Source organism: Vicia villosa, linkage group LG6 (genome assembly GCF_029867415.1).
Source record: "Vicia villosa cultivar HV-30 ecotype Madison, WI linkage group LG6, Vvil1.0, whole genome shotgun sequence".
Lineage (NCBI taxonomy): Eukaryota > Viridiplantae > Streptophyta > Magnoliopsida > Fabales > Fabaceae > Vicia > Vicia villosa.
In genome coordinates, this window is record NC_081185.1 from 33,781,645 (window position 1) to 33,925,823 (window position 144,179).

General features: G+C 35.1%; 6 protein-coding genes across 6 annotated transcripts; 3 read left to right on the top strand and 3 right to left on the bottom strand.

The window, feature by feature from the left end:
• The first annotated feature begins 26,163 nt into the window (after positions 1-26,163).
• LOC131609092 (uncharacterized membrane protein At3g27390-like) lies at positions 26,164-31,668 on the top strand. The gene is made up of 10 exons (XM_058880737.1): positions 26,164-26,662; positions 27,934-28,042; positions 28,136-28,331; positions 28,421-28,557; positions 28,820-29,108; positions 30,065-30,171; positions 30,256-30,394; positions 30,491-30,686; positions 30,814-31,054; positions 31,170-31,668. Exons 1-10 carry the CDS (start codon positions 26,569-26,571, stop codon positions 31,408-31,410), a joined length of 1,749 nt encoding a protein of 582 aa, XP_058736720.1. The 5' UTR covers positions 26,164-26,568; the 3' UTR covers positions 31,411-31,668.
• Positions 31,669-34,199: 2,531 nt separating this feature from the next.
• LOC131609093 (protein LOW PHOTOSYNTHETIC EFFICIENCY 1, chloroplastic-like) lies at positions 34,200-36,957 on the bottom strand. The gene has a single exon (XM_058880738.1). It carries the CDS (start codon positions 36,768-36,770, stop codon positions 34,722-34,724), a length of 2,049 nt encoding a protein of 682 aa, XP_058736721.1. The 5' UTR covers positions 36,771-36,957; the 3' UTR covers positions 34,200-34,721.
• A 9,114-nt stretch (positions 36,958-46,071) lies between these two features.
• On the bottom strand, positions 46,072-47,121 carry LOC131613503 (uncharacterized). Its single transcript, XM_058885167.1, has one exon. It carries the CDS (start codon positions 47,119-47,121, stop codon positions 46,072-46,074), a length of 1,050 nt encoding a protein of 349 aa, XP_058741150.1.
• Positions 47,122-53,760: 6,639 nt separating this feature from the next.
• Positions 53,761-61,735, top strand: LOC131609094 (succinate dehydrogenase [ubiquinone] iron-sulfur subunit 2, mitochondrial-like). Its single transcript, XM_058880739.1, has 2 exons — positions 53,761-54,736; positions 61,351-61,735. The coding sequence occupies exons 1-2, from the start codon at positions 54,069-54,071 to the stop codon at positions 61,520-61,522; spliced, it is 840 nt and encodes a 279-aa protein (XP_058736722.1). The 5' UTR covers positions 53,761-54,068; the 3' UTR covers positions 61,523-61,735.
• A 1,618-nt stretch (positions 61,736-63,353) lies between these two features.
• On the bottom strand, positions 63,354-66,228 carry LOC131611425 (uncharacterized). Its single transcript, XM_058883452.1, has 4 exons — positions 65,691-66,228; positions 65,172-65,346; positions 63,950-64,227; positions 63,354-63,743 (listed from the first exon to the last, which is right to left on the bottom strand). Exons 1-4 carry the CDS (start codon positions 66,090-66,092, stop codon positions 63,636-63,638), a joined length of 963 nt encoding a protein of 320 aa, XP_058739435.1. The 5' UTR covers positions 66,093-66,228; the 3' UTR covers positions 63,354-63,635.
• Positions 66,229-72,225: 5,997 nt separating this feature from the next.
• LOC131613504 (uncharacterized) lies at positions 72,226-73,308 on the top strand. The gene is made up of 2 exons (XM_058885168.1): positions 72,226-72,430; positions 72,890-73,308. Exons 1-2 carry the CDS (start codon positions 72,226-72,228, stop codon positions 73,306-73,308), a joined length of 624 nt encoding a protein of 207 aa, XP_058741151.1.
• Positions 73,309-144,179: the final 70,871 nt, after the last annotated feature.

Below are 144,179 nucleotides of genomic sequence, written 5' to 3' on the forward strand. Positions count from 1 at the left end.
TATGTTAAAGCATTCAAATTGTTACAATAGAGAAGAGTTAACTTGGAGCAACTTATGTGGAGATCTTTGAATAGATAAAAAAAAAAGTCATCAGTGCTCACAAGTGACATTTGCAAGAGATCTATATTCTACCTAATTTTTTTTTGAGATAGTTGAGTTGTTTCTTAATTCTCCAACATGAGGGATTTGCCAAGGAAGAAACATTGGTATGAAATGGATATGCATGTGTCTACGCAGCTAACCCTGTCAGCATCAGTGAAGCCATGAAGATGCAATGCATGATTGTTTGGATAGAAAATACATCATTCTAAGCTACGTTTAAGTCTTTGACCACCCTGACCGCAACTTGGTGATGAACAACAATAGGTTTATTGAGAAACAAGCTTTACTGCTGAGTAATGTAGGTAATATATCATGCCTCACTGTAATTTGGTAAATTAGTCTTCCAATAAGTTTCCTATATGCAAGAATGATTGCAAAAGGATACCATAATCCCATTGCAATATCAGCATATAATCAGAGAGAGTGCATACATGTTTGGAGCCTAAGAATACTGTGTCAAAAATGAGATCAAGACAATACTTTCTTTGACATGTGACAATGCTTTATTTAAAATGAGTCACTTCAATACTAAGAAAGTATTTAAGTTAGAACTAAATTCTTGATCATGAAGGAATTGTAGAGGATATGTTTAATATAGTCAAACTCTAATATGGAGATACCAACTAGTATCACATCTGCTTATTTAAGGTCATAGAAGGATTTAATAAGTTTGGACATTTAATTTGATTTAGAGGCAGTAATACCATATGGTATAGTCATATACACGCAGTCCAGGCCCGGCACAAGTGCGCAGGGTGCGCTACAGCATCGGCCCTCAATTTTTAAGGGGCCTAATTTTTTTTTTATAATTAGATAAAAATATTAAAAATATAAAATTTACAAAAAAAAAAATTATAATTTAAATAATATTTTAAATTTTTTTAGTATTTTGCTTAGTTAATATACAATTGTATTTTTTATGTGTTATTTTTAATTATTAAAATTAATTTTGTTTTTAAAAAAATTTTAGACCCATTTCTTAAATTAAAACAGACCCCTGAATTAATTGGTCTCTTCTAAAGGTCTCCTTATAAGAAGACATTGTTTGCGTCAAGTTGATGTATGTGGCAATTTTGTATAGAGCTGAGTGCAATAACTAATCTTACCGTGGTCATTTTCTCTACAGATGTATGTATCAAAGTAGTTAAGCCCCTTAATTGAATTGTTCCTTTTGCCACCAATCTAGAATTGAATCTTTCAATGCTTCCATCAACATGGTGTTTGATTTTGTATACTTGCCTGCAACCTATGAGTTTAACCTAAAGAGGTAGATAAACTAGTTTCCATGTACCAGTCCTGTCAAGGACATCAAATTCAACTTTCATGGCTTGGTTACAACAATCAAACTTTACTAGCCTCAACACAAGTCTTAGATTCAATTGGTGCAGTATTAGATAAAGCAAAACAACATTGAGATGATGACATATTAGAATAAGAAAAGTATTTAGATATGGAATAGGGAGCACCTGAAGATGAATGGTTTGGTGAATCATGACTGCAAATGTAATCTTTAAGATATTTGTGTAGATAATGTTCTATGTGGTTTAATGGATGACTAAAAAATTAAAGGAATTGGATGTGGTAGAAGATCACTAAGCATTCATCTAGTTCGATTTAGTGGCTGAAATATTTTTGTTAAATGCATGGATGAGGTTAGAATTCTGAGCTGAAATGTTGTTGGCAAGTACATGGATAATGTCAGAATTGTGTTTTGAAATATTGTTGTCAAGTATAGAGATAAGATTAGAATTGGGAGCAAGGTGTAAAGGTTTTAGACATGTTGACTAGCTTAGTGTGGGATAAATATCCGTTTTTTCTTTACCCACCTCCCTATGGGGATCACCCCAACAAAAATCTCATTTTACCCCTGTTTCGGAAATGCATTTTCGAAATATTTTTTTTCTAAATTTTTTTAGACTTCGGAAGTGCATTTCCGAAAAAATCTCAAAAATTGAGATTTTGATTAATTCGGAGATGCATCTTCGAAAAAACAAAAAAAATTTAAAAATTCTAAAAATTAATTTTAGGATATGAATTAATTTATATATTATAAATTTGATATAATTTATGAGTAATAAATAATAATAATTATATATTTTGATATAATTTATTAGTTATGAATAATAATTATTATATATTTCTATTCTGATTCATATTTTAAAATTTAAAATAATTTTAATTAAAAAAATTAAAATAATTTCACTTACAAAATGAGTTATAATTTTTTATTTATATATTTATATATTTATAATAATCATTATGTATTTACAAAAAAATTAAAAAAATGAGTGTTTTAATTTATATATTTATATAATAATTATAATAATTATTATATATTTATAAAAATTATTATATATTTATATATTTATATAATAATTATTATATATTAATTATAAATATATTTATATATTTATATAATAATTATAAAAATTAAAAAAATGAGTGTTTTAATTTATAATAATTATTATATATTTATATATTTATATATTAATTATTATATATTTATATATTATATATTTATATATTTCACTTACAAAATTAATAATTATTATATATTTATATATTTATATTCTGATTCATAATTAAAAATGAGATAATTTTTTATTTAGTTTAAAAAAATTAAAAAAAGATTTTGCCTTAATTTTATTTAATGAATAAATTTTATATTTAATTCTATATAATTCAAAATTTACTTACGGAATTAAAATGTTTTTGATTTATATAAGTTAGTAAAATAATTTTTAACTTTCAAATAGTTTAGGATGTTTTGATTCACCTTGATTTTATTGATTCACCTTGATTTTATACCTATTAATTGTATTGATTCACCTGATTTTAAATTTTTTAATAATTATTAATTATTTCGGAAGTGTATATCCGAAACATTCCAAAACACCACATTTTCTGAAAAGTAACTTTATTTCAGAGATGCATCACCGAAATCAATATTTTATATTAAAAAAAACACGTTTTCGGAGATACATTTCCGAAAACACCTTTTTTAACAAAAAAAGTACCTTTTCGGAAATGAACTTCTGAAACAAGGGGTAGTGTGGTAAATTCACTAGGGGTGGGCAAGAAGGTTAGGAGGTGGGTGAAGAAATTTTCTAAATATCTTATTGAGAAGGTAAAATAGAAAGACTTACTGGTTTTGAAATGTTATTAGCATAAATAATAAGTTTTTTTTATAGTATTGTAGTTGTACTTGTGGTGAGTATAATAGTGTGAACCCTACTCCCGTTTTGGAGTGAAAAAGTGCCTTTTGGATTATGAATATGTAAAAAGTGATAGATCTCTTAAACTGTGTTGTCACTTTATTTATAGACTTGATCCCTTGAGCCAGGTAGTTGTTAATGAATTGGTTCTAACGGCTATGAATTCTACTAGTTATACACTCTAGAAGACTCTCATGGAAGATATGTTATACAATAAGGGGGGAAAAAGGTAAACCAAGTGATAAGTCTGATGTCAAATAGAAGAAGGTGAATCGAAAGACAATTACTATAATCAGACAATGGTTGGACTTGAGTGTATATCCACATGTTGAAGTTGAAACTGGTGCGTAGAAAATGTGGAATAAATTAAAAGAGTTGTATGAGTGCAAGAATGTGCAAAATAAAGCATGTTTGATCTGGAAGCTGATTAATATGAAATACAAGGATAGTGACTAAATGGTAGAGCATATGAGTGTATTTTAGAATACTGTGAATCCGTTGGCAGATACTGATATTAAGTTGGATGATAAGTTGCAAGACTTCTTAGTGCTTAGTTCCTTGTCCGATAACTGAGAAGTTCTTGTTATGACACTTACTAATTAAGCTCCGAATGCTAGACGTGATTTCTTCTCATCTTATACTATTGGTGGTTTTGGAACGGTAAAAATGAGAAATGAAGCAGTTTGTGAAATTGTTGGTATGTCAGATGTTTGGCTTGAAACTGATGTTGGGTGCAAGCTTAAATTGAAGAAAGTGAGACATGTTCCTGATATTCGTCTAAACTTGATTTTGGTTAAATCCTTAGATATTGAAGGTTATCACATTTACTTTAGTAGTTGTAGGATATGTAAGATCACCAAAGGGTCACTAGTGGTAGCAAAGGAGCAAAGTCCCACAACTCTTTACAAGGTGCCTGTAAATCTATGCAAAGAGGAAGTGAATGAAGTTGAAGAAGCATCTAGGGATTTATGGCATACATGCCTTGGTCATTTGAGGGAGAAAAGTCTCAACATTCTTGCAAAGAAAATTTTTCCTTAGATGAAAGGTACTTCTCTAAAAACATGCAGTCATTATTTTTCTGGTCAGCAACATAGAGTTTACTTTAATAGTAAGGGTCCTCATTAGAGGCTAAATATTCTAGATTTAGTTCACACTGATGTTTGCATGATGGATGATAAATCTTTAGGTGGTGCATCATATTTTGTTACTTTTATTGACGACCATTCTAGAAAAGTGTGGGCTTTTATGTTGAAATCTAAAGACCAGGTACTTAGTGTTTTTAAGCACTTTCATGCAAGTGTTAAAAGAAAAAAAAGGAAGCTAAAAAATGTACTAGAGCTTATAATGACGACGAATATAGAGGTCCATTTAAAGAGTAGTGTAAATAGCATGAAATCAATATTGAGAAGACTATTCCAAAAAGCACCTCAACATAATAGAGTTGCAGAGAGAATGAAATCAATAGTGATGTTCCAAATAGAGTATGGACAGGGAAAGATGCCTATTATGGTTACTTGAGAGTGTTTGGTTGTATGGCTTTTGTTCACATTCCAAGAGATGAGAGATCCAAGCTTGATAAAAGATCTAAACAATGTGTGTTTGTAGGTTATGGTCATGAAGAGTTTGGTTATAGATTTTGGGATCAAGTTTACAAGAAAATTATCAAAAGTGCTTATGTGATATTTCTTGAAGACCAAATTATTAAATATTTTTTGATAAAACAGAGAAGCCAAAATCTGATGGTAGAAGTTACACTGATGTTGTGCCTAAATCACATAGTGGAAATTTTGCTGATGGAGGAGATATACATGTAGTTGGTGACAATTTAACTAATGACTAAGAACCTTTTCATGATGAGCAAGTTGAAGAGGTTCCACCTGAGCCCCCGTTTGAACCTGAGTTGAGAAGATCTACTAGAGAGCGTCAAGTTTCTCAAAGATATCCTCCACATGAGTATGTGATGATTACTAATAATGGAGAGCAAAAATACTACCAAGAGGCCATTTCAAATGTTGATAAAGAAAAGTGGTTGAAGGCCATGCAAGAGTTGATGAATTCCTTGCATGAGAATAACACATTTGAGTTGGTAAAATTTTCTAAGGGTAAAAGAGCACTCAGGAATAAATGGGTATACAAGATAAAGTCTGAAAAGAATAAATCTCTAACAACATACAAAGAAAGATTGGATGTGAAAGGTTTTAATCAGAGAAAAGACATTGACTTTGAAGAAATTTTCGTACCTGTTGTCGCACGCTCGCGAAATGTGAACAACAGAGTCGCCACCAATATATTTATCCCAAAGAGGGAAAGGAATATCAGGAAACCTAAGATGAATAATAACGAGGTCTTTCGACCAGAGAACAGGGTACGGGAGTCAGTTACGCAAGGGGAAGGTGCTAGCACCCCTCACGCCCATCGTACTCGATGGTATCCACCTATGTTTGTTGCTATCTAAAGGGTGTGTAAATCTATAGCTTAATCACTAAGGGAATGCATGCAAATGAAAGAAAAGAAACACGGGGAAAAATAAGGGTTTTAAATAGTTGTGCTCGCTTAGGCCCCGCGACCCAATGCCTACGTATCCTTTTCAGGAATCAGAGCGCCGTAGTTCGGCTCAATAGTTTTTGTTTGTTTTTGTGTTTTTTAGTGGACGAAGTTACATTCGCACTCCGTTGCTCGACCTCTGGAGTCTTAAGCTGGGAATGGAGCGGAAATAACGTGTCCGATTAAAGAAGGCCTCGGAGGCGAGATGAAGGAGAGATTTTGAGCGTTTCAAGTGACACCCTTAAGCAAGGGAGACTCAAGTTGCTCTATGGTTTGTGTCTTTTAGAAATTGGGAACTTACGCCTGAATGGGACCCTTAAGCAAGGGAGATCCAAGCACTCGAACATTCCCTTAAGCAAGGGAGGTTCAAGCTTCCATTCCCTTTTTAAGAATTTTCACTTTGATTATTAGTGTTTTAAGTATTTTCTTAGTATTTTTTAAAGGGATTTTATTTGGATAATTGTTAGATGCTTTAAAGTTGAAAAGGAAAAGAAACTAGCCTAAGCATGAAGGGAATTTCTACCTAATGTTATCATGGTTTCTACCTAAGGTTAAGATTAAAAGAAACATGAAAATAAAGATCACAATTAGAAGTCAACTAGTAGGATACATGAAAATAGTACAAGAGCATGAAATAGAACAAGTCAAAATATAGCACAAAAGTGAAATAAAAGTACTATTATTTTTATGTTGATTTTTATGAGAGAAGTTGAATTACAAGTCAAGCAAAAGACTAAAAAACAAATAGCCTAAAAACTAACGCTTTTTATGATTATTTTTATATGCAAAAAAAAATTGGATTAAAGTCTAAAACAATAGTAGAAAAATCACCATTTTTATTACTAAAAGAAATAACAAAAAAATAATTAAGATCTAAATTGTTAATGGAAACAGGGGGGTGCAATCCTGAATTGCAGGGTGTGAAAAGCAGTTAGGGCGCAGGCCTAGCCCAAGGGCGTTTTTGTATGCAAAGAAAAAGGGGAGTACACGGGCTCAATGGGAGGTTTTGTAGCAATCAGGCCCAGGGAGAATTGTTTAGTTTGCCAACGCGTTACAATGGGCCGCTTGGGGGTGTATTCAGCATTTGGCCCAAGCTTTATGTTTTTTGTTCAGATTCTAGAAATTGTTTGCCAAAAGAAATATGGGCTCAGGGGGTGATGAGTAGTAGATTCGCGGCCCAACGTGTTATTTTGTTTACAGATTTTATTCAATTTTGGTAATCAAAATAAGAATTTAAAGGAAACAAATAATAAAATAAAATAAAAAAAAAGAATAATTGAAAGAGGAAATTTAGGGTTTCGTTACTTGTGGCTATTGAGCTTCCCTTTCAGACCTTCTCTCCTCGTTCACGAGCGGCGGCTATCTCTTCTTCTTCTCCGATGGATATCCAAGCAAAGCTTCTAAGTACTGCCGCTAATCTTCTCCAATGAGAACAACGTCTCTACCTCGGCCTCTCTTCTCTCTCGGTTCGCTCCGATTACTTTTCTCCGATCTCGTCCCGTCTCTCCGCTCTGTTGAACTCGAGTTAAAGAATGTTGCCTTCTTTTTGTTTCTGAAATCATAAATTCTTAACGGAGATCAATTTGTTGTCGCTGTGATGATGATGATGAAGAACGTTGGATGCAGATAATTCTTGAAGAAGATTGGATGATGAACGTGATGGTGATCGAAGATTGGAGATGCGTTGAAGAAGATCGATTCTGTGAAGATTGTAGATGTTCGAATTCCGATTGTGATTGATGAAGAATTGAGATGGAAATTTTGATGCCTTGAAGTCTTGGAGATTGAATCAATGATGAAAAGGGTTGAGGATTGGAGATCGAAGGTGGTTCTTGAAGGCGTTTGAAGATTGATGAAAGCTTGATGAAGATTGAAGAGAGGAATCGAAGTGGAGAATGATGAGTGAAGAGCTTTGAAGCAGAGTGTGAAGTGATGAAGATGATGGAGAAAGGTTGAAGAACGTGAAGAAGGTGGTCCAGAGAGAGTGATGAAGGAGCAGAATGATGGAGAGTGGGAGATTGAAGAGTGATGAAGAATGATTATGGAGGAGAGTGAAGGTGAAGTGAATGATGAAGAGGAGAGAGTGGGAAGTGAAGTGAAGAATGGTGGTTCAGGAAGAGCAGAAAAAATGGTTGAAGAAACTCAGAAGAATGAAGAAGGTTCTGTTATATAGAGGTTGGCTGGGGGAAGAGAATCAGTTAGGGCAGAAGGATTTTGAGCCCTTAGATTGAAGAATCTGTTATGGAACTGAAGGTGGAGATTGAATCTGAAGAGGTTAGTTATTCTTCTGATTTTCCTTCTGTTATTTTCTGATTTTTATTAGGAAGTTATCTGGATTCTCTTCTTCTGTTGTAACTGTTAGGATAGGTTAATAACTAATTCTGTTATAGGTTAGTGTAACTGATTCTGTTGGAGGTTGACAGTTAGTTATGAATTGGTTATAGTCTGTTACAAAAGTGGTTATAGGTTCTGAAGGTTAGTTTGAAAGTTATTTACAAATGGTTTTGACAGTTATGATAGGTAATTAGAAACTGTTAGGGAATTAGTGAACTGTTGGTTAAATGGGTTCAGTCCTCATGCTTGAATTGAATAGGATGATGATAAATATAAATGCAAAACTGTGTGTGTATTTGTATTGATATAGAGTGGCATGAATGTGGTGTATAATATGGAAATGGACATAGATTTGGCTGACTGTTTGAAATATTATTGGATGAATGCTCCTGTTGATTGATGGATTGTAAATTGCTGCAGGTCTGAACCCCTTTTCTGAGCTCAATGTCTCACAATACATAAGAATTTTGGCGTGATAATGACTCGTGTCGACCCGCATTCCTTTTGATTTTGGATGGCACTGCAGGTATTGTTTTGAACTAATTTCAGAACTGTTTTGAAGATGGCATGAGATGGGAATGGTTATACATGTGACTGAAGTATGCTGAATACGTTTTTGCGTGTGTTGCAGGGCCAGTTATATGGTAATGGAAGCATGGGATCTCAAATCGACAAGGGGCAGCAGAGAAAACCTTGGACAGTTTCTTTTAATGGGAGTTTGGGACTACGTAGTAATTGTGAAGAATGATGATTTTCTCTTTCGAGTGCAGGTTGGCAACTCTGTGAAGCAGCTTAAGGCACTGTTTTTATTTCCTTTTTTTTGAATGTCTGCAGAATTATGGTGAAACAGAATGGACTTTTGGCTTGGAGGCTTGAAGAAATGAAGAGAAATAGGTTTAGAATAGGAATATTGACTTGTGAAAGAATGGTGATGTAACATAATTGTAATGGTTCTTTTCCTTTGTATTTATCTGATGGAATGTAATGATGTAATAACTTAGACTTGGTTTTTATGCTGATTTTTCCAAAGTAACGTGTACTTTTAAGAAATGAATTTTGCATTTTCCTCTTCTTTATATATTCTTCAAAGGCTTTAGCTCAATCTCTAAGAATCACAAAATATCTAGGGAAATAAACCCGAGTGTTTGAAAATCATCTGATCAAGTGATCTTTAATTGAACAAATGCCAAACATCCTTTTATTCTTGATATGATAATAGATAAGTCTCTGCCAAGATCCTTTGATTATGAATGCACATGATGCAAATGTATGATTTTCTGGATGGTTTGAGTAATAGATATGCAAATGGTATTTTAAATCAAAAGCCAGATAGAAAAAAATATAGGGCAAATTTTGGGGTGCAACACCTGTGGTGAAGAGGACATCCATTCTGGTTGTGCTAGGATTAACAGCTAGCTTGAATCTATAGGTTGAGCAACTTGATGTGAAGACTGCTTTTCTTCATGGTGATTTGGAGGAAGAGATCTCCATGGAGAAACTTGAAGCTTCAAAGTCAAAGGTAAAAAATAGCTTGTTTGTAGATTGGAGAAAAGTTTATATGGTCTCACGCAAACTCCGCGACAATGGTACAAAAATTTAATTCGTAAAACTACTGCTGATCATTGTGTGTTTGTGAAAAAATTATATAATTGTGATTTTATTATTCTATTATTATATGTTGATGACATGTTGATTGTTGGTCATGACACTAAGAAAATTCAAAGCTTGAAGGAAGAGTTAAGCAAGTACTTTGCAATGAAGGACTTGGATCTTGCACAACAAATCTTTAGCATGAGAATTTCTCGTGAAAGGAAGAAAGGTAACTTATGATTTTATCAACACAATTACATTGAAAAGGTGTTAGAGAGGTTTAACATGAGAAATTCAAAACGCGTGAGTACTCCACTTGCTAGTCATTTCAAATTGAATTTTGAACAATGTCTTACAAGTACGGGTGGGAATAGGCCAGACCGACTAACAGGGGTCTATGGTCTAGGCTACATAGGCGCAGGCATGGCCAGACTTTTTTTAAGTAGAAAAAGGCCTAGGCATTTTTATAAGCCTATTTAGTTAAAAAGACTAGACCACAAGCTATAAAAAAACCTTTTAAGCCTATTAGACTGACCTATTTAAATTAATAAAATAAATTTATTATTATTATTATTATTATTATTATCATTATCATTATTATTATATTTGACTTGTACTTTGAATTAAAATATCAAACTAAAGCTTACTTATCTTTAAAAACTTATGAAAATATACTAAAAAAAAGCTTATGAACAATGTTATAAGTTACTTTCATTAGTTCTCTTTAACAAATAGTATCGCAAAATTTATGTTAATAGATAAACTTAAATAAGTAAACGCAATTAACCGTTTAGTCTTATTAATATTTTAATTTGTTAGTCTTTTTAAACATTAGTTTGTTTTCTTATTTATAAATGTTCAAATTAAATAGGCTTTTATGCAGGCTAATAGGCCAACAAGCCTTAAAAAAGGCAAGACTCATGTCTAAAAAAAGTCTATGATAGACCACAGGCCAGGCTTAGGCTTTGAAATTTTTAGCAGGCCATTCTCAGGCTTAGCAAAGTCTAACTTGGCCCAGTCTATTCTCACCCCTACTTACAAGTGTAGAAGACAAAGAAGATGTGAAGAATATTCTTTATGCATCTGCAGTTGGTAGTTTGATGTATGGTATGGTATGCATAAGATTGGATATATATATATATATATATATATATATATATATATATATATATATATATATATATATATATATATAGGGAACATATCAAGTGAGAGCATTTTTAAATGAGAGATGAGAGGAAGAAATATCAACCATTGGATTCATTAAGAGAGAGAAATTAATAGCCTAATTAACGTATTAACATTCTCTCTCTTGATGAATCCAATGGTTGATATTTCTTTCTCTCATCTCTCATTTAAAAATGCTCTCACTTGATATGCTCCCATATATATATATATATATATATATATATATATATATATATATATATATATATATATATATATATATATATATATATATATATATATATATATATATATATATATATATATATATATATATATATATATATATATATATATATATATATATATATATATATATATTCATTCTTGCGAATGACTAATTCAAGAGGACCAATTTCACCGTCCGTCCACTAGCGCGAGTCTCATTTAAAATTAGACAAAATTTTGTATAGACGGACTCAACACAAAAAATCGTTTGCACTCAGCTAGATTCGTTTACAAAAATATTATTTAATATTCATGCCCTCAAAAACCCGAAAAAAAAAAGGATTGAAATAAAACAGACACATTAGAAAATAAAAGTCTAAAATCATAGTCTACCTTGCACAAAGTACAAGTAAAACATGCCTATGTCAAACGGACTGCACTTGTTTTGCCACCTTACCTACAAATTACATGCACCATTATACCAGTCATTTGTACGACTAAAAATACAAGTAAGTAATAGCAACTTAATAACCTTCTTAATAACAATAACCTTATTTACTCCTCTTACATTTTCTACATTCAACAAGCACATTCTATTAGCCATTGTTTTTTATCCAAATTAATTTTCACCAAATATACTTCCACATTTATGCTAAGCTAGTAGTAATCTTGAAGGTTCCACTTTTACACATGATTAATTACGTTTAACACCTAAAAATACAATTTTTTTTCTATAAATTTATATTTCTTCCTTTCCGTGTTTTCTCAAAGTTATTTCTCTATTAAGATGATTGTATATCTCTTACAAATACAACTTAGCTTCCTTTAGAAAGCCCTCCAATCATCCAATAAAATTGATTAATTGAATCAATCCGTTACTTCTTCCTTTAAACATTTTTCAACATAATCTGCTTCCACTCTGCCATTACAAACTTGTCACATGGTTTCATATGATCAAACATAAGATACTTGTGCATGAAATTTAATAATAAAATACAACTTAACAAATAATACTTATGTATAATTGTGCAATTCGCAAATCTCAGCTTTGTTTGAAAGAGTAAGTATGCAAGATAGAAAAGTGCAAGTGCGACAGAGCACAAGAACAAGCGGGCAAGGCATGTTCCAGAATGACAACCTGTCGGGGTTGTAAGGTAATAAGTCAAGAAATATAGGTCGTGAAATAGGGAAATGGGTTTATGTATGTTTTAACCACATTACTCGTCATTATGGAGAATATGAATTTTTATTATTATATTGTCCAACGGCTTACAAAAATTATCAATTTATTTTTTATTTTTAGGTGATTATTTTCTAATTTAAGTTGCAACTAGGTTCAGATTTTTTTTAGTTCTAAGCAAACATGTGTTTGTTTGGTTGGGAAAAGCTTCCATGCTTTAATATTATTTTTTTGTTGTTTGTTTAGATTTTTAAATTTAGTTTGTTGTTTTTTCTAGAGAATTTCTTCACCCACCTCCCAACCTTTTTGGCCACCTCCGGTGAATTTACCACAATACCCCTTGTTTCGGAAGTTCATTTCCGAAACTGTACTTTTTTTCTTGAAAAAGGTGTTTTCGGAAATGAATTTCCGAAAACGTGTTTTTTTTAATATAAAATATTGATTTCGGAGATTCATCTCCGAAATAAAGTGACTTTTTCAGAAAATGTGGTGTTTCGGAAGTTCATCTCCGAACGCACCCCCCTGGGGAATTCGGAAATGAACTTCCGAAAATATGTCTGGACAGAATAAAATGAAAAACAACAACAATTCGCTTTATTTAATCGGGTGAAGATTACAACGATAATATTACATAAAATTTAAGTTACATATTGTTGAACACGGGTAGGTGGGGATGAGAGAGTGGTGGGGAGAAAAAAAGACTTCCAACGAAAATTAAAGTTTCAATTCGCTTTATTTAATCGGGTGAAGATTACAACGATAATATTATCATCTTAGTTTTTGGAAGTGGTAACCGGGGCTGGAACATATGACGGAGGAGGTGGATGTCAGGAGGAAGAAGAACTGGAGGTACGTCCACCGCGACACAAAGGAGCCAATCAATGTAAGCTATAGTTTATCATTATCATCAGGGGACGTCATTACAAAAAATTGGGAAAAAAATCTTATTATTTTTAATCTTGATTTTTTAGAAATGACGTCCCCAGATGATAATGATAAACTATAGCTTACATTGATTGGCTCATTTGTCTCGCGGTGGACGTACCTCCGGTTCTTCTTCCTCCTGACATCCACCTCCTCCGTCATATGTTCCAGCCCCGGTTACCACTTCCAAAAACTAAGATGATAAATCCAATACAAAAACATTATTCGATACAATCCGAAATCAGAACAAAACAAGACACGTCAAACAAAACAAAAACATGTTATTCTGCCCGACGAGCGTTACAAAATACACATCAAACAAAAAAAAACACGTTATTCTTCCCGACGAGCGAACTCCTCCGAATGAAGATAATTATACCAATCCTCATCCCACTCAGTCTCAGAACCATCAGCGTTGATCACGACTCTCACGCCTGAAGACTGAGCTTGAGCATCCGGGCCCCGGGCCCCCTGGGAACGAGAAGTAGAGCCGGTCGAAACCTTCTTCTTCTCCTTCACCTCCTTCACCTCCTTCACCTCTTTCACCTCTTTCTTTGAAGAATCCTTTCTTCCCTTAGCGCCCTCTCTAGAAGACATGTTCCTGTAAACAATTGAAATCGATTAATATGCGCAAAATAAAAAACAAAAAAATTTGAACTTCTGATACATTTCGGAAGTTCATTTCCGAAAACTAGGATGGAGGTGTTTTCGGAAATGAACTTCCGAAACACCCCTGCGATGGAGTTTTCTGCAACTTCCATGACAGACCCCTAAACCAAACTTCAAACCAAATCAAAATGCTTCTAAACAACCTAAATACTACTAACAACCTAGCCATATATCATTTATGCAATTAAAACCCTAAATAACATGCATTTGAATAATAGATCTAAAAATTTCAAAACTTACAAAGTGTTAGGATTGAGGGCTTTTGAATGTTGTTTAGCAGTGTGATTGGAGCCTTGATGCAGCTTTGGAATTCTGTTTGCACAAATTTTCGCCTCTGCCACTTTTTGTTTTGATTTAGGGTAAATGATTGGGGGAGGGGGAGTGTTTTGATAAATCTGCAAAAATCGCAGTATTTCGGAAGTTCACTTCCGAAATAATTGTTTCGGAAATGAACTTCCGAAGTAAGTCAATTTTTTTAAAAAAACACGCTTTCGGAAATGAACTTCCGAAGCAGGGGTAGTTTTGGTTTTTCGCAGGAGGTGACCACCCATAGGGAGGTGGGTAAAGAAATTTTCTTTTTCTAGAGCAATTTTCTTATTATTTTTTGTTATAAAATAATTTTTCTACTAGTTATTGTTTTATTAATACAAATATGAGTGTAAAATCATAAAAAAATATTGCAGTCCTTAACAAGTATTACATAAATATAATTTATTTTCATAAACTCGTTTCATTAAAAATAATGATATTTTTCGATATTTATACTCGTTTCATTAAAAATAATGATACTTTTCGATGTATGTGTGTGTGTGTTTAGTTTGAATCGATTTTGAGGTCCGAGTTTATCCGATTTAAAGATAAATTTATTTGTAGTTCAGTTTCATTTTAAATGATTGATTTAAAAATTTTAATTCGATTGAATGTTATGCAGTTTAATTTGGCTCGATTTTTAGATATTCAATTTTCAAATTATATTTTTATTAATATTATAAAAATATAAATAAATAATATATTTGATATAATTTATACCATATAATATAAAGATAATATTATAAAATGAGAAAGATTGATTATGATTGAAAAAAATAATATAATAAAAATAAATAGATTAAATCAAACTAATAAATAGTATTAAAATAATAAATATTATCAAATAGTAAATTAACGCAACATATGATTGTAATAAAAAATAAATAACTTTAAAAATGTATAAATACGGTTCGGTTTGGTTTTGATCGATTTTGAAAATTTAATATGAAATTTGATATGGACCATGCGATTTTTACAAAATGAAATTCAAGCACATATAATAATATTTAGTTTTTTTTTACAATTTTCAATTTTTTAAATTGATTTATAGTCTTTATTTGGATCGTTTTGAATTTGAACACCCCTAACCCTGACTTTGGCTTGGTGGGCGAGTTCTGCACCGCTATGGTCTAGTAGATATATTTTTGGGTTGATACTCATTCTCCCCCACCCCTTCCATATAGGCACATTTTAAAAAAAACCTCGTAAAAAAAACTTGCATGGATTCCCCTAACATTTGTAAAATATTGTTCTTTAACCCTTTGTCACGCCAAGGTATAAAATATGTTGATGTGGCAGTGTCTTTTTTATTATTTTTCATTTAATTTAAAATCCACACATGTTAATGATTTGTGGGAGGACGATTGTTCCCTTTGGTGAAAAACAAAAACTTCAGCCATACTTGACCAAATTCTTCGTGTTCATTTCAAATCCTAACTTCTTAGTCTTCTTTTTTTAGTTTGAAAAACGTAATCGTTAGGGTTCTTCACTTTAGTTCCGTCTTGAAGTGCTACCAGGAAAAGCTTTGGGCTCAAAAAGGTACATTTTTTATGCTCAATTACAAATTTTATGTGGTCCCAATGCACACTTTCTGTAACTCTTATAAGGCCCCACATGTACCTTTTTCTTTATGGATTTTAATTTCTGGGTATCTGTGTTTTTGCAGAAATTGGGTTTTTTTGTGTCATATTTCACCATGGGGGAAACTTTGTGCAAGACAAGCACATGTTTTGTAGGGGAGGGAGTGAAACTATTGTACAAGGTCAAGACTCTGATAAGTGGAGTTTTTTAAGCTGTTAGCTTGGTTAACGAATGGGGTTATCAAGGCTTTAGGCTTTGGAGAAAGATTCCAGGACTGGATGAAGGGTTTACCCATTTCGTTGATGATGTACAAGCAGGAGAAATTGCTAATCACGACATGTCTTATAATGTTGATGGGCATATCTGGGTAGAACATGGTGTTCAAGACGTGATGAGCAAGGTGTTGAACCATGGTGTTGATAAGTTTAGTGACTGCAATGAAGATGATAGAACTGGTGATGATGATGGAGGCATAAGGTTCAATGATAGTTAAGAAGAAAGAGCATGTAAAGTAGAAGATGAACAATTTGAGGTAGTGCAAGTAGAAATACTAGTTAACTAAAATATGGTTGAGGTAAATGGGAAGTCTATGAAATTCAAGGTTATGGCATCCAAAGATCCCAAAAAGATGAAACCCCTTGGAAAGGGATCCAAAGTGAATGTTTTGGTTCCTAAAAGTGTGTTGGGATCTAGTTCATAGAGGAATACAAATAATTTTGGAAGTAGAGAGGTGAACTATGATAGTGAGGAATTGAATAGCTCAGACCCTGATGAAAGTGACAAGGATGAAAAATAGCCCAAGCCTAAGTATGAGAAGTTCATATGTGAGCTTCTAAACAAGGACTTTAAATTCAAACTAGGTATGTAATTCAATTCTCTATCTGGATTTAAAGATGCAATTAGGGAATGGTCAGTTTTAAATGTAAGAAAGATAACATTTGTTAAGAATGAGAATTGTAGGATTAGGGTAGAGTGCATGGGTAAATATGATTTTTTAGCTTTGTGAAGCAAAGTGGGTAACAGACATGCCTACCAATTAAAGACAAGGGTGGGGACACACACATCTGAAAGGGTATTAAATAATAAATTTTCCAATGCCAAGTGGGTATCTAAGCTAGTTGTTGAAAAAAGGAAGTCACAGGGTAAAGTTAAAGTTTCTGAGATAATGTGTGAACTAAGGAAAAAATACTCAATTGGCATAACCAAAGGGAAGGCTTGGAGAGCTAGATACATGGTAGAGGGAATTATTGAAGGAGATGCAAAGGAACAATATAATATGCTTTGCAGTTATACAACTGAGTTGAAGAAGCACTGTGTTGGGAAAACAGTGAAGATTAACATTGGGAGGCCATTGCCAATCCTACCACCAAGGTTTGGGAGATTCTATTTTTTGCTTTGATGGTTGTAAGAAAGGGTTTACTAAGGAATGTAGACCCTTTATTAGAGTAAAATTTTACAAGCTAGGGATAAACCAATCCTCACAATAGTAGAGTGGATTATGAACTATTTAATGAATAGGGTTGCGCTTGAATATGAAAATCTTATTATTATGTGGAGAGAATACACATGTATGTATATATAGATCTAAGCCTCCTAATCAATAAACTAAATCAGGAAAGATTTGATATAATGATATCCTAATTGATACTACTAATATTATAATAAAATAATATTTCAACACTCCCCTTCAAGGTGGCGCATATAAATCACATGCATCCATATTGTCACATATGTAAGTAATCCGAGGTTTCCGAAGAGATTTTATAAAGAGGTCAACAAGTTGATCCCTGGAATTGACAAATGAGGTTTTGATGATCCCGGTGGTAATCTTCTCTCTAAGAAAGTGACAAACAACTTCTATATGTTTTGTCCTCTCATGAAAAATTGGATTGAAGGAGAGGTGCAAAACTGACTGGTTATCACATACAAGTTCCATAGGAGCGACTTCACAAAAATGAAGTTCCTCTAGTAAATTATTTAACCACAAGAGCTCACATGTGGCATGAGCCATGGCTCGATACTCAACTTCTGTACTTGATCGAGCAACAACATTTTTCTTTTTGCTCTTCCATGAGATCATATTTCCACCAATAAAAATAAAATAACCTAATGTAGAGCGTCTAACACTTGCATCTCCTGCCCAGTCAATATTTGAATATCCAATGATATATGTGTTTCCTCTACCAAAGAAAATAAGGCCTTTTCCAGGTGATCCTTTGATATACTTGAGTATTTGAATAACCTCATCCCAATTGTTGCCGCAAGGAGAGTTTAGGAATTGACTTACTACACTGACGGGAAAAGATATATCAGGTCTAGTCAAGGTAAGATAATTCAACTTTCCTACAAGTCTTTGATATCTAGCTGGATCAGTATATGGCTCCCCCTGATTAGGAAGAAGCTTTACATTAGGATCCATAGGAGTATCATCTGGTTTACAATCTGTAAGACTTGTTTCTTCTAAAATATCAAGGGCATACTTCCTTTGGGGGATAAAAATACCTGTTTTTGACTGAGCTACCTCAATCCCCAGAAAGTAACGAAGAGGACCCAAGCCCTTAGTCTGAAAATTTTGAAATAAGTGTTGTTTTAAATCCTTGATACCCTCAGTGTCATCACCAGTAATGACAATGTCATAAACATAAACCACTAAATAAATATATCTATTTGAAGAGGAGAATTTGGTGAAAACAGAGTGATCTGATTCACAACAGGTCATCCTAAATTGTTGCAGCATTTTATTGAATCTTCCAAACCATGCCCGAGGTGATTGTTTCAAGCTATACAGAGACTTGTGTAATTTACATACCCGATTACACTCCCCCTGAGCAACAAACCCGGGCAGTTGCTTCATGTAAATCTCATCTTCCAAGCCACCATGCAAGAATGCATTCTTGATATCAATTGAAATAAAGACTATTGTTTCATGGCCGCCATGGCTAGAAAGAGACGAACATATGCCATCTTCACAACCGGAGAAAATGTATCACTATAATCTTGACTAGGTACTTGAGTATATCCCTTTGCCACTAGGAGAGCTTTCAATCGGTCTACCTATCCATCAGGACCCACCTTAACATTGAATATCCACCTACAACCAACAACGGATTTCCTAGGAGGGAGAGTAAAAAGCTCCCAAGTATGATTAGATTCAAAAGCTGGCATTTCATCAAGTATTGCCTGTCTCCACCCTGAATGGGATAGTGCATCCTGGATAGTTTAGGAATAGAAACATATGCAAGTGCAGTAACAAAAGTACAATAGGCAGGAGATAACCTATAGGAAGCCACACAATTATAAATTGGATAAGGGTTACAGGTTGAACGATTACCTTTACATATGGAAATGGAAAATCAGGAGATGGAGCCGAAGCAAGGGTGGAGGTGCTTGGAATAGGAGCTGAATCACATGGTCCAAATATTCTCTTATAAATAATGCCATACCGATTTAACGGTGGTGGAGACTCATCTATTACAACAGGTGGACTATACGATAAATGAGTGGATTCAACTGACTCAAATTACGGAATAGGTAATACATTATCTAAATCATTGTCAGAACCATATGAGTTATGAAAGTATGGGATATCATCAAAGAATGTAACATCTGCAGACATGTAGGAGCGGTGTGTAGAAGGAGAGTAACACCGATATCCCTTTTAGACGCGAGAGTAGCCTAGGAAAACATTTTTGATAGCACAAACAGACATCTTATCACGACCTGGGGAAAAATCATGAACAAAACAAACACAACCAAAGACCTGAGGGGAAACACCATATAAGGAATTTGTAGGGAGCACCAAGGAATGAGGAACCTGATCATTAAACACAGAGGATGACATCCGGTTAATTAAATACCTTACAGTCAGAACAACATCAGCCCAAAACTTCAGAGGTAAATTGGCATTTAGCAAAAGGGTACGAGCAGTGCCAACAATATGTCTATATTTTCTTTCAGCAACACCATTTTGTTGAGGTGTATGGGGACATCTGGTTTGATGTACGATGCCTTTGGACTATATGAAAGAGTTGAACTGATTAGAGAAATATTCTTTTACATTGTCACTGCGTAAAATGTGAATAGTTTTGCCAAATTTTGTCATGATTTCAGAACAAAAGGGTGGCCAATAAAGAAAGTATCTGAAATAAATAGATTTACATGCAAATCTAAAAGGGTGGCCAATAAAGAAAGTATTTGCAAAGTCAGTTAAAGGGTCATACTTAGAAGCAGAATAAATGTCTCTACATTTTACAAATTATAGAAAGATCACAGAATGACAGCAAAACAATATTAAAATTATTCAATTTAGTAAAAGTAAGTTCAATACTAACCAGGAACTGCATCAGGTTTTGTCTTCAGTGAATTATTGTTCTTGTCTTGTACTTTAACTTCAGTTGAATCATATTTCCTGCAGATCAGAATTGCATGCTTCCTAATCTTCTACTTCATCTGACCATGTTTCCTGCATCAGAAAAATTTTAAGTAAAAAACTTGTGCAAGATTGTAAAGATGTAGAGAAAATTATAGTGGATTTGAATGGAATACCGAGATATTTGTTTGAATGTCTCTGAAGTAATCATCTATGTTATTGTCATAGAATCTTTCTTGTGTTGTTTCAATAATGTTAGCATCCCAAACCTAAATGGTACAACGTTAGTCAGTAAAGTAGACAGAGAAATTGATTAAGTTGTAGAAGCAACAGAAACAATATAGTAGACAGTGAAATTGAATAATGTTCACCACCAAATAAATTTCCATCCAGAATTACCAAAAGAAAATAATAACATTCAATCAACCAAGATTAATTGATTATATCCTCCATAACCAAACACAACCTGCAGATCAAACAAAATTCTCATAAACAAGGCATTTCAAATTTAACAATAAAAACACAAATTCAAATTCACTAGACAATGCATTTCAATTTCAAACACAAACACAACAACTTCACATTTCATTCCAAGTTGCATATATCGACATCACCTCGACTCATCAATTCCACATCACCAACCATTGAAGCTTCAATTCCGCACCTGTAGCTTCACATACGATGCAACAGTAGCACACACTATTGACAGTACAAAAAGTGGTTAGAAGCAGTATCATATAACAAAAGGAGTAGTCTAGTGGTTTGGGTAGGTACACCGAAATCTAGAGTTCAGTCCCAACTGCTAACATCTCTTCTTAACAAATCTCAAATCTGAAACTCAGACCAATAACAAAAACTGAATCAAAATCAAAATCTCAAAATTGAATCAAAGTGATATTTACTTAGTTTGCATGATATAAAGTGATACCTTTTGTGTTTCATAACTTTAGATGATGCTCTACGCAAAACCAGTATAAACCTGCCAATCCAATATACCTTTCTTGCTGCCCATTTCGATTGTACCTCACTCTTAGCTCCAGTACAAACCTAACCATGGCAATTGAATGGTGAAAACAGATCAAAAATTGTTTCAAAACAACTGAGAAAGCTCAAGTTTGCACATTTACTCACCACATTAAGCACAACACGTGAAAATGATTAATAGTCACAGAAAGCACACCAGAAAATAGATTTTACCTGTTAGAATACACATGTTTTGCACAGATTTTACCTGCAGTTATGAAAATTTCAACGACTTGGGTTATAACTTTGTATCTTTTCTTTTTCAACATGAACACTCAAACTCTTCAATTTTGGAATCTTTTTTCTTCATCATCATCAATACACAGTCAAACTTCCATTTCTCAAAATCATCCTTCATCATGATCAAATCATAACTCAATTGTGACGATAAAACAATGAAAAATAATAATATTGTAAAAAAAATACGAATTGGAGAATTAGGGTTTTGGCCTACCTTTTTCGTGCAATTCGTGCTCTTTTCTGAAAATCGAAGATGATGAAGAAGAAAAATTCTGAAAATGTTTTTGTTGTCGTCTTCTGCAACTTAGGAGAGAAGGAAGATGATAGGATGATAATCTTTTCCTGTATTCTAAAAATTTTGTGGATCCTCGTGAATGCAATTTTTTTGTGCTCAATCGTCGCATATTAATGGGATGTTGAGAAGGAAGATGAATCATTCATAAATTTGGATAAACAACCATAAATTGGGGGCTGCTATTGTGCGGCGGCGTGGAAAAATGAAAATTTGGAAAAGGGGAATGAATATCAATAGACAATATAGGAAGGGGTTGGGTGTATTTCACGTGGAATTAATTAAATTAAATTAAAGAAATATAAGAATTCAATAATACTATTAAAAGCAGAAATAGAAATATTATTTGAAATGGAAAGTCTAAAAATAGCATGACACCTAGAATGATGACACTTGGCGGACTTGCCAAAGTTCTCATCTAGCTTTTTTTATTATGAATGATCTTTATCTTCTAATAATATGTTTTTCACTACCAATATTGTTGTCAATTTGACCATCATTTATCATATATAAATAATATTTTATATGTATATATAATCATATAAATATAAATATAGTAAATATTATGCAAATATATAATATATCATTCTATATATTGCATTTTTTTTTGTTATATCAAAATAATTTGGTGATAGTTTAAATTAGAAATAAATAAGAAATTAAAATAAGTAGAGAATTGATTCTGTTTATAAAAAAGAAATAAGTTTTTATAATGTATAATAAATAAATCACCTAATGATTAATAGTATATAATAAAATCATCAATTGATTAAAATATAATAGATCATATATAGAATATTATTTAACTAAAGACACAATCAAATTGACCTCTTATTTATTTTGTTTACTCATAATTAAATATTATTAAAATATTCACCATCAAATATCATATCTAGAGAATAATAATTAAAAATAAATTAACAAATATATGTAGGAAATTAATAATTTAATTATATATTGAATCATTATAATAGTATGAGTGCCAAATAAAAAACATTAACTTTTGCTTTAAAAAATTAATGCTTTTATTTTCACCACAAAAAATCATAATTATTTTATTGAGTTCTAACATAAAAATTGATAATAGAAAAACTTAAAATCATTTAAAATTAAATCAATCAACTTCTGTAATAGATAATAACCTCAACTAATCTAGGATTTAAATTTTTTTTTTTAAATAATTATTATTTTGACAAACTAATTTTAAATTACTTAAAACGTTTTTATTTGATATTTTAAATCTTAAAAATTATTCCAAACATGAAATAATAAAACTAAATTGTTTTACAAAAACTAAATCTATTTAAATCATAACATACTATAAATATTTAAACTTTTAATTTCTATAATTTTCTTGATTGGATTCTAATCTTTATTATTTTATTCACAAAAATCTATAAATATATAAGTTTTCTAAATTAAAATTAATTTTATATAGAATGTTTCTCACAAATGAAGGTCATATTTAAAATGAGATCTTATTTATTTATTTCATATCGAGAAATTTAAAAAAAAATCGTTTTAATTTCTTAATTGTTATATATTTAAAGACTAAATGTTTTTTTTTTGGTAACTTAAAAAAAATTTAACAAATTCTGTTCTTTTTAAATTAGCATCATAATTTAAAAATTAAAAAGAAATTATAGTTGAATAAATTAAATTTTTAAGTAATAAAAATATTTTTATAAACAAAATATAGTTTATTATTAATAAAAACAATTGTGTGCAACTAATAGAAAAATAGACTATAATGTTAATATAACTTTATTTTAAATTATAAATAATTATAAATTTTTTTTTTTTAAGAAATTTTAGGCACGGGTAACACTAGTAAATATTATAAACTCAAATATAAATGTTGATAGCCACAACAATACTTATCAAACCAATCTATAATATAAGAAAATTAGTGGTTATGGTTTTTACAAAATTACTCATCCTTACTTTTTTTACACCAATTAAAATTATTGGCTTTTTTGTCTATTTACACAATTGTACATTATAATCTTAATATTTTATTCAACTATATTATAACTTACTTTAATCATTCTTTCTCTCTCTTCACCTTTTTAGTTTTCTACCCTAATCTCTCTATACTCCATTTACTTTTTAGAAGAAAAATGGTAATTATGATTCAAAAATTTAAATAATCTATTATTTATCTAAATATTTTTATATACAAAAATTTACTATTGATCTAAATATTTTTGTAAACGTTACCTAAACATAAATAATAATTGTATACGGGAAAAAAATCTATAATTGATATAAATATTTTTCTATATGAAAAATGGTATTTATGATCCAAAAAATTTTAATTCAAAAATGGTATACGGGATAAAAATATATTATATATCTAAATATTTTTATATACGAAAATTTACTATTGATCCAAATATTTTTCTAAATGATACATAAACATAAATAATATTTATATACGGGAAAAAACCTTTTATTGATCTACATATTTTTCTATAAGAAAAATGGTATTTATGATCCAAAATATTTAATTCAAAAATGGTATACGAAAAAAATATATTATTGATTTAAATATTTTTATATACGAAAATTTACTATTGATCCAGATATTTTTATAAATGATACCTAAACATAAATAATATTTAAAGACGGGAAAAATCTATTATTGATCTAAATATTTTTATATACGAAAAATGGTATTTATGATCCTAAATTTTGTTATTCGAAAATGGTTTACGAAAAAAAATCTATTATTGATCTAAATATTTTTATATACGAAAATTTACTATTGATCTAGATATTTTTGTAAACGTTACCTAAACATAAATAATATATGTATATGGGAAAAAATCTATAATTGATCTAAATATTTTTCTATATGAAAAAATGGAATTTATGATCAAAAAAAATTTAATTAAAAAATGCTATATGGGAAAAATTTATTATTGATCTAAATATTTTTATATACGAAAATTTATTATTAATCCAAATATTTTTGTAAACAATACCTAAACATAAATAATATTTGTATATGGGAAAAAAATATTGATCTAAATATTTTTATATATGAAAAATGGTATTTATGATCCAAAAATTTTAATTAAAAAATGGTATACGAAAAAAAAATTATTGATTTAAATATTTTTATATACGAAAATTTATTATTGATCTAGATATTTTTGTAAATGATACATAAATATAAATAATATTTAAATACGGGAAAAATCTATTGTTGATCTAAGTATTTTTATATATGAAGATGGTATTTGTGATCCAAAAATTTTTGATTAAAAAATTGTATACGTAGAAAAATCTGTTATTGATCTAAATATTTTTTTATACGAAAATTTACTATTCATTCAGATATTTTTATAAATGATACCTAAACAAAAATAATATTAATCTAAATAACTTTATATACGAAAAATTTATTATTGATCTAAATATTTTTTCTTTTTAAATGTTCTTTTTAAAATAAATGTATTATGTAAACAAATGCGCGTATCAGAGCAGAACCCGTGCGTATGCACGGGTTTGTTACTCGTATCCTTTCAAAGGTAGAAGTGGGGAGTTATAAAAAGCATTATAAAATATGTGTCCAATTAAATTTGTTTAAATTATTTTATGTAATTAATTAGAGAGGTGAGGTAATACCATTTAACTTTTCATTTAATTTTTTTATTCAATTTAATAATTGGAAACGTGGGAAAAGGGCTAAATTGAAGAGATGTAAATGTAACCACACTACCAATGTGGGAACCAATTTCAATGTATTTTTTAATTATTTAATTAATTTTTATTTTTATTTTTATTTAATCTAATAAATGGAAACGTGGGAAATGGGCTAAATCATTTCTAACTAGTGAAAATTATGGAAGCTATGATTAATAATAAAAATAAATTAATTAATTAACAAATATTAAGAAATAAATTAACAAATAATTTTATTTTTAACGCCACATTTTGCTTCATTCACTTAAAACTTTTATATATAAGATATATAATTTATTTATTTTTCTTATAATATCAAACAATTAAAAAATTATTTTACTTTCCTTTTACTTTTATCTTTTTAATTATTATTTTTTACTTTCTTTCCTCCTACATTCTTCTATATCCAAACATAGCAGAAAATTATCATAAATTATATCTCTAAATATCATTTTTCCAAAAAATATTAGAAATCATAGTATCGCACTAGGACCAATTCACAAGTCACCTGTCACATGAAGAACCCTTATACTCTTCAACTTGCTTTAGTTTTCAGTATAAGCATAAAAGAATAGTATTTTATTTATTTTTAAATAAATAAACAAAAGAAATATGAATTCGAATTACGAGGCTTTGGCAATGAATTATTTTGATTCTTTTTCTGTGATATAGAGGAGTAAATCAAAATAAACCGCTCATTCTTCTTTTTTTTTTTCAGCCCCAATAATTGTTTCTACAGTTCCAGAAAAATACAACACAACCCCTTTATGCCATTTTCATAAAAATTCAATTTTTAATACTATTAAGTTGCTGAAACAAAAAAAAGTTAACATTTTTGGTGACCCATTTATTGTTTTTTTATGTTGTTGGCCATTAGGAACAGATTGAATTTCACTGAAGAGAAAGTTTGATTTTTTTTTGTTTAATGTAATTTAATCTTAAAGTGGTTGGAAGACACTGTTTTTCAGTTTCTCGGTATTTGGTTTCCAATGTTTTTGTTGAATGATAAAGCGGTTGAAGTTTGGTTCTTGTGAAGTTTAGGGTAGTGATTTTGAGGAGTGAGAGCGTGGTGGTGAATTTGTAGTTTTTTATTTTGCATAGATCTGAGTGAATGGAACCCCCTTCTGGATTTTATGCTTCATTGTGGAGTTTCATCCGCTTTCTTCCTTTCTTCATTGGTCTTCTGGTTCTGGGAAGCATCAAAGGTTAGTGATAATTGATTTGTTGTGTATGTTCATTTGGATTTTCTTTGTATGGTTTACATTGGAACATACACGTTTAACTTTTTGCAATACTAATGGATGTTCTTGGCAATTTGTTTTTAATAAATAAATTATCGGTTTGAAAACACTACTGGTTTTGCTTTGAATTTTGTTTGACTTGCTTGCATGTGTTTCTTTTTTACAGATTTTTCTTAAGAATTATTCATTTTTTCCCACATTATAGTATTTTCAATCGATATTGATTCTCATGTTCTGCTTCTCATTAGTCTTAGAGATTTGTTGTTGATGCAATATTATATAGACAGGATTTTGAAACTGCTAAGAAATTGGAATCTATTTGAATTTAATACAGTTTGTATGCTTGTTTCATTTTCCACTTCAGAATATGTAATATATATAACTTCTCATTTGTTATGCTTACAATACCTGAAGATTATTAAGTGTTGGGTTAAGTGGTGGCAAGATGGATCGGGTCTGCCCGATTAACCCATCATTTTTAGCGGGCCAAACCAAGGTTTTCTGCCTGACCCTCTATTTTGCCCACCCCACCCCAATTTGGCAGGTGGTCCTAAACTGGGGGCAGCATGGCTTATTGCCATTTTTAGGCTTTAGGAGTGACAGGGCCCGCTCCACCTGCCCCATTTTTTGGCAGGCCAAGCCAAGGTTTTCGGCTCGACTATCTACTTTGTCCACCCTGCCCCAATTTGGCGGGCGGACCTAAACGGGGGAGAGTGACAGGGCCCGTGCCGCCCGCCCCATTTTTGGCAGGCTGAGTCAAGGTTTTTGGCCCGCCCCCTCTACTTTGCCTGCCCCTCCCCGTTTTTTGCTTTCTTTGGAGTGGTGGGCCTAAACGGGACTGACATGCCCGTTTTCCACCCCTATGAGATAGTGATATACCGACACAGAAAGATTTGAGATAATGAATTGAATGTAATCACATGAGTTGAGTATTAGACACTAGACATGCGTGTTTAATCTGAAGTCTCAGCAGTGTTATCAAATTGCAGTGCCATGGCCGCTATGGCGGATTTACTTTGCGTTTTTTGGGTTCACCGCAATGGTAAATATCGGCCGCTATTGCGGGTTTTTCCGCCATAATCCGCAATAACGGCGCCGCAAAGTGGCCAGTATGGCGGGATTTTGGCTCTCCACCATGGACCGCCATCTGCCATCAACAACCCTGAGTCTCAGTGCTACATATATTATGTTCCTTTCTTAGTACTTACTATTGTTCAAACTGCAAATCACTTCAGGTGTCATTCTCTTCCCATTGACATGCATAATAATGACAATTGGGAACTCTGCTATCATACTTGGACTTTGGCCAGCACATGTCATTTGGAGTTATTACTGTGTTCTGAGGTGCTTTTCTTGACTAAAATCTTTCAAACTATTTTGTTGATCTATACGTTTATCAAACTTGTAATTACTTATAGTGATTCCCCTAACTCACAGAGCTAGACAATTAGGACCTCTTCTGAAGCTTGTTATCTGCATATGTGTACTACCAGTGCTGTTGATTTCATGGCCAGTGCTTGGTATTATTGGAAGTATTATAGGTGGAGCAGCCTATGGATTTCTTCAACCAATATTTGCTACTATTCAAGCTGTCGAGGAGGGAAAAGATGACAAACTTCTACACTGTTTTATTGTATGTTTTTGTTTCTATGTTGTTTAAATGCTCGTTATTTCTGTTTATCTTGTCTGTATTTGTTACAGAAATTTCCTACTACTTCCCAGGATGGTACTTTGAGTACTATAGAAAGGAGCTGCATGGTTGTTCGGGACTTAAGAGATGTTTGCTTCCTTTCTTACTTCTCGGTTATGGATGACCTGCGACAAAACGGACCTCCTAATAGTAAATATTATGAAATCAGGTGCTGTCATAGGAAGCCTCTCTGTTTATGTTACCATGTTTCTAAAACATTCCTTGTTATTTCTTATATTTGTGCTTTTCCAAAATATTATTCTACATAATCAATTTGCTAGTAGTATTTTGCTAATGCTTTGGCCCGTGTGATGAATATGGACGCTTAACCTAAGTGTGTCTCATACTACACTAAATATGATGTTGTCTAAGCTTAGATGATTTATACTGCATGATCTATTTTGTAAGTTTAATGATTTTTCGTTATGCAGGCTGCTGTATCTTCCTGGTGCTTTTCTAGCTGCGGTTATTGGATTATTAATTGATGTGCCAGTTATATCATTTGTTGCCATATGCAAAGGCCCGTACATGCTTTTCAAAGGGTGGCACCGATTGTTTCATGACCTTATTGGGCGTGAAGGTCCTTTCTTGGAGACAATATGTGTTCCTTTTGCAGGTCTTGCTATCCTTCTGTGGCCATTGGCTGTTGCTGGGGCAGTTTTGGCATCAATTTTAGCAAGTTATTTTCTTGGTGCGTATGCCGGGGTTGTTACTTATCAGGTAAATTCTCACACCTTTCCACCTCTACTTGTATTATTATATCCAGTTATGATACACTCATAGATTGATTCAGAGTATAGGACGAACAAAAGAGAAAAAATTATAGACGATAATAGCGGTCGTAGAGGCCCCCCTAGGGGACATGCAAAACCTTATTGGATTGCAGTTTTGTGCAGTAGTTATAACTTATAACGTCGTCAATAGTGGCCAAATAGCAGCTATAGCGGCCGCTACAGTCTTGGTTGTCATTATCAATTGTTCAAAAGATTATGGTGCGTTCTTAGAGGAGGGCTGCGGAGCGGCAACCGGTTGCCGCTGCAGCGGTCACCGATGTGTCGCTTATCAAAGGTGCGGTCGAAATATAGGGGTCATGGCTCAATTTCAAGGCACGGTTTGCATATGGAACAATGCACCATACTGCTGTCAAATATCGGCCAAAATGATGCCATGGAGGATTGTGGTGGCAGATTTTTTGACAACCGCCGTGGCAATTTTGTGAATACGCAGTGCCATGTTGTTTTACGGTGGATAGGGCCGCTTAAAATGGTGGATTTTTGGCTTTCTGCCATCTGCTGTCAACAACACTGGTGCACCATGACGATGTGGGCTCAGTAGTGAGTGTTACAACAATGAGCTAATGTTGTGCAATATGAAGCCATTGAACCTGGAACTGATCAAGTGGGCTATTATCATTTAGTGGATCAACTGTGATGTTAATGTTTTATTCCTAGAATTTTGTGATATTAAATTTAGTTATTGAATTTTGGGTTTGGGTTTCTTAAAGAGCACGGCACCATTTTCATTTTAGGCATGTATGGTGGAAATAACTGATGTTGTAAACTTCTTCAATTATTGTCTCAGACATTTAGTGTACTAGTATATTGATAGCACTGTCATATCTGCTTTGTAAGATTGAGTTCTCTACGACATTCTGTGTTTATTTCTTTGAAATGCAGGAATCTTCTTTCAGGTTTGGCCTTCGGTATGTTATTGCAGCTTTGTCCCTTTATGATGAATACAGCAATGATATTCTTGACATGCCAGAAAGAACCTGGTTCCCTAGGTTTGATTCAGCTTCCCTGTATTTATCACTAAGACTTGCAGTGATGCTTTTGTTTAATTGTTTTACGCATTTGGCATTTGATAGACCTCAGTACCGGAAAAATGATGATTCGTCTCTAAGAACTAACGGCTCAGTTTCCGTTTCAAGACCTAACTCCTTTAAAAAGGCTCCCTCTCGCTCATCTTCAATAAAAAATAATATTGCCGAGTTGAAATCACTTGAGGTATTCGCGCAGGACTCAGCTACCACCTCTGTTGGAAATTTATTTTTTGCGGACTGAGGATCTGTACTAATCGAATATTGTCCATGATATGTGTAGTTGTTGGATGGATTATTCAAGGAATGTTGCATTGTAGGAGAAAAACTGATTTCTGAAGGTCTAATTACAAGAAAAGACATAGAAGAAGCAAAATCTGGTAAAGGGAGTAATGTTATTACAATTGGGTTGCCTGCATATTGTTTACTCCAGGGGCTTTTACGCTCCGCAAAAGTCAATTCCATGGGTATATTGATTAGTAAGTCGAACCATTTTTCTCATTTTCCGATTATTTTCTTTTAACCAGTTTGAACCATTTTTCTTCACTTTTTCCGATTATTTTATTTTAACCTCCTTGAACCATTTTTGTTACTTGCTCAATGTAGATGATGATACTGAACTAACTCTGACAAACAGACCAAGGGAGAAGTTTTTTGAATGGTTCCTCAATCCCCTTTTGATCATTAAAGAACAAATTAAAGCTGACAATTTATCTGTCTCTGAAGAGGACTACCTCTGCAAATTAGTTCTCTTGAATGATGATGCGGAGAGATTAAAAAATTCAGGTATTGGCCCAGCTCCAGAATCAGAGGTCAAGCGCGCTGAACTTCATGCTTTTGCCAGAAGGTACTTTTAAACCAAATGCTAGTTAATTATTTTTAAAGGTTCTTTTGTAAGTTTTTGTACTGGTAACTCATTTGAAGGTTTTCTGTCCAATTTGGATTTCATTTCTATTATGTAGGCTGCAAGGAATCACCAAATCCATGTCACGGTTCCCAACCTTCAAGCGTCGTTTTGATGATCTTGTAAAGACATTATCGGATGATCATGCTCAGAAGCACGGACCTCCATCAACACCAACAATGAATAGATCAAAGAGCGCCTTTGGCCGGTTGATTAGTTTCAAATCCGTCAGGGGGGCAAGAACTTATGGATCTGGTCAAGGGTCAGAACATATTGTACGTGACGAAGAAAATTCTTGATATGAATGAATTCCTTGTATATTTTTAACCCAGAGATACATAATTTCTCAAAACATCATTGCCAGTTTTCTCGGCCCAACAACCAAAATCGGAACTTTGTCTTCCTACCTAATGGAATAAGACTTGAGACTTGATTACTGTTTGCTGTATATTTTGCTGTATAGTACAAAATATCATGTCATAGGTGATTTGTTCATCCTCTTTTGATCAGTGTAATTGATGATAACTCTAATATATGACCATGTTTTTTTCTTTCTACTTGTATATTTATTAATGAATGATACTGAAAAATGAAGTGAGATGTATAAACATTTGAGCAAAATGCAGTGTAACATTCTCATCATGTTTAGGTCTTCCTATTCGATTTTGCACCCTAAACTTCATTCTCAATCAACTGTGGCATCAGAGAACACATGCATCCAATTGTTATTAGGGGTGGAAATAGGTTAGGTTAGGCTTTAGAAGGTCTGAGTCTGACCTACGATAAACTTAAAAGGCTTAAGTCGGACCTATGGTCTATCATAGGCTTAGTTTTTGGGTCTGGCCTGACCTTTTTAAAAGTTTGACCTAACCTAAAATTTATTTAAAAGTATGTATCGCATTAAAGTTTTTAATTAATTCATATTACTTAAGAAGCCTTATAGGTTGACTTTTATATATATATGGAGCATATCCGGTGAGAACTAATATCTTTTATGAGAAACGAGAACTATAAATAATAATCGTTAGATTTAACTAACGATCCAGATTTTAAAATTTTAATTAAAGAGCACGTTAACATTTGCCTACCGGAACATTTTTTTATTTGCTATATACAAATTGATTACACCTACCTCTACTTGTCATCCATCGTCTTCAAAACACGTTAAGCCATCAATTATAAGCAACTGTTTGTTCTTCATATCTTCAATTACATCATGATAGCTATACGGCAAATAAAATCTACTACTATCGAAATCCCTATTCTCCATTAATTCAACTCTGATTTTCAATGGTTCATCGATTTTTGATGGTAACTTCTAGAAGAAATCACAATATATGGATAAATTCATTGCAAAAGTTGATTATTCACTCCAAGTGTTTGATCAAATGTCTAAGTGTTTGGTTCGTCGAAGTCGACATCACTATGGGGTGCAAGAGGTCTGAAAGGTGTTTCTTACTTTCTTATAACTTTTGAATTCCTAATGCTAACGTTTTGAATTACTGATTTATAGTCATTTACCTTTCAAAGTTCTGTTCATAGTGGTATTCAACGGTGATGCAAAAAACTGCAGAAAACAAGCTGAATGAGTTAAACAAGCTCCTTGACAAGTTAATTTTTTTCTATTGTTTACAGTTAATTTTGTAGCTCCTTGACACGTTAAACAAGCTGCAAAAAATGGATTTTGTGACAATACTTTGGAGCCTATGAAATAGAAGGAATGAAAGGGTATGTGAAAGTTCAACGTCGATGCATCGGTGTTTGAAGAACACGGTTTTGGAGCAAGTATGCGGTATTTATTAAAGAAATATGCCTTCTACTTGCCATTCTAGACAACTCAAATTACCACAAGCATTGAAATTCTATACTAATCACTAAGCTATTGATTCCATTGTCTTGTATTGAAACCATTGTTTTTAACGAAATGACTAATTCTGTTTTAGGGACTAGTTCAAATATTCTTTGCTGCAACATAAAACTATATGCTATGATTGCTTTTTGACTAGTCTAAATTTTCTTAACTACAACATGAAACCCATATGGTATGATTGCTTTAGGAACTTGTTCAATTTTTTTTACTGCAACATAAAGCAAATAAAGAAAAATTTCTAAACAAATCAAACAAAATATTCAAATTGTCTTTACTGCAACATTGAACAAATATTTCCAAACTAGAATTCAAACAAAACAACAAATTTAAACTTAAATAAAACTAATATATGTTCTAAATTGGACAATCTATCAAACAAACTAAAATAAACACTTATAAATAAATATTTCTTGTGGATAGCAACAAAACAAAACAAAACAATCCTTCCAAACCCAAAAACAGATTTGCAATCTCAGCTTTTCATTAACCAAGTTTATCTTTGAATCCCGGCTTCATAGGTTTTTATATATATATAAGCCGCAATCCCTACAAGGCTTCATAGGGTTTTATATATATATATATATATATATATATATATATATATATATATATATATATATATATAAGCCGCAATCCCTACAAGGCTTCATAGGATTTTATATATATATATATATATATATAAGCCGCAATCCCTACAAGGCTTCATAGGTTTATATATATATATATATATATATATATATATATATATATATATATATATATATATATATATATATATATATATATATATATATAAAATAAGCCGGTCTATTTAGACTTTGTTCTAATATATATGCATACATATGTTAGTCTATTTAGCTTTTTTTTTAATATATATGCATAGATGGGTCAACTTATTTAACATATCTCTAATATATATGAAAATATAGGTCGGCCTATAAGGCTTCATAGGTTTTTTTAATAGCTTAAATCTGGCCTATTTAATAAAATAGACTTTTAAAAAAGCCTAAGCATGACCTCTTTATTAAATAAGTTTGGTCTGACCTGGTCTTAAGTAGGCTAGACTACAGGTCCATGTAGGCCGGTCTGGTGTATTCCCACCCTTAACTTCTATAAATTCGGCTATGGATACGTGCTTTTTATTCAGAGAATCCTTCACACACTAGTATTTGTCCACTAATTGTGTTTTGATTAAGAGAATCAAAAACAAAACAAAAAAATCTTAAAAGGAACAGCTTTGACATTTTTCAAGCATGTGAGTCAAAATTTCAATAATAACTTCACAACAAGGGTTACATCTCTATTTTTCATATGAAAATGTAAGTAAACATGAGTGTGATTCTTTTACCTTCTTAGCTAATGATACAGAAAAAAAAAGCTCAAGCCGCAACAGATAAGAATGTACAAAGGTTACAAAAGATTTGACTATGCTAATTTCCATGTACTAAAGAACTTCTGAACATTTTCATGTCGGTGCGATAAAGTTTGGATCCAGATTCCCTGTTGTAAAGGAAGCAGACGTGTTTACACACAAAACCAATCTCGCCGATAAGTTGGAACCGGACGGTCCAGATTACACAATAAAATCAGTTTTGAACATTCTCTGCCATCGACTAAAATCAGACAGTCGAGATTACAATCTGTACGACGTAGTAACTGCAGCAAATCCATTTCAGATAAAATCCTCTTCTGTCAAATGGTTTATTTCTCATGGGAACATGAGACAGACTGTATGTTTTTTCAAACTTTCACTCTATTCTTTTTATCTGCAGGTCGAGGTCCTAAAAAACCTACATCAATGGTGGCACCATGAGCTTTAGCGGATTGCAACACAGCATCATAAGCTTTTAAAGATAGACCGAGACCTTCATTCTGAGCTCTCAAATATAACTCATATGCAAGCCTTGGCTTTCCATCGTTTGCAAGGGCTTCAATCAGCATTTCATAAGTTACCTCATCGGGAGTGATATTCTGAACTTTCATTCGATGAAACCATTCATAAGCTGCACTACTCATACCATTCCGCGCAGAACTGCTGATTATAGCATTGTATGTCACTACCGTTACTTCGATTCCTAACGTTGCCATCTCCTGAATTATGGCGTCAACTCTACTAAAATTTCCTTGTGCGGTGTAAATTGAAGCCATGATTGTGTAGACATACACATTTGGTTCGATACCAACCTTGAGCATATGGTCCCACACGCGGAAGGCTTCGTCGTATAGTTTTCCCTTTTCAAGTGCACTCAATAAAGCCCCGTATGAAATTTTAGTTGGTTTTTGGCCATTTTCCACCATTCTTTTAAATATTTGCACAGCTGCTGACGTTTCTGAAGCCTTCGAACAGGCGATAAGAACTGCATTCCATTCATTACTTCCAGGTTTTAAGCCTTTTTCTTCCATCTTGTTTAACAACTTGACACCCCATTTCCAAAAACCCCTTCTCCGGGCTGCACTAAGAAGAACTCTGAAATGAGACATTATGAGTTCATATGACAAGTTATTCGGCTTTGGCCCTTTGTCCAATAAATCTTCATAAACCTCCAAAGCCGCCCACCATTTCTTGGTTTTCCCCATCAACCAAATTGTATGGTTGCAGACCGACAAACTGATCTTATCATACCGTTCTCTTATCCGAATGTACAGCTCTTTCACAACAATACAGTGATCTTCGCGCGTACAAGCCCACACGAGTCGCTCAAGTTCCGCACGCGTCAGTGAAATCCCAGCATTATCCATACTAACAAGAAACCTTAACACACAACTGCTCTTATTCTCAGAACTAACAAGCCAACATCGCATTATCTGATAGCAAGCGCGTACCGTAAACCTCTCAAGCTTTTTGAATTCTTTCTCCCAATCTTCGCCATCGCCGTCTCTTCCTATTTCACCTAGTCGATATTTTTCTCTAAACTCAACAAAGAAACTCAGAGCTCCATTACCATCTTCCATTTTCCGATACGCCTGCACAGCCTGAGAATACGACGCCGGAGACGGGGTAAGCCCATTTCTTCGAATTTCCTCAAGCATATCAAGAGCTTTTTCACCTTCTCCTTTCTCAATATAAATTGCCATCAAAACATTATATGTCACAACATCATATCCAACACCATCTCGAGCCATTTCATTCAAGATACCTTCCGTTTCTGCGAATTTCTCACACTGCTTAACTACACCTAATAGAGAATTATAAATAAAAAGGTTAGGGGAAAAAGAGCCATTAGTCTCTATCTTCCTTTTCTTCATCCAATCGAAAAGAACCATCGCGGATTTCGCTCTCTTTTCTTTACCAAACCATCGAATCACTGTCGAATACACCTGAAGAGGCAAATCACCCTTGTCCTTAAGAACCTCCTCAACATCCTCCACAGTCTTAGCACTCTGCAAACTAATAGTAAGTTCTCTAACATCAATCTTACCATCATACTCTTCTTTTTCACCTTCCTCAACATCATCATCACCATTCGATTTTAGCTCATCATAACTCTCCGAATTCGAAGAATTCTTCGAATTCTCCGAATTCAAAGTGTTTATGCCATCAATAGAATCATTCTTCTCCTCATCCAGTTCAGTTTCAATATTCACTTCATTCATTCTCCATCCTAAAAGTGGAGCCAAATCTCTAATATGACTCTTGTGAGGTTTAAAAAATGCATCATATTTAAAATCAGGAAAACCTAATTGAAAAAGAAAACCTAGATTCAGTTTCCTTCTCCTATTGAAATTGAAGTCAGGGACAGTAGAAGAAGTCAAAGGAAGAGAAGATTTAAGGGATAAGGTGTGAATCATTATGAGAAATTCAGAAGCAAAGAGGTGAAGTCATTGAGGAAGTAGCATAAATGGGTTTACCTTTCTATAACTGAGGCTCGTCAAAATCAATGGAAGAATGGGGAGTAGCAGGGAAAGTGTTTCTTCACAGCCATTCGTTTCAAGTTAACTAAAAGGATAAATCAAACTGTACGCATAACACTCGCCTTTCACATGTTTTTTTTTTTATAATTATTTTTAGAGCGAAAACAGTCTCTCATAAATATTACACTCATAAATATTACACAATTCAATTTCTATAGTTAATAAAGTGATTATCATTTACAACAAGACAAATTAATTTTTATTGTTTGTAAAATGACTATCTTTTACGACTATACAATTTAATTTTTATTGTTAGTAAAGTTACTATCATTTATAATTAGACAAATTTATTTCTATTGTTAATAAAGTTATTATCATTTACAACTAGACAAATCAATTTCTACGGTAAAGTGACTATCAATAACAACTAGGCAAATCAATTTCGATTGTTAGTAAAGTGACTATCATTTGCAAATAGACAAATCAATTTCTATTGTAGTAAATTGAATGTCATTTAATCTGAAGGGATTTGGGTTTAAGACCTTATTGATACAAGTTTTGTATTATTTTGTTTTAAATTCAGAATTGTATAAAATTACTAAAAATCATGGGAATTACTTATCATGAATGTACATTAGTCTAGTGGTAAAGACGTAAGATGTTGTAGTATTAAAAAGTTGACCATCAATTATCAATTCATTATAATTAGATTGATGCACTCTCTCGAGTTTCAATAATGTCCTTTGTGTTTCAGAAATCATCAATTATCAACTATTTACAATTAGATTGATGCATTCTTCCAATAATGCCCTTTGTGTTTCAATAATTTAAACTATTAAAAGGACACTAAAGTAATTCATAATGATAATTTTTAATCAACCCCACACATAACTTGTGACTGCCACGTAGCAAACTTTTGAATTTCAAACTCCATCGTATTGACTCATGTCAATTTAAATTTCAAATTCAAGTCAATCCCCCTATTTACCGACTCACTTTTGCATTACAGGTTTCCACACTTCTCTCGTCTCTCTCTTTTTCTGTTGACAACAACCTTTCTCTTCTCTTTCTCTTCCATCTTCTCTCTTTTTCTCTCTCTTTGGTCTTCAAAGCCTAGCGGGACCGAAACTCATCGTGAAATGAAAGACGAAGCGAAAATCCTTCTCATCTTTCATATAAAGTCATCTTTCCTTTCAATCTATCTTTCACTCCCTCTCATTTTATTCATAGTTGGTTAAATCTTCATAAAACCCTTCTTCTCCCGCTCATCCTCTTAGTCTCCCATTAACAGAGGGTTCAATATTCCTCATTCTAAAAACACATGAAAAAAGATGAAGAGGGTTTTAGAAACCCCTCTCTTTCTCCATTAACATGAAATCAGATTATGTTTTTCTTTTTATTTATGATTTAAGGGTTTATTTTTTTGCTTATTCTAATTTTGGGAAGCAAGAAGTAGAACAATTGTTGGAATATAGAGAAAAGTTCTTACAAAAATTAGATCTAAAAATTTCTCGGTCTTCCTTACAGTGTTAAAAAAAGATGACAACTTCAATCTCATAGATTTGAAACGTCTTCAAATGTTTATGGGAGAGAAGTTAAGGTAATATTTCTCTTGTTAGATCTTATGCTTTGTTTTTTTTTTGTGTTATTTTTGTTAGTTAAAGATTCTATTCAATATTTTTTTCCCTTTTCACTTTAATGTGTTATTTTTCATTATGATTAGGTTATTTTCTATGGTTTGTGAGTCTTATTTGACTAGATTTATTAAAGAAGTAGAATACCAAATGTTTATTGTAGAATGGTTTTGTCAATGTGTTAACAATTGAGAATTGTATGAAAGATCTAAGTAGTCAAGTGCACTTTGTGCAGGAAAACTGGATAGTTGAGTACACTAGACTAAAGGCAATGATTGATCTTCTGCAAAGAAACCACATGTATATGCTTTATAATGACTCTCATCGCTAGATATTTCAGAAAAATCTTATTTCTTAGTAGTGTAACTTAGCATGTATATTGATTTGAAAATAATATTATTTGTTGTTCAGATATTTCATGGGATAAGATTTAGCTATAATGATTCTGAAATAGCTTCAATGTGTGAATATCAGTTACATATTGGTCTCAAGAACATTTGTACCCGCATAGTGCATATATATACTTACATTCCTTTCAATTTTATGTGTTTGTTTATAAAGCATCTTTGTTATGATGCTTTTTTATGATGTCAATGATTTTTAAAATAGTTGTCGTAGGATTTCTACATTTATCCCATTTCCTTTGGTTACATGTGCCAGGGGGTTGAAATGAATTTTTTTCACTTTTTCTTAGTTGAAACTAATGAGTTTAAGAAGATATTTTTTAAAATCCCTTTAATTTAAACAATATAAGTGATATAAAGAATCTGCTTACATGTATACTTTGTTAACTAATGCATCCAAATGCATTAATACTATTCTTATAAGTCACATGTATGTACGAAATACTATAACAAGATCCAACAATATTGAAATTCATCACATGGCTTTAACTACTTTGTTGACATGATTGGTGGTTCTGGTTTGGACTTGAGGAGCAAAGCAAGGGTAATTTAATTCTACCACAACTAATTGGCTTTCCTTAGTGTTTTCTTAGTGTTTAGACTTATGAGAAATATGATAAGGTATTCTTTGATACTCATATGTTTACTCGAGTTATAATGATACTGTTTTCTAACACCTAAAGAGTCGACAACTAAACTCAAACACATCAAATGGGTAACTAAAACGAGTAACATGTGATCCTGAAAGTCATACGTTACTTGTGTTTGCACTATGCATTTAACATGCACATTATAGGATTATGTTCCACGTATGCGGTTTTAAAATAGGTGGCTAGATCCAAAGTGTGAATGTGGTTCTCAGGTTTATTTTTTAGAATCACAAACTTTTTTATTTTAATTTTTAATTCTTCTGTTGAGAGGACTAATATGGTACCAATCGAAATAAGCCAACGATGAACACAACTATTTACTCTATAGAGTTGTGAATAAGCCTAAATGGTTGAACACGTTCATATATATTTTATCAACTCATTTGAAAATCTTTTATGCCGATTATTTTATATGTCTAACAATTGTACTAGATGGAAGTGAATTTAAATTGGAAGGAAAATGTAAAAAAGATAAACAAATGAAATTTGAATGGATCATCCTATGGAGGTGCAATTAAAGTATTTGACTGCCCCCAAATTTATGGACCAAACATGTCAATGTATATCTAATGTAATTTATGAGAATGTTTTTGTTGGAGTGACATGGTTTTTATCTACATACTTTGGTAATGTATGCCCTAACATTTAAGGCATCATGTACAAGTAAGTTGTGACCGCTAGCATGTCAATGGAGCAGCTTGAATGAGGTTGCTTCGATTCTATTTTCTGTCGAACTCAACAACTATGCATTTAGCATGAATATCTAGTTAACTAACATGCTGCTAGAAAACAATTGTGTTTTTATAATGTAGAGAACTATATAAATTGTAGTTGCTACTTAAAATCAAATGTGGTAGCAAGATGGAAAAACTACAAAGTTGATGGAAAACAACCTATGCATAATTAGTACATAATTTACATAGAACTATATTTGACACAATATCTAACAAAGCAACTTCTAAATCAATACAGGCATAGCTGCAATAATTCAATCACTTATGTTTGTGTCTTCAATCAAGTAAATATCATCAGCAACTTGGATTATCATCTTCTTTGCAGAGGTAAGTTGATCATGCTTACTATATTTGGCATGGTTATTTTTTGGTCATGATATTTGCATACTATTTTTTATGTAAACAGAAAGTTTGTTGATAAGAGGTGCGAAGATCATTTGTTGAAGATTATACTCTTTATTTTACATCTCTATTCCAGTGTTGCTGGAAGTTAATTAACACTGATAATGTGAGACATTTTGCAATTATATTTTTACTTTGGTCACAAAGTATTCTCATTATTTGATTCAACTGCCCTCTTACTTAATATAAGTATTACTTTATAGAACCAATTGTTTTCACACTTTTTGTCTCTAGGGTTTGCATGAGTTTTTCCATCGCTAGATTTTACTGTTGCAAACCTTGAAACACAAGCTTAAGAAGAGGACTTGAGAGTCCGAAGCACCAAGAAAGTCAAAGACAAAGGAGTGGAGAAGTCAATTGGAGACAAGAATAGTACAAAAGTGGTGGTTCTTAACACCATAGCTTTTGTTTCTTACAAGAATAAGGTGATGTGAGAATCATCTGACACGATGAATAACAAACACCATAGCTATTGTTGTTCCATTTGTTTTATGTGTTTTTAGTCTTATTTTTTCTCATCTTTTTTCTTTCAAAAGAGGATAAATTTATGAGACATCTTAAAGTTTTACATGCATTAATTGTTGGATGTATAGGGAGCTTAAGTCCTTTTGTGTGTTTCTCAATGAAGAATAAAAATATCCAAAAATCTCAAATTTGTCAAACATAAAAAAGGGGAGTATGAAATTGCTCTCTCGGTAACAATGTAATTTCATCTGTATTTTGATGCTATGTCGTATTTTAGATATTTTCAATTTATAATTTTATAATAATTTTGATTTTATCATTTTATCTTAATTTCATATTACTGTTTATCGAAGTTGATGTACCTCATTGTTATCCTTAGCTCTCACTTAGATTAAAATCATTCAATGTTTCTTTTAAATTGAGCAAAATGATAAAAAGTTAACAATGTATGACTTGAATCACAAGTTAGAATACTTAAAATAAGATGTTTTCTAAACTTGATTAGAATCACAGATTTGTCTGATTCAAATCAAGAGTAAAAATGAAATTTGGCATTGGAGACTTGTTTCGAATCAAAGTTGTTTCCTTAATCGAATCAAAGACACCTTGACTTGAATTATATTTATGGTTGATTTGAATCATGTTTGGACAAAAAATTATAAATTATTTATGGCTGTATGACTGGAATCATGTGTTTTCTTGATTCATATCTCATGATTCAAATCATGACCCGAATCAAACATGTCAAATTCATATTTTATCCTCTTGATTCAAGTCACTCTTTTATTTGATTCAAATCATAATTTTAGGATTTGACTCGAATCGAATTGCTAATTTTCAACTATTTTGTGCCTTTTTTTCTAGCACATATACAAATCATTTTCTTTCCCTCTCTCTAAAAAAATCAATTCATATTTTTCATAATCCTTAAAAAGCAAGAATTATTATAAAACCAACTAAAACTATATAGGGATCAAAAGATAGGAAGAGAAGAGAACAAGCAATATTGTATTGTATTCTTTTCAAGGGTGAACTTTACATTGTAACATGAGTCTTATTTATAGGACCCAAGGGATGTAGAAAATTAAGTACATTAAAGTGGAATAGGAAGATGAAGAATAAGAAGAGGGATGGACATCCACTAGTATAAATGTTTATAACACTGCCCCTTGGATGTCCATTGAGGATATGCCTCGTTAAAACCTTACTAGAAAAAACCCAGTGGGAAAAAAATCTAGTGAAGGAAAAAGAGTACAATATCCTTTCATTTCTCCCCCTCAGTTGAACAGTCATTTCTTCGATGAAGACCAATCTTGTGTACTAGTTGATTAAAAATTCTGCCAGGGAGTGACTTTGTGAAAAGGTCTGCAAGGTTATCACATGAACAAATTTGTTGGATGCTTATATCACCATTCTTTTGGAGATCATGAGTAAAGAAGAACTTTGGGGAAATGTGTTTTGTCCGGTCTCCTTTAATGTAACCATCCTTCAATTGAGCGATGCATGCGGTATTATCTTCATATATGATCGTTGTATTTAATTTTTCAAAAGATAAACCACAAGTATTCTGGACGTGCTGAACTAAGGATCTCAACCAAACACATTCTCGACTTGCCTCATGTAATGCTAAAAGTTCTGCATGATTAGATGATGTTGCTGCTATGGTTTGTTTCACCGATCTCCATGAAATAGCTGTACCTCCACATGTAAACAAATAACCAGTTTGTGATCTACCATTATGAGGATCTGACAAGTAACTTGCATCTGCATAACCTGTTAATTCGAATTGGGATACTTTTTTTATAAAACAAACCCATGTCTATTGTACCTCTAAGGTAACGAAGTATATGTTTGACTCTGTTCCAATGTCTTCGTGTAGGTGAAGAACTGTATCTTGCTAATAGATTTACAGCAAATGATATATCAGGACGTGTATAATTAGCAAGGTACATTAGTGCTCCAATTGCACTGAGATATGGTACTTCAGGACCAAGCAATTCTTCATCCTTTTCTCGAGGTCTGAAAGGATCTTTCTCCACATCTAATGATCTAACAACCATTGGAGTAGACAACGAATGACTTTTGTCCATATAGAAGCGTTTTAACACTTTTTCTATATAGCCTTCTTGATGTACAAATATTCCTTTGTCCAAATGTTCAATTTGCAAACCTAGACATAATTTTGTCTTTCCTAGGTCCTTCATCTCAAACTCTTTCTTTAAACAACTCATAGCTTTTGGGAGCTCTTCAGGAGTTCCAATAATATTTATGTCATCCACATAGACAGCTATTATTGCGAATTCCTTTCCTGATCTTTTTATAAAAATACAAGGACAAATGGAGTTATTTGTATATCCTTCTCTAAGCAAATATTCACTGAGGCGATTATACCACATTCGTCCAGACTGTTTCAGCCCATAAAGAGACTTTTTCAATCTTATGGAGTAGCGTTCTCGAGATTCGGAGTTGTGTGCATCTGGTACATTGAACCCTTCAGGGAGTTTCATGTAAATTTCACTATCAAGTGAACCATACAGATAAGCTGTTACAACATCCATCATGTGCAAATTAAGCCCTTCATGTGCTACTAGGCTTATTAGATATCGAAAAGTGCTTGCATCCATTACAGGTGAATATGTTTCATCAAAATCAATTCCAGGTCTTTGGGAAAATCCTTGAGCGACAAGTCGAGCTTTGTATCTCACAATTTCACCTTTTTCATTTCGTTTTCGTACGAAAACCCATCTGTATCCAACTGGCTTCACACCTTCAGGTGTTCGGACTACAGGTCCAAAAACTTGTCTTTTGTAGAGTGAGTTTAATTCTGCTTCAATTGCATCCTTCCATTTTGGCCAGTCCTCACTTTGTCTACAAATTTTGATAGACGTTGGTTCCTCATCCTCATTGCCATTTATCTCATTCAGCGCTATATTGTATGCAAAAACATCATCAATGTCGACTTCGTTTCGGTTCCATTGTATTCCATTTTGGACATAATTTATCGAGATCTCTTTATTTTCATGAGTTTCAGGTACCTGATCAATCTCTTCTAGAGATGAAATGTCTATTATGTCTGACGATTCTTTTAGATTTCCTATATCCTCACTTGGGCCATCTTTATTCTTAGCTCCCTTTCTTGTTCGAGGATTTTTATCTTTGGAACCGATTGGTCTACCACGCTTCAGGCGTGGTTGAGACTCATTAGATTGTCCAACAGGGATATCAATTTTTATTGGAGCATTTGCAGATGGTATATATGATTTAGTCACACCTTTTGGATCAGTGAACGCATTTGGCAATTGATTTGCAAAGTTTTGCAGGTGAAATATCTTTTGAACTTCTAGTTCACATTGTTTTGTTCGAGAATCAAGATGAGATAATGATAATTCATTCCAACTGATATCTTTTTCCAGCTTCTTATTATCTCCCCCTAATGCTGGAAAATTTGATTCATCAAAATGACAATCAGCAAAACGAGCAGTGAATAAATCTCCTGTTGTTGGTTCAAGGTACTTTATAATAGACGGAGATTCATATCCAACATATATTCCCATCCTCCTTTGAGGACCCATCTTATTGCGATGTGGTAGAGAAATTGGAACATACACTGCACATCCAAAAATTCTTAGATGGGAAATATTAGGTTCTTTACCAAGAACTAATTGTAAAGGGGAAGAGGTGTGGTAACTCGTTGGCCTGATGCGAATTAATGTTGCAGCATGCAAAATTGCATGTCCCCAAGCAGAAACTGGGAGCTTGCATCTCATAATCAGTGGTCTTGCAATTAATTTTATTCGTTTAATAAATGATTCTGCAAGTCCATTTTGTGTATGAACATGTGCTACTGGATGTTCAATGTCAATCCCAATAGACATACAATACTCATTAAATGCTTGAGATGAAAATTCTGCAGCATTATCAAGACGAATTTTCTTGACAGGATAATCGGGGAAATGAGCTCTTATTCGAATCAGTTGAGCTAGCAATCTCGCAAACGCCTGGTTACGAGTTGACAACAAACAAACATGTGACCATCTAGTTGATGCATCAATTAAAACCATAAAATATCTAAATGGTCCACATGATGGGTGTATTGGCCCACAAATATCACCATGTATACGCTCTAAAAAACTAATAGATTCATTTCCAATTTTTGTTGGTGATGGCCGAATTATCAACTTCCCCTGTGAGCAAGAGCTGCATGAGAACTTATTTGATTGAATAATTTCCATACTCATTAATTGATGACCGCATGAATTTTCAATTATTTTTCGCATCATTATATAACCGGGATGGCCCAACCGGCCATGCCAAATTAGAAATTTATCATTATTTATAAACTTCTGGTTTACAGTTGCATGTGCTTCAGTTGTACTAATATAAGTGTAGTACAGGCCAGAGGATAAAGCCGATAGCTTTTCCATTACACATTTTGTGTCTGAATTGTGTTTTGTAATACACAAATGTTCAATCCCTCCATCATCTCCTGTTTCAATATGGTATCCATTTAGGCGGATATCTTTGAAACTTAATAAATTTCTATGGGACTTGGGGGAATATAATGCATTATCAATGTGCAATATTGTTCCACCACGTAACAACATATGGGCTCTTCCAGAGCCTTCAATTATTTTTGAGGTGCCAGAAATAGTACTAACATCAGTTTTTCGATTCACTAAATTAGAGAAATATCTTTTATGCTTGAGAATTGTGTGGGTTGTTGCACTGTCAGCAAGGCACATATCTTCATTACTGGAGCTAGCGTCCATATTCATTCTAAGAACAATAATAATTTTTTTTTAACAATAAGTTATAAGCGCACATTAAAAACACAAATTATTATTAAATAGTAAATTATGTAAACAAACAAGTAGAAAACACACTTTATTATTATTAGAAAATAAAATTCAAAACATCCATAAAACATAAAAAGAAAATTTCCACAAATTTTATTTCTTGACGCTTCCATCTCCAATAAGGTGATCAATTTTTCCATCTGGATCAGCAAAGAAGTCACCAATACCTAAATGGGTAACATCCATATTACCATAATCTGGATCATCATCTTCATTAGCAAAGTGAGTCTCGATCTTTTCCTTTTTATTTTTCAGTGATTTTTGATAAAGATCAACAAGGTGTTTTGGAGTACGACAAGTGCGACTCCAATGACCTTTTCCTCCACAACGATAGCAAATATTTTCATTTGTTTTGCTACTCTGACCCTCTTTTTCATTCTTTTCAACATTTTTCCACTTCGGGTGGAAATATGTGTTTTTATGATTCCCATTGCGACCACGATCAAAACCAAGACCATGAGCATAATTACGACCACGACCACGTCCACGTGCGTATGCACGACCGCGACCACGATTTTTCCTATAGTGGTCGTGCCTTGCCACATTCACTTCTGGGAATGGAGTTGTACCAGTGGGACGGGCCTCGTGATTTTTCATCAATAGTTCATTATTTTGCTCAGCCACAAGAAGACAAGATATTAGGTCAGAATATTTAATAAACCCCTTTTCTCGATACTGCTGCTGCAGGAGCACATTGGATGCATGAAAAGTGGAAAATGTTTTTTCTAGCATATCTTCATCAGTTACTTTTTCTCCACATAATAATAACTTAGAAGTTATTCTAAACATTGCAGAATTATAATCACTTACACTTTTAAAATCCTGCAAACGTAAATGCATCCATTCATATCGAGCTTTTGGTAGGATAACCGTTTTTTGATGATCATATCTATCTTTCAAATTTTTCCACAAGACATGTGGGTCAGTTACGGTAAGATACCCATTTTTAAGATCCTCATGAAGGTGACGACGAAGGAATATCATGGCTTTTGCCTTTTGTTGATCAGATGATTTATTTCCTTCTCTAATAGTGTCACCGTGACCTTCTGCGCTTAAATGAATTTGGGCGTCTAGGGCCCATGTCAAATAGTTCTTTCCCGAAATATCAAGAGCCCCAAAATCCAATTTTGTAAGATTTGACATACTTAGTAGTTCTATCATAAAAAATAAAAGAAATAAAATATTATAATGAGATAATTATCATAAAGGAAATATTAAATATTAATATTTAAAATAATACTTTTGTAAATTTTAATATTTAGAAATAACACAATAGTAAACTAGATTGTCACATTAGTCTTAAAATTATCTGTTTTTTTTATAAAAAAAATCAATTTAGTGACAAAATACATCTTACATATACAATAAAATAAAATAAAATAAATAAAGCATTATGAGTTCTTCATGAACTATACAGTGTTATTTCGCTATCCTTCAGGGATGCCTTGCTTTTGTTACAAACAATGATCTAAAAATTATAACCATCCTTCTGGGATGCGTTAAAATTAAAACCATCCTTCTGGGATGCAAAAAGTTATTTCTTCTTTCTCTAATTCAATTCCACCGAATAAACAAAAATAATTCTTTCATGCTTTAAGCCAAATCCACCTTTTAATCCTTTGACACAATTAAATTTATTTGTGCACTATCCATCAAATTTGGGATCATTGTAAAGCCACATGTATTATCCACAACCTCAACAACATCAACCCATCTTACTTAAAGTTGAGTTGCTACCTGAGATTTTTTTTATTTTTTATATAATATTCTTAAACATACATCAATTCTATGACGAATAAAATTACAATAAAATTACATAATCTTAACCATAAAATTACAATAAAATCATTGAACAATAAAATTACAAAATTTTAAATGTCCTAATATGATTATATTTACTGAATATCATAAATAAATAAAAACAATGATCTCCTCCAAATCATACCTGAGAGCGTCGTGCTGATAACGTATTATAAAACCAACTAAAACTATATAGGGATCAAAAGATAGGAAGAGAAGAGAACAAGCAATATTGTATTGTATTCTTTTCAAGGGTGAACTTTACATTGTAACATGAGTCTTATTTATAGGACCCAAGGGATGTAGAAAATTAAGTACATTAAAGTGGAATAGGAAGATGAAGAATAAGAAGAGGGATGGACATCCACTAGTATAAATGTTTATAACAAGAATGTTATTTCATTAAAAAACACTTTGTCTCTCAGTTCAAACTTAAAGAATTTTTTTTAAGTGTTGATTTTGTGTTTTCTGATTAAGTGTTGTATGCGACTCATTTGAATATCTTTCACTTTCAACCTTTAGCCAAATTACTCAAGTCAAATATTGAGTGTGAGTAGTAGTTGTAAGGTACATTAGGGATTCTAATGTTTTATGAAGTCTCACTAATACAAAAAACACATTTAACCTCAGACACAAAATGAATTTAATCTCGGCTACATAAATAAGGTAACAAAGAGCTCATGAAAAGATATCACTTTATCCTTCGATTATTAAAAAACAGAGGGGTAAAGTTATGTGCACATGGGTTTGATCCCCATCATCTACATTTTTATTATTTTTAGAACTAGATGGTGGACCTAATACTAACTCTCAATGTTTTATAAAACCAAGGTAATAGCTCAATGTTTTAACCTCAATTTTAATTAAAAACAAAGGGGATACGATTTTTTTAGTACTGCCGTATGCACCTGTGTATTACAGAACCATATTATAAAATATAGAACCATATTTTGTAGAATCCTAAAACAAAAGCATTGTACATTTTTCCAAGTTCTCAAACAGAAGTATTGTGCCAAAATGCAAACCCAAAATGACACACGCTTTATAATTTTGCAACAAAACTAAAACAAATGATTAACCAACAAAAGCAATAACCAAAAATGGAATCTTTTGTAGGTTGTCCTACAGGATTGGTCACTTGTTGTTAAGCACCTATAATTTGAACAATATTTGAAACCAAATAGGATAATCAAAAACAACTTTAAATCTTTAGTACAAGGAATAAAAAAGAATAATTATAAATTACTAAGTGATATAAAACATTTAGTTACTAGTTTTCCCATATCCCCTCTTTATGATCACGATGGATGACATGCACATCATCTGAATCATTTTCTTCAGATGAATGACATACATGTGTTGTAAAACAAGGGGCCTCATATCTAAAATCTTGATTTTCATAAATACTATCAAAAAGATATTTTCCTTGAAGAACAATTGATCATCTAGTATTAGAAGGATCATTGATATAAAAAAAATTGTTTTTCTTGGGATGCCATGATGAATGGTTCGTTCATATAAGTTACCTTTCAAAGATTAACCCGTGTGAATCCTAATTCATCGGTTTCTACACCATTGTTATTATCTATCTACTTGCACTTAAATCAAGGCACTTTAAAAGCAACATAGTCAATCTCCAAAATTTCCTCAATGCCCCCAAAGTACGCTCAAGATGCTAGTACAAGATTCTTATATTTGGAACTAGAAAAGTACATGGATTCATCTTCAACAATAACCCCTATTTTGTATGGTGCTATGATCATCCTTTGATTTTGTATATAATAAAAATTTAGTAATATCTTATACACTCCAAGTAATTACATTACACTTTAGACATTCATGACAATCATTTAATTGTATCTAATGCGCTACTCTCTTTAAAAACATTTTTTCAAGCAATTCAGTGAAACTTCTACCCGTCCACCCACCACTTGCCTTAAGATTAAATAGTCTTAACAACAATCTTGTAAAACGTTTACATCCCAGATACAACGAATCTTCCATGTCTTTTGCAAAGTATCTACCACATTAGCTTTCTTAAAAGCATCTACTCCAATATCACAAATCATGTCTTCTAGAGTATCATTCATAAAGTCACCATCTTCAACTGTATGTGATATATGTCTCTTTTTTGTCACTTCACCATGCTATACCCATTTCGTGTAATTTTGAATAGTTCCATTACAACCTAAAAGATTGAATATATCTTTCTTTGGATGTTTTTTTTTCGTATTTCGGTAATTTTTACAAGGACACCATAAAATCCCCTTATTGTTAAAAAGGTTTTTTTGTCCTGTGAAATCAAGAAACTGTATCACTCAATTCTCATACTCTTTACTTAATCTATTGACTTTCATCAAACTACGATCTATAATCACATAAAGCTTCTGAAAATAAAATAAAAATAGTACACAACCAACAAAAATAAAGCTTCATAATAAACAACAATAGAGTAAACCCTATATGTATTAAAATAACAACAACAACAACAGTAATGGAGAACTTGTACATACTGAAAATGTGATGGAGACTAAAAGAAAAGTGTTGGTTCTTTCGTTCTTCCTTCCTTCTTGGAGAAGAATGACGTTCTTTCGTTGGATGGAAAATAATGGAATTTTTTTGTTCGCTGGGGCTTAAAAAGTGAATGAGCTAGAGTTAACATTAACTCTAAAGGAGTTAAAAATTTAGAGAGTTTTAATCTCAATTTTTTTAAAAATCGAGGGAACATATCTGACGTAAAATCTATAAAAAATAAAGGCGCATTTTGGTTCTAAAATAAATAAAAAATTTAGAGAGTTTTTATCTCAGTTTTATTAAAAACTGAGGGATTATATCCGGCTTAAAATCTGTAAAAAAAATAAAGGCGCATTTTTAGTTTTAAATAAAACATAAAATTGCAGGAGCTATGAGTCGAAGTTCCCTGGGCAGCTTTTTATGTCAGTTTTGGTGATAACCGATGGAACAAACTATTTTTTTAAAAATAATAACAGATGGCCCGTTTTATGTCATTTGACATCGTTTTTTCAATATCTGAGATGAAAGCTTTGCCATAAAAATATTATTTATAATAGTGTCTGTTGTGTATTCTTAGATTGAAGATTTAGATTTTGTAATCATGAATTTTGAAGACTGACTTCTAGCGAAGAAGAAAGAGCAATTTATTCTCCAAGAGAATCTCGGTAGGATCGAGTGAATATAGATGAGGATGAAATCTTGGAGTTTCTAACTCTTTCAACATTTCAAGTGAAGATCATTGTAGACGCAATCTTGGAGTGCTTTGGTTCTAGAAAAATTATTGACTCAAGATCAAGTGAAGATCTTGAAGATTTTACAACTTTGTGGGTTCTGGAAATGTGATTGGCTCAAGATCAAATGAAGATCTCGAAGATTTTCACCACCGAAAGCCAAATTCTAACCGAAAATTCATGAATTGTTTCTTTATTACTTTAGTTATGATTCGTATTAGTGCGAATATCTAAGTTTTATTCATTAAGGTTTAGGAGATGATCTATTTTGTTTTGTTGAGACATATGACTTATTTTGTATCATTCGCATAAATTGATATTGCAGTTTTTATTCAGTCACCCTTTTGTGTAATGTATTTTGTGTGTTTATGAAATCATGAATTGAACTTACCTTTGTAATGATTATTGACTCTAACTCTATAAACCTAAACTAGAGTAATTGTTCAACCATATAATTAATTTATGGATAAATGATTAGTTGCATAAAATGGTTATTAGTTATGGCTAAAGAATTATCAAACATAATTTTCATGACTTTACTACCCAGCTAGCCTAAGAGATTAGGGAGTTGTAGTTTAAATTAATGAGTTATACACCAAATAATTGGGTATATACGTGTTAAGGCAGTTTAATTAGTAGTTATACATGTGCATTAGATAAGATGTAGGAGCATGAGTTTGAATCTGCAACATTTCACTTATTTATCTTTAAAGAGTGAATTTCAACTAGACTATTTGACAAAAAAAATTCATAATCAATACTATTATACATTAAAAATTCTTATTCTAAATTTAAAATGTGTTAGAACTGATATCATATCGCAATAAGGAATTTTTAGCACAATAAAATACGAAAAGTTAATCACAAAACTTATCTTATTCAGTCTTTGTAGTTTCAATTTTTATTCTAAATTTTTGTTGAGTTAGTAATCAAAATAAAAAATAAACTAGTTATTTATATATAAAATAAACTAAATTTTAAAATAAAAAATTAATATGATATATAAATAAAAAAATTAAATATAATGTAATATTAAACTAATGAAAATAATTTGTCCAAAAAACAATGTTAAAAAAGAGTTTATTAAAATTAAATTTTAGAAAATTAAAATTATTATTAAAAAATTTAAAAATATGAATGAATATTACCTTCACTTTTTATATCAAAAACAATTTTATTTTCATTATCTTTTTGTTTGTTTACATATAATATGTGTTATATATTTATTTAAATTATCTAATGTATAAAATAAAATTACTTGTTTACTCATAATTTTTGTATAAAAAACTAAAATTAATTGTTTAATAGTATCAGTCAGTTGTCTTTAGGGGTGATCGTATCCGAACCAATCCAAAAGCAAAACCGCAAATCGAACCAATCCAAACCGAAACCGCAAAAAACCGCATTTGGTTTGGATGATTTTGGATGATTTTTGGACTAAACCGCACAGTTCGGTTTGGTTTGCGGTTTTTATTTCACAAAACCGAACCAAACCGAACTAAACCGCATATTTAACTTAAGTTTTGAATTTTAATAATTAATTTATTATCTTTCCAAATCCAATTGCACACAACCACACCTCACGTTTTGAATTTTAATAATTAATTTATTAACTTAAGTTTTGGCATAATCCACTTAGTTTTTGTATTTTATTGAGCTACATATTTATGTAATTCTCTACTATCTAATATATATATTTCATTTATAATGTATTTTTAGTTCTCTACTGTTCTTGTAATATAATTGTTCTTGTAATATAATTTCTTTTGTATGGTATAACATCATATATTATATTGACATTGAATTACTTTCTTTTTTCCTTTTATTTTAGTACATTTTTATTTTATAGTGTAAACCGCGGTCCACCGAACCGATCTAACCGCATTAGTTTGATTTGGTTTGGTTTGGATGACTTTTTAAAAATCAACCGAACCAAACCGAACCGCATGTATTTTTATCTCGCGGTTAGGATGACTTTTATGCTCAAAACCGAACCAAACCGCACCGCGAACACCCCTAGTTGTCTTAAAGTTATTTATATTTATGCAAGTATTTTTAAAGATTTAGCAATTTTTATATATGTATTAAATTGAAAACTATTTAAATTGATTGTAAAAAGAAAAAAACTAAATTTTACTAAACACGTCAAACCTAAAAAGAAGAAGATACAATTAATTTATTTTGTAAATATATAACATTTTAAGCCTTTTACAACTAGAAATTTTTTTCCACACATATTAAAAAAGTAATTAATAAATTTAATATGTTTATTGTGTACTTAATTTTTAAAAAATAATATTTATAATTTAGTATGTATAATTTAAATTTTTATATTTTAAAATAAACTAATAATCTTTTATTAAATCAACTCAGTTGATAATTGTGCATGAACAACGAATACAGATTCAATTCTACGACATTTTATTTAATTATCATTAAAAGGTAAAATTCTAACTACTAAATTATTTGATAAAAATTTAATTTTAATAAAAAATACTTATAATCCTTAGAATATTTTTTGACAATTTTTTCCCTTATTAAAGAATATTTTAAAAAAATCATTTAATAAACTGTTTGACAATTTTTTCCCTTATTAAAGAATATTTTTATAAAAAATCATTTAATAAATTGTATTTAAAATATTTAAAGAAAAATTATTTTTTGAGCTTATCACTTGTGCGGCAAATTGAAGATACCAATAACCATTTGATTTACGCAAGGCGCATTGCGACCACGAGCCTCATATACATCCAGCGAACTTCACCAAATTTTATACTACACCTTAAAACTCACCACGTCGTTCCATCTCCCAACGCTCCCAATTCCGCCGCATCATCACAACTAATTCCGACACGAAAACAAAAAATAAGCCACGAAAACAAACTTCCCAATTCCCAAATTACCCTCCCAACTTCTCCAAATTCACATCACAACCACCCTTTATTAACCATTTTTCGTGTTCTCCCCACGCATCGCACTCATAAAACCATCTCAATTCTCAACCCATTTCCACCACCGCCACGTCATCACCTTTCTCTCTCAACAATGGCTTCGACGATGCTCAAGAGAGCCATCAACAAACTCTCATCCTCCTCCCCGGCTTCTCGGCTAACCCTACTCCGAGCCCACGCCTCCGAAGCCGAAGCCCAGCAGGTCCAGCCTAAAGCCCGCGACACCACCGCTCTAAAGAAATTCCAAATCTACCGCTGGAATCCCGACTCTCCGTCAAAGCCCGAGCTCAAGGAATACGAAATCAACCTCAAGGAGTGCGGGCCTATGGTTCTCGACGCTCTTATTAAGATCAAGAACGAAATCGATCCGAGCCTCACTTTCCGTCGATCGTGCCGCGAAGGGATCTGTGGCTCGTGCGCGATGAACATCGACGGTTGTAATGGACTTGCGTGCTTGACGAAGATTCCGTCGGAGGGTGCGGATACGACGATTACGCCGCTGCCTCATATGTTTGTGGTGAAGGATCTTGTGGTTGATATGACCAATTTTTATAATCAGTATAAGAGTATTGAGCCGTGGTTGAAGAGGAAGAATCCGCCGTCCGAGCCGGGGAAGGAGATTCTTCAGAGTAAGAAGGATAGGGCTAAGCTGGATGGGATGTATGAGTGTATTTTGTGTGCATGCTGTAGCACATCGTGCCCTAGTTATTGGTGGAACCCTGAGTCTTATCTTGGACCCGCTGCTTTGCTCCATGCTAATAGGTAACGCATTGAATTTTTAGCTTTTAAGATTTGTGTGCTAGTAATTTAAAATTATAGAAGTGATTGAATGTAGCTAGCTGTTAGTGTCTTGAGGTTGGAAGGTAACTCTAATATAGGTAAGCTATGAAGCACTATTGTAAAAACGGGTAATTAACCTAACATCGATAGAACCATTTAAAAAAATAGGAGTGGTTGAATGTAAACCATCGGTCTCGTGTGGGCAGCACGAGTCTGGTCATATCTTTAATCTGAATCTGAACGGCTAATCTTAGATGGTGTGTAACAGTGTAAGACACTCAATACCGCATCAATTTGAAAAGTTGGTGCTGCATTAGTGGAACTACATTGTCTGTTGCTATATTTTCCATTTGTTTGTTTGTTTTGTCTCTGTGGCTTGTCTGTTATATATGTTAAATTGCATTGGAATTCCGAAGTTCATTTTGTGCTGGTATTGTTTTTTGGGCATGGTCTGATTGTGCATGATAGAATGAAAGAGATAGCTTTTTCCACCTCTATTTTAGTTTGGTTGTGATAATCAAGGGTTACGATGAAAATTTGAATCCTTGTATATATTTTGTTTTGGAAGTTTTGTGTGTGGATTGGAAGTTTTGTGTGTGGACGTTTCTTTAAATTTTGGTGGCTAGCTATGGAAACTCTTCGAAGATACTAGGTGATGTAGGAGGATTGTGCGTATCAAAGAAGAAATCGAACGTCGGAAAGCATTTTAATATTTAAGCAATTTCTATTTTATTTGTTTTATTTAATTTTGTTTTGGATTAAAAGCCCATAAGGCCCAATAGGGTTTATTTGTTTTATGTATTTAAAGACCTTTGGCATAGCCATAAGGATTATATCTTTCATTATATAGAATTCAAAGTTTTCTTTATTCCTGGTGGACTCCAGAGCTTATCTATAGGTTTGCGCTTGCAACCCTGTTTTCATTCAAGGTTTAGCGCTTGCTATTCCTTTAGGGCTTCCGACTGCGTCAGTTGGCATCAGAGCAGGTTTTCTCCTGTTCTTTTCGTAGCTTGACAACTATGGCGGATCAACCGGTGACCAAAGCAGATCTTGAGGGAATTACCACGGCTTTTACCGCGGCTCTAACTGCTTTGACTGAACAGATGGCGAATTTAGCAAATCAGGCGAACAACGCCAACAATAATAGGAATCGGCGAAGAGACAGGAGAGAGGAACCAATTAGGGTTCTACGGGGTGGAAACTGTGTCGATGATTCGAGTTCTGATGAAGAAGAACCTTACGATGAAGAGGATAATCGGGGGAATCTACAGAACAATCATGACTATCGAGTGAAGGCTGATATTCCATTGTTCTAGGGAACGATGGGAGTGGAGGAGTTTCTTGATTGGCAGATCGACGTCGACAGGTTCTTCGACGTTATGGGTGTCCCTGAGAACAAGCAAGTCAAGATGGTTGCGATCAGGCTTAAAAGTACTGCAGCTGTCTGGTGGGATAAACTTGTTGTTCAAAGGCAGAGACAAAGAAAGGGGCCAGTCAGAACTTGGCGAAGAATGAAACAATTGATGCTGGAGCGGTTTTTACCGGAAGATTATGAACAAATTCTTTATAAGATGTACATTGAGTGTGTTCAGGGCAAGAGAACCGTGACTGAATACACAGCTGAGTTCCTGCGGTTTTCGGAGCGCAATGAATTGGGAGAATCAGAAAGCCAGAAAGTGGCTCGATACATCAGTGGCCTAAAGGGATCCTTGCAGGAGAAGATGGGTTTACAGACTGTATGGACCGTAGCTGAAGCATCTAGTTTGGCTTTGAAGGCAGAATTGATGGAGAAATCCCCTCGAAATTTCTCGTCTATTGAAAGGTACTCACCCCAAAGTAACTGTGAATCAGCAGGTGACAAGGAAAAGAATGCAACACTTCGGGATTCCAATCTTGAGAATAAGGTGGCTAGCAGCTCTAGCAGTGTGCAGCATGGTAAAGCACCAATTCAGAGGCCAAATAATCCATATGCTAGACCCGCTATAGACACATGTTATCGTTGTAACGGAAGAGGCCACAAATCAAATGTTTGTCCAACAAGAAGAGTCGCTGCTGTTGTGGAAGAAAGGGAGGAAGATGAGGAAAGAGAAGATTCTACAGTTAAGAACGATGAGTATGCCGATGTTGAGTTTGCGGTGGAAGAATCTGATGAGAGGGTAAATTTTGTGTTGCAGCGAATGTTACTAGCATCCAAAGACGAAGGGCAGCGCAAGAATTTGTTCAAGACACATTGTTCTATCAAGAACAAAGTGTGTAATCTAATTGTGGATAGTGGCAGCATGGAGAATCTGGTGTCAAAAAAATTGGTAGATTATTTGAAGTTGTCCACAAAACCACATGAGAAGCCGTACAACCTCGGTTGGGTAAGTAAGGGCTCCCAAGTTCGAGTAACACTAACCTGCAGAGTTCCTATCTCCATTGGAAAACATTATAGAGAAGAGGTACTTTGTGATGTTCTTGATATGGATGTTTGTCATATTTTACTTGGTAGGCCTTGGCAGTTTGATAATGATATCACTTATCGAGGACGGGATAACGTGATGATGTTTACATGGGGCGCACATAAAATTATTATGGCTCCTGTTTTACACTTTGATAAGAATCCAGAAGGAAAGAAGTCTAGATTCTTGATGATGATGCAGAGTGAAAAGGAGCTTGATGAGGCTGTAAAAGAAACTGAATGTTTCTGTCCAGTGATGATCAAAGGGTTGATGAATGTTGCAAAGGAGGAAACAACAATTCCAGAAGAACTGCTAGGGATCCTAAAGGATTTCACGGAGTTGACCGCAGATGACCCGACAAACGATTTGCCTCCTAGGCGAGATAAACACATGGAAATCAAAGTTTTCAATGTGGGAGAAGATGTGATGGCGTTTCGGCGTAAGGAGAGGTTTTCAGTTGGTACTTACAATTATAGCAAGCTGCCAGATGAAGTTCTTTATCAAGAAGAGAACTCGGGGTCGAGTTCTTCAGAAGTGAAGGAGACTGATGTAGGAGGATTGTGCGTATCAAAGAAGAAATCGAACGTCGGAAAGCATTTTAATATTTAAGCAATTTCTATTTTATTTGTTTTATTTAATTTTGTTTTGGATTAAAAGCCCATAAGGCCCAATAGGGTTTATTTGTTTTATGTATTTAAAGACCTTTGGCATAGCCATAAGGATTATATCTTTCATTATATAGAATTCAAAGTTTTCTTTATTCCTGGTGGACTCCAGAGCTTATCTATAGGTTTGCGCTTGCAACCCTGTTTTCATTCAAGGTTTAGCGCTTGCTATTCCTTTAGGGCTTCCGACTGCGTCACTAGGGTTGATCTTAGAGGCACAAAACCAAATAGGTTAATTTACAGCTTACTTTGTAAAAACATTTTCTAAAAATATGTGTTTGTTTTAACTTGCTATTAAGAAGACTTAAAGCTCTTAATGTGAACCATTGCTAGCTCATTTATTTTTTGTTTTTAATGAAAAGTGTAAATTAATTTTTGGTATTTTCGTTGTTTCTGAAGTACACATACAAGTGTTCACTTTAAGGGTCTATTATTTCTCCATTAGTTTTCTCTTGTAATTTCAATAAAAGGGCTCACTAATGTATCCCCCGTGATTAGCCCAACGTTGAATTGAATGTCATCTCCTTTCCTAAAATAGGGAGCAAATTGCTTGTCCTCTAGTTCCCTGGCCTCAATATTAGATAAACTAAGTAAACAACTATTTGATTTATCTTTTTTTCCCAACTACTTTCATACTTCAATAGTTGTATTATTTGTTCCAACCTTTTTTTTATGTGGTTCATTCTTTCTAATGAATAATTTATCACAAGTTCTGTAGTTCTATGATAGAATGTGTTATTTGGTCCTCTCAAGTGGTTAAGATATTTGACTCCATTGAAGTTTGCATGTTTTTCACAAAATAACTTGTGAAAATAACCTTGCATTGTTCTATGATATATTATTCTGGGACCAATACGTTTACTCTCTTCATCTTGATCATTTCACTTGTTCTAAGTTTCTTGCATTCTGGTTATCACCTTCAGCAAGCCAATAAACATGTCATTCCCAGTGTTTGGTGTCTAATGACTAGTATAAAACTTCAAAAAAAAATTTATCTTGCCTCATTCAATTCGTTATCCACCTTATATATTTCTATTTTCTCATACATTTTATGAAGTGTCAAGTTTTATCATACTCCTTTTTTTTTTCCTTCTTTCTAATCTTTGCTTGTACGCTTGTATCTCCCTACAAAGAAACTTGTATTATCCATGCTGCCAACCCAACCATAACGCAATATTGATTGTTTTTTATTTTTCTTATTATAATTTTAAGGTTATTGGATCTGGACTGTTTTATAATGGAATTGAGTGGTACTTTTATGATTTCTGCCATAATGTGATTGATTGATTTTCTTAGGTGGAAATGAAAGGATGGGTTTAATTGATGGACTTAGCTTCAATTTTATTTGTACTATTGTTGTTGGCTTATTGCAAAAGTAAAGTGTGAGACTGTGCTGGGTTTCAATCTACAGAATTTGCTTGTACAGAAACCATTTGAGATTTAAGTTACTAAATAGTTTGGGAGATACAAGCCTAGGATGAAATAGTATTTTCAGTGCCTTTTCTTTTAATAAGAGTAGGATGTTCAATGTCGGGCTTTACCTTTGGGTTTGTTCTTTGTTCTGATGAATTATCCGCCCGTGTTCCCTGACATAGTTTTAGTTTTAAATTCTCTGTCTACTCAAGAGCTATGGGTACTCCTTTTCCTTCTAACTTTTCACAAAAATATAGAACATGGTAATGGTGCCTATTCTGTTCTTGAGCCTGTAATACCATGCCATTCTTAATGTTAAGTGTTCCCATAATGGCCATGTGTGTGATCAAAATATTCCTTGGGAAGACTTGTATAACCTTGAGATCCTTCTATTAATTAGGGGCTGAGCTAGGCCGGCTTTGGCTAATATGCATAAGGATTTTCCTTATGCACCGTGCATAAGCCTACATAAGTCATTGGATCATGTTTTTAATCCAGTATTGAGTATTGAGTATTGAGTGGTGAGTATTGATTATTGAGTAATAACAATTGATGTTTAGAATTTGATCCAATAATCCAAGGGTCCATAATAATCTATGCACGGTGCATAGATTTTTATCTATGCACGGTAACTGCACCCAGCTAGGCCCACTTTGTTCTACAATTTTAGTATGATCTCTGAGCCTATTGTGTTTGTTCATGTTAGGCTTGCATTCCAAATATCTAGTCCTATGCAGGAAGGGTTGAGTTTATGTTAAGTCCTGCCTAAAATATTCCTTACAAAAACTTGGCTAATTATCCTTCCTTAAGCATGCTTTTAGGATTTTGACCTAGTTCATTCTCAAATCTAATACTTAGCAAGTGGCAAGTTCTAATGTGCACGAGTCACTCAAGTGGTGCTGGATGCAAGACTAGGTTTACCATTAGATCATAAAGTACAACTCAATGTGTGCACTCTACTAAATTCCTCTTCTCCTCTTCCCCATAATCTTTATCAAAGAACAACAACACAACTAAACTTGGACCTTCATTACTCTCTCTCCCCTTCAAGAATGCTCTACAGCCTCTTCACAACCTCCATAATCAATTAACTTTGACTTGTTCCCTTCAAATTCAATCATATTTACATACTTACTTTTATAGTCTCCAACTGACATAACTTGGGATTCAAAGCTTGACTTAAATCCCAAATTTTTGTCCATTGAAATTAAAAATTTCTACAAAGTTCATCTATATTCCAGGAATTTGTATTGGTCATCTTCCTCAACATCGACTAGCATTCCAAAAACATTAATTCCAAATCCTTTCCCCAAATCAACGAACCCCTGATTCCCAGCATCAAAACATCATCAACAACTTGGTTAATTTCGCACAGTTCAGATTTGACTTTGCTAGGTAGTGTCTGTCGCTGGTTGCCGGAAGACTGAAACGGCAACTCCTCAGGGAGCGTGTGGAGATTTCTTGGGTATACGGCTAAGGGAGAGTGATGACAAAAACCGATAACTCGTTATAAAGGAGATGTCTTGTCTGTGAATTGGGGGCTTATTGTGCTGTTGTTCTTTGGACAAAGAGGGCAGTGAGAGCATGATGGGAAGGAAATGAGAGAAATTTTGTGTGGAGTGTATACCATTACATTTGGTTGAACTTTATTATAATTTAATGGTAATAATTAGTCTTGCACCATGCACCACTTGAGTGACTCGTGCACATTAGAAGCTACTCTTAGCAAATTAGCATAGATCTTAAACCATCTAAGCACATTTATGTAACATATAATTGTTTCTTTTCAGATCTCTTCATATTTATATTCACTTGTTTTTTCAGCACAATTCTCTGGTATAATTTGTTTTTCACACATGTCTGCATTTTCCAGTATTATTCCAAGTTTTCCATGTATTATAGATATTTGTTTAAAACATTTATGGAGTTAAGGTATACTAAATTATTCATCCTAGTTTTGAACATATGTTTTTTGTCCAATAGTAACTGTTTTAGATGTGAGAAGTATTGGCGGTTGTTTTTTTTTTTGTTGTGTTTTGTTTCCCGCTGATATATTTGTCTTTGATGGAATTTGCAGGTGGATAAGTGACAGCCGTGACGAGTACACTACGGAGAGATTGGAATCCATTAATGATGAATTCAAGCTCTATCGCTGCCACACCATATTGAACTGTGCTCGTGCCTGTCCAAAGGGTTTGAACCCTGGAAAGCAAATTGCACATATCAAGTCGCTTCAGCCAAAAGCTTGAAATCCAATTCTTAGAAGCGTGATTGTGTTTGCATTGCAAAAGTTTACCAACAAATTTTATATTGTCTTTTAGTTTTTGAAATAAATGTTAAATAGCCAATAGAGAACCCATCTCCTAAATTGGTTGAGAGCCATTTTGCATAAACAAGCTCCCTTTGAATGACAGTCTAAAAGATTGCGCAATCAGTATATTAAAGCTTAAATTTTCTCATCATTTGCTACCTTGTGGCCATGTTTGTTTAAAGATATGTGCTTTATGATTTCAAATCAGAACAGGCTATCTGTCTTCTATATTTAATCTTATTCCTGTTAGGAGTATGGTAGTTGAGTGTATTTATTTTACCATTGATGCTCTATTGTAACAAATAAAGTCTTGATCAGAATAATATTGAATATGAAGTGCTTGCTCATAGAGTTGATATGAGTGACCAGAGTTTAAATTGCACAATAAAATAACACAACTTTAGAATGACCCTCATACCTAATCATAGCACACATAAAATTGTGTGGACATGTGAAAGGAATTTAATGATTAACATGGCAAAAATTCAACTGTCATATGCGTAGGACTTGTGATCCTTATATAACACGATACACGAGTAAACTTCACATACCATAGATATCACCATAACAGGCCATGAAGTTGTTAGCAGTAGCTTGGCTTATAATTTTCACGATTTCTTTTCAACATGGGATTAATGTCCATGGTAGCACCCGTCTTTCAATGCTTAGGATTTCTCAGCACATCCAATCATCTCAATATGTTACTATAACAGGTAAAGTGTCTCGTGATGGATCAACACAATAGTGACGATTATATGGATCAAACAATGCATAATGTTCTAACAATGCATAATGTTCTATGATATAGCATTATGGTGTTGTATGAATACTTAAACATAATTTATGGTAGATAAACATGAGACTCTTCTCCACTCTAGCAATTGTTTCTCATCCATATTCTTTTTCCATTCTAGGAATTGTTTTTCATCCATATTCTTTTTAATACATAGACTGACACTGTTGACATGTATATCCAAGAGCATATTTCTATTCTAAGTACTAACAAGATAGAATAATGATGTTTTTACAGGATGCAACAATGATTGTGACACCGCATGCTGCAACTGTGATATAAAAAAACATCCACCACTCTGTGTTCTATGTTGTCAAGAAGATCCTTGAGAAGCACATGAATAACCACCATGTTGTACATTATTGTATTTCTTTTTTTGGTTTCAACTTTATCAGCAAATGCAAATTCCATTCATTTTAACTTGTATATTGAAGTAATCAAAAGAAAATGCTTCTCCATGTTATGAATTTGATGTCTTTTTCTTTAGCCATATTTCTCTATGGACACTTTATTTATTTCAAGAAAGTAAATAAAGTGTTGACACAAAATATTTTAATTTTTAACCAACCACTAGTTTAAAAAAATGAAGTAATTTGCTAGATGCGTTCCAGAGTCTTGTTAACAAAAAAAACTATGCTGAGTCCACTGCCTAAATTGTCAAAATTGTAGTTGCAATAATAATAAGGTAGGCTTTTAATCATTCCTCTTATATATTTAAATATGTCAAAAGACTCTTTAATTTTAGGAGGATTGAATAAAAGACCGACTAATAATAAAAATTATGTTGAGATAAAAATCATAAGTGATTATAATAGAAATCGATGCATAATCAGTATACATGTCTCTTTAGTTGTCTGAAAACGTTTTAAGCTAAACTATTTTAAAAATAGAAAGTACTTATAATTTTAATGAACACTTTACTTAATTGTTGTTGAAAGTGTGCTGGTAGAAAAGTTCAAAAAATAAGTAAAACAATTACAAAATAAAATTTTGTATTATTCAAAATGTCCAACACAAATTTTGTGTTAAACACACCCTGAGATACAATATCTCTACAACTTGAAGTGTCTATGCTTCCTCGAATTAGGCTACAATAAAGCCTTTGTTTGTTTATACATTTTGTTATAACTTAGAACTCATCCACAAAACAGTAACAATAACAAAACCTACAAAACAAGGAAGTTATGGATAGGACATGGACCATATCATGCTGCTAAAAATAACTTGGGATGATTAACAACAAAACAAAAGGTTAAAACTATAAATTTCTTGACAAACCAAGAAATACAACCGGCGATGAAATCTGTACCCTAAGATCAGCTACGTCGATATCATGACCACCTTCAACAAGGCCCCACTTGTCCACCTGAAAAAGAGAATGAAGACATTTTCATCTCAGATCATGTTTACTGATAGGAACCCAAATAAATAGACAATAGAAAACAGTATTTTTGATTCAACGAGGAATTTTTTCAGAAGAATTCCCTGATCCCAAAGCTAATACTCCTCAGAGAAGAGATAACAATGAAAAGAGTATGGATTTTAGAACACATCCATGTGCCATGCAAGTACCTGTAAATCTTCTTCAAGTCTAATAAGTTCGATTGCTTCCTCAATTTGCAATTTCCCTTGAACCACTGCAATGGCAATAGTTAATGAGTGTGCTGATGCTGCAATAGCATCAATTGCAGCCAATTCACAATCATCTGTTTTCTTTAGAAGGTTCTCTACAGCAGCCGCAAGACCATCATCCTGCTTTCCGCCATAAAAGCTGGAGTATACAACAGGCTTAACGCCAAATTCTGACTCCAACCAGCCTAGCAGAGGATCAATTTTCTCAACTTGGCGATCTGCATGAACATAACTTCACATTTAATTATTTCCACACATCAGTCTCAAGATCATTAAAATGTCTCTTATCCTAAAAATATTTTGTCAACAACAGCATTGTAGTAAAAGTAATTTTATCACCCGAAGAAGGTACAACAACAACAACTAAGCCTTATCCCACTAGGTGGAGTCGGCTACATGGATCAACTTTCACAATAATGTGCTATCAAGGACCATGCTTCTATCCAAATCATTAATCTCGAGATCTTTCTAAATAACTTCTCTTATAGTCTTTCTATGTCTTTCTCTTGTTTGCTTTCTCTCCATCTGGCCTACTCTCCTCACTACAAAATCTACCAAGTCTCCTCTATACATGTCCAAACCACCTAAATCTATTTTCCACCATCTTCTCTATTATAGGCACTACCCCGACACTCTCTAATATTTTCACTCCAAGAAGGTAAAACAAAAATATTGTCTTAATAACATCTTCTGCAGATGAGGCAAACATGAAAACTGGTTGCGAATAATATAATCACAACATCAGTCTTCATGGTAAATCCTTTTCATAGGAATAGGTATAAACTATAAAAACTCAATACCTGCAATATAACACATAATTCACATGATTTATAAGTTCATGACACTATTACTTATAGAGAGGTGATTGTTATTTATCTTTCTTATATAGCAACAACTGCACCGTGACTAGAGCCATAGAATATAAATAGTTGCCACTACCACAGTCAAGTCTATGTTTCCAAAACCATCAACATCCCTTTCTCAATACATTCATAAAAAATGTCAAATCAGTTAGCCATCCTAACATTCATCAGTTAGACCATAAAAAGAGCACTAAAAATATGCTTTTTATAATAAATTTTTAAGTATGACTCCAACATTACAACGCTATTAACTGATATCAGACATCTATAAGGAAATATCACGGCAACTAACAGCATACCATGGACTCCGCTTGTGAGATCATTGTCATCAGGAGCACGGCAAAACACTAAATCTTGATTAAATTTCTTCATCAATTGCTCAATAATTTTGGGCCTTGTCACAGGAACTCTTTCCAAGGCAGTGCAAGCAAGTCTCATAAGCGGCATTGTGAAGGGTCTTATTCCATCTATTTGCTACATAGTAAATCAAATTCATTACACATTTAACTCTAAATGATCCTCCTAAGCTTCAACAATTAAACATGATTCAAAATATCCAAACTTCATTGACACACAACTCTAAGTCAAAATCAGTTTTTTTAAATCAACATGATTCAAAATAAAGAAAAACATGATTCAAAATAAAGAAATAACTATAACTATATACTAGTATATATGTAGCACCGACACCTCTGAAAAAAGGTGTGTACACAGAGACACTGGTAATTACGTGTCACTGTCAATGTCGTTTTCTGTGAACGTGCTTCATAGCTAGCTATAGATTACAATAAAACGCACAAAGAAAACCAAAATCATACTTGATATTCCCATTCAGCAGCAATGGCCTTAGCAAGAGCAAGAGTGGGAAGCTTAAGAGGCCTCTTAGCAGGTGTCTTGAGAGTTCTATAATCAAGCATCACTGTCCAGCCATTTCCATCATCCGCTTCTCTCGTTTTCACTTCCTTGTAGAATCGTTTCCCGACTATAGATCCCGTCATGAACGACATCGGCATCGTTACCGATGAAGACTGTTTCCTCCTAGCCGCCGGTGCTCTCAAATGAACGCTATCTGCCTCCGATGAGAACGTGAAGGAAGAAGATTGCTCCTCGTCGGCGGCGGCCACGGAGCCGAAACGGCGGATGATCCGGGGAACTGATAGCGTGGACAGTAATTTAGGGTTTATAGATTTAATGGAGTTTCTTATTAACGAGTGAGCCATTTTTTTCTTGTTTGAGAGAGAAAAACACAGTGCTACTTCTTCTTCAGAAGGGTTTTTGTTTATGAGAATCAGAAGAAAGGAAAGAAGGAAGATGACGATAATTGAAGAGAAAAGAAGGAAACAAGAAGTATGATGGTTGGGCCTTATGAACTTCCTATCATTATACTCTTTTTCTAATGATACACCTCCTTTCAAATTTTCTAATTACACTATTAAAAAGGCTTATTAGTAAACCCTTATCACAAAAATTGCATTTTGGCCATACTTTCATTGAAATACATTGGTAAATCACATGTTATTGTATTGTAGGTTGTATCTACTTTTGGACAATACAAATGCTTTGTGAGGTCAGATGGGTTGATAGATTGTCCAAAGCTTTGTTTCTCGATGATCATAGTAAAAAGTTATGGACGTGTCTAATCAAGAAAAAGGATAGGATATTCCAAGTGTTTAAGAAGTTCAAATCCATGGTTGAAAGGTAAAGCAGTCACAAACTCAAAATTATCAAAACGGATGGTGGAGGCGAATATGTATTAAATGACTTTGGGAGATTTTGTGATCAAGAGAGAATATTACATTAGGTAGTACCACCCTATATACCATAGCAAAAAAATGTTGTCGAAAGGAAGAATTAATCGATTTTGATCGCGGTGAGAAGTAAGTTGAAAGGGGGGAACTTGCCGAAAGAATTATGGAGAGAAGCGGTGTCTAGCGTTGTATATTTGTTGAATAAATGTTCAACAAATAAGCTTAAGAAGATAGCACCGAGGGAATCTTGGTTTAGATTTAAACCAAATCTGCATCATTTGAGAATTTTTCGGTTTGGTAGCATATCAACATGTGCCGGGAAAACTTAGAAAGAAGCTGGATGATAAAGGAGAATCGATGATACTTGTAGGGTATCACTCTACCAGTGGCTACAAGTTATATGATGGAGCAAATAAGAACCGTGATCATGCAAGACGTCATTTTTGACAAAATCAAGTAGCTGCAGCAGCCTGTAACCGATTACCAGAAAGTTGTAACCGGTTACATCAATGAGAAAATAGTTCCTACAGTGCTTGATAATTCAGAAGAAGCCCTCGATGAAGTTCGAATTGAAGAGAATGTGAGAATATCAACATGGCAACGAGGTTTGCCTCCACTACTCCAAGATTGTGACAGATTCCATGATAACAAGATCAATAATGATGGTGATTTCGTCCAATTTGCACTTGTGGCTGAATTTGAACCCGCTAAAATAGAGGAGGCCTTGATTGGTCCAAAGTGGATTTGTGCTATGAAGGAGGAGATGTAATCGATTGAGAATAATAAGACTTAAGAGTTAGTTTACCTACCGGAAGGAAACAAGTCAATTGGTGTAGAATGGATGGACAAACTGAAGGCAAATCCTAAGGGTAAAATAATCAAGCATAAGGCTCAATTAGTTGCAAAGAGATTTTTTCAAAGATAAGACTTATACTTTGAATATGTATTTGCACCAGTGGCTAGAGTTGAAACCATTAGACTAGTTGTTAGTATTGCAAAAAACAATAATTGGTCCATCTACCAAATGGATGTCAAATCTACATTTATGAACGAACTGCTTGAAGACGAGGTATATGTAGAACAACCCCTAGGTTTTGTTGTGAAAAAGAGTTAATGTTCTACAAATTAAAGAAAATGTCGTACAATTTAAAACAAGCTCCAATAGCGTGGTATAGTTTCGCTGAGGTTGGCATGCATGGATTTGTGCTATGAAGGAGGAGATGTAATCAATTAAGAATAATAAGACTTAAGAGTTAGTTTATCTATCGGAAGGAAACAAGTCAATTGGTGTAGAATGGATGGACAAACTGAAGGCAAATCCTAAGGGTAAAATAATCAAGCATAAGGCTCAATTAGTTGCAAAGAGATTTTTTAAAAGATAAGACTTATATTTTGAATAGGTATTTGCACCAGTGACTAGAATTAAAACCATTAGACTAGTTGTTAGTATTGCAAATAACAGTAATTGGTCCATCTACCCAATGGATGTCAAATCTACATTTATGAACGAACTGCTTGAAGACGAGGTATATGTAGAACAACCCTTAGGTTTTGTTGTGAAAAAAGAGTTAATGTTCTACAAATTAAAGAAAATGTTCTACAGTTTAAAACAATCTCCAATAACTTGGTGTAGTTTCTCTGAGGTTGGCATGCATTTTGGTAAAACATACTGAGGAAGATAATGTTGAAAGAAATGCAATATGAACTAGCGTTCAGACTTCAACATGTCAAACAAGATGTCACAACATGTCTGATATGACATCCTGACTGTAGAAGCTGACCTGTCAAGTGAATCAGGCGTTTTTATTGCTATAGGAATCTCGTGTTTCAGCTACAGAATATTCGGGAATAATCAATTAGCTGATGTGTTATCCAAGATTGATTCAATCAAGAAATTGCCACACCTTCTATTATTGGAGACAATATAGGAAAGTTTGGATTGAAGACCTATTTTCTTGGAGAACAAGAAGCTGATTTTTGGCAGCCTCTTTGCTGTATTTTAAAGCCCAGTCCAATCGATGTTAAACTTATAAATAGAAGGGCTGTAACCTAGTTTTAGGTGGAACAAGTATTTATGCTTTAGGGTTATAGGAATCCTTATTTTTGCTGTAAGTTCCATATGTGTGCATTCACAAACCTGTAGATGTTGAATGCTGTGTGATCTCCGAAGCTGTTAAGCAAGGAGAATATTTCGTCCTCATAAGCTTTTAAGCATTGAGGATTGTGTGTCTTTGAAGAGTGTCTTCTATGTTTATTGTTTATTTTATTTTTTCACAGGGTGTTGTGATTGAAGGGATTTGAGGAGGGCCTCATACCTTTGGTGAGTCTTAGGTAGAAGTCATAGGAAGGGTAGTGATTAAGTGAGGAGTTTTAAACAAGAGAGTTTAACTCTGAATTGATACTATCGGAGATGGTTTCATCCCTGGCTTAGTAGCCCCTAAAGTAGGAAGGTTGTTCCGAACTGGGTTAACATATCGCTGTCTTCATTACTCTCAACACTATTATTGTCGCTATTATCAACTTGTTCATAACTGCTTAGTGCTCAGATATTGTATCGTGACAGCTCATTCGACATCACAAATTTGATACCAGAATTTCAATTGGTATCAGAGAAGGCATCCTGCTCTGAATCTGGGTGAGATCTAAGGAGGTTACTTACTGGTACGATGAACAAGGAAGTAAGATTTTTGAACAGACCACCTGTTCTGGATGGAAGCAACTACGACTACTGGTAACCTCGTATGGTGGCTTTCTTGAAATCCATAGATAACCAGACTTGGAAGGCAGTCTTGAAAGGATGGAAGCATCCGGTTGTTATAGGAACAGACAAACAACCCACGACTATGCTAAAGCCTGAGGAAGACTGGGACAAAGAAGATGATGAACTTACTCTTGGAAATTCTAAAGCCCTGAATTCCATCTTTAATTCAACTGTCAAGAACATCTTCAGATTGGTAAACACGTGTGAATTAGCCAAGGATGTATGAGAAATTCTCAAAACTGCTCATGAAGGCACATCCAAAGTGAAGATGTCCAGACTTCAGCTGCTAACCACTCAATTCGAGAATCTAAGGATGAAATATGATGAAAGTATTCATGACTTTCTGTTATAATCCAATTTGTACCTATTTTGTGGTATTTTTCAACTCTTTTCCCAAGTTTTGATTCATTAAGGCATGATACTTTGGTAAATAAATAAGATTTTGTTTTGATTTTAAATAGTAAGATTTATGACTTTTCTTTACTTTTTATAGGTATTTAATCTTTTGGCAAGAGTAGTACGGAAAGTCTGGAAGGAATGGTCTTAAAAGGAGGCTTGGCAGCAAAAGGAAGAAGTTGTATATCAGCCAGCTCGCTAAGCGGCCCTCCACTGCGCTTAATGAAGATTTCATTCATAAAGCCAACTTCAAGCGTGCTTTGTACAACACAAAACAGAAGCAAACCACATTTTTGTGTCTGCTCAGCGGACCAATCTCGCTAAGCGGACTCCGTTTACTTTTCAAATATTTTGTCTAATCCGCTTAGCGGAGCTACTTTTTGACCACTTGTCATTTTAGGCACTTTGGTAGATATTTTGGGGGATCTTATCTACTTTTTCATCATACTTTTGAACAACAACCTAGGGCAAGAGAGAAGAGGAGAGAAATACAAAGAAAAGGAGAAAACTTCAAGATTTCCAAGCATCCATCTTCATCTTCTTTGAGTTTGATGCTAGCAAATCTTATCATGTTCCTTGTGGTTGAAGCTTCCATGACTATGGAGAGCTAAACATCTTTTTGTGTCAAGATTAGAGGTAGTTAGTTTGTAAATATGTATTTCTTTTAATCTTTTGTGTATGAACTTGGTTGATGATTAATATATGATAAATATCTTGTTATTCATGTTCTATTTGTTGTTTTGAATCACTATTGAGAGATATGTTTCAAACCTTGACCTAAAAGATATTCATCTATCAATAAAAAAACTCTAGAGATAGATTTGTGAGTTGATAATCACTTGTACCAAGGTTTTAAGATTATCATGTTGATTGTTGGCATGCGAGATCATCTAATGGTTAATATGATAATATTCACGATATTGCTTTAGAGATAAACGGTATCGAGAGGATACGTGATTGTATTAATCATTAATAAGCTCATATGCATGGTTAATCGAGTATATATAAAGCAAGCTAACAAAAACTAATCTTGGCACATTTTTCTCAAATCATTTTTAAACCCTAGTTTGCTATCTTTGTTTACTTTTTATGCAATCCATATTTCATGTTACCGAACTCTTACAAAACCTTAGCTCAAAACACATTTAACTGTAGAACGGCGGTAGTATCGCACTAATCCCTGTGGAAACTATAAAGGAAATACTTACCCTTTTAACAAAATGGCGCCGTTATCGGGGATTGGCGTTTAGATATTACAAGCATTGCAATAGTTTTTTGTGTTTTGAGTAGTACTTATATTACTAAAATTAAAAATTATTTCCTAGTCTTGGCTCACTTGTTTGGTTAGTGTTTCAGCTTTTGTTTATGCAAGGAAGTATACCTGCAGACCAACTCCTCTTTAATCCCGAGATTGAAAGGACTGCACGTAGACTAAATACCAAAACAAGAAGAAGGAGGAAACTAGCCAAAGAAAGGAGGTTAAGATCAGAAGCTACTACTTCTTTAACTTCTCAAGCTATTGAAGAAGAGATGGAGGGAGAAGGCAATCCACCACCACCAAACCCAAGACCACCATGTGCAAATAGTCCGAGGAGAGAGGCTCAATTTGCAAGAAATGATAATAATGCGAGAAACTCAGAGATGAAGACTGACATTCTTCTGCTGTTATATGCTAGTCCCTTTTCAGGGCTTGATCATGAAGATCCATACACTCACTTGACAAAGTTCTATGAGATTGTTGGTGCGGTTAGAGCTCCCGAACGGGAGGAAGAACAGGTTTTCAAGAGGTTGTTCCCTCATTCTTTGATTGGAAAATCTAAGGATTGGTATCTTGACCAACCCATCCAAATTATGACAAACTAGAATGAGTTGGAAGAGAAGTTTCTTGACAAATTTTTCCCTCAATCAAGGTTATTGGAAGCTAAAACAACTATCTCAGTGTTCTCTCAAGGTGTTAATGAATCTCTCAATGAAGCATGTGAAAGGTATAAGTCAATGTTGAGGAAATGTCCTAGTCATGGTTTTGATGAACTTACTCAGATTCATATTTTTCGTAAAGGCCTACAACCATAACCCAAGTTTTTGTTAGATGTGACTGCTGGAGTTTCTTTGATGGTGAAGACAGTAGAGGAAGCAATTGAAAAAATTGAAAAAATGGCCAGAAATGATCATCAAGTTCAACACAACCGGGGGACTCCACAAAGGAAGCCCGGTATTATTGAGCTTGGTATCAACGATGCGATTCTTTCTCAAAATAAGCTACTCTCTCAACAAGTGGAGGAGCTTACCAAGCAAATGGAAAGGCTTCCCCCAACAACTTAAAGAGTTACAAGAACTCCCCAGCAAGAACAAACAAGTTGCTCTATGTGAACTTTGTAGTGGAGAACACCCTACTGGATAGTGTCCACCAATTAATGCAAAGGCGGATTACATGGGAAATCAGAACCAATGAGGCTACCCACAACGGCAAGCTCCTTATCAAAACCAAGGGGGTATCAACAGAGGCAAAATGCACAACCATATGTCCAAGGGTGGAGACCGGAGAATTTCAACAGACAAAATTCTTATCAACAACCACCTCCTCAAGAGAAGCCTTCAAAGTTAGAAGAAACATTGAATCAATTTATGCAAGCTTCAATGGCAAACCAAAAGAGTGATTAAGCGGCAATCAAGAATCTTGAGACTCAAGTGGGACAATTAGCCAAGCAATTGGCTGAAACGCAAACTGGACCGTCATTTCCAGCTAACACTCAACCGAATCCAAAGGAGCATTGCAAAGAAATTGTGACAAGGAGTGGGAGAGTAGTTGAGAATGGAGTTTAAAAGGAGGTTGAAAATGAGGAGGATAGGATAGAAAAAGAGAATGAAGTAGAAAAAAAGAAAAATGAGGAAGTTTTAGTTGAAAAGGAGAAAGTTGAAAAAGAAGAGCTAGAGAAAGAAAAAAATGGGTAGAAGAAGAAAAAAATTCAAGAAGGGAAGAAGAAAGGAGTAAGCCCACTGGTTCGTAACTTACCATATCCTCATGCTCCTACGAGGAAGGACAATGAAAGACTCTATGCTCGATTCATGGACATATTTTGACAATTGCAAATTAACATTCCTTTTTCTGAAGCTTTGGAGCAAATTCCGAAGTACGCAAAGTTCATGAAAGATATTCTCACAAAGAAGAAAAGGTACACCGAGCCTGAAACTGTAATTCTTGATGCGAAGTGTAGTGCAATCATTCAATGTATCTTACCGAGAAAAGAGAGCGATCCAAGAGGAGTCACTTTGCCGGCTACCATTGGTGATATTCATGTTGGAAAAGGTTTAGTTGATTTGGGGTCTAGTATCAAATATATTACGTTCTCCATAGTGAAGAGGTTAAGCATTTTTGACTTAAAAGCAACGAGAATGACATTACAACTTGCCGATAAGTCCACAACTCGCCCTTATGGAGTTGCAGAAGATTTACTTGTGAAAGTTGATAAGTTCTTGTTTCCCGTTGATTTTGTTGTGATCGACAGGAAGGAAGATATTGAGACACCTTGATTCTTGGAAGGCCTTTCATGAAACGACAAGGATGATGATCAATATTGATGATGGCTTAATGAAGTTGAGATTCCAAGATGAAGAAGTTTGTTTTGATCTCTTTGAAGCTATGAAACATCCAAGTGATAAAGGCGATTATTTTAGAATTGATGCTACAGAGGAAGCTATAATGAAGGTTGAAAGTCAAGTTCATTTGTTTGCCCCTCTCGAGAAAACATTAACTAAAGCTCTTGAAGTTCTTAATGAAGACGAGGAAAATGAGATTGAAGAATGTTTGCAAGATCTTGATGTAGCCAAAGAGATAAATCCTTTTGAGGAAAAGATTGAAGAGTTGAAGGATGAGACAAATATTGATAATGCAAAGTTAGAATTGAATATGTTACCATCCCACTTGAAATATGTTTTTCTTGAAGAAGGTGAGAAGAAACCGATGATCATTAGTGGTTCATTGTCAAGCAAGGAGGAGAAGAAGTTAATTCATGTGTTGAAAGCTAACATGGAAGCAATAGGTTGGGTTCTTTCTAATCTAAAAGGGATTAGTCCAGCTTTTTATATGCATAAAATCATGATGGAGGAGGATTTCAAGTCGGTTTCTCAACCTCAACGCCGCTTGAATCCTACTATGAAAGAGGTTGTCAGAAAGGAAGTGGTGAAACTATTAGAGGCCGGAATGATTTATCCTATCTCTGATAGTACATGGGTGAGTCCAGTTCAAGTGGTACCAAAGAAGGGTGGAATGACCGTGATCACAAATGAGAAGAATGAGTTGATTCCGACAAGAACGGTGATGGGGTGGAGGATGTGCATTGATTACCGAAAGCTTAATCAAGCGACAAGGAAAGATCACTTCCCTTTACCTTTCATGGATCAAATGTTAGAGAGATTGTCGGGTCAAGAGTTTTATTTTTTCTTAGATGGCTATTACGGGTACAACCAAATTTCGGAAGATCAAGAGAAAACGACTTTCACTTGTCCATTCGGAGTTGTTTCTTATAGACGAATGCCATTTGGGTTGTGTAATGCACCAACCACTTTCCAAAGATGTATGCAAGCTATCTTCTCGGACCTCATTGAAAAGACAATGGAAGTTTTCATGGACGACTTCTCCGTTTTTGGAGTATCATTTGATCTTTGTTTGAATAATTTGGATATTGTGTTGAAAAGATGTGTTGAAACCAGCTTGGTGCTTAATTGGGAAAAGTGTAATTTCATGGTTACCGAGGGCATTGTCCTTGGTCACAAAGTCTCTTCCAAAGGCATTGAAGGTAATCGAGCAAAAGTATAAGTCATTGAAAAGCTACCATTACCGTTGAATGTCAAAGGAATTCGAAGTTTCTTGGGTCATATGGGATTGATTCTATAGGAGGTTTATCAAGGACTTCTCAAAGATTGCAAAGCCATTAAGCAACTAGCTAAATAAAGATAAGCCTTTTATTTTTGATGATGCATGTTTATTAGCTTTCAATGAATTGAAACACAAATTGACCACTGCACCCATAATCATAGCGCCCGATTGGAAACTTGATTTTGAACTAATGTGTGACGCTAGCGATTATGCGGTTGGTACGGTGTTGGGTCAAATAAAAGGAAATTTTTTTCATGCCATACATTATGCTATTAAGGTTATTAATGAAGCACAAATCAATTATGCAACCACTGAAAAATAACTACTAGCTATTGTGTATGCATTAGAAAAATTTAGGTCCTATTTAATTGGGTTGAAAGTTGTTGTGTACACTGACCATCCAACTATAAAGTATTGGCTCACCAAGCCGGATTCAAAGCAAAGGCTCATTAGGTTGATCTTGTTGTTGCAAGAGTTCGACTTAGAGATTCGAGATAAAAAGGGAGCAGAAAACTTGGTGGCGGACCATTTATCAAGGTTGGTGAATGAAGAAGTGACAAACCAAGAAGAAGAAGTTTTGGAGTCCTTCTCGGATGAGAATTTGTTTATGGTGCAAGAAAGACCGTGGTTTGCGAACATGGCGAATCATAAGGTTACGAGATGGATACCGAAAGATTTGAGTAAGAATGCAAGAAAGAAGTTTCTTCATGATGCAAAGTTCTGTGGGATGATCCTTACTTGTTCAAAATTGGTATTGATAATGTGTTAAGGAGGTGTGTGACGAAGGAAGAAACTAAGCGTATTTTGTGGCATTGTTATAAATCACCTTATGGTGGACATTATAGTGGACAATGGACGGCGACAAAAATTCTTCAATCGAGATTCTTTTGGCCTACCTTGTTCAAAGATGCCTACTTACATGCTCAAAGTTCTGGCAATTGTCAAAGAAGTGTTGGAGTGAGCAAGAGAAATGAGATGTCGTTGCATAACATGTTGGAAGTGGAGGTTTTTGATTGTTGGGGTATAGACTTTGTTGGCCCATTTCCACCATCGTTTGCTTGTGAATACATTTTGGTGGCGGTTGATTATGTTTCCAAATGGGTAGAAGCAACTGCGTGTGCTAAGGCAGAAGGCAAAACCGTGATCAAATTCTTGAAGAAAAACATCTTTATGCGGTTTGGTACACCGAGAGTCCTAATTAGTGATGGAGGTCCACATTTTTGTAACACTTCACTTGAAAAAGTCTTGGAGCATTATGGTGTGAAACACAAGGTTACAATGCCCTACCATCCATAAGCCAATGGACAAGCGGAGGTATCCAATCGTGAGATAAAGAGGATTTTGGAAAAAACAGTTTCATCTTCAAGAAAGGATTGGGCGCAAAGGTTAGACGAGGCTTTATGGGCCTATCAGACCGCTTAGAAGGCACCGATTGGTCTCACTCTGTTTCAAATGGTATATGGGAAGAGTTGTCATTTACCCGTGGAGTTGGAACATAAGGCGTATTGGGCTTTGAAGTTGCTAAATTTTGATCCTAAGTTGTGTGGTGACAAGAGAAAGTTACAATTGCATGAAATGGAAGAATTGAGACTTCAAGCCTATGAATCCAACAAAATCTACAAGGAGAAAGTGAAAGGATACCATGACAAGAAGATAGTGGAGAAGGATTTCAAGGAAGGACAATTGGTGTTGTTATACAATTCAAGATTGAAGTTGTTTCCTGAAAAGTTAAAAGTCTAAATGGTCGGGGCCGTTCCGAATCAAAGAAGTGAAAAATTATGGAGCGGCTGTTCTTGAAAATCCGGCAACAAATGAAAGTTGGACAGTCAATGGTCAAAGGCTCAAAGTGTATCTTGGTGGTGAAGTCGACCAAAGTGCAGAAGCCGTTCCGTTCTTTGATCCGTGAAGCCTCCATGGACCATCGAGCTGACCGACGTTAAAAAAAGCGCTAGTTGGGAGGCAACCCAACATTGTAAGTATTTAATGTTTTTAAGTGTTTTGGATGTTAGGGAGTCGGTGGAGAAAAGTCGGGCAAGGCAGGTCTGATGCAGCACGTGAAAAACCAGGTTTTGCTATCATCGCTTAGCGGAGCTCAGTCCGCTAAGCAGACCTGCGTAAAACCAAAAAAAAATTAGAAGGGCCCAATGGACCAAACCCGGTCCAAAGGCCCAAAAACATTTTGTTTGAGTGGCTGAGCAAGTTTGAACCCTAGTTCACCACTTTTCAAAACTTTTCAAAAGATTTCTCCCTTCCTTCTTCTCCCACAACCAAGCATCCATTGTTATCATGTGTGAAGTTTTCATTTTTCTGTAAAAATTCAATGTTCTTGTTCACTTTTCTGCTACCTTTGAGGTTTGTGTTCTTTTTTATCAATTATTTTCAGTTTTAATTGTTAGACATTAGGTTTATCTAGAAGGAGGTTTGTGTTCTTTTTTATCAATTATTTTCAGTTTTAATTGTTAGACATTAGGTTTATGTAGAAGGACGTTCATAGTGTGATTAATATGTGAATTAGGATTAGGTTTTGTTCATGACTGTTATCTTAGGAAGAAAACGTTTGTAAATTTTTAGATGAGGTTTAGGTTGTGTTAGGGTTTATCAATTTTGTGTTAGGGTTCAGTTCATAATCATCTTCATTCTGCTATTGCTATTAATTTTGTGTGTTGGTGAGGGCTTTGAAGCCCTAAAACTGAATCTGGGAAGACCTGTGTTCTGCAGCATTTTTGTGAAAAATCGCAGGTCCGCTAAGGGGAACCTACTGTATGTAGATTTTTTTCTGTTATGATGTTGCATTGTGGCTCGTAGCTTGGTCTCAGCATGCTATAAAAGACTCTTAGGGATTAAATGGTTGTGATTTTGATGCTGTTTGGTGCATTTTTTGTTTTGATTTTGCAGATGTCATCAAGATCCGAGAGAGGAAAAAGAGCTCGTCAGCTCCTAGGTTCCAGTTTCGGGACAACTCCAGTGCCTCCCCCAAACCCTTCTGACACACATAGATTCATGGGGCCTTTTCAACAAGAGAGGTTTGAGAAGCTCTGTGATAGGAAAATGTGGAGTGAAAAGATTTTCAACCTACCTCCTACCGGTTTGTATTGAGACTTTGTAGAGAATATGGAAACCCGTGGATGGGGTAAAGTACTCTCACCTTTGACCCAGATTAATTATGACAGTGTGCGTGAATTCTACGCCAATGCCATACTGGTGGAGGGTGTAAGGTATTCTTTCAAGTCGTATGTGAGAGGGAGGGTTGTATCTTTTACAATGGATGCAATAAGAAGTTACATTGGTGATCCCTTGCAGTTTCCACCAAATGGGAAGTGTGCATATGCTCGGAAGGTGGCGGCGAGAGATTGGAATTTAGAAGAGAGTTTACCCTTAATCCTGCTGGCTTACCTACTAGAATGGATAGGGGTAATATGAACCGTAAGGCCCAACTTTACCTGATCCTCTTGCTACACAGCATTAAGCCAAGGAGTCATAACTCAGACCTCACCATAGATATGTCTTGCCTTCTCTATTGGATAATGAGTGGTGAGGAAGTGGATGTTGCTCAGATTATCTCTCAGGAGACACAAGAGGTCGCCTCTAGTGATCACAAGTTAGGAACCAAACCGGCAGCTCAGCTTACCTTTCCTGGTCTCATTATGGGACTTTGCCGCCGTGCAAAACATGAGCAACCTGTGTGAAAACATGAGCAACCTCATTAGCTTGTCTCCTAGCGAACTTAACATGATAAATCTTAATAAAAGTGTGAGCTTACAATCACGTGTAACAACACCAAAATCTTAGTCGTTTGATTTTGGAGTGTTCATTTTGTATACAATGCTTTTAGCATCCAATTCGAAATCCAAATTGTCATATTCGAGCTCATGCATCCATTTAATGGATGCCATAAGACTTAGAGCTTCATCAATATCAACATTTGTACTAGGAGAAAACCATTTTGTTCGAACTACAACAACATGACCATCTTCATCTCTAAGATAAGCACCTATGCATACGTTATTATTAGAGAGGGATGCATCATTGTTGCACTTAAAGCGACCAACCGAAGATTTATTCCACTTAGTGTCACTTGTCAATTGAATCGGTGGTGCATCGCTAGCACGAAGCCATTGGGCCCTCTCTCCATCTTGACAAAAGCTGCACTCGATTACAAATAGTGTCTTAAAGACCTCCAAGTTAGAGAATTGAAATTAAATAGTATAAATTAATAACAATATGGATTTAGAAATAATAACAATTAAATAATTAGAATTATATAGTATGAATTTAAATTTTATTAAAAATAACATATTGGTTTAAAATAATAACAATTAATCAATAGAAATTATTTAGTGGAAAATTTGTTGACGCGTAGTCAGAATTAAAAAAAAAAGTAATGAAGGATTTATAAGATTTTTTTTCATTTTTTATTTTGATTTCAATCCAAACACTTTTTATTTATAATTTTATACTACATACTCTTTTAGTTTTTTAATTTCACATCTTAATAAATATTTTTAACACGACTCTTAATATTTTTTAATTATTAATTTTTTTATCTAATTATTTAATGATCAAGACATTCTATTAAAAAAATGAATGTTGCAAATTCAAATCGATACTCCCCAACCAAATATTTTTACATAATAATCAATTAAGCTGAATTAATGATATTTTTAATCTATTAATTATAATATATATGATAAATAACTATATTAAATTAATGTACTTATGTTAAAACTTTTTTCTATAATGATTAAAATAGTAGTCGAAGATGGGTGATTATGATCATATTAACAACATATAATGCTCGGAGTTGCGATTACCAGTATTCGACAATGGTCAAATTAGTGATCATATGATAACGGAGTGGGGATCAATAAGCACAAGTAGTCAATGGTGGTCAGTGATCTCGTCTTAACTTAAAAATGAAAATAAAATCTAAAAAGTAGTTTTTTGATTGAGTTTTAGTAGAAAATTATTTTGAAATTAAGTAAAAATTAACTCCTTCTCATTTTAGCCAAACAAATTTTGTTTTGAATAGTATTAACATATTTTACAATTATTTTTAAATAATTATTTGAGAATTTTTGGTGTGTTTTATGATTATGTGTTTATTTAATTTATTTATTTTTTGTGATGGAATAATTAATCGAGAATAATGAGTGTTTTAATTTAATTAGAATATTAAAAACTTAAGAGTTAACCATATTATTATATTTTTTTATTAATTAGTGAATAATAGAAATATTAAAATAGTATTAATTTATTAAAAATAATTCAAAATTAGAAAATAGAGAATAATGGAAAAAATAGGGTCTGGTGACTAAAAAGAGGTGTAGGGAGGAGACTTGAATATAAAATATTTATTTCTTATAAAATAAATATTCATAAAAAATATATTTAAAATTAAACAATTTGTTAGCAAATTAAAGTGGGATTTAATATATCTTTAAAGGGTTAAATATATTTTTCGTGGCGACAAATAATTCCATATTCAATTTTAATCTCTAAGAATTTTTTCTTTAAAAAATGGTCCTTATAAAATTTTCCTTCCACATTTTTGTTCTCTAGTGTCTATTTCCTCTAACGGAAGTTGGCGTGGCACACCACATTACATGCCACCTCATTTAAAGTTTTGACTAAAAAATGCTTTATATTAATAGGATTTCAAACCTCGCTAACTCTAAAACGCTTAGATTTATTTAACTATTCTTCTTCTCTTTTTACCATGCCGCTCAAACACATGTTCCTTCGTCTTCTTCAAGCTCTTAATGTTTTTTCAGACAACATTAAATTTGCACTTGCATTGTCATTAAACTTTCTTTTCCAACTCCTAATGCTTTCTTCCCTGGTATAGAATTTATATAAGTACTAAAACTAAAGGAATTTAAAATCCTTCTAGTAACTTCTTAAAATATAACCTGTTTCAAATCACTAGTGGATTTAAAAAAATCGCCATCATATAGTTATTAAACATGTGTAGTTATTAAATGTATGAAAAATATAAGTATATTTCAAATATAATAATCTATTTTTAATATAAATTGTTTTATTTGTTTTGCACTAACTTAAACAATAAAATAAATACATGATATACATATATAGTTATATGTAGTTGCTTAAAGTTTTGTAATAATTAAGAGAAAATTGCTCATACATTTACGAATTGTGCTCCATTACTTATTTGTTATTATTTGATTTTAGTTTCTTTTTTTTTCTTTGAAGAATTTTTTTTGAGGGACTTAAATTAAAATGGGCAATATTTGGGAGGATTAAAAACTTACTTAACCCAATTCTAAATCGTGAGCAAATTAAAGTGGTCATATTAATAGTCGGTGGTGGCAATCACTGACATTCAAAATGGTGGTTTACGATGGTTAGAGTTTATGATTAGATTAATGTTCGACAATGATCACAATGGTGGTTGATAGTGATTAAAATGGTAATTTTAGGTTGTTAGAATGGTGTGCAAAAAGTGATCATCGGAGTTGGATAAAGTGATGATAAATGGTGGGTATAATGGTAATTAGTGGTGGTCAGATGGGAGATTATATGATAGTGATCATATGTAGGGGTGGCAAACGGGCATGCCCGTCTCGCAAAAGCCCACTAGAAAACAGGGCGGGACGGTGTAGGCTTTGTTGAAGGCGTTGTCCTAAAACTTTGTCTCTCCTCGGAAATCAAATGAGTGTAGGGCGGGTTGGGCATTGCACATTTTAAGCCTAAAAATTGCAAATTTTTATGTTAATGTTCGCGCCCGCAAAAGTCTAAAAAAAAACGGGACGGCCTATTAGAGGGTACAGGTCTAAAATCTGGTCCGTCATGCAAAAAAGTGATGGCATATACGGTAGGCATGACCCATTTTGTCACCCCAATCACAAGCAGTCATAATGGTGTTCAATAATAATTGGTCGTAGTCAGGTTACAATATTAGTTATAATAGTCTTATAGTCTATACACTATCGGTAATAAAAAACAATAAAATTGCAAAACTTTTTTTTTTTTTAATTTTGAATTTTAGAAGAAAAAAAATTAGTCTCTAATTAAATAAAAAAATAACTCAACCATATATTTTAGCCCAACACACAACCACTCCAAAAGAATTTTAAAAAACACAAGATGACGTGTGTTTTACGGCAAAAATAATATCACCATTTTTTCTTCTTAAATTGTAAAAACCGTAAATCATGATCTTCAAATTAGTAAAAGAGAAAAGTGATTATTTTCAGGAATGTATCATAACTGTTGTCATTATAATCTCTAAATATATTAAATATGTAAACAATTCTATAAATACTTTTTTTAAATTATAAAAATTGAATTGACTAATGAAAAAAAATTTAAAAATTAAAATGATTTACAAAATACACATTTTAAAATTAATAGGACTAGCTAAAATGATACTTAAAAATCTCAAATGACTAACAAAACACAAATTCACAAATACATATCAATTTCATTAAATTCAAGATTATTATAATGACAACACCTCACATATTCAAAAATTCAAAAATTAAAATAATTTTTAAATATCTTTTTTTATAGGAATCGAATCATTTAATAAATTGCTCTTGAGTTGAATTCAAACAATATATATTTTAAATACAGCTGTGTTTCTTTCTTCAATAAAATTTAAGAATAGAGAAAGGAGTGAATTGAAAAACAAAGACAGTGATGACTGTCCTATTTCTTATAGCTCAAAAAGTTACAAAAGGTCTCAAATAGATTTGCAGAACCATATACAAACAAAAGTATTGTTGTTGCCATCTACTGCATAAACTTCAGCAATAAAAATAGAATAACTTGATCATCCATATTGCCATTTTGTCAAAAAATAGCTATAAATTAAATATATAATCTTGTGAAATTCACAATTTATGAAGAAAATCCCAATATTTGTTCAGCATATGATCATTTGGCATAACTTCATCCCACTTTCCAGTCCAAAACATAGCATAAACATCCGCCACATACCTGATCAAAACACCGCATTCAACATGTTATTCAAACCTCAAGTGTAACGATAAAAGCGACACATGATAAAAGAAAACATACTTGCCGACACTATGGAGTTCAGTTACATGGGTCTAAAGCTGGTTGGCCATGTTACATTGGATCAAAAACATTTTTACAAAAATATAGCCATTTCAATTGTATTTTGGTACAAACTAGATTCAGATTGCCGTGTTTGATGATCAAAACACATTACCTCCATCATTGTGTGTGTTTTCAAAAGTACCCCAAAACCCGTGTTTATATATAAAGCAACAGTATCATTATCTCTAATCAGTTGAGTCCCGATCACGATGTAAAAAAAAGCAGTAGTTAGCCTTCTTCCCCAGCGGCACCCACAACACTTGAATTTGAATCCAAATCATCCGAAACAATACTTGTGATAGTGTCATCTAAAAATAAAACATTTATTGAAACCATATGTCAAAATATGAATCCTCAAAATGACAAAACACTAATACATAAACAATAATTTTGATGATTATAAGGAAACAATGACATAGGATGATAAACAGTGGAGAGATATAATTGTAACTTATTATTTTACTGCTACTTCTAGTATTAGTGTTCAGTGCAACATACCCTTGAAATGGTGCCGAGTATCAAAGCTTGGAGCCTCTAGACAAATCCCACATATATACCACACCATCACTTGTGCTCATGATTCTATAACCACCACAGACACCAACACCAGTTGTCCTGCATACAATTTTGATACGTGAAAACGGTCAAGTTTTTATTTGTAAATGAGATATTACTATAACTGAACTTCCATATTTCTTATTTTTAAGAACTGTTGAGCTAGGTTAGAAGTTTTTTTGAATAAGAAATTTGAAGAGATTTTGAAATGAGGGAATGAAAATGTGGCATTAAAGCCAGCAATGTCATGTTCTGAAACAGATAAAGATCTCAATCTGTTCAAGATATACAGAAGGAAAGGGCAAACATGTTCTTCATATTCCGAGTCAATTAATACAAAAAAATATGTTGACTATGGTAGCCGGTTCCCTGCCAATCTAGTAAATTATGTTGACTATGGACAGAACATTAGTTCTTGCTTTGTAATAATGTAAAATCCTCAGAACGTTCCTAAACCAATTGTGGCAAATTAAATGTATAATAGGATATCCTTTCAAGGTAAATATAGACAACATACCATAAACTAAATTTCCCATAAATGTTTCCACCTACAACCAAATGAGCACACTTGGGGACCCTCTTCAACTCCACAATGCCAGGGGACGTCGAACCAGCAGACAGAATGATGAAGTGCTCTATCTTTTCAATGCAAAATTGTTAATAAGGGGTGAAGAAGTTATGTGTAACAATAAAACTCACTACAAGTAAAAACTTTTAAGAGATATGATTTTGAAAAGAACATTGTTGTCGTCATAAAAGGGAAAGAAAAATCAAAGAGAATGCATTAAAATCACCTCCATGTTGAATTCATGACCCACACTTGTATGTTCCAACTTCCTCTAACAGAAACAAGTCGGTTAGGTCCACAAACTGAAATACAATGCAAGTCTTCAACAGCTTCCAATGTTGCCACAACTAATGCATAACCACTTTCTACATGAACAATCTTCAAACCATTTTTCTTCGAGCAAATTGAAGTGCATGTTGAGAAACAACAATCAATTATACTTTCCCTAGGATTAAATAATATATTTAATTACTCTATTTATATTATTCCAATATATATCAATTCTAACATGTAGAAACAGTTAACCTGCAATTTGGGGTTCTTATGCTGCCTATTAAGACAATAAACTGTCCATCAGGAGTCAACTCCATCCCTGTCCTTTCCACCATAGTCTAGAAAAAAATGTGATATACTTTGAAAGTAAGCATTTATGTAGCCAAAGGTTTGGGTAAAATGTAAATAAGGAAAAAATAAGTAACTTACTTATGTCATGAAGTTATATTTTGGATCTGGCAACATTATCGGGGTGTGAGCCATGGCAGAGGGGCAACCGAAATTCGATTTCTTGATAGCTACCTTGTATGTAAACAGAGTTTTGTTTTAATCTGTCAGAAGGCCACATAAAACACAAATGTGGATTTCATCTCCAACTGTTTTTAAAAGTAATGATGAAACACACATTGGGTGCATGTAGAGCCCCACAAACTTTACATTGTCTTTCAGATTATCCTTAAGTTCCTGATTTCTTTGAACCATTGGTTCTGAAATAAATTGAGCTTCCTTGCCTCCAGAGCATTTATTTTCACAGGAAAGTGAGTTTGGACTTTGAGATGAAAGGTTTAGTTCTGTTAGGTTGTTTATTAGATCTGGAACATCACTATGAACTTCAGGTTTCTCTAATATTAAACCTGCAGAATCATCTAGTTTGCATAGTTTATCATTTTTTGCTTGAATGGTTTTTGATTGAGGGATACTGTTGCGGGAAGTACGTGTTCATGGAGAAACAAAATTTTGCCTCTTTCTTCTAGTGTTTATGAAATTTGGTGACTGAGAGGAAGATATCGCCAATGTTTTAGCATTGCCTTTTACCAACGACTTCATCTTGCGTCTTTTCAGCATTAGTTTCCATGCTTTTTAAATGATAAATCTTTGATTTAAAAAGTGAGAATGCATTACTAATATCTCATTTGTTTTTAAAAATTGTAAGTAATGATGATGTTTAGATCAAACACAACATATGTTTATAGTTTGCAACAATAGTTAAGTTGGATTGGCATGCAAATAGGTTGATACAGATTTAACAAGCATCTCAATTCAAAACAGGCAGAAGAATTATACTATGATACACACTTCAAACCTTACGATCATGATTATCTAAATTTAAGAACTTTTATTTTGATGCCAAGTATAACCAACACATTACCTCCAGTAAAATCCTGAGCAATTGGAAGGTCATTTTGCACTGACTTGAAACTATCATGTGCTTGAGACTCGTCCAGAATGGAATCAGGAACACATACATTAGGAGGAGAAATGTCATCTAGATCAGAATCAAGAATACATACATCAGGAGGAGACATTTTTAAATTATAAAAATTGAATTGACTATTAAAAAATAAATTTAAAAATTAAAATGATTTACAAAATACACATTTTAAAATTAATATGACTAGCTAAAATGATACTTAAAAATCTCAAATGACTAACAAAACACAAATTCACAAATACATATCAATTTCATTAAATTCAAGATTATTATAATGACAACACCTCACATATTCAAAAATTCAAAAATTAAAATAATTTTTAAATATATTTTTTTATAGGAATCGAATCATTTAATAAATTGCTCTTGAGTTGAATTCAAACAATATATATTTTAAATGAAGCTGTGTTTCTTTCGTCAATAAAATTTAAGAATAGAGAAATGAGTGAATTGAAAAACAAAGACAATGATGGCTGTCCTATTTCTTATAGCTCAAAAAGTTACAAAAGGTCTCAAATAGATTTGCAGAACCATATACAAACAAAAGTATTGTTGTTGCCATCTACTGCATAAACTTCAACAATACAAATAGAATAACTTGATCATCCATATTGCCATTTTGTCCAAAAAATAGCTATAAATGAAATATATAATTTTGTGAAATTCGCAATTTACAAAGAAAATCCCAATTTTTTTCCAGCATATGATCATTTGGCACAACTCCATCCCACTTTCCAGTACAAAATATAACATAAACATCCGCCGCATACCTGATCAAAACACCTCATTCAACATGTTATTCAAACCTCAAGTGTAACGATAAAAGCGACACATGATAAAAGAAAACATACTTGCCGACACTATGGAGTTCAGCTACATGGGTCCAAAGCTGGTTGGCCATGTTACATTGGATCAAAAACATTTTTACAAAAATATAGCCATTTCAATTATATTTTGGTACAAACTAGATTCAGATTGATGTGTTTGATGATCAAAACACATTACCTCCATCATTGTGTGTGTTTTCAAAAGTACCCCAAAACCCGTGTTTATATATAAAGCAACAATATCATTGTCTCTAGTCAGTTGAGTCCCGATCACGATGTAAATAAAGCAGCAGTTGGCCTTCTTCCCCGGCGACATCCGCAACACTTGAATTTGAATCCAAATCATCCAAAACAATACTTGTGATAGTGTCATCTAAAAATCAAACATTTATTGAAACCATATGTCAAAATATGAATCCTCAAAATGACACAACATTAATACATAAACAATAATTTTGATGATTATAAGGAAACAATGACATAGGATGATAAGTAGTGGAGAGATATAATTGTAACTTATTATTTTACTGCTACTTCTAGTATTAGTGTTCAGTGCAACATACCCTTGAAATGGTGCAGAGTATCAAGCTTGGAGCCTCTAGACAAATCCCACATATATACCACACCATCACTTGTGCTCATGATTCTGTAACCACCACAGACACCAACACCAGTTGTCATGCATACAGTTTTTATACGTGAAAACGGTCAAGTTTTTATATGTAAATGAGATATTACTATAACTGAACTTCCATATTTCTTATTTTTAACAACTGTTGAGCTAGGTTAGAGGTTTTTTTGAATAAGAAATTTGAAGAGAAGTTGAAATGAGGGAATGAAAATGTGGCATTAAAGCCAGCAGTGACATGTTCTGAAACAGATATAGATCTCAATCTGTTCAAGATATACAGAAGGAAAGGGCAAACGTGTTCTTCATATTCCGAGTCAATTAATACAAAAAATATGTTGACTATGGTAGAGGGTTCCCTGACAATCTAGTAAATTATGTTGACTATGGACAGAACATTAGTTTTTGCTTTGTAATAATGTAAAATCCTCAGAATGTTCCTAAACGAATTGTAGCAAATTAAATGTATAATAGGATATCCTTTCAAGGTAAATATAGACAACATACCACAAACTAAATTTCCCATAAATGTTTCCACCTACAACCAAATGAGCACACTTGGGGACCCTCTTCAACTCCACAATGCCAGGAGACGTCGAACCAGCAGACGGAATGATGAAGTGCTCTATCTTTTCAATCCAAAATTTTTAATAAGGGGTGAAGAAGTTACGTGTAACAATAAAATTCACTACAAGTAAAATCTTTTAAGAGATATGATTTTGAAAAGAACATTGTTGTCGTCATAAAAGGGAAAGAAAAATCAAAGAGAATGCATTAAAATCACCTCCATGTTGAATTCATGACCCACACTTGTATGTTCCAACTTCCTTTAACAGAAAACAAGTCGGTTAGGTCCACAAACTGAAAGACAATGCAAGTCTTCAACAGCTTCCAATGTTGCCACAACTGATGCATAACCACTTTCTACATGAACAATCTTCAAACCATTTTTCTTCGAGCAAATTGAAGTGCATGTTGAGAAACAACAATCAATTTTACTTTCCCTAGGATTAAATAATATATTTAATTACTCTATTTATATTATTCCAATATATGTCAATTCTAACATGTAGAAACAGTTAACCTGCAATTTGGGGTTCTTATGCTGCCTATTATGACAATAAACTGTCCATCAGGAGTCAACTCCATCCCTGTCCTTTCCAACATAGTCTAGCAAAAACTGTGATATATTTTGAAAGTAAGCATTTATGTAGCCAAAGGTTTGGGTAAAATGTAAATAAGGAAAAAATAAGTAACTTACTTCTGTCATGAAGTTATTTTTTGGATCTGGCAACATTATCGGGGTGTGAGCCATGGCAGAGGGGCAACCGAAATTCGGTTCCTTGATAGCTACCTTGTATGTAAACAAAGTTTTGTTCTAATCTGTCAGAAGGCCACATAAAACACAAATGTGGATTTCATCTCCAATTGTTTTTAAAAGTAATGATGAAACATGCATTGGGTGCATGTAGAGCCCCACAAACTTTACATTGTCTTTCGGATTATCCTTGAGTTCCTGATTTCTTTGAACCACTGGTTCTGAAATAAATTGAGCTTCCTTGCCACTAGAGCATTTATTTTCACAAGAAAGTGGGTTTGGATTTTGAGATGAAAGGTTTAGTTCTGTTAGGTTGTTTTGTAGATCAGGAACATCACTATGAACTTCAGGTTTCTCTAATATTAAACCTGCAGAATCATCTGGTTTGCATAGTTTATCATTTTTTGCTTGAATGGTTTTTGATTGAGGGATACTATTACGGGAAGTACGCGTTCAAGGAGAAACAAAATTTTGACTCTTTCTTCTAGTGTTCACGAAATTTGGTGACTGAGAAGAAGATATCGTCAATGTTTTAGCATTGCCTTTTACCAACGGCTTCATCTTGCGTCTTTTCAGCAATAGCTTCCATGCTTTTTAAATGACAAATATTTGATTTAACAAGTGAGAATGCATTACTAATATCTCCTTTGTTTTTAAAAATTGTAAGTAATGATGATGTTTAGATCAAACACAACATATGTTAATAGTTTGCAACAATAGTTAAATTGGATTGGCATGCAAATAGGTTCACACGGACTCAACAAGCATCTCAATTCAAAACAGGCATGAGAATTATACTATGATACACACTTCAAACCTTACGATCATGATTATCTGAATTTAAGAAATTTTATTTTGATGCCAAGTATAACAAACACAATACCTCCAGTAAAATCCTGAGCAATTGGAAGGTCTGAAGGATAGAAAAACACTTAGAAAGGGGGGGGGGGTTTGAATAAGTGTAGTCTAAAAACTTGAACGATAAAAACAATATGCACAGTTATTTTATCCTGGTTCGTTGTTAACTAAACTACTCCAGTCCACCCCCACGGAGTGATTTACCTCACCTGAGGATTTAATCCACTAATCGCAACAGATTACAATGGTTTTCCACTTAGTCCGCGACTGTGTCTTCTAGAGTATCCTGATCACAACCTGATCACTCCAGGAACAAATGCTTAGACACAAGCTAAGACTTTCTTAGAGTGACCACCACGTGATCACTCTAATTACAACTGCTTAGACACAAGCTAAGACTTCCTAGAGTATCCTGATCAACACTTGATCACTCTAGTTACTTACAAATTAATGTAATCAATTCTAAGAGTATTACAATGCTTCTTAAAAGCTATAATCATAACAGTGATATTTATCTTAACGTTTAAGCTTAATCTCACTAATATATTACAGCAGCAATGTAGTGAGCTTTGATGAAGATGAAGTTTCTGAGCTTTGAATTGAACAGCGTTTCAGCAAGTTAATATTCACAGAATTTGGTTCAGAGTTGTTTCGTTCAGAATTTGTTCTTTCAAAATCGTCAACCTTGCTTCTCATCGGAACTTCATATTTATAGGCGTTTGAGAAGATGACCGTTGGGCGCATTTAATGCTTTGCGTGTTCCGTACAGCTTTGCATTTAATGTTTCACGCTTTTGTCAACTACCTCGAGCCTTGTTCACGCTGTGTCTACTGACGTTGCCTTTAATAGCTTCCAACGTTCCTTTTGTCAGTCAGCGTAGCCTGCCACCTGTACTTTCTTCTGATCTGATGTTTGTGAATATAATATTTGAATATCATCAGAGTCAAACAGCTTGGTGCATAGCATCTTCTTGTCTTCTGACCTTGAAGTGCTTCTGAGCGTGATACCATGAGAACTTCAATGCTTCTGCTTCTGATCTCAAGTTCTTCTGATGCTTTCATAGACCCATGTTCTGATTCTGCCTTGACCATCTTCTGATGTCTTGCCAGACTATGTTCTGATGTTGCATGCTGAACCTTCTGAGACAAAGCTTCTGAGCGCTGATTTGTGCATACTCTTTATATATTTCCTGAAAGGGAAATTGCAGTGTATTAGAGTACCACATTATCTCACACAAAATTCATATCCTTGTTATCATCAAAACTAAGAATATTGATCAGAACAAATCTTGTTCTAACAATCTCCCCCTTTTTGATGATGACAAAAACATATATAAATGATATGAATTTGCGATCAGAAAGAGCAGACGGCTAAAGACAAATTACACAGCTATAGCATAAGCATGTGAATATGTCTCCCCTTGAGATTAACAATCTCCCCCTGAGATGAATAATCTCCCCCTGAAATAAATACTCGAAGAACTTTAATAATAAAAGACTTCCCTGATTATTTCGGTAGAGACGATCACATAAACTTCTTGCTCCTGATAATTTATAGCTTCTGACTTCTGCTTCCGTTGGACAGCTTCAGAACTTGAATTTCTTTAGATCCCTAGAACACTCACAGCTTCTGATTCCTGCTTCCATTTAGGACAGCTTCAGAACTTGAATTTCTTTGATCTTCAGAACATTCACAGCTTCTGATTCATGCTTCCATTTAGGACAGCATCAGAACTTGAATTTCTTTGATCTTCAGAACATTCACAGCTTCTGATTCATGCTTCCATTTAGGACAGCTTCAGAACTTGAGTTTTCTGGATCTTTAGAACATTCACAGCTTCTGATTTCTGCTTCCCTCGGATAGCTTCAGAGCTTTGAATTTCTTCTTACATCACTTCATGCTAGATTGTATCAGAACATTGTTGAATGTACCAGAGCATCATCAGAGCATCTCTACATCCTGAAATGTTACAGAACAAAACTAAACGACAAAAGTCAGCATGAATGAGTTAGAACATAAAATGTGTATCAGAACACAAAATATGTATCAGAGCCGTATAAGCCACATAGAATATATCAGATCCAATAGACAATGTATCAGAGCAAATAGACAATGATTTGGATCATATTCTATTATCAGAATTTCTGATCATTCTTCCTTCTTGCTTCTGATTCTGAAGCTTCCTAGCACCCAGCTTGCTTCAAGAATCCAAGAGCTTGATTCATCTTGTTGCTCCTCATGTTGATCTTGAATCTTTGATTCCTGCAACAACACAACTTAGAAACATATGAAGCTTGCAGCTTCTGTTAGTAAATGTGGAGCCTTTTTACTCGGTAACTGATAATATTAATCAAATCATTTATCATATATTTTCTCCCCCTTTTTGTCATAACATCAAAAAGCATAAAAGATTCAGATGTAAAGCAAGAGACAAAAGGAAAGAAACATAAATAACTTTTCATTGATTTCAACAAGAAGGATTACAAAAGAGGAATGCAGGAAAACAGATGCAACAAGGAAAGAAAACTACAAAGACCAAAGGACTAAGACCCTAGTCTACACAAAATCCGCGCCAGAACATCATGAATCCCGTCAGTGCTTGTAGCTTGCCTTGCCATGAAAGAGCGAAACTCAGCATTGGCTGCTTCTTGCGCGTCCAAACGAGAAGCCAGCATAGCTTGATTTTGATGAAGAGCTTCCAAGGTCTCCATCAGAGCTGAGGTTTCACCAGAAGAAGAGACACCAGAATTTCTGCCAAAAGGGACAGCAATCTCAGCAGGGCGATCTTCTGGAAGGTCTTCAGCTTGTGCATCTTCCATCTCCACATCTGAGTCTGACTCAGAAGTAGCCTTAGCATATTCTGGTTCAGGCAGCTCAGAAGTTCCAACTTCCAACGCTTGAAGAATAGCTGCTAGGTTTGTTGGAGGAGTAGGACCAGCAACTTCAGCAGGATAAACCACTACTGGAAAGACCATGTGAGGTGCTTTTTCAGAAGGGTTCATTCTGAACCAGTTAAACAGCCACTGAAAATCTCCAGTCAGCACAGGATACCATGGTCTCCACACCACGATGTCTCTGCAGGGATTTTCTTCTTCCAACTCATCTGCAGGTATCCTCTCTTCAAGAACTCTTATGTTCCTGATGAGATGGTGATAGCTGCTTTCACCAACTTCCAACCGAAGACCACGAACACCAGGTGCTTCAGACATGATCCTTCTCTGAATGTCTGTAGCCCTAACCAGAAAATCCTGACGAAAGGTATCCCAAAGGTTGCATGTAACATACTCATCCAGATGGTTAAGGTGAGCAGCACCCAGAATCTCCAACCAGCCATTTACATCAGAATGTAAAAGCTCCAGAAATGATTGAGTGGTAGGGGTTGGAGGGTTGACAGTGAACCTGGAGTCGGGAAAAACAACACTGTAGGGGTTAGGTGTTCTGGTGGGAAAAGGGTGTGAGAGAGATGAAGAAATATCTGAGGGATGGGTTGAAGGAGAGGAGATATCAGATGGTGAAGAAGGTGGTTCCGAAAGGATGAATGAGGAGGAAGAAGTGGTGGAGGTCTGTGAAGAGGGAGGTGATTGAGGGGTACCGTCGAGGGGTTGATACACACGTCTAGAGTAGTTTCCAGACATCATAGCTTCAAACGGGTTCACTTTGAGAGGGTCATAGGTGATCCTTACTCTTTTTGGTTTGGTTTCTTGTTCATCAGTTGCCTTTCTCTTTTGTTTTCGATCATTTTCTTGATTTCCAGAGCTTGACGATGGATTCATGATGAAGTTGCAGATATTTGAAAACTGCTAGGGTTCGTGATATGAATGCAAAGAGAAGGAACGAAAAAGAAACTGAATGCAAAGTGAGAGAATTATAAGAGGGAAAAGAAACGTTTGAAGAGTATAAAAAGAAAACTGAAAAAGAGTAAATGATGGATAGCATTTAATGTTACATGACGTGAGGAGAGATAATAATGACAAAAGACGAGATTTGCACAGTTACCTAAGTAGACGTCCCCTCAACTGCATGCACGCTTGTCCAGAGATAGTGAACACGTGTTTACCATCTGGATAGCCAGTTACAGCTGTTTTGCTTTTAAAGAGATTCTGAATCAACTTAGACAATGAAACGTTAGTAATAACTGAATCACAATTTCTAATTGATTTCAATCAGAACTTCTTATAAAAAAAATATCCAATTTTATTTCAGAAGATACTCATACATAAGATCTTCTCATCTTCTCATTCTGGGCATAAATCCATACTGATATTCTTCAGAATGAACTTAAACCTATCTTCAGCAAGGGGTTTTGTAAAGATATCAGCCCATTGATGGTCTGTATCCACAAAGTTTAAAGATATAACACCCTTCTGAACATAGTCCCTTATGAAATGATGTTTAATCTCAATATGTTTAGCTTTTGAATGTAAAATAGGATTCTTAGATAAACATATAGCAGAAGTATTATCACAGAAAATAGGAATGTTACTCTCATATATCTGATAATCTTCCAGCTGACTTCTCATCCAGAGCATTTGTGTGCTACAACCAGCAGCAGCAACATATTCTGCTTCTGTTGTTGAGAGGGCAATAGTAGCTTGCTTCTTGTTGTACCATGAGATTAGATGACTTCCAAGAAATTGACAACTTCCAGAAGTGCTCTTTCTTTCTATTCTATCTCCAACATAGTCAGCATCACAGAATCCTACTAAGTTGTAATCTTTAGATTTTCTGTAAACTAAACCAACATTAGTAGTACCTTTCAGATACCTTAGAATTCTCTTAACCGCAGTTAAATGAGATTCTCTTGGATCTGATTGGAATCGAGCACACAAACAAACACTAAAGAGAATGTCAGGTCTAGAAGCAGTTAGATATAGAAGAGATCCAATCATACCTCTGTACAACTTCTGATCTACCTTCTTACTTACCTCATCCTTACCCAGTACACATGTTGGATGCATAAGAGTTTTGGCTTCTTTGCTTTCAGAAAGATTAAACTTCTTCAGAAGTTCTTTCACATACTTCGTTTGATGAACATAGGTTCCATCGGAAGTTTGGTTGATTTGAATCCCAAGGAAATACTTGAGTTCTCCCATCATGCTCATTTCAAATTCAGCCTGCATAGACTCAGCAAACTCCTTTCCAAGTGTAGCATTAGATGTTCCAAAGATAATATCATCAACATATATTTGACAAATTAAAATATCCTTTTTAAATGTTTTACAAAAGAGAGTAGTGTCCACTTTTCCTCTAGTGAAATCATTTTCCAGAAGGAAAGAACTCAAACGTTCATACCAAGCTCTGGGAGCTTGTTTCAATCCGTATAATGATTTCTTTAATTTGAAAACATGATTTAGAGACATGGAGTCTTCAAAACCAGGAGGTTGATGGACATAAACTTCTTCATCTATGTAACCATTTAAGAAGGCACTCTTAACATCCATCTGATAAAGAGTGATGTTGTGTTGAGTGGCAAAAGAAATTAATAGACGAATAGATTCTAACCTGGCCACTGGTGCAAAGGTTTCTGTATAATCAATCCCTTCTTGCTGACTATAACCCTGAGCAACTAGTCTGGCTTTGTTTCTTACCACTTCACCTTTCTCACTTAGCTTGTTTCTGAAAACCCACTTAGTACCGATGATGTTAAATCCTTTTGGTCTAGGAACCAAGTCCCATACATCATTCCTTGTAAACTGATTTAGTTCTTCTTGCATGGCAATTATCCAGTCTGGATCTTCTAGAGCTTGATCAACAGAAGTTGGCTCGATCAAAGAAACAAGACCTAATTGACATTCTGCATTGTTCTTAAGGAATGCCCTTGTTATGATGGGATCATCTTTCTTTCCAAGGATCACATCTTCTGAATGAGCTGATGCAAGTCTAGGTGATCTTCTGACAGTTGGTTCTTCAGAAATCCTAAGATTCTCTAAAGATGCAGCAACTTGATCTTCTGATTCATTGCTTCTGAGACTGCCAGCTTCTGCAGCTTTGCTTCTTGGTTCTACTGCTTCTGATATATCAATATCAAAATCTGCAAAATTCTCAAACTGCTTTGGTTTTTCAAGACCAAGCTTATCATCAAACCTGATATTGATTGATTCTTCTACAATCAATGTTTCAGTATTGTATACTCTGTAGCCTTTAGAGCGTTCATAATATCCAAGAAGGAAACACTTTTGTGCTTTAGAATCAAACTTACCAAGATGATCTTTAGAATTCAGAATAAAACATACACATCCAAAAGGATGGAAATATGAAATGTTGGGCTTTCTGTTCTTCCACAATTCATAAGGAGTCTTATTTAGAATAGGTCTGATAGAGATTCTATTCTGAATATAGCATGCAGTGTTTATTGCTTCTTCCCAGAAATGCTTAACCATATTGGTTTCATTGATCATGGTTCTGGCCATTTCTTGTAGAGTCCTATTCTTTCGCTCTACAACTCCATTTTGCTGTGGAGTTCTAGGACAAGAGAAATCATGGGCAATACCATTTTCTTTGAAGAACTCCTCAAAGAATCTGTTCTCAAATTCGCCACCATGATCACTTCTGACCTTTATGATTTTACACTCTTTCTCAGATTGAATCTGAGTGCAGAATTCAAAGAACACTGAATGAGACTCATCCTTGTGTTTCAAGAACTTTACCCATGTCCAGCGGCTATAATCATCAACGATGACTAATCCATATTTCTTCCCTCTGACAGATGCTGTTTTGACTGGGCCAAACAGATCAATGTGCAAGAGTTCTAACGGCCTTGAGGTAGAAACAACATTCTTAGACTTGAATGCAGGTCTGGAGAACTTGCCCTTCTGACATGCTTCACAAAGAGCATCTGATTTGTATTTCAGATTTGGGAGTCCTCTGACTAGATTTAGTTTGTTAATATGAGAAATCTTTCTCAAACTAGCATGTCCTAATCTTCTGTGCCAGACCCATTGCTCTTCAGAAACAGACATAAGACAAGTCACCTTCTGCTTCTCAAGATCAGAAAGATCAATCTTATAAATGTTGTTCTTCCTCTTGCCTGTAAATAGGATTGAGCCATCCTTCTGACTTACAGCCTTGCAAGACTTTTGATTGAAGATTATATCATAACCATTGTCACTTAATTGACTTATGGACAATAAGTTATGCGTTAATCCTTCTACAAGAAGTACATTAGTTATGGAAGGAGAGTTACCAAGACTTATGGTTCCAGAGCCAATGATTTTTCCCTTCTGATCTCCTCCAAACTTGACTTCTCCACCTGGTTTAAGCACCAGGTCTTGGAATGTAGACCTTCTTCCCGTCATGTGTCGCGAGCACCCAGAGTCCAGGTACCATGACATTTTGCTTTCTGTCCTCTTTGCCGCCAAGGATATCTGCAACAGAAATTATCTTCTCCTTAGGTACCCACAGTTTCTTGGGTCCTTTCTTGTTAGTTCTCCTTAAGTTCTGATTGAACTTGGGTTTAGCAAAATATTTAGCAGGAGGAACAGTATGATATTTCTTATTCTGAGTTCCATGATATTTCTTAGGTTGTGTCACATGCTTCTTGGTGTGTGTTATGTGAAAACTTTGTGCATGTGATGTGTGTTTAATATCATGGGAGTGGCTAAATTTAAATTGGTTATACAGAGGCTTGTATGATATTTTCATATCATCCACAGATTCAAGCTTGTATGGGATTTCACCCTCATAACCAATGCCAACTCTCTTGTTCCCAGACACAACATATATCATAGAAGCTAGCTGACTTCTGCCAATACTTCTAGATAAGAACTTCCTGAAACTTAAATCATATTCTTTCAGAATATGATTCAGACTGGGAGTGGATTTTTCTGAGTCAGAAGGAGATCCAACATTATTGGATAATTTTAAAACTTTTTCTTTTAATTCAGAATTTTCCAACTCAAGCTTCTTAGTTTCAAATTCAAATTGCTTTTTCAGCTTTTTGTATTTGATACTAATATGAGCTTTTAATTCAAGAAGCTCTGTTAGACTGGAAACTAGCTCTTCTCTAGATAGTTCAGAAAATACCTCTTCAGAATCTGATCCTGATGTAGATTCTGATCCATCATCTTCTGTCGCCATCAGCGCAAAGTTTGTCTGCTCTCCTTCAGAATCTGATCCTGATTCTGATTCAGAATCATCCCATGTTGCCATAAGACCTTTCTTCTTATGGAACTTCTTCTTGGGATTCTCCTTCTAAAGTTTCAGACACTCGTTCTTGTAATGTCCAAGCTCATTGCACTCATAGCAGACAGCCTTCTTCTTGTCAGATCTTCTGTCACCAGAAGATTCTCCATGTTCAAATCTCTTTGAACTTCTGAAGCCTCTGAACTTCCTTTGCTTTCTCTTCCAGAGTTGGTTCATCCTTCTGGAGATCATGGATAGTTCATCGTCTTCTTCAGATTCTGATTCTTCAGGATCTTCTTCTCTAGCCTGAAAAGCGTTAGTGCATTTTTTAATATTAGATTTTAATGCAATAGACTTACCTTTCTTCTGAGGCTCGTTTGCGTCCAGCTCAATTTCATGGTTTCTCAAGGCACTGATAAGCTCTTCCAAATAAACTTCATTCAGATTCTTGGCAATCTTGAATGCTGTTACCATTGGACCCCATCTTCTGGGTAAGCTTCTGATAATCTTCTTTACATGATCAGCCTTGGTGTAGCCTTTATCGAGAACTCTCAATCCAGCAGTCAGAGTTTGAAATCTTGAAAACATCTTCTCAATGTCTTCATCATCCTCCATCTTGAAGGCTTCATATTTCTGGATTAGAGCAAGAGCTTTGGTCTCCTTGACTTGAGCATTTCCTTCATGAGTCATCTTCAAGGACTCATATATGTCATGGGCCGTTTCCCTGTTAGATTTCTTCTCATACTCAGCATGAGAGATAGCATTCAGCAAAACAGTCCTGCATTTGTGATGATTCTTGAAATCTTTCTTTTGATCATCAGTCATTTCGCTTCTTGTGAGCCTTACACCAATAGCTTTAACAGGATGTTTGTAACCATCCAGCAGAAGATCCCATAGATCAGCATCCAGACCAAGAAAGTAACTTTCCAGTTTATCTTTCCAGTATTCAAAGTTTTCACCATCAAATACTGGTGGTCTAGTATAACCATTGTTACCATTGTATTGCTCAGCAGAGCCAGATGTAGATGCAGCTGGATTTGTTAGAATTTCACCAGCCATCTTTTACTGAAGCGTTTTTCTCTTCCTGAATCTTTTCTAAACACGGTTAAGTGCTTGCACCTTAGAACCGGCGCTCTGATACCAATTGAAGGATAGAAAAACACTTAGAAAGGGGGGGGGGTTGAATAAGTGTAGTCTAAAAACTTGAACGATAAAAACAATATGCACAGTTATTTTTATCCTGGTTCGTTGTTAACTAAACTACTCCAGTCCACCCCCACGGAGTGATTTACCTCACCTGAGGATTTAATCCACTAATCGCAACAGATTACAATGGTTTTCCACTTAGTCCGCGACTAAGTCTTCTAGAGTATCCTGATCACAACCTGATCACTCCAGGAACAAATGCTTAGACACAAGCTAAGACTTTCTTAGAGTATCCTGACCACCACGTGATCACTCTAATTACAACTGCTTAGACACAAGCTAAGACTTCCTAGAGTATCTTGATCAACACTTGATCACTCTAGTTACTTACAAATTAATGTAATCAATTCTAAGAGTATTACAATGCTTCTTAAAAGCTATAATCACAACGGTGATATTTCTCTTAACGTTTAAGCTTAATCTCACTAATATATTACAACAGCAATGTAGTGAGCTTTGATGAAGATGAAGTTTCTGAGCTTTGAATTGAACAGCGTTTCAGCAAGTTAATATTCACAGAATTTGGTTCAGAGTTGTTTCGTTCAGAATTTGTTCTTTCAAAATCGTCAACCTTGCTTCTCATCAGAACTTCATATTTATAGGCGTTTGAGAAGATGACCGTTGGGCGCATTTAATTGCGTGTTCCGTACAGCTTTGCATTTAATGTTTCACGCTTTTGTCAACTACCTCGAGCCTTGTTCACGCTGTGTCTACTGACGTTGCCTTTAATAGCTTCCAACGTTCCTTTTGTCAGTCAGCGTAGCCTGCCACCTGTACTTTCTTCTGATCTGATGTTTGTGAATATAATATTTGAATATCATCAGAGTCAAACAGCTTGGTGCATAGCATCTTCTTGTCTTCTGACCTTGAAGTGCTTCTGAGCGTGATACCATGAGAACTTCAGTGCTTCTGCTTCTGATCTCAAGTTCTTCTGATGCTTTCATAGACCCATGTTCTGATTCTGCCTTGACCATCTTCTGATGTCTTGCCAGACTATGTTCTGATGTTGCATGCTGAACCTTCTGAGACAAAGCTTCTGAGCGCTGATTTGTGCATACTCTTTATATATTTTCTGAAAGGGAAATTGCAGTGTATTAGAGTACCACATTATCTCACACAAAATTCATATCCTTGTTATCATCAAAACTAAGAATATTGATCAGAACAAATCTTGTTCTAACAAGGTCATTTTGCACTGACTTGAAACTATCATGTGCTTGAGACTCGTCCAGAATGGAATCAGGAACACATACATTAGGAGGAGAAATGTCATCTAGATCAGAATCAAGAATACATACATCAGGAGGAGACATTTTTAAATTATAAAAATTTAATTGACTATTGAAAAATAAATTTAAAAATTGAAATGATTTACAATATACACATTTTAAAATTAATATGACTAGCTAAAATGATACTTAAAAATCTCAAATGACTAACAAAACACAAATTCACAAATACATATCAATTTCATTAAATTCAAGATTATTATAATGACAACACCTCACATATTCAAAATTCAAAAATTAAAATAATTTTTAAATATATTTTTTTATAGGAATCGAATCATTTAATAAATTGCTCCTGAGTTGAATTCAAACAATATATATTTTAAATGAAGCTGTGTTTCTTTCGTCAATAAAATTTAAGAATAGAGAAATGAGTGAATTGAAAAACAAAGACAATGATAGCTGTCCTATTTCTTATAGCTCAAAAAGTTACAAAAGGTCTCAAATAGATTTGCAGAACCATATACAAACAAAAGTATTGTTGTTGCCATCTACTGCATAAACTTCAACAATACAAATAGAATAACTTGATCATCCATATTGCCATTTTGTCCAAAAAATAGCTATAAATGAAATATATAATTTTGTGAAATTCACAATTTACAAAGAAAATCCCAATTTTTTTCTAGCATATAATCATTTGGCACAACTCCATCCCACTTTCCAGTACAAAATATAACATAAACATCCGCCGCATACCTGATCAAAACACCTCATTCAACATGTTATTCAAACCTCAAGTGTAACGATAAAAGCGACACATGATAAAAGAAAACATACTTTCCGACACTATGGAGTTCAGCTACATGGGTCCAAAGCTGGTTCGCCTTGTTACATTGGATCAAAAACATCTTTACAAAAATATAGCCATTTCAATTGTATTTTGGTACAAACTAGATTCAGATTGCTGTGTTTGATGATCAAAACACATTACCTCCATAACTATGTGTGTTCTCAAAAGTACCCCAAAACCCGTGTTTATATATAAAGCAACATTATCATTGTCTCTAGTCAGTTGAGTCCCGATCACAATGTAAATAAAGCAGTAGTTGGCCTTCTTCCCCGGCGACACCCATAACACTTGAATTTGAATCCAAATCATCCGAAACAATACTTGTGATAGTGTCATCTAAAAATCAAACATTTATTGAAACCATATGTCAAAATATGAATCCTCAAAATGACACAACATTAATACATAAACAATAATTTTGATGATTATAAAGAAACAATGACATAGGATGATAAGCAGTGAAGAGATATAATTGTAACTTATTATTTTACTGCTACTTCTGGTATTAGTGTTTGATGCAACATACCCTTGAAATGGTGCAGAGTATCAAGATTGGAGCCTCTAAACAAATCCCACATATATACCACACCATCACTTGTGCTCATGATTCTGTAACCACCACAGACACCAACAACAGTTATCATGCATACAGTTTTTATATGTGAAAACGGTCAAGTTTTTATATGTAAATGAGATATTACTATAACTGAACTTCCATATTTCTTATTTTTAACAACTGCTGAGCTAGGTTAGAGGTTTTTTTGAATAAGAAATTTGAAGAGAAGTTGAAATGAGGGAATAAAAATGTGGCATTAAAGCCAGCAGTGACATGTTCTGAAACAGATATAGATCTCAATCTGTTCAAGATATACAGAAGGAAAGGGCAAACATGTTCTTCATATTCCGAGTCAATTAATACAAAAAATATGTTGACTATGGTAGCCGGTTCCCTACCAATCTAGTAAATTATGTTGACTATGGACAGAATATTAGTTCTTGCTTTGTAATAATGTAAAATCCTCAGAACATTCCTAAACGAATTGTAGCAAATTAAATGTATAATAGGATATCCTTTCAAGGTAAATATAGACAACATAGCATAAACTAAATTCTCCATAAATGTTTCCACCTACAACCAAATGAGCACACTTGGGGACCCTCTTCAACTCCACAATGCCAGTGGAGGTCGAACCAGCAGACGGAATGATGAAGTGCTCTATCTTTTCACTGCAAAATTGTTAATAAGGGGTGAAGAAGTTATGTGTAACAATAAAATTCACTACAAGTAAAAACTTTTAAGAGATATGATTTTGAAAAGAACATTGTTGTCGTCATAAAAGGGAAAGAAAAATCAAAGAGAATGCATTAAAATCACCTCCATGTTGAATTCATGACCCACACTTGTATGTTCCAACTCCCTCCAACAGAAACAAGTCGGTTAGGTCCACAAAATGAAATACAATGCAAGTCTTCAACAGCTTCCAATGTTACCACAATTGATGCATAACCACTTTCCACATGAACAATCTTCAAACCATTTTTCTTCGAGCAAATTGAAGTGCATGTTGAGAAACAATAATCAATTTTACTTTCCCTAGGATTAAATAATATATTTAATTACTCTATTTATATTATTCCAATATATATCAATTCTAACATGTAGAAACAGTTAACCTGCAATTTGGGGTTCTTATGCTGCCTATTAAGACAATAAACTGTCCATCAGGAGTCAACTCCATCCTTGTCCTTTCCACCATATTCTAGCAAAAAATGTGATATATTTTGAAAGTAAGCATTTATGTAGCCAAAGGTTTGGCGAAAATGTAAATAAGGAAAAAATAAGTAACTTACTTCTGTCATGAAGTTATATTTTGGATCTAGAAATATTATCCGGGTGTGAGCCATGGCAGAGGGGCAACTGAAATTCGGTTCCTTGATAGCTACCTTGTATGTAAACAGAGTTTTGTTCTAATCTGTCAGAAGGCCACATAAAACACAAATGTGGATTTCATCTCCAACTATTTTTAAAAGTAATGATGAAACACGCATTGGGTGCATGTAGAGCCCCACAAACTTTACATTGTCTTTCGGATTATCCTTGAGTTCCTGATTTCTTTGAACCATTGGTTCTGAAATAAATTGAGCTTCCTTGCCACCAGAGCATTTATTTTCACGGGAAAGTGGGTTTGGATTTTGAGATGAAAGGTTTAGTTCTGTTAGGTTGTTTTGTAGATCTGGAACATCACTATGAACTTCAGGTTTCTCTAATATTAAACCTGCAGAATCATCTGGTTTACATAGTTTATCATTTTTTGCTTGAATGATTTTTGATTGAGGGATACTGTTATGGGAAGTACGCGTTTGAGCAGAAACAAAATTTTTCCTCTTTCTTCTTGTGTTTACGAAATTTGGTGACTGAGAAGAAGATATCGCCAATGTTTTAGCATTGCCTTTTACCAACGGCTTCATCTTACGTGTTTTCAGCAATAGTTTCCAAGCTTTTTAAATGACAAATCTTTGATTTAACAAGTGAGAATGCATTACTAATATCTCCTTTGTTTTTAAAAATTGTAAGTAATGATGATGTTTAGATCAAACACAACATAAGTTAATAGTTTGCAACAATAGTTAAGTTGGATTGGCATGCAAATAGATTGACACGGACTCAACAAGCATCTCAATTCAAAACAGGTAGAATAATTATACTATGATACACACTTCAAACCTTACGATCATGATTATCTGAATTTAAGAACTTTTATTTTGATGCCAAGTATAACAAACACATTACCTCCAGTAAAATCCTGAGCAATTGGAAGTTCATTTTGCACTGACTTGAAACTATCATGTGCTTGAGACTCGTCCAGAACAGAATCAGGAACACATACATCAGGAGGAGACATGTCATCCAGATCAGAATCAAGAATACATACATTAGGAGGAGACATTTTTAAATTATAAAAATTGAATTGACTAATGAAAAATAAATTTAAAAATTAAAATGATTTACAAAATACACATTTTAAAATTAATATGACTAGCTTAAATGATACTTAAAAATCTCAAATGACTAACAAAACACAAATTCACAAATACATATCAATTTCATTAAATTCAAGATTATTATAATGACAACACCTCACATATTCAAAAATTCAAAAATTAAAATAATTGTTAAATATCTTTTTTTATAGGAATCGAATCATTTAATAAATTGCTCCTGAGTTGAATTCAAACAATATATATTTTAAATGCAGATGTGTTTCTTTCTTCAATAAAATTTAAGAATAGAGAAATGAGTGAATTGAAAAACAAAGACAGTGATGACTGTCCTATTTCTTATAGCTCAAAAAGTTACAAAAGGTCTCAAATAGATTTGCAGAACCATATACAAACAAAAGTATTGTTGTTGCCATCTACTGCATAAACTTCAGCAATAAAAATAGAATAACTTGATCATCCATATTGCCATTTTGAAATATATAATCTTGTGAAATTCACAATTTACGAAGAAAATCCCAATATTTGTTCAGCATATGATAATTTGGCACAACTTCATCCCACTTTCCAGTACAAAATATAGCATAGACATCTGCCGCATACCTGATCAAAACATCGCATTCAACATGTTATTCAAACCTCAACTGTAACGATAAAAGCCACACATGATAAAAGAAAACATACTTTCCGACACTATGGAGTTCAGTTACATTGGTCCAAAGCTGGTTGGCCATGTTACATTGGATCAAAAACATTTTTACAAAAATATAGCAATTTCAATTGTATTTTGGTACAAACTAGATTCAGATTGCTGTGTTTGATGATCAAAACACATTACCTCCATCATTATGTGTGTTCTCAAAAGTACCCCAAAACCCGTGTTTATATATAAAGCAACAGTATTATTGTCTCTATTCAGTTGAGTCCCGATCACGATGTAAATAAAGCAGCAGTTGGCTTTCTTCCCCGGTGTGAGATATTGGATCGAACTCTAGTATGGTCGAAGGGTAGCTTCTTGGTTCGACAGGATTAAGCATGAAGTCGAAGGTTGTTCACATGCTGGTGTTGAAGATGCTAGGGTTGTTAGCATGTTAAATTAGGTTTTAGTGTTTAAACCCTAATTTGTTAAGTTAGCTTGTTTATTAAGTTGACTTGTGTAATGGGCCTTGTGGAAAAAGCCCATTAGTTATATGTTAGTTTTTATTATAAATAGCATACTAGTCTCTCATCATTGCTAAGCTGCAAATCCTAATTTAGTGTGAGAGAGGTTATTTGTTATTCTTGTAAACTTGTAATCTTTTTTTAAGAGAAAATAAAAGAATAGCAGTTATCAACAATTATTGTGTTCTTCTTCTTCCATGTCTTCTTATCTTCCCTAATTCCTATTATATTTTGTTCTTGACATCTTTTTTCACAACAAATTTGTGCGGTGAGCGTGGATCGAAGATGCCTTCAACAAAGTATGAGATTGAAAAGTTCACCGGAGTGAATGATTTCGATCTGTGGCACTTGAAGATTAAAGCCCTACTGGTTCAGCAGGGTTGCTTGGAAGCGTTGAAGGGAGAGACAACCATGAATGCAGAATTGACAGCAGCGGAGAAGACGAATATGATCGAGAAAGCACACAACGCAATTTTGTTGAGCCTTGGTGATAAGGTTCTCCGGCAGGTATCAAAGGAGACGACGACATCAGGGTTATGGGTGAAACTTGAAAGTTTGTATATGACCAAATCGCTGGTAAATCGACTCTACCTAAAGCAAGCTTTGTATTCATTCAAGATGATTGAAGACAAAGTGTTGGCTGAGCAGTTAGATATGTTCAACAAGCTGATTCTTGATCTTGAAAATATTGATGTGAAGATCGATGATGAAGATCAAGCGCTGTTACTATTGTGTTCTTTGCCTCGATCACATGCTCACTTCAAAGAAACTCTCTTGTATGGAAGGGAGTCCCTGACATTTGAAGAAGCTCAATCAGCCTTGTATTCTAAGGACTTGAATGAACGAAAGGAGCATAAACCTTCGACTGTTGGTGAAGGTTTGGCCGTTAAAGGAAAATTCTTGCGAAAGGATGGTAAATTCGAGAAGAAGAAGGGCAAAAGCCAACCGAAGTCTTATAGTGGCGAAGCATCTTGTATTCGATGCTATCATTGTAAGAAGGAGGGTCACCCGAGAAATGTGTGCCCTGAACGCCTGAAAGATCATGAAGGTAAGGATAATGGCAATGCAGCCATTGTTCAAGATGATTTTGAATCATCTGATGTTCTTGTGGTTTCAAGCAGTGACTCGAGAAGAGAGTGGATTATGGATTCAGGTTGCACATGGCACATGACTCAAAACAAAGACTTGTTCGAGGAGTTATGTGATCAAGATGGTGGATCAGTATTGCTGGAAAACAACAAGGCTTGCAAAATTGAAGGTGTTGGATCTGTGAGATTCAAGCTCCATGATGAATCAATAAGGTTGTTGACTGAAGTCAGGTATGTTCCTAATTTGAAGAGAAATCTACTTTCTCTTGGTGAATTCGACAAGAAAGGATATGTTTTCCAAGGAGAGAAAAGCATCCTAAGAGTCATGAAGGGGTCGAAGGAAGTCTTGAGAGGCGTGAAGAAACAAGGCTTGTATACCCTTGAGGCTGAAGTTGTAAGTGGTTCGACAAATGTTGCATCCACGAAACCTTTGTCAAAGACAGAAATATGGCATATGAGATTGGGCCATGTCAGTGAAAGGGGTCTGGTCGAATTAGGGAAACAAAATCTGCTTGGTGGAGACAAAGTCGAAAAGCTGAAGTTTTGTGAACCTTGTGTACTTAGAAAATCTTACAGAGTGAAGTTCAACAAAGGCAAACAAAGAACACATGGATCCCTTGATTACATCCATGCTGATCTTTGGGGGCCTGCAAGGTGTCCATCACATTCAGGAGCAAGGTATTTTCTATCCATAGTTGATGACTATTCCAGAAAGTTATGGGTATTCATCCAGAAGACTAAGGATGAAACTTTTGAGAATTTCAAAAATTGGAAGACTCTGGTAGAAAATCAGACTTGAAGGAAGGTCAAGAGGTTGAGAACCAATAATGGCCTTGAATTTTGCAATGAAGCGTTCGACAGCTTTTGTGCTGACTCTGGTATTGCAAGGCATAAAACTACTGCAGGTACTCCAAAGCAAAATGGTTTGGCTGAAAGGTTTAATCGAACTATTTTGGAGAGAGTCAGATGCATGTTGACTAGTGCGGGGTTAAAGAAGGTGTTCTGGGCTGAGGCTGTTTCGACAACAACATATCTCATAAACAGATGTCCTTCGACAGCGTTAGATATGAAGACACCTGAAGAAGTTTGGTCGAGACATCTACCAGATCTCGACAAACTGAGAGTATTTGGCTGCGTAGCCTATGCTCACATTAGGCAAGACAAGGTCGAACCTAGAGCTCTGAGATGCATGTTCATGGGATACCCTGAAGGAGTCAAAGCTTATAGGCTATGATGCCTAGAGCTAGGTCACAGGAGGTGTATCACCAGTCGAGATGTAGTTTTCAATGAAGCTGAAATGGCTTTCAAGAAAACAAATGATGATGATGATGGTCGAAGTGCAGAAGAGCTGGAACAGGTAGAGATTCTTCTTGAGGTGGAGCATGTTGATGCTGAATTGCATATCCCTGATGAAGTCGAAGAAGAAGAAGCAGAAGATGCTGAGGAAGATGAGGAAACTATCGATGACTACCTATTGTTGATAGATAGGCCGAGAAGAGTCATTAAGGCATCTCAGAGACTTGGGTATGCAGATCTTATAGCTTATGCCTTAATCTCTGCAAGTGAGGATCTAGACGAAGAACTTAGAGATTATAAGGAAGTTATGAGGAGTCGAAATAAGACTGAATGGCTGAAGGCCATGGATGATGAGATGAAATCTCTTCATGATAATCATACTTGGGAATTGATCAAGAAACCTGCTGGGGAAAGGTTAATCAGCTGTAAATGGATTTTCAAAGTTAAGGAAGGAAGTGAAGGAGTGACGTCGAAAAGATACAAGGCAAGGTTAGTTGCAAGGGGTTTCACTCAGAAAGAAGGTGTCGACTTCAATGATGTGTTTTCTCCTGTTGTGAAGCATAGGTCCATTCGAATGTTGTTTGCCATGGTGGCACAGTTCGACCTTGAACTAGAACAGATGGATGTGAAGACTGCGTTCTTGTATGGTGATCTAGATGAAACGATCCTAATGAGGCAACCTGAAGGGTATGTCGAAAAGAGGAAGAAAGATTATGTGTGCAAGTTACAGAGATCTTTGTATGGGCTGAAACAATCTCCTCGACAGTGGAATAGGAGATTCGACAAGTTCTTGGCGTGCATAAGTTTCATTAGAAGTCAGTTCGACCACTGTGTTTACTTTCGATTCCGACTTGGTAATTCATTTGTTATTTTGTTCTTTATGTGGATGACATTCTCATAGCTAGCAACAATGTCGAAGATGTAATGAGGGTGAAGGCTGAACTCAATAAAGAGTGCGATATGAAGGATCTGGGAGCTGCTTTTAGGATTCTTGGAATTGACATTTGAAGAGATAGAAAGAAGTCAAAGTTATGCTTATCTCAAGAGGCATATCTACGAAAGATTCTCGAAAAGTTTGGTATGTCGAATTCAAAGCCAGTTGTGACTCCGACAAACCCTCAATTCAAGCTGAGTATTGATCAGTGTCCCAGTACTGATGTCGAAAGAGCCTATATGAACAACATCCCATATGCTAATATAGTTGGTTCTTTGATGTATGCTATGGTCTGTACTAGACCCGACATAGCATATGTGTCATATCCCAAAATTTGCCCACACTTTTCGAAATTTCAAAACCATTTCAAACATTGAATTTTATAAAATCTCGAGTTCATTTACATTGACATCCTGAATTTTATAAATATTCGATTTAAAGTCTATTTTAAAATATGGTAGTTTACTCTTAAATTGCTTATATTTTAATAAATAGAAAATGCTGACCGATGCTTCATACACTTTCAATTGGCTTTTTATTTCAAATAAATAACATAGCTCAGTTGGTTAGGAAGTAAGGCTTGCAAACAAAAGGTCATAGGCCGATGATTTTTATATGAGGCCACCCACCGTTTTATTTTTAATTTGTTCGCTGTTAAACCAAATGATGAATGTCTGATAGTTGTATTTGTATTCTACGATTTTAAACTAACAATTTCTAAATCTTTTCACCTCATTCTTACGGTAACTAAATAAACACCTTTGCATATTAAACTTGAACTTAATGTAAATTTTTTATTGATACTAAACAATTACTTTTATCATAAACATTAGCCGTATAATAACAAATTCACACTTAAACGTTTTTTTCAAAAACCAAAGTTTAAATTTAGATCTAAATATATCACCTGTAACACTAAACAAAACCACCCGAAACTCTTTTTTTTTTTTTTACAAATCTAACAACATTTTTATGTTAATAACCTGTATATACACATGAACATTAACCATCAAACCATGTAAATAAGCTGCAAAACGAAAAAACTTTTCAATTAATATGGCCAAATCACCAATTTCAACCTCCATTGAATCTAAAACAAACATCATGAATAAACTCCACAAATTATTGACACAACCGTGCCGACACAGCTCTCCCAAACCGACCGCCGGAAATACACTGGCCACTCGACAGCGCCGCACCGGCGAATGTTCACCGCGCCGACGTCTTCGTCCGGCCACCACATCGGACAGCGACCACCCCGCCCGCAGCTGCACCGCCCACCTTCGAATCTCCGATCCAGCCGTACCATCTACAACGACTGTCGTATCAGATCCGACCGTATGGCCGCAGGTTTTCTCCTTTTTTTTCTCGTTTATCACCTGCTTTCAATTGATGTTTACTTTTTACGTTTTCATATGTTAAGCATCAGGTTCTATTTTTTTTAAATTTATTTTATGTTTGTTGTTTTTATAATTATTGTTTAAGTTTTTTTTTTTACCTTTTATTTTATTTTATTTTTTATTCAAAAATTGAATCATGATGTGGGGTGGGCGGTTCCACCTTCCACGTTTCCTTTCTTTTTATTTTTTTCTATTTATTTTTTTTGTATTTGAGTTACACTTTTACCGGGTTACTATTGATGTTCAAATCCCACTCTCAACTTATTGACACTCCACTAGTTTATTTCTTTCTCTTATAACAAAAAAAATCAAAAATCCAAAAATATTAGAAAGTTAGATTTTTTTATTGAAAAATACAAAAAATAATATTTGTTTTAGGTATTAAGCCTTAGCTTCTCTTTTGATTAACGTTTGTTCATATTTTTACCGTTTCTCTCATATATTATTTCGTGTTACTAACATGTTCTTGTTTTTTTGTGAGGTACCACCACATTCAGGCATTGGGTTATTTCATGGATATCCACAAGTTCTCTCTTAATTTTTTATATATTATTTTATTCTCGCATATTTTTTATGTAACTGCTAAGGGTTGTAATAGTTTTAACTAGGACTTTTATTTTCCGCACCTCCTTATTATGTATCTCCCCCAAAGCGATGTACTAGCGTAGGAACCTTTACTTTTCCGCAATTTATTTTATGTAAATATATTAACTGCTAGTAATTAGGATTGTACGGAAAGACTAATAATTGAACATTAGCTCACTAACTCAAGATAAATATTTAAATCAACACACTCCTTTTATACTTGTTCACACACTCACCTCTAGGGTACGCCCCTCTTGGTTGCCTTACGAACAATAATGGTCGTGTCCCTCGAATATAGAGGTACCATTAGCAAAAGTCCCTATAATTTAAATCATCAAAGATCATGGTCTCTCGATGACCCCCGATGTTGCCTACGAATACATGATCTTGTCCCTCGAACGGTTGCCTACGAAAAGATGATTGTCCCTTCGAATTTGCTAAAGGTACTTCTATCCTGTTGCCTTCAACGACCATCGATGACCCTTCGATGTCCCTTAACACGTCCAATAGATAAAACTACCTACCCACAAATGGTATGGTTAGTCTTATCCCCTAAATGAAAGTAGAAAGTATAGGAAAGACCAAACATAGGGTAAGTAGCCTTTAGTTTGCTTGCTCAACATACAAATGCTTTTCACACCCCGTTTTTCAACATTGTCTCTTCAGACATTTTCGAAATCAAACTGTTTTTCAAAACACACACACACACAAACAATTCTTTTTCAAGCTTTTCAAACAAAACAAAACGAGTTAAGCAAATTAAGAGGCCGTAGACAACTACGGATGAAAAGGGTGCTAACACCTTCCCTTTTCATAACTCACCCCCCGAACTCTTTTCTTAAAAGGTCTTTCCTGTACTTTTATACCTTTCCTAATAATTGGATAAAATAAAAGTCGGTGGCGACTCTTGCTCACCGCAACATTTTGCTTGCGAAAATAAAAAGTCAGTTCTCTCACCGAGTTACAATATGCAGTAAGTCTTGTAAGCAGGTACATGGCGAATCCTGGAAAGGCTCACTGGCAAGCATTGAAGTGGATTTTAAGGTACATAAATGGGTCTCCTAATTTATGGTGGAGCCTTGAGTGAAGATAGAAAAGCAGTCATTGAAGGATATGTCGACTCTGATTATGCAGGTTGTATGGATTCTAGAAAGTCTATTTCTGGATATGTTTTCACTATGTTTGGCACTGCAATTAGTTGGAAAGCAACACTTCAGAAGGTTGTTGCTCTATCAACCACTGAAGCGGAGTATATTGCCCTAACTGAAGCTGTGAAAAAAGCATTGTGGCTTGAAGGTTTTGCAAAGGAGCTGAACCTTCAAGGTCAAGGTATCACTGTTAAATGTGATAGTCAAAGTGCAATACACCTGTCGAAGAACCTGAGCGAACTAAGTACATTAATGTGAGGCTGCATTTCGTCAGAGGAGTAATCGAGCGTGGAGAAGTCTAAGTGCTGAAGGTTTCGACAGATCACAATGCTGCTGATATGATCACCAAGTCATTGCCGAGTTGCAAGTTTTCCACTGTATGCCGTTGATAAAGATGCATGAAGAAAGCTAGTTTGTTCCCTTGATGCTGTAGAGTTAGATCCAAGGTGGAGAGTTGTGAGATATTGGATCGAACTCTAGTATGGTCGAAGGGTAGCTTCTTGGTTTGACAGGATTAAGCATGAAGTCGAAGGTTGTTCACATGCTGGTGTCGAAGATGCTAGGGGTGTTAGCATGTTAAATTAGGTTTTAGTGTTTAAACCTTAATTTGTTAAGTTAGCTTTTTTATTAAGTTGACTTGTGTAATGGGCCTTGTGGAAAAAGCCCATTAGTTAGTATGTTAGTTTTTATTATAAATAGCATACTAGTCTCTCATCATTGCTAAGTTTGAAATCCTAATTTAGGGTGAGAGAGGTTATTTGTTATTCTTGTAAACTTGTAATCTTGTTTTAAGAGAAAGTAAAAGAATAGCAGTTATAACCAATTATTGTGTTCTTCTTCTTCCTTGTCTTCTTATCTTCCCTAATTCCTATTATATTTTGTTCTTAACATCGTTTTTCACAACACCCGGCGACACCCACAACACTTGAATTTGAATCCAAATCATCCGAAGCAATACTTGTGATAGTGTCATCTAAAAATCAAACATTTATTGAAACCATATGTCAAAATATGAATCCTCAAAATGACACAACATTAATACATAAACAATAATTTTGATGATTATAAGGAAAGAATGACATGGGATGATAAGCAGTGAAGAGATATAATTGTAACTTATTAAGAGAATAAACTGTCCATCATGCTGCCTATTAAGACAATAAACTGTCCATCAGGAGTCAACTCCATCCCTGTCCTTTCCACCATAGTCTAGCAAACAATGTGATATATTTTGAAAGTAAGCATTTATGTAGCCAAATGTTTGGGTATAATGTAAATAAGGAAAAAATAAGTAACTTACTTCTGTCATGAAGTTATATTTAGGATCTGGAAACATTATCGTGGTGTGAGCCATGGCAGAGGGGCAACCGAAATTCGGTTCCTTGATAGCTGCCTTGTATGTAAACAGAGTTTTGTTCTAATTTGTCAAAAGGCCACATAAAACACAAATGTGGATTTCATCTCCAACTGTTTTAAAAGTAATGATGAAACACGCATTGGGTGCATGTAGAGCCCCACAAACTTTACATTGTCTTTCGGATTATCCTTGAGTTCCTGATTTTTTTGAACCATTGGTTCTGAAATAAATTGAGCTTCCTTGCCACCAGAGCATTTATTTTCACAGGAAAGTGGGTTTGGATTTTGAGATGAAAGGTTTAGTTCTGTTAGGTTATTTTGTAGATCTGGAACATCACTATGAACTTCAGGTGTCTCTAATATTAAACCCGCAGAATCATCTAGTTTCCATAGTTTATCATTTTTTGCTTGAATGGTTTTTGATTGAGGGATATTGTTGCGGGAAGTACGCGTTCGAGGAGAAACAAAATTTTGCCTCTTTCTTCTAGGGTTTAGGAAATTTTGTGACTGAGAAGAAGATATCGCCAATGTTTTAGCATTGCCTTTTACCAACGGCTTCATCTTGCGTCTTTTTAGCAATAGTTTCCATGCTTTTTAAATGAAAAATCTTTGATTTAACAAGTGAGAATGCATTACTAATATCTCCTTTGTTTTTAAAAATTGTAAGTAATGATGATGTTTAGATCAAACACAACATATGTTAATAGTTTGCAACAATAGTTAAGTTGGATTGGAATGCAAATAGGTTCACACAGACTCAACAAGCATCTCAATTCAAAACAGGCAGAAGAATTATACTATGATACACACTTCAAACCTTATGATCATGATTATCTGAATTTAAGAACTTTTATTTTGATGCCAAGTATAACAAACACATTACCTCCAGTAAAATCCTGAGCAATTGGAAGGTCATTTTGCAATGACTTGAAACTATCATGTGCTTGAGACTCGTCCAAAACGGAACCAGGAACACATACATTAGGAGGAGACATGCCATCCAGATCAAAATCTAGAATACAAACATCAGGAGGAGACATGTCATCTAGATCAGATTCAAGAACACATACATCAGGAGGAGACATGTCATCCAGATCAGATTCAGGAACACATACATCAGGAGAAGACATGTCCTCTAAATCAGAATCAGGAATACATACATCATAATCACGAGGCCTGTTTTTATCTGCCATATAAACATGTGATTCAACAAAGCACGTAAAAACATAAACACGGAACATACAGACCCAAAAATAAAGAGAAGATTTAAAAGACAACATTTTTCATCAAAAGCCCTTGTAGCATGATGTTTAGAAGAAATAATCAAGAAAAACTAAAATAGCACCGATTGGTATATTTACCAGACGATGGTACATCCAAAACACACCCAACTTCATTTTTTTCTTGTTTAAAAGGCAGTGTATTTGAAGGGATAAGTGTGAACTTCTCATCTGTTGAGTTATTAGAAAAGGAGCTGCTTGAGGAAGTAGAAGTGACATCATCGACTTTGCCACATCATTGTTAGCCGAATTATAATAATCATTCTTAGGGCTTATATTTGAATCATATTTTAGCACTTCCTCATCTGGTGTATCGGGAGCATAAAGATAAACATCAATACAGCCCTGAGACTCTTTAGAACGTGATCTTCCCAAGGGAATTAATAAATCATCATGCTCTGTTTTAGAAATCTCATTACTGAAGCTTGGTTCAGCTATTCCATTTGTATCTGACACTAGTCCGTGAAGCAACCTCGGAATAAACGGGTTTTGAACCCAAAAAGCTGGAAGCAAAATAAAAGGAATGAAAAATATTAAGTAAAATATGTTGCACCCCAATTTTTTACCATTGAGATCCCACCATATTTCCAAATATTAGGATCATCATTATCATCATGCATATACCATTTGTTAACCCAAAAATACAAAAAAATGTTGTTTGTTACTTGTGTCCTAAGACAGGAGACCGATCAAGAGGAGGCTGAGTGTAATACGGTGAACTGACTTTTAAAGAAATGTTGCGGTAAGCAAGAGTCGCCACCGACTTTTATTTTATCCAATTTTAGGAAAGGCTAAAAGAACAGGAAAAGACCTTTTAAAAAGATTTTGAGTTCGGGGGGTAAGTTATGCAAAGGGAAGGTGTAAGGCACCCTTTGCATCCATGGTTATCCATGAGCTCTTAATTGCTTAGCTCACTTTGTTTTCAAAATGTTTTGAATTTGTTTGAAAATTAGGGTGTGAATAGAAATTTGAATAAGAACTTTAGCTTGTAAATAAGCGTAGTCTTTTTGAAAAGTTTCTTTGAAAAGAAGTGGGAAAAGATTTTGAATTTGAATTTGAATTTGAAAAAGAGCAAGCAATTAAAAAGCAATTACCCTTAAGTTATAAAAAATTGTTCTTTTAGCTTTTCAGGGCGAAAGGGTCTATCCATACCATGAGAGGGCAGGAAGTCTTTCAATTGGATGTTTAAGGGTCATCGAGAATAATCGTTCGCCACAAGACTGTCCCATGCCATAAAGAGGGCAGGTAGTCTAAGGGAAGGATATAATAGTCATTTAACTTTTAGGCAACAGGCGAGGATACCTTAGCAATTGGGACAATCGTTATATTTTTATAAGGCAACCTCGAGGGAGTTTCAATAACTTTAAAGGCAACATTGCTTTAGGTATCCTCGGAATCGAGGGACTTTGACTATTTAGCATACTTAGAGGCAACAAGGCAACAATAAGGCAACAAGGCAACCAGAGGGATTACCCTAAAGGTGTGTGGGTGCAATAATCACGTGGTTAATTTCGATGACATTTATCTTGTAAAGTTAGTGATTCTACGTTCAGTTCATGGTTTATCACTCCCTAGGATTACTAACCACGCAGTTTAAAATAAACAAAAATCAAAGGCAGGAATTAAAAGTCCTACGCTATTACAATAAACACTTGCGGGGAAGGGGAATAAAAGCAGAAAATAAGAAATATGAATAATTAATTTAATTATCTTTATCTCGAGCCTTGATCTTCCTCGAACCTTCGATTGACTCTGAACATCTGAGAATTAAACAGAAAATAATAGGGGCGAGTGTAGGAGGAATTCCTTGGCATTGAAAATAAACCCTAATTTAACCTATAAGGCAAAAATTAAAAATTAAACAAAAAGACAGTTAGAAACTTAGACGCGAACCTGAGGTAACCCTGAAAAATTAGGCACAGAGAAGAAGAATGTTAGTGCATTAAAGATCTCAACAATTATAACGTGGAAGATCAAAAATTAAGATAATAATAATTTAGGCAAACAAATGAACAGGAAAAACCCCAAATGGGGAGCAAGCTGACCAGGGTTAATGGGCAACACCTACCAATAAACCTAGGCTACTAATGAATCGAGGTTAACAAACCTAAGATATTAATTATTGGTTTCTAACCTAATTAATTTTAAAACCGATTAACCCCAATTAAAATAATAATAATTTTATGACCCCTGATTATTTAACCTAATAACCCTAAACTAATTAAATTAGAACCTAAATTAATTATTCTAATTACTCTAAAAAAACCATTCTAATAAAAATTAATACACTAACTTAAATCAATATGTAATTAAAATTAATAAACTAATTAAAATTATCAAAAGAAATTATTGGTTTTAAAAAGAAAATAAATAAAATAAACAACCCAATTAGAATAAAAGAATAAAAAAAACTTAGCTCTAGTGTGGTTGATTTGATCCGATGGATTCCAAGAGTTATTCTAGAGACGTTGAACTGAAGTAGATCAAACGGAGGGACGTGATTGATGATTGATCGAACGTCTACGGTGGATTGTCGCGCGTAGGATTATAGTGGGGTGACCTAACCACATAGCCAGGGAACGGCCATGTGTCGCAAATCCGTGGCATCGAGAAGGGAGTATATGCCTTTCTTGCTTTAACATCACAAACTCTATCTCTGTTATCCATTCTCTCTCTCGATTCTCTCATCTTCTCTTTTCCTTAAAACAGAAACCAGCTAAATAAACAGATCCCAACTTCCCTTGCTGATGGTTTCACCCTTAACATAATCATCCCCAATCTTCTTCAAATTTCCAACAGCGACAAACGTCCATAACAAATTAAACCTGCAATTTCTCCAAGAATATGGGTTACGAATTAAATGGAAAAGGGGAGAAAAATACCATTGGAATGGATAACGACGGCAACGACGAGCTATAACGGCACATCTCACATCGGAAAGACTCATGGTGGAGAGCGGTTGTTCGGTGGCTGGGTTGGTGTCGCGATGTCAGAGGAGGCTGAGGGCCGACGGATCTGCTGGATCCACCGGAGCTTGCGCGGGATAACGGTTGGCATGCTTGTGGTGTTGCACCGGTGTTGATTCTGAATTCTCGAGGGTGGCCCCTGTTCTTCTCTCAAATTCTTGCAAAACAAGAAAACTAGTAAACTAAAAACATGAACTGTTGTTGTTGTTGCTAACAACTACCCTGTTAAAATTGCAAGTCGATAATGAATGGGATGTTGAATGATTCATTGACGATTGCAAGTCCGTTTCCTCCTTCTGATATTGGCTTATTGTTAGTGTTGTGTCCACTAATTATTCTTGTTGTTATTTGATCAGCGGTCTCCTGTAAAACGCATCTCGAATTGGCCGTGGCTGGATGCTTCAAGTGAAGATCGGCGTGGAGCTAGTTGTTGGTTGCGAGCTCTTGTTGTCGGCTATGCCTTGCTGTCAGCGTCAGGCGTTGTTATGCTTAGATTGAATTGTTGATGTTGCTGAATCGGTGCGTAATGACGTAGGTTTGATGAAGTTGTTAAAGCAGTATTGCGGATGTGTTGTGTTCGATTGCTGAAGCCGCAACTGCTATACGTCGCTTTGATTGGTCATCGATCAAAATCGTTGCTGTGATTTGGATTGGTGAAGTTATTGATGATAGCAATGTTGCAAGAGTTGTTGTTTTGATTCTGATGTGTTGCGAGGATTTGTGATGCTGAAACCGACTCGCAGATGGTGTTGTTTGTTTACAATGGAAAAGCTGAAGATTTGTTTAATGTATACTCGAGATTGAAGTATGGTGGCTGATCAAAAAGAGGTTTTTGTGTGTGTAAGGACTATGTACAAAGTGGTATCTTGGATTAGAACAAAAGTTTGACTTTGTTTGAGTTTAGAAAAAATAAGGATTAGTGTTTGTACGTAAAAGCGGTATGTGGAATAAGGGTTCCTCTGTGTATGAATGGTGGGAGAGAATGTACCGTGGGTGGCAGTAAAAAATAGGGTTGATTATGTGTCCTTTGTACGTGAATGACTGTCCTATTTATATACAACAACTAGGTTAACTAAAAATGGAAAATATAATTTGCAATCAATAAGATAAAAATCAAGGATTAATAATTAAATAAAAAAATGCAATGAAATTAATTTGTTGAGAAAGCTAAATAGAAACTTACCAACTGTGCTATGTCGCTTATTCAAAATAAAATGACATTTGCAAATATATGAGGGCAAATTTCGGGGTATGACAGCTGCCCCTGTTCAATCTTCTTAAACCTAAGGATGTAGATTGGCTTGTGTACCTGTCGGAATCTGAAGGTAGAAGAGGATTGAACACTAGAATACCCAGGAATTTGCCCTAGCTGAAGCAGGGAGTTTTGCCGGAGACGGTCTTAAAGATGTCGTCCAAGTGTTGGAAAATATGTATGAGTGTTAGCTGAAGATTTCGTTTTGCAAATATATGGTTCTTCGAAGAATAAAAATTCGAAGAAGAGATGGTTACTGATGACCATCGTTTGAAGATAAGAAAATGGCTCCTGATGGCCATGCTTCGAGAGTGAAGATTTCTAAGTCACAGCGGAGATGATGAACACTGAAGCTCATAGGAGTACATGTCTTCGAAGACTTAGGCAAATTTCATGAAATATGTTAAATTATTACTAATTAGCGTGTTTTCGTAGTGTTTTAATGTTAAATACACTGCCACGCGTCGAAGAAGGACTTAGGCGGGAACATTTGAAATTCGAAGACGGTTTCGTAACTGTCTAACAACAGATGGCATCCCTGGAGTTCTTATGAGAAACGTGGCATTACATTAGCGTAGGGCCGTTAAGGTCGAAATTAGTATAAATAGGAGTCTTAATGTTAAGATTCTGTGTGTTCATTTTGTACAAATCACTCACATATCACTCAAGTATCAAGTGTTAAAGAGAAAGAGTTCGCTGAGAAATGTACGTATGACACCACCATTTTAATACATGTGTATTCCCTTTTCGTTTTCAGATATCTTTTCAGTATTATTGCATTTCATTTACTTCTTGCCATTTACATTCTTGTACTGTTATTTTCATGTCATTTACTTTTGAAGTATTTAATATTTCTGCAATTTTAGATTCTTTGTACTTTAAACAGTTTTCGTTTCATGTCTTATTTTTACTTACCCTTTTGTTGAAGTTATACTTGCATATAACAAAGTCACTATCAAGTTTACTTGTTTTATTCGAAGAAACTCTTATTGACAAAGATAAATCATAAATATGGTTCGAACGACCATTAATAACAATCTTTTTGACTATGTGTCCTAGGATCAATCTAGTCGATCCTGCGAGTAACCAAATCATATTTACTTATAGTTTGGAAGACTAGCGGTTGTTTACCGGAAATCACCGTAAACAAATTGGCACACCTGGTGGGACTGTGTCAACCAGATTGTTTTTAATCAATTGTTTTATTTTTGTCTAGAAAATATCAAGACCTTGTATGAACCTTAGGAACGGTAAGTTAACGAACAGTGCACAACCGATTCCCAAACGAAGGTACAACAAGAAAATGGTCGTCACGACCAGTGCAGGGGGAGATCAAGATCCCCCACAAGGTTCAGGATCAGGCGCAGCAAATTCGACTTCCACTCAAGGAGCACGGGATATACCAGGTCCAAATGGGTCAAGACCTGCAGATAATTCCCAGGCCATCCCTGAGAATAATACAGGACCATTAGGGATTGTTCCAGTTTCAGTGTCGACCACTGCACCTTCATCCACAAGCGCAGAGGATATACCGTTTTCCTCGACAAATGCTGCAAACAACTTGTTTAGTCAAGGCACAAACTCTGCTTTCGAATGGAGGCCAAATAACCCATACGGAATGCCATACCCATATGGAACAGGCGTACGAGGGGCTGGGCCTACATATGCTACAACTAATAATGCGACGTTTTCGCCAAATGTTGGTTCAGTGGGTCGAAGTGCACACAACACTAGTTTTTCTACCCAGATACCCATGTTTACCACAAGTAACCAAGCAGCATTCCGGCAAGAAGTGGATGCAAGCAACCATGATATGTTAGGGGCTTTGGCCAAAGAGTTGGCTTCAATTTTGAACCCACTAGCGACGAATATTGCTAGTACAAATCGGGAAAACGTGGAGACTTTCCAAAAGATATCATCTCAAATGAATCGAATGGCAGATTTCATGGGAGTGCCACCACCCAGAAGAAAAGACAAACAGCCTTCGAATCAAGAAGTGAGGCCTGTTTTGGAGCGTATACAAGATGTGGATCCCCCATTTAGGACAGCCACTAGGGATGTAGGCCCCTCACGAAGAACAGAAACGATCGAAGGAACTCAAGTGATTAATTTAGAGGCTTCGAATCAAAGAACCGTTCCCATTCGACAGGAAACGGAAGAAGAAGAGCGACCCAGATTAAGGATTGTGGGTAGGAACGAACATCCATATGAGATTGTCCAGAGAGTCAGAAGGGAAAATCTGGCTACGGAAAATAACCTAACTGCCATGATAGAAAGGGTTATGGCCAATAATGGCCTTAGTACTGGACTTCGACGTCCAAACTATACGTCCCCCATATCAGATTACATTATGCAGACAGAATTGCCTAGGGGCACTAAGGTACCTAAGTTTACAAAGTTTTCAGGCGAAACTAGCGAGTCAACTGTGGAACATATTGCCAGATATTTGACAGAAGCAGGGGATTTAACAGGGAACGAGGATTTACGGATCAAATACTTCCCTAGTTCGCTAACAAAGAATGCGTTCATTTGGTTCACCACTTTGCCACCAAACTCGATAGATGCATGGGCATACTTGGAAAGGTTATTCCATGAACAATTCTATATGGGTCAAACCAAGATAAGTTTGAAGGAATTGGCTAGTATTAAGAGGAAGTTTACAGAACCAATTGATGACTACTTGAATAGGTTCCGTCTGTTGAAATCTAGATGTTTCACAACTGTCCCAGAACATGAATTAGTCGAAATGGCTGCGGGGGGTTTAGATTATTCAATTAGAAAGAAATTAGATACTCAGTATCTTAGGGATATGGCCCAGTTAGCAGATAGGGTTCGACAAGTCGAACGCTTGAAGGCAGAAAAGGTTAGGGCAAATAAAAACTATAAGAAGGAAAGGGTAGCGTATGTCGAAGCAGAGGACGCTGGTGATGAGTCTCTTAGCGACTCATACAACCCTGAAGAAGTCGAAATAGATGTGGCTGAATTAAGAGAAGCGCCACCTTATGCCTGCAAATTACTCAACCCTGCAAATGGAAAAAACCTAGTAGAAAACGATAAGAATGATAGGTTCCCTAAGAAAACTTACACATTCGACATCACCAAATGTGACGAGATATTTGATTTACTAGTAAAAGATGGTCAAATGATACTGCCTCCAAATTCCAAAATTCCTCCATTAGAACAACGAAAGAAGAGAGGTTTTTGCAAATATCATGGTTTTTTAGGCCATAAAACTTCACAATGTTTTCTTTTCAGGGATCTAATTCAAAATGCTATCAAAGATGGGAGGTTGAAGTTTGCTGACAAGACCAAGAGTCACATGAAGGTCGATACCAATCCTCTGAACATCGCTGATGCTAGCCTCTGTGAGCCAGTGGATGTCAACATGGTGGAGGCATCTGAAGTCGAAGGTGCAGAAGCTAAGGCAGTGTTCGATGGAAAGCAGGCTACTGAGAGTCTGAATAACCATATAATCTTCGATACTGATGTCGAAGAATCTCCAAGGACAGAGATAACTGAAATTTCGAGGGGAGAGAACAGCGAGGCCACTAAAGACCTCAGAATGAAACTCCAGAAAATCCAGATCTCTGAAGTTCCTCCAGCAGTCGTTAACATGGTCAACGCCAGACGTCCAGTTTCTGAATTTGGTGAGTTAGAGACATGGCTAACAAGGCAAAAAGGGGGTATTGAAGTTCCTTTAAGAGGAGAAAGCTTCAAGGACTACCTTTGGGGTTGTCATGAGAGGAACGGTGGAAAACAATGGATGTGTCCAAGGTGTTCGATCATGCTGAATCGAAGGGTCGAAGCTAACTTCGAAAGGGCTCGACGCGAAAGATGGGAACACCCAAGGAGAGAACCAAATCCCCTACTACAAGTGTACCCAAGGATGGAGGAGAGCTTAGTAGGATTTTTGGTCAGATGTCACAAAGGCAATACTGAAGTTGCACTATGTCCCAGATGTGGGGCAGTCTATGATGAAATGCTGGCACGATCCTTCGAACGTGTGTACTGCTACATGGGTCGAGAAACTCAGGGGTTGCGTCCTAACCTATACGGTTTCGACATATGGACTCCTACGAAGAGACCTGATAGTCCACACCCCAGAGTTCGAAAGGTAACATTCAAAGTCCCTGCAGATGCACCCAGGGATAGATGGGTGCAAGCTGGTGCAAGAGAAAACAAATGGCGGAGTTGGGACCAAGGAGGAAGAACTGCAATGGCATACAGGAAGCAATTTCAAAAACCAAATCGAGAGGCGTATCCATTGGAGAATTACAAAGGAAAAAATCCTATGTCCCGATCCCAGTGGAGAAGGCATCAGAGAATAAAAAAGGCTCAAAAGGAATACAGGCCAAGAGAAGCTGGAGAGTCTAGTAGCAACCAAGTCCCACGCCAGGGGGCAAAGTCAGACAAACCTCCAGTGGAACGCAGGCTATTCGAAGTTGAAAAGATCTTGGATGAAAAAGAAAAGATGCATTCTAGTTCTTGGAAAGAAGAAGATCGAATGACAAATGACTTTGATTCTGATGGAGTGTCATCCATAAACCTCAACTGCAATGTTGTGTCCGTGCTTCCTCATGAGTTCAATCAGGAAACGGAAGTTGAAGACTGCGAGGAGGCTGACATCGAAGAAATGGCAAAACACAGACCTGTGTGTTATTATGTGCTGAATAACGGTGCAGTTGAAGAACAGAACGCTTTCTTCGAAAGGCCTGATGAAGGTATGCGAAATCATTTGAAGCCACTCTATATCAGGGCTAAAATTGAGAATGTTAGCATCAACAAAGTCTTAGTTGATGGGGGAGCAGCAGTGAACCTAATGCCTCAATACATGCTAAAAAGAATTGGTATGTTCGATACTGATATAAGGCCACATAACATGGTTTTATCTAACTACGAAGGCAAAATAGGACAAACACTAGGAGTTGTTCAGGTCAATTTGACAGTAGGCTCAGTCACCAGGCCAACTATGTTTATGGTTATACCAGCAAAAGCAAACTACAACCTTTTGCTTGGTAGAGAATGGATTCATGGAGTGGCAGCTGTGCCCTCAACAATGCATCAAAGGGTGACAATTTGGAGGGAAGACGGTATAGTAGAGAATATCGAAGGAGATCAGAGCTACTATATGGCTGAAGTTAACCAGGTTAATAAAACTAACTTCGATAGGAATTTGGCAAACATAAGTCCTTGTCATGCGGCAGAAGAGATGTACACCCCAAATAAGAATGCGTTGTACTATTTAACTCTACACCCAAATGGATTCCAGTGGGATAGAGAGATCATGGATGGCCCAGCAGATCCAACACCATTGGAGAATTATCCAACAGAACGGCCGACAGGCTGGGACGATGACATTAATAATGTCTGAGTTTTCTTTCTTTGAAAAGATTTCGGCTTACGTGGCCGAGAATAAAAGAAAGGCGGCTCTCGAGGCCGAACTATCAAATGTGAAGATTGACACAGGTCTAACCAAGAAGGAAGTCACAGATTTAGAGATACATATGAATTCCAAATCTTCTGAAGATTCGTTTCAAGTCGAAAGAACCATAAGAGAAGAATCGAGTCAAAGGTTAGATGCAATTTACGATGAAGAGCCTTTGGGATTCGAAAAAGATCCAATGGCATCAAATATAAAGATGTTAGCTCAAGATCCACTCGAAGAAGTGAATCTTGGAGACGAAGATCAAAAAAGAATAACATATATCAGCGCGAAACTAGAACCAGAATTAAAGGCAACGGTCATCAAACTGTTGAAGGAAAACAAAGATTGTTTTGCTTGGGATTATGACGAGATGCCTGGTCTAGGAAGAGATTTGGTCGAATTAAAACTACCAATAAAGGAAGGAAGGAAGCCTATAAAGCAGACTCCCAGGAGATTCGCGCCAGAGATTCATTCGAAGATTAAAGCAGAGGTCGAAAGGCTTCTACGCTGCAAGTTCATCCAAACTACAAGGTATGTTGAATGGATTGCTAATATAGTGCCTGTAATTAAAAAGAATGGTTCATTAAGAGTATGCATAGACTTTCGTGATCTTAATGCAGCCACACCTAAAGATGAGTATCCCATGCCTGTGGCAGAAATGCTAGTAGACTCAGCCGCAGGCTTCGAGTATTTGAGCATGTTAGATGGATATTCTGGATACAATCAGATCTTTATTGCAGAAGATGATGTATCCAAAACGGCGTTTCGTTGCCCAGGGGCAATAGGTACTTACGAATGGATTGTAATGCCGTTTGGTTTAAAAAATGCTGGGGCAACTTATCAAAGAGCAATGAATTCTATATTCCATGACTTCATAGAAACATTCATGCAAGTATATATAGATGACATTGTGGTAAAATCCACCTCAGATGTAACTCATCTCAATCATCTGAGCCAATCATTCGAAAGGATGAGGAAACATGGCTTGAAGATGAACCCCCTCAAATGTGCTTTCTTTGTGCAGGCAGGTGATTTCTTGGGTTTCGTAGTCCACAAAAAGGGAATAGAAATTAACCAGAATAAGACGAAAGCCACAATGGAAACCAAGTCTCCATCAACGAAGAAAGAACTACAATCTTTATTGGGGAAGATAAACTTCTTAAGGAGATTTATCTCTAATTTGAGTGGACGCACACAAGCCTTCTCACCTCTACTGCGGCTTAAGCAAGGAAAATTCGAATGGAATGCGGAACATCAAGAAGCTTTTGATAAAATCAAGCAATACTTGACTTGTCCACCAATTCTATCTCCCCCAAATGGGAAGAAGCACATGCGCCTATATATTTCAGCTTCAGATAAAACAATAGGCAGCATGCTGGCGCAAGAAGATGAGAACGGCATCGAAAGAGCCATTTATTACTTAAGTAGAGTACTCAATGATGCGGAGACTAGATATACCGCTATAGAAAAACTCTGCCTTTGCTTGTATTTCTCTTGTATCAAACTTAAGTATTATATAAAGCCAGTTGATGTTTATGTTTCGTCTCATTGTGATGTTATTAAGCATATGTTATCCAAGCCTATACTGCATAGTCGAATCGGTAAATGGGCTTTAGCCCTAACTGAATATTCACTAATATTTCAGCCTCTCAAGGCAATGTGTGGACCTCCGTTTTTTCGGGCCATACCTCTGAGCGGGAGAGATACGTGAACTGACTCTTTTTTATCGCTTATGCTTTCGCATTTTTGAAAATTCACAGAGTCGCCACCGACCTTTTATTTTATCCAATTAAGGAAAGGTTTATAAAAGAAACAGAAAAAAGACCTTTAAGAAATTCTGGGTAAGGGGGTAGGTTATACAAAGGGAAGGTGTTAGCACCCTTTGTATCCATGGTTATCCATGGGCTCTTAAGTTTGCTTAGCTCACTTGTTTTTCGATCATTTTTCAATTGCTTTAGAATGCTCATATGTGGTTTCAAATACCTTTGTAAATTGAATTTGTAATGATCCTTGTGCGGATGTATACAAAATGTTTGTTTATCTTTCGAAAGATGTTTTGAAAAGAACGTTAACTTTGTAATGATCCGTGTTTGGATGTATACAAAATATTGTCTTTTTGGAAAGTTTTGTTTTGAAAAACAACAGTGTATGAGAATTTTGTTTGTTTTGATTTGAGCAAGCAAACTAGGAGGTCTACCCTGAGTTGTAAGGTCTTTATCCTATTTCCTTTAAAAATCTATCCTTTCACCGGATACAAACAAAAGGTTCGATTTTGTACTCGAAACAATAGAATTTTGATTTTGATTTTGAAAAGAATGAGAAGGGATTACCTTAAAAGGTGCAAGTGTGATTGTGATTGGATTCAAATATTTTATCTTTGAAGTTAGTGATCTAACGGTTCAATTTTATCTTTGACATACACGCAGTTTATATTTGCTGGAAATTAAAATGCGAAAATGTAAAGTGCGGAAAGTAAATCTACGCTATTACATCGATTGTGCAGGAAATGTAAACTAGCCTATTTACATGAATTTGACATCCTATACATTTATCTAGGAATTTAAATTGCAAGAAAAATAAAAGGCATGTTTTTGGATTTTTTTTATGATTAATTTTAATTATAATTAATGCATGATTAATTAAATTAAAATGAAGAAAAAAGATGAAAATAAATTTAAACCTAGAAATTAAGTTTAAAAAAATGTACAAAATATTTGTCAATTAATTTTAAAACAAAACTAATTTTTTGGAATTTTTGAAATTGATTTGAAATTGATTAAGCTAATTAAAACATAATTATGCAAATAATTATACAAATAATTAAAACTTAAAGAGAAAATTATCCTAAATATGTACAAAATTAGTTTATAACATATAAACAATATTTAATATAAAGAACAATTTTTTTAATGATTTTTTGATTGGTTAGAATAATTAAAAAGCAAATATATAAATATATACTAATTAATTATGCAAAATATTGAAATTTTGAAGAAAAATAAAATATTTTTATTTCAGAAAATAATATATTATTTTAGAAGTCTAAGAATATTTTTTGTGTATTTTTTGGATTTTTAAAACTATTTTTAATTAATTTTGCAAAGAAAATTAAAATAAAATAGAAAATAAAAGGATACATGATCATGTGTGATTAATCTGAGAGTCCATGGTATGGGGATTCATTCTGATGCGTTGGATGAGTCATTAAATGAGATCAGATGGCCCAGATATTGAGGCACGTGGTAAAAGTTACACCTGCAAAGCACAGAATCAGAGACATATTTAAAAAACGCGCGCGCATGCCAGCCAATAGGGTGAGGACACGCATCATCTTCAACCTCCAGACAACACCTTTGACAACGCTTTTGTAAAAAAGCGCTATAATAAGTGATGCTTAAGCCTGCAAAATAGCGAATAGGTGTAAACGTGAATATAAATTTGGCGCGACATGCCCATTCAATTCGTCTAGTCCATACGAATTCAGTGGTACCACTTAGAACCTGTAATTTTGCTTATTTCAGAAAGCCCTAATTTGGAGAGTATGAACCCTAAAATGGTAACTTCGTATATAAGCAACCAAACCTTAATTAAATGTCCAGAAACGATCTACACGCCACACTAAGTTCAAATATATGTCTACATCTTGCTAGATATGCGTGTGTTATGAGATATAAGTTAGTTTTAGTTTGAACAAACCGTGGCCTAGGTAGCTCGATTTATGAGGTTTCAAGACTTGGAAATGATTGAGATATGTTCAGTGATGCTTGAGGAAGGTATTAGAATGTTTAGTTTGTATGGAAAGTGACTGGAATTCAAAATTCGAATTTGAGATTTCTTTGAAAAGTTTCAAGTGATTACAAGTGTGTTACAAGCAAGGCTTTGTTTCTGAACTTGTCTCCCTTCATTACTGAAGTATGCTAGCCTATATATAAGCATTGAAGTGCTTAAAATCTAAGCTAGAAAGCAATAAGTGCTTTGTTGAATTTTTGACTTTTTCCACATGTGTAGCTTGGCATTTAAGCCACTATGGCTTGATTTTCTTCTCTCCCTCTGCTGTACTTTGGCTTGGGACAGAGTTGAATGATTCTCTTGATGAGTCATGCTTGGAATTCAAGCTATGCATTATCCTTCCATTTTCCTTTTTAAATTTAATCTTATATGTGATAAAATTAAATCAAAAATGGATAAAAATGATGTGGGCTTTGTCTTGGTCGTGGGAGGCCCATTATATTATGGAAATGATGTTTGAACCATGAAAACTTGGCCCCATTTGGAAAAAATACATTTTTGAGCAATGTTGATTTCATGTATTTTCCCAAAATTTAGCCAACTTCAACAAGGTGTAAATCCCTCAATTTTTGTCATATGAAGGAGATCTTGCACTTTTTGGAAACCTCAAAGAGTCCTCTAACCAATTTCTTTGGTATCATGTCAAAATGATTTTTGATGCTCCTTGTGTGTCCTTTTGAAAAAAGTGTCTTTTTGTTGACTTTGAAAATGACCTGTAATGTCTTTGGTCATATTGTTCAAATGGTGAATGCAATGACCATGGGATCAATTGCATTTGAAAGATAATTGAATTTCCTTCAAAATGAGCTTTGGTTTGAATTTTTTGGATGAAGGATGAGAGAGTTATGACCAGTCAAAGTTGAGTTGACTTTTCAGGCAAAAACCCTAATTTTGAATCTTAGGGTTTTGTTGATTTTTGATCTTTCCTTGATGAATTATGATCATCCAATGATCAAATGATGAATCCTTTGACAAAATATGGACTTTGACAAAAAAAATTCATTTTTGACTGTCTGTTGACTTTTTGGTCAAACGGGTCGTCTGTATGACTGTTTGAGCTGCTGACGGTGCGTCTGAGTGAATTGAAGTTTGAAAATTTGTATGATGGTACTTTGAGATATATGGATGTGCATGAAATCCATTTGAGGTCTCAAAAACTTGTTTCTCCTGTAAAAACAAGAAAACCCTAGTCAGGGACTGTTTGTGTAGGAGACAGTTAAGCGTACCTGATTTTTGTGCAGTGTTGAGTCTCTGCTAATCGCGTGATATTCAGAAGACTTCTAGAACAAAAATCTTGGAATTTTGAATTGTAAAAGATTGATTTGATTGATGGTACAAAACACTGAGAATTGTACTGCCAGCAGTTTGGCTGTCAACTGACTGTTCAGGTATTGACGTAGCAGTTAGAGTGAAAAATCAACAGTCAAAGTTAATTTTCTTTTTTTGTTGTTTTTGTTTTATGTGAAAAATGAAAGTTTATTTACATGACTTGTTAAAAAAAACACAGACATAATAAATAACTAATATTTACTGTATGCGGGCAAAATTACCGATAATAACCCTGAAAATCATTTAATGCACAGAAAAATGAATATTTGACTGGCAGAAAACACACAAAATATTATCTGAGTAATTAAGCAATATTATGACAAATAGTACAACATTTAATACTGACAGTACAAATATTACATTCTATATTGAACAGTACGACGAATAAACGGTACATTTAAGAAATAAGAAATACGGCAAATTTTAAGAATGACGATTGATAACCCATGCTACAAATAGTAACATGTAGATGATTGGGAGCATAAGCATCCCAGGTCCACAGTGTTCCGGGCTATGTAGACATAAGAAAGACATGATCACCATAGCAATGGTGATGACCATAAGAAAACACGTTTCCCACCGCTTCGCCATTTTGTCGGGGAAGAAGAAAGGATGGATTATGAAGTAGAAATTTGAGAGATGAATTAGAATTTGATGTGAGATTTTTATGAGAAAATGAGAGGTATTTATAGAATGGAAAGAAGGATAGAGACGTTGGGGAATGATGTGATTCCGTACAAAAGGAAAATTTGAGTGGAAATAAGATTTGAAAGAAAGTGTATGATAGTGTTGGGAAAAAGAGAGATGTAGAGAATAAAGTTAGGATTTAATTTTTGAAAAAAGAGATTTGAAAAGATTTTTGAAAATAATGGAATATAGTACAAAAATTAGTGGGAAACAAAAGATAATAATAATCTACTTGTTACCAGTACAGTCTGAGTTTCCTGATTCTGCGCCTGCAAAAAGATTTAACTCTGTACCAATTGTGTCAGTACTATTTATCTGTAAATAAATAAAATAGCATGTGTGAAGTAATAAACAGTATTTGGCGTTTGCGTAAGAATAAATTCAACTGCAAGCCAAATTACTGTATAAGAAAAATTCTAAAAACTAAGTATTTCATATGTCAGGATATTTGTTGAAATAAAAATCCATGATTATATGAGACTCTTAATTTTCAGATTGGAGTTTTCTTGAAAAAAGATGCGGGCAAATTTTGGGGTATAACAGTTGCCCCTATTCAATCTTCTTAAACCTGAAGAGATTGTCTGAAATCTGAAGGTAGAAGATGATTGAATATTTAGATGCCCTGAAAATTTGCACTTACCTTGATCAGAAGAGATGTTGGAAGTTGCATTTGAATGTCGTCTGCGAAATGTTGTTGGCAGATTGAAACATTACCTGAGATGGGCTTTCAGATGCCACCTGGTAAATATGTTGAGGGTTTGTTCATCAGAATGAATCCATTGATTATATCTGGATGAAGGATTTGAAAGTCTTTGTGTTGACTGTTTCGGAACCGTCCAAGGTTACCGCTTTAAGTCTAGGAGGATGATTGCTACGGAACTTGTCCAAAGTTTTTCCTGCTTTAGATTTTGAAAGTTGATCATTGTGGAACCGTTTGAGGTATCAGCTTTAGATCTTTGATGTTAGATCATTTTTGAACCATCTGAGGTATCGACTTTAGATCTTCAATGTTAGATCGTTCTGGAACCGTCTGAGGTATCAACTTTAGATCTTCAATGTTAGATCGTTTTGGAACCGTCTGAGGTATCAACTTAAGATCTTCAATGTTAGATCGTTTTGGAACCGTCTGAGGTATCAACTTTAGATCTGCAATGTTAGATCGTTCTGGAACTGTCTGTGGTATCAACTTTAGATCTGCGATGTTAGATCGTTCTGGAACCGTCTGAGGTATCAACTTTAGATCTGCAATGTTAGATCATTCTGGAACCGTCTGAGGTATCAACTTTAGATCTGCGATGTTAGATCGTTCTGGAACCGTCTGAGGTATCAACTTTAGATCTGCGATGTTAGATCGTTCTGGAACCGTCTGTGGTATCAGCTTTAGATCTGCGATGTTAGATCGTTCTGGAACCGTCTGAGGTATCAACTTTAGATATGCAATGTTAGATCGTTCTGGAACCGTCTGAGGTATCAACTTAGATCTGTGATGTTAGATCGTTCTGGAACTGTCTGAGGTATCAACTTAGATGTGTGATGTTAGATCGTTTTGGAACCGTCTGAGGTATCAACTTTAGATCTGCAATGTTAGATCGTTCTGGAACCGTCTGAGGTATCAACTTAGATCTGCAATGTTAGATCGTTCTGGAACCGTCTGAGGTATCAACTTTAGATCTGCAATGTTAGATCGTTCTGGAACCGTCTGAGGTATCAGCTTTAGATCTTCGATGTTAGATCGTTCTGGAACCGTCTGAGGTATCAACTTTAGATCTTCGATGTTAGATCGTTCTGGAACCGTCTGAGGTATCAACTTTAGATCTGCAATGTTAGATCGTTCTGGAACCGTTTGAGGTATCAACTTTAGATCTGCAATGTTTGTTTTTGAGTTGATAAGTGATCAGAATGAATCTTCGGCTTGATTATATCTGAGAGAATCGTTCATGGAACTCAGGTGAATACTGCATGTGATTGAGAACATCTTTGTTGAAGATATCCGTCTACCTGAAAAATCAAGTTAGTGATATGCAATGTTTATGATGTATGTAATGTGAGATATTCTCGAGCTAAAGGAGAAATATGCATGTTATGTTGTGTATGAATATGCGTATGAATATGCGCATGATGCATGATGTATGATGTATGATGTATGAATATATGAATGTGTGATATGAATATGATGTATGAATGTGTGATGTATGAATATGATGTCAAGCTTTTATTTGGGAAAATAAATTTCCGCCAGTCATCTGGATATGACTATATTGTGATTGTTGATGATCTTTTGTCTTGTTTGAGTACCCTCGGCTGGGGAAATTCTTTGAGAACCACGGTACTCTGTTGAAGGATCTTTGACTATCACTTGGGAATGAAAGGTAGCTGGAAGTGCTGATGCCCTTTCAAATGGGAATGAGGAAGATGCATAATCATCCGATGCACTATCTGACCAAGTCCGGGTGCGGGGATCACACCTTCTGAAGATAGTAATCTGGAACAACCCTGCTGGGGGATAAGACTTCTTTTGGAGAGAAAATCTTTTTGAGGAATTTGCTGAGAAATGTGTTTCTCTTGGAGATTTTCTTCTGATGGAATGATGTCCAGATAATTGGGACATTACCTGAATGCTATTCCTATTTTTCCTGGTAAACATCAATCATATTCAAATGCACATGTTCATTCAGAATTATCATTGGGACGTTTACGTATTTAAAACAGAAAAAGTGAAAATGGTGATTTTTGAGCCTAAGCTGCATTGATTTTTGAAAAAGAGCCATGATAGGCTGATTAGCACAGGGAGACAATAATCCTAGAAGTAGGAAACTGTCATAAAGTTTTGGAAAATATTTATAAAGATAAATAGCTATGTGAAAACAATCCAGTCAAGTTTCAATTCTGCTATTGCCAATCTGTCTTTGAGCATCTCATCCCTCACTTGTTGGAAGAAAGTGATTGGACTAATCGGTGTCTTTGAGGTGTTGAATCTTGATGGTGAGTAGGCAGCTGAACGGAACATAGTTGTATGCTTCATTCCCTAACTTTTGCCTAGGCTGCCCTTTCAGGTTTTCAGCCTACCGGGATAGTATTTGTTTAGTCTCTAATTTTTGCCTGGACCGCCCTTTCGGGTTTTCAATCCACCGAGACGCTCATTTTTTGCCTAAGTTGCCCTTTCAGGTTTTCAACTTAGCGAGCTGTTTTTTTTCTTTTTAAGCGAAGTATTTTTTGACTATGTCAGCATTCACAGGGTGTGGGAAATCCTCACCATCCATGGTGGTAAGCAACATGGCGCCGCTGGAGAATATTTTCTTGATTATGAATGGTCCCTCGTAGGTGGGAGTCCATTTGCCTCTGGGATCACCTTGTGGTAAGATGATGCGTTTGACAACCAAGTCACCAGTTTGGTATGCTTGACTTTTGACTTTTTTGTTGAAGGCTTTGATCATACGCTTTTGGTATAGCTGACCATGACAAATAGCTGCGAGCCTTTTCTCATCAATCAAGTTTATCTGGTCCAACTGTGTTTGAATCCAATCGTCTTCGTCTAGATTGGCTTCTTTCATAATCCTTAGGGAAGGAATCTGAATTTCAATTGGAAGAACTGCCTCCCTACCATAGACTAAGGAGAATGGAGTTGCCCCTGTTGAAGTACGCGCAGATGTGCGATAACCATGAAGAGCAAAAGGTAACATCTCATGCCAGTCTTTGTAGGTTACTGTCATTTTTTGTATGATTTTCTTGATGTTCTTGTTGGCAGCTTCCACCGCGCCGTTCATCTTTGGTCGATATGGAGAAGAATTATGATGTTTGATCTTGAACTGTGTGCAAAGTTCAGTAATCATTCTGTTGTTTAGATTTGTGCCATTGTCCGTGATAATCCGTTCAGGGATGCCGTACCGACAAATGAGACTGTATTTGATGAACCGGGCCACCACATTCTTGGTAACAGAAGCAAATGAAGCTGCTTCTACCCACTTTGTGAAGTAGTCAATAGCGACCAGGATAAAGCGATGTCCGTTGGAGGCAGTAGGTTTGATTTCTCCAATCATATCAATACCCCACATTGCAAAAGGCCAAGGAGCCGTCAGGACGCTTAATGGAACTGGAGGTACATGTACTTTGTCAGCGTATATCTGGCATTTGTGACATGTTCGGGAGTGATGATGGCAGTCTGTTTCCATGGTAGACCAGTAATAACCTGCTCTAAGGATCTTTTTAGCCATTGTATGTCCACTGGAATGAGTACCGAAGGCACCATTGTGTATTTCTTTCATGATCTGTTCTGCTTCCTTCTTGTTTACACAGCGAAGTAAAGTCGATTCATGGTTGCGTTTGTATAAGGTTCCATTGCTTAGAAAGAATTTGGCAGCAAATCTCCTTAGAAACTTTCCGTCGTTAATGGATGCCCCTTCAGGGTACTCCTGAGCTTCGAGATATCTTTTTACTTCATGGAACCATGGTTTTTCCTCGGTTCCTTCGGTATCGATCTCATTGCAATAGGATGGTTCATCTTGCCTGTAAATGGTGATCATAGGCGCCTCGTTGTCCCACCTGACTTTGAACATAGATGACATGGTAGCTAAAGCATCAGCTATTTGATTTTCCTCGCGTGGGATGTGTTCGAAAGTGATTTCCTCGAAGTAAGGAATCAAACTCAGCACATATTCTTTGTAAGGAATTAGATTTGGGTGCTTTGTGTCCCATTCCCCTTTGACTTGGTAGATTACCAAGGTCGAGTCTCCGTAGACTTCCAGGAATTTGATTCTTAGATCGATTGCAGCTTTAAGACCCAAAATACATGCTTCGTATTCGGCTATATTGTTAGTGTAATTGAAGCATAACCTGGCAGTGAATGGTGTATAACCTCCTGCGGGGGAAATGATCACAGCTCCGATGCCATTGCCAAGTGCATTAGAAGCTCCGTAAAAAACCATAGTCCACCGGGATCCTGGCTCGGGTCCTTCTCCTGGTCCTGGTTGTTTGTAGTCATTGACTAGCATAATGTCTTCGTCTGGGAAGTCAAAGTTCAATGCTTGATAATCATCCACTGCTTGATGAGCCAGATGATCAGCTACCACACTTCCTTTGATTGCTTTTTGTGAAGTGTATTGAATGTCATATTCTGTTAAGATCATTTGCCATCTCGCTATTCTTCCAGAGAGCAGGTTTTTCGAACACGTATTTGATGGGATCCATCTTGGAGATTAGGAAAGTGGTGTGATTTAGCATGTACTGTCTTAGTCGGCGAGCCGCCCAAGCTAAGGCACAACAAGTTTTTTCGAGTAGTGAGTATCTTGTTTCACAATCGGTAAACTTTTTGCTAAGATAGTAGATTGCGTGCTCCTTTCGGCCGGATTCGTCATGTTGTCCTAGTACACACCCCATTGAGTCTTCTAACACAGTTAGGTACATTATCAGAGGTCTGCCTTCCACAGGTGGCAACAAAATTGGAGGTTTTTGGAGATATTCTTTGATTTTGTCAAAGGCTAACTGGAATTTGTCATTCCACCTTTCCACTTGATCTTTCTTCAACAGTTTGAAGATCGGCACACAAGTAGTAGTCATGTGGGCAATAAATCGGGTGATGAAATTTAGACGTCCCAAGAATCCTCTGACTTGTTTCTCGGTACGAGGTATAGGCATTTCTTGAATGGCTTTAACCTTGGCGGGATCAACCTCAATACCTTTGCTACTGACGATGAAACCTAAGAGTTTGCCGGATCTTACTCCAAAGGTACACTTATTTGGGTTCAGTCGCAACTTGTATTTCTTGAGTCTGTCAAACAACTTGTGTAAATGACCCAGATGTTCTTCCTCGGTGTTGGATTTTGCAATCATGTCATCGACATACACCTCTATTTCTTGATGAATCATATCATGAAATAACGCTACCATTGCACGTTGATAGGTTGCTCCTGCGTTTTTCAGACCAAAGGGCATTACTTTGTAACAAAAGGTTCCCCAGGGTGTTGTGAAGGTTGTTTTTTCCATGTCTTCGGGTGCCATCTTGATTTGATTGTACCCTGAGAATCCATCCATAAAGGAGAATACCTTGCATTGTGCGGTATTGTCAACCAGTACATCAATGTGTGGTAAAGGGAAATCATCTTTGGGGCTTGCCCGGTTCAGATCTCTGTAGTCCACGCACATTCTGACTTTCCCGTCTTTTTTAGGTACAGGCACGATGTTAGCTATCCAAGGAGGATAACTTACAACTTTTAGGAATCCGGCATTGAACTGTTTTTCAACCTCGTCTTTGATCTTTTTTGACATATCAGGCCTACTCCTTCGTAGTTTCTGTTTGACTGGAGTGCTACCTTCTTTGATTGGCAGGCGATGAACTACAATGTCCGTGTCAAGGCCTGGCATATCTTCATAGGACCAGGCGAATATCTCGATGTAGTCTCGCAGCATTTGAATAAGTCTTTGCTTGATGCTGTGTTCTAAATCAGCCCTTATTTTGACTTCTTTCTTTTCTTCGTTGCTGCCCAAGTTGATGACCTCAATTGGCTCCTCGTGAGGCTGTATGGTCTTGTCTTCTTGTTCTAGCAGCCTTGCAATTTCTCTTGGCACTTCACAATCTTCCTCACTTTCGTCCTCAGTTTGGTAGATCGGACTTTCAAAGTCATGACGGGCAATAGCAGAATCGTTGTTGACTGGATCCAGAGTGTATGTGAATCTGCATGTTAGTTATGTGAGTGTGTGTGAAGAAAAAACATAGCTATTTGAAAGCGAAGAAAGAAAGAAAAAGGATCACAAAATTTAAATATGCAAGCGTCCCATGATTTTATTGAATGCACATGATCATGATATGATAAGCCCTTATAGAAGGGCCAGTGTGCTTTGGGCAAGGCACACGGCTTTCAGGCTCATGGTTCGATTGTTCAGGAACCATTTTTATCTTTGCACAATATACACAAAGAAAACAGGAAATGGCATTTACTCCTGGTCAAAGGAGATCACATCCTCAGCTTTCCAGTTGTTCAATCCACTGTTGTGAGCAGGGAGTATCCAGTTGTTCCAGTTGCAGTTGTCTTCTTCATCTTCCACAGCATTGATTTCATTAGTGGGAAAATGAGCCGGTGATCCTTCGGGATAAGGGATATACTCTGCTGGATACGAGAGCCCAGGCTGAGATATCTCTGTTGGCTGAGTGAGATGCTCGATAAGGCCGTCCCATGCAGTCGGGATGATGTTTTGAATAGAGACTTGTGCATCCTGGTGAGGAGTGTATTCTGACAGAAAGCAACCTTCGTATTTTTGGTATTTCCCTGGCTTTTTCAAAAGCGAAATTGTCATCGTAATGTTCATCCCATCCAGTTGGGACAATGTCCTTCATAGCAATTTGTGAGCTTGGAGGAGCGGAATATTTCACCATATAGTCATATTTGCCGCTGGGTTATCCTAGCGTGTCCCATACTTCTTTGGGTGGATTTTGATATTGCTCAGTGACGGGACTTGTGAAACTTTCGTCATTTCCAATTTGATCACCCCATCCAGTCGGGGTAATGTCTTCCATAGCAATATAAGAATTCTGAGGTGCGGTATACTGATAATTATACCCGTCACTTGGTTCTCCCACAGCATCCCACATTCCCATGGAAATGGGTAGAATCTCATCTGGACATGGCTGAATGATATGGTTCAAGAACACTCCTTCATCTTCAATAGCGTTTACTTCTTGGCTGACGAAGTGTGACATTAATCCTCCAGAACGAGGACCTTGATCATTCTTTTGATTTTCACTATCATAGCCCAGGCCTAGCTTGTCAGACTTGTAAGGTATATCGGGAAGCTGTCCCCATACTGTGCAATCACCCTGTTCAATCATAGCTTTGGCATCTTTGAGAGAAGCCATAGTTGTAGTTGGAGTAGCAGGAATATGCTTGGTGGTAGAGACATCTGGGGAGACCACCTCAAATGATTGGCATGGAGTTTCGATGAATTCGTCCTCCAACTCAACATATTTGGAATTGCTTAGGTGACTAACCACATATTCCTCTTCGCCATAGACTGTGACAATCTTTCCTTTTACTGCATATTTTAACTTCTGATGCAGGGTAGAAGTTACAGCGTTTGCCCCATGTATCCAAGGGCGTCCAAGTAAACAGGATTAGGCTGGGTGAATTTCCATTACGTAAAAGATAGAATCAAAGATTTGAGAACCCACTCTGATTGGGAGATTCACTTTTCCGTATACCGTTCTTGTTGACCCGTCAAAGGCTCTTACCACAACATCACTTGGTTGTAACACAATTCCTTCGAAGTCAAGCTTTTCTAGTACTGTTTTCGGTAACACGTTCAAAGAAGAACCGTTATCTACTAGCACATGAGATAGAGTGGTGCCATTACATTCAATGGAGATATGTAGGGCTTTGTTGTGATTTTTTCCAGCAGGGGTTAGATCCACATCAGAGAAACCGAGACCATTGTTCACGGTTAGATTGGCAACACAATTCTCAAATTGGTCGACTGAGATCTCTTGAGGCACATGCGCAGCTTTAAGGAACTTCATCAGAGCTTTGGCATGAGCTTCTGAATATTTTAACAGAGATAGCATTGAGATTTTTGAAGCGGTGTGCCCTAGTTGCTCAACAATATTGTAATCACTCTTGCAGATGATTTTCAATATTTCCTCCATTTCTTGCTTTGATGGATCCTATGCAGTGATCTCCACCGGGGTTTGAACTTGTTCAACTTGTGGCTCTTTGCCTCGAGCGCTGTTATCTTGATTAGGAACTGGGACTCGGACTGGACCAGCAGCAACATTTGGAGAAATTTCTGGTGAAAAGATTCTTCCACTTCTCGTGATCTTGCTGGTACCCATAATATTACCCACAGTTGGAGTAGTTAACTTTGCGGCCTCTTCAGTCGAGGTACCCTGCTTAACTCCATGAACATAAACATTAGTGTCGTATCCCCATGGGACAGCTTTGTCTGAGGAGTATGGAAATGGAGTTGGACTAGCAATGACTATTGATGCCACTTTGAGTGTAGCAGAAATTTTGAATGGAGCCTTGGCAGAGATTTTGAATGGTAAGCTGGAGATCACTGAGGCATCCTCTATTCTCATCCCGTTTGCAAAGACTTCGCACAGCACGTCCATAGAAGGGAGCCTCTCAAACATAATGATACGGCGATCCATCCACTTTTGAATTCCCATCCTCAGATTTTCACAACCATTGGGCAGGAATGAGCAATAAAAGCAGTCGGGGTCACACCCTGGAAAGTAACCAGCTTGGATTAGCTTTCCTTTGACTTCGCAGAGTGGAGTTGATAATTCGTTCACATCATAGATGTAAACAGTGTCCAGGATAGCGTTAACAGTTTTGTCATGCTTTGGCATAGGTGCAGTGATGACATTTGGAGTTTCTGGAGGATCGAACTCAATTTCCCCAGCATCTATCATATCTTGTATTTTATTTTTCAAGGCCCAGCAGTGATCTGCGTCATGTCAGTGAAACCTGATGATGAGCTTCCCAGCAAATGGCTATAGAAAGGGCCAGTTAAAGTGCCCATGAACATGTCGACTAGCTCGCGATCAGATAAGGGTGGTTGAACCCTTCCAGCCATATCTCTCCACTTTTGTGCATATCCTTTGAAACTTTCTTTTGGTCCCATAGACATGCCCCTTAGTTGAGTACGGGTTGGCGCAAGATCAGCATTGTATTGGTACTGTTTGTAATAAGCAGCAGCTAATTCTTCCCAAGTATGAACCTTGGTATTTTCCAGCTGGTAGTACCACTCGAGTTGTGTACCCGACAGACTTTCTTGGAAGAAGTGAATCCATAATTTGTTATCTGTTGTATGAGGTTGTATCTTCCTCACATAGGATCTCAGATGTAGTTTCGGGCAAGAAACTCCATCATATTTTGCAAAGACAGGAACTTTGAATTTTGGAGGGATGACAACATCCGAGATGAGCCCCAGATCATTGAAATCTAAACCAGGTACTTTTTGTATCTCCATAGCTTTCATACGGTCTTCCAGCTGTTGGTATTTGCCATCATCCGGTTCGTCCCCAGAATGATCATCTTCTTCATTTGAAGAGAGAGAGGGTTTAGCAGAACCCTGGTTGCTTTGATTGTCTTCTTGTTCACCATCACCGACTGTTTCAGGGATCGGTGGCTTTTTGAACTTTTTGACTGGGATTTTGATCTTCCTTTTCAGGTGACTCACGCCTACAGATCCTTTGGGCTTCTTTTTCTTCTTGATTATCAGGGCTTTCAGTTCTTGTTGCCCCTTTTCCAGTTCCAGAATTGCCACTTGAACTTGGGCATTCTGTGCTTCGAGGTTCTTGATGCTTGTCTCAGATTCCATCTCTTCTGACTGAAATAAACAGCGAGGAGATGAGAAATCCGTCCTGTGAACCTGTTATGCAATGTGTATGACTGGATGCAATGTATATGAATGAAATGTATATGCAAATGTATGAAATGTATATGCAATGTATATGAATGCAATGTATGTGAATGCAGTGTATATGAATGAAATGTGTGTGCAATGTTTTCAAGGATCTTAGAGTTTAGATTTGTTAAAACAAAGAAGAAACAAACATTAGTTAAACAATTTATTTCTTTTTTTTTTCTTTTTTTTCTTTGCCTCATTTGGGCTTACAAAACAGAAATAAAGGAAATGAATGATCCCTCAGGTTTCCCATGGACGCTTTCTCTTTGCCCCCAGGAATGTGTTGATCTGCTGTTCTTCTTGAAGCTGTCTGGCGAGCTCCAATATCCTTCTCTCATAGTCTTGACAGTGTGCTTTGAAGGTGTCTCTTTCCTCTTTTAGTTGAAACCAAGATTTTTGCAACTCTTCTAGGTCAGTTGGCATATCCGGGTGTAGAATAACTTGGGGTTCGTCTCCTTCAACCTCTGGCTCAATAGTCACAGGTAGAATGGCGGGATATGGCATAATGAGTTTCTGAGCATGAGTGCGGACCCATCTGAGGTAAGATTCCATAGGGATAGAATTCCATTGCCCCAAAGTTTTGCTTTCTATTATATAGACACTGTCCCATGCATGTATGAAACTCCGTCGGTGTCTATGAGAATCATTCTCGTAATCAAACACAATGCCACGGATAATCATGTCATGAGGACCGTTGCTCCTTGCATATCCGAATTGGCGTAGAGCTAAAGAGGGATTGTAAGTGATGCCTCTTTTGATGCCAAGGAGTGGTACATTAGGGTACTCTCCACAATGATCAATGATAGTAATGTCTCTTTGAAAGAAGTTGTTCCACCGGATATCTGAATGAGACAAAGACATAATCCTGCGAGACCATTGCATTCTTTGTTCATTTCTCAACACTGATCGGGGAAGATGAAATGTAAACCACCTAGTCAGTAGTGGTATACAGCACATGAGAGTTCCTCGTTTCTTCATGGTACGAGTGTGTAGAGAATGTAGAATGTCTCCCAGCAATGTTGGTACCGGGTTACGGATTAGGAAAAGGTTGATGATGTGTACACTTATGAACTGGTCGGGATTTGGGAATAAAACCAACCCATAGATCAAAAGGGCCATAACCTCCTCAAAAGCTGGATAACTTTTGTTTTCTAGCAGTAGTCGAGCCTTTTCCAATAAGAACTTGGCAAGCAAACCCTTAACTCCACTCTTTGTTTCCCAATTGGACTTGATTTCTGATTTTCGCAGATGTAAAGCAGCAGCAATGACTTCAAGTTTTGGAATCCTTTCTAAACCAGTGAAAGGTAATTGATTTCGAACAGGCAATCCAATTAGTTCAGAGAATTCTTCCAAAGTGGGTACCAACTGGTAATCAGGAAAGGTAAAGCAATGATGTTCAGGGTCAAAGAACTGGAACAGGACCCGTATCATGTCTTCTTCAAATTTTGAGGTAACCAAATGGAGTAGGTGACCATGCCTTTCGGTGAATTGAACATTCCTGGGGAATTCTGACACTAAGTCTTTTAGTTCAGATGGTACCGTTGAGATGTTGATTCGGATGTAATCTCGGGTGGCGGGAGCCATTACCTGCAAAAACAAAGGTAAACTCTTTGATCCTTGAAGTGTTTAGTGTGAAAATGATATGCTTATGATGCAAACATGTGGCACACAAAAACAAATCAAACAATAGCCTTAGGTTTAAAGGCTTGCATGGAGATGATAGGTGATACCCTTCCCACTGAAGTTGAGTTGGTTAAAACCTGTCCTAGAATAGCATTCGGGTTCTATGATCCTTGGAAGTAACATCTCAATACGGCGCTCGAACGGCCGATTAAAATATTCCTCGAGGATAACTAACTTCGATCAATTTCAAAGCTAGCCACTTGATAGGCCACAAGTCAAGTTCAACTAAAAAGGTTCTAAGACAAATTAGTGTTTAATGACATTTTGGAAGCCTAATATACTCCTTGATCGTTTTCAAGGGACATCAGTATAAACCAAAGTATCGCACTAACGATGACTACCAGATCAACCGTATCGGTACATGCCGTACAGTTTCCTTGGTCTATTGTCATATACTTAAGGTATCTCGAGATTCGGGTTAGAATCTTTCACACAAGCAAAATACCCAAACAAACCTTTGAAAAATAGAGCAATCAAGTCAAACAATTGAAAACATCGAAGTAATCTATTCTCTTAAGGTAACCCCTTTTGAAAACATTTTGTTTTTTGAAAGTATTCCTCAGCAGAGTCGCCAGTTCTGTGGACCTCCGTTTTTTCGGGCCATATGATCGGTCACCATTTCTAGTAAGTTTCCGCATCTTTTTCCGACCGAAATTCGCAATCTTGGTAATACTAAGTGGCATTGTCATATGTTTTTGAAGTAAGTTTCTTGTTTTTCGATTGTGTGATGTTGTTGCATGTTAGTGTGTTTTGAGTATTATTCAAGTGCCGTTTTATGCGTTGGTTGTTAGTTTGTGTGTGGCCAGGTTGATGCACGGGAAAGGTAGAAACTTATGGCGAGCACGAGCGGAGAAAGTAGCCAAAAGAGCCAAAGTTGAGGTCAACACGGGCACCCGTGTGCATGCACATGGCCCGTGTCAAAAAGTGGATGGAAAAGTCATCTTGAAGGCTAGGCAGAGGTTTCACACGGGCACCCGTGTTCCTGCACACGGTCCGTGTGAAAAGATGAGCAGAAAGTGTATTTTTGACAAAGGAACAGTTGACCAACACGGGCACCCGTGTTCCTGCACACGGCCCGTGTTGGCAGGTGCAGGCAGATCTCCAACTTTTGAGATTTTGAAAGCTTTGAACTCATTAAGGGTATTTTGGAACTTTTGGATACTGGGGATGAGAGCCAACACTACTAAAACCTAACGGGAAGGAGGATTGAGGCATCTTGGATCATTGAGAATAGAGAATTACAGAGAAAGAGCAATCAAGGGATTTGGGAGAGATCTTCAAGAGCACTCGCAATTGGAGATCATATCGACCGATAATTTCTTGTAATGACTTCATTTACTCTTGTTATTTTCTTAAACACTATGAGTAGCTAAACTATACTATGCTAGGGTGATGTCCCTAAATCTTTTCATGTAATGACTTGTTAAAGCCGTTGTGATGAATTTGATGTTTTTATAAATTGAGTTTATGATTCAAAGTTTTTCATGCTTCATAATATTGGAAAATATTTTGTTGATCTATGATTAGGGTTAGGCGTGACACACCACCCTAATGCATTTTGAATCAAAACATTACCGGTAAATCGCTTAGGAATAAGGATTTCTCTATAGTGATCATTCATTCTAGATTACGATGCATAATGTCTTATTACTAAATTCAATTATTGAGGAATTGAAATTGACTTTTAAGTATTAAGAAGTTCTCCACTAAGGAATTAGGGAAAACCATTTTATAGAATTGATACCCAATTGTAGTCACATCTTTTCGTGAACAACGGTGTTCTCAAGGAGTTACGTAAGATTTATACATCAACCTAGCATGTCTTCTCATTTGTGTACCAAATCATCATTTACTTATCGTTTTTAATTATAAACAGTTATTCAGTTTTATCAAACCAATCAAAAAACCAACCATAGCTTTTTGTTCAATTGAAATTTAGTCCTGGCTTATATTTTATCCGCAGTCCTTGTGATCGATACTTGGATAAACCTCCACTTTAATAACTACATCGGTAAAAAAATAGTACACTTGCTATTTTCCGATCACCATACCTCTGAGCGGGAGAGATACGTGAACTGACTCTTTTTTATCGCTTATGCTTTCGCATTTTTGAAAATTCACAGAGTCGCCACCGACCTTTTATTTTATCCAATTAAGGAAAGGTTTATAAAAGAAACAGAAAAATACCTTTAAGAAATTCTGGGTAAGGGGGTAGGTTATACAAAGGGAAGGTGTTAGCACCCTTTGTATCCATGGTTATCCATGGGCTCTTAAGTTTGCTTAGCTCACTTGTTTTTCGATCATTTTTCAATTGCTTTAGAATGCTCATATGTGGTTTCAAATACCTTTGTAAATTGAATTTATAATGATCCTTGTGTGGATGTATACAAAATGTCTGTTTATCTTTCGAAAGATGTTTTGAAAAGAACGTTAACTTTGTAATGATCCGTGTTTGGATGTATACAAAATATTGTCTTTTTGGAAAGTTTTGTTTTGAAAAACAACAGTGTATGAGAATTTTGTTTGTTTTGATTTGAGCAAGCAAACTAGGAGGTCTACCCTGAGTTGTAAGGTATTTATCCTATTTCCTTTAAAAATCTATCCTTTCACCGGATACAAACAAAAGGTTCGATTTTGTACTCGAAACAGTAGAATTTTGATTTTGATTTTGAAAAGAATGAGAAGGGATTACCTTAAAAGGTGCAAGTGTGATTGTGATTGGATTCAAATATTTTATCTTTGAAGTTAGTGATCTAACGGTTCAATTTTATCTTTGACATACACGCAGTTTATATTTGC

Excerpts from the sequence above, each read along its gene's own strand:
- LOC131609093 (XM_058880738.1), bottom strand. The coding sequence starts at position 36,770 with ATGATTCACACCTTATCCCTTAAATCTTCTCTTCCTTTGACTTCTTCT.
- LOC131611425 (XM_058883452.1), bottom strand. The coding sequence starts at position 66,092 with ATGGCTCACTCGTTAATAAGAAACTCCATTAAATCTATAAACCCTAAA. Across the intron at positions 64,228-65,171 it reads TCTCACAAGCGGAGTCCATG|ATCGCCAAGTTGAGAAAATT; the intron begins GTATGCTGTTAG and ends ATGTTCATGCAG. Across the intron at positions 63,744-63,949 it reads GACTTGAAGAAGATTTACAG|GTGGACAAGTGGGGCCTTGT; the intron begins GTACTTGCATGG and ends TCTCTTTTTCAG.
- LOC131613503 (XM_058885167.1), bottom strand. The coding sequence starts at position 47,121 with ATGTCAAATCTTACAAAATTGGATTTTGGGGCTCTTGATATTTCGGGA.
- LOC131609092 (XM_058880737.1), top strand. The coding sequence starts at position 26,569 with ATGGAACCCCCTTCTGGATTTTATGCTTCATTGTGGAGTTTCATCCGC. Across the intron at positions 28,043-28,135 it reads AGTTATTACTGTGTTCTGAG|AGCTAGACAATTAGGACCTC; the intron begins GTGCTTTTCTTG and ends CCTAACTCACAG. Across the intron at positions 31,055-31,169 it reads CTTCATGCTTTTGCCAGAAG|GCTGCAAGGAATCACCAAAT; the intron begins GTACTTTTAAAC and ends TCTATTATGTAG.
- LOC131609094 (XM_058880739.1), top strand. The coding sequence starts at position 54,069 with ATGGCTTCGACGATGCTCAAGAGAGCCATCAACAAACTCTCATCCTCC. Across the intron at positions 54,737-61,350 it reads GCTTTGCTCCATGCTAATAG|GTGGATAAGTGACAGCCGTG; the intron begins GTAACGCATTGA and ends TGGAATTTGCAG.
- LOC131613504 (XM_058885168.1), top strand. The coding sequence starts at position 72,226 with ATGAGGCTACCCACAACGGCAAGCTCCTTATCAAAACCAAGGGGGTAT. Across the intron at positions 72,431-72,889 it reads TTCAATGGCAAACCAAAAGA|CTTTGGAGCAAATTCCGAAG; the intron begins GTGATTAAGCGG and ends CTTTTTCTGAAG.